The 144,179-nt window shown below is 41.7% G+C and overlaps 1 protein-coding gene across 1 annotated transcript; it reads right to left on the reverse strand.

Annotated features, from left to right (window-relative positions):
* Nucleotides 1–28,113: 28,113 nt before the first annotated feature.
* ATF7IP2 (activating transcription factor 7 interacting protein 2) lies at nucleotides 28,114–78,074 on the reverse strand. The gene is made up of 10 exons (XM_052636056.1): nucleotides 77,228–78,074; nucleotides 76,126–76,250; nucleotides 71,895–72,029; nucleotides 71,234–71,329; nucleotides 68,141–68,298; nucleotides 38,674–38,744; nucleotides 37,440–37,501; nucleotides 36,932–37,001; nucleotides 29,137–29,222; nucleotides 28,114–28,527 (listed from the first exon to the last, which is right to left on the reverse strand). Exons 1-10 carry the CDS (start codon nucleotides 78,072–78,074, stop codon nucleotides 28,114–28,116), a joined length of 2,064 nt encoding a protein of 687 aa, XP_052492016.1.
* Nucleotides 78,075–144,179: the final 66,105 nt, after the last annotated feature.

A 144,179-nucleotide genomic window follows, 5' to 3' on the forward strand; every position in this document is an offset into this window, starting at 1 on the left:
TGTTCTGTGCATGTCAGATGTTTAGCAGCATCCTTGGCTTCCACCCACTAGATGCCAACTGCACTCCTCAATTGAGACAACCTAAACTGCTTCAGAGAAGAGCTCAAGTTGGTCGGACTTCTTTGTCTGGGCAGGAGTGCTAATTTAGCTCTCTTTCTGATTTTACTTCCTAGGCATAGATAGGCATTTCCCACTTACTTCCAATAATTTCATCTCTGAAAATTAGACTTTATGGTATTAATACAAGAACATTCACAGGAAATGTATTTCACATTATTTTAAAATATGAAAATTATATAAGGCTGCATATTAATCCAAAACTCTGAGCCAACTTCTTGAAATGTAAACACATCCAAATACTATGTATAATAAATAAACTGTCTATACGGATGGAGGGCACACAGAAGATGGCAGAGTAGAAGTACACGTGCTTATCTTCTCCTGTGAGAACTCCAAAATTACAACTTGCTGCTGAACAACCATCAACAGGAGAATGTTGGATGCAACCGAGAAAAGACACCCCATGTCCAACGGCAAAGGATAAGCCCCAGCAAGGTGGAAGGAGGGGAGCAATCGCATTTAGAATCAAACCCCATACCCACCAGAGATGCTCGGAGGTCTCAAACAAAACCTTGTGTGCACCAGGACCCAGAACCCCCACAGAGACCCGCAAACAGATTTCCCAACCTGGGGATCTGGCAAAGGGACTGAGAACTCCCAGGGAATTTGACTTTGGAAGCCAGTGGGATTTGATTACAGAACTTACACAGGACTGGGGAAACAGACTCTTGGAGGGCACAAACAAAACCTTGTGTGCACCAGGACTCAGGAGAAAGGAGCAGTGACCCCACAAGAGACTGACCCAGACTTGCCTGTGAGTGTCCAGGAGTCTCCAGCAGAGGTGTGGGTCAGCAGTGGGCTGCTACGGGGTCGGGGGCCCTGAATACAGCAGTGCTTGCATGGGACCTTTTGAAGGAGGCCATTATCTTCTTTACCCCCACCATGGTTTGGTCTTAGGTCAAATAACAGGCAGGGAACATGGCCCCACCCACCAACAGAAAATTGGATCAAAGATTTACTGAGCATGGCCCCGCCTATCAGAACAAGGCCTAGTTTCCCCCATTGTCAGTCTCTCCCATCAAGAAGCTTCCATAAGCCTCTTATCCTTATCAGAGGGCAGACAGAATGAAAACCACAATCACAGAAAACTAATCAGACTGATCACATGGACCACAGCCTTGTCTAACTCAACGAAACTATGAGCCATGCCATGTAGGGCTGCCCAAGAAGGATGGGTCATGGTGGAGAGTTCTGACAAATTGTGGTCCACTGGAGAAGGGAATGGCAAACCACTTCAGTATTCCTGCCTTGAGAACCCCATGAACAGGATGAAAAGGCAAAAAGATATGACACTGAAAGATGAACTCCCCAGGTTGGTAGGTGCCCAATATGCTACTGGATAAGAGGGAGAAATAGCTCCAGAAAGAATGAAGAGACGGAGCCAAAGCAAAAACAACATCCAGTTGTGGACGTGACTGGTGATGGAAGTAAAGTCCAATGCTATAAAGAACAATATTGCATAGGAACCTGGAATGTTAGGCCCATGAATCAAGGTAAATTGGAAGTGGTCAAACAGGAGATGGCAAAAGTGAACATTAACATTTTAAGAATCAGTAAACTAAAGAGGACTGGAATGGGTGAATTTAACTCAGATGACCATTATGTCTACTACTGTGGGCAAGAATCCCTTAGAAGAAATGGAGTAGCCCTCATAGTCAACAAAAGAGTCCAAAATGCAATACTTGGGTGCCATCTCAAAAATGACAGAATGATCTCTGTTCATTTCCATGGCAAACCATTTAATATCACAGTAATCCAAGTCTATGCCCCAACCAGTAATGCTGAAGAAGCTGAAGTTGAACGGTTCTATGAAAATCTACAAGACCTTCTGGAACTAACACCCAAAAAAGTTGTTCTTTTCATTATAGGGGACTGGAATGCAAAAATGGGAAGTCAAGAGATACCTGGAGTAACACGCAAATTTGGTCTTGGAGTACAGAATGAAGCAGGGTGAAGGCTAACACAGTTTTGCCAAGAGAACACACTGGTCATAGCAAACACCCTCTTCCAACAACATAAGAGAAGACTCTACACGTGGACATCACCAGATGGTCAACACGGAAATCAGATTGATTATATTCTTTGTAGCCAAAGATGGAGAAGCGCTATACAGTCAGCAAAACAAGACCAGGACCTGACTGTGGCTCAGATCATGAACTCCTTATTGCCAAATTCAGACTGAAATTGAAGAAAGTAGGGAAAACCGCTGGGCCATTCAGGTATGACCTAAATCAAATCCCTTATGATTATACAGTGGAAGTGACAAATCGATTCAAGAGATTAGATCTGATAGACAGAGGGCCTGAAGAATTATGGATGAAGGTTCATGACATTGCACCAGCGGCAGCGATCAAGACCATCCCCAAGAAAAAGAAATACAAAAAGGCAAAGCAATTGTCTTAGGAGGCTGTGAAAAGACGAGAAGTGAAAGACAAAGGAGAAAAGAAAAGCTATATCCATCTGAATGCAGAGTTCCAAAGAATAGCAAGGAGAGATAAGAAAGCCTTCCTCAGCAATCAATGCAAAGAAATAGAGGAAAACAATAGAATGGGCTTGGAGGAGGAAATGGCAACCCACTTCAGTATTCTTGCCTGGAGACTCCCCATGGGCAGAGGAGCCTGGCGGGTTACAGTCCATGGAGTCACAAAGAGTCTACACAACTGAGTGACTAAGCACACAACAGAATGGGGAAGACTAGAGATCTCTTCAAGAAAATTAGAGCTACCAAGGGAACTTTTCATGCAAAGATGGGCCCAATAAAGGACAGAAACGGTATGGACCTAACAGAAGCAGAAGATATGAAGAAGAGGTGGCAAGAATACACAGAACTATGCAGAGAAAGATCTTAATGACCCAGATAACCACAATGGTGTGATCACTCACCTAGAGCCAGACATCCTGGAATGTGAAGTCAAGTGTGCCTTAGTAAGCATCACTATGAACAAAGCTAGAGGAGGTGATGGAATTCCAGTTGAGATATTTCAAATCCTGAATGATGATGTGAAAGTGCTGCACTCAATATGCCAGCAAATCTGGAAAGTTCAGCAGTGGCCACAGGACTGGAAAAGGTCAGTTTTCATTCCAATCCCAAAGAAAGGCAATGCCAAAGAATGTTCAAACTACCACACAATTGCGCTCATCTCACACGCTAACAAAGTAATGCTCAAAATTCTCCATGCCAGGCTTCAACAGTACATGAATCGTGAACTTCCAGATGTTCAAGCTGGATTGAGAAAAGGCAGAGGAACCAGAGATCAAATTACCAACATCCGTTGGATCATGGAAAAAGCAAGAGAGTTCCAGAAAAACATCTACTTCTGCTTTAATGACTACGCCAAAGCCTTTGACTGTGTGGATCACAACAAACTGTGGAAAATTCTTCAAGAGATGGGAATCCCAGGCCACCTGCCCTGCCTCCGGAGAAATCAGTATGCAGGTCAGGAAGCAACAGTTAGAACCAAACATGGAAAAAGGGACTGGTTCCAAATCGGGAAAGGAGTACGTCAAGGCTGTATACTGTCACCCTGCTTACTTAACATATGCAGAGTCAGTCAGTTCAGTCGCGTCCAGCTCTTTGAGACCCCATGAATCGCAGCACGCCAGGCCTCCCTGTCCATCACCAACTCCCGGAGTTCACTGAAACTCACATCCATTGAGTCAGTGATGCCATCCAGCCATCTCATCCTCTGTCGTCCCCTTCTCCTCCTGCCCCCAATCCCTGCCAGCATCAGAGTCTTTTCCAATGAGTCAACTCTTTGCATGAGGTGGCCAAAGTATTGGAGTTTCAGCTTCAGCATCAGTCCTTCCAATGAACACCCAGGGCTGATCTCCTTTAGAATGGACTGGTTGGATCTCCTTGCAGGCCAAGGGACTCTCAAGAATCTTCTCCAACACCACAGTTCAAAAGCATCAATACTTCGGTGTGAAGTATTCACATCATGCGAAATGCTGGGCTGGACACAGCACAAGCTGGAATCAAGATTGCCAGGAAAAATATCAATAATCTCAGATATGCACATGACACCACCCTTTTGGCAGAAAGCAAAGAAGAACTAAAGAGCCTCTTGAAAGTGAAAGAGGAGAGTGAAAAAGTTGGCTTAAAACTCAACATTCAAAAAACTAAGATCATGGCATCCGGTCCCATCACTTCATGGCAAATAGATGGTAAAACAATGGAAACAGTGACAGACTTTATTTTCTTGGGCTCCAAAATCACTGCAGATGGTGACTGCAGCCATGAAATTAAAAGATGCTTGCTCCTTGGAAGGAAATCTATGACCAACCTGCTGCTGCTAAATCACTTCAGTCATGTCCAACTCTGTGCGACCCCATAGATGGCAGCCCACCAGGCTCTGCCGACCCTGGGATTCTCCAGGCAAGAAGAGTGGAATGAGTTGCCATTCCTTCTCCAATGCATGAAAGTGAAAAGTGAAAGTGAAGTCACTTAGTCATGTCCAACTCTTAGTGACCCCATGGACTGCAGCCTACCAGGCTCCTCCATCCATGGGATTTTCCAGGCAAGAGTACTGGAGTGGGTTGCCATTGCCTTCTCTGAAAGAAAGCTGAGCACCGAAGTATTGATGCTTTTGAACTGTGGTTTTGGAGAAGACTCTTGAGAGTCCCTTGGACTGCAAGGAGATCCAACCAGTCCATCCTAAAGGAAATCAGTCCTGAATATTCATTGGAAGGACTGATGCTGAATCTGAAACTCCAATACTTTGGGCACCTGATGCAAAGAAGTGACTCACTAGAAATGACCCTGATGCTGGGAAAGATTGAAGGCAGGAAGAGAAGGGTTCGACAGAGGATGAGATGTTTGCATGACAGCACCAACTTGATGGACGTGAGTCTGAGCAAGCTCCAGGAGTTGTTGATGGGCAGGGAAGCCTGGCATGCTGCAGTCCATGGTGTCACAAAGAGCTGGACATGACTGAGCAACTGAACTGACTGGAGCTGTCTCTGGAGCTTTGCTGGTGGCTCCACGTGCAACTCAGGAGCGACTGGAGATGTGGGTTTGATCCCTGGGGTGGGAAGATGCCCTGGAGGAGGGCATGACAGCCCCCTCCAGTATTCTTGCCTGGAGAATCCCATGGACAGAAGAGCCTGGTGGGCTACAGTTCATAGGGTTGCAAAGCGTCGAACATGACTGAAGCAAGTTAGCTCGCACGCACAAACTGTCTCCAGACATTGCTAGATGTCCCCTGGGTAGGGAAGGCAAAATTGCCCCCAGCTGGGAGCCACCTCCACTCTAGGGCTTTATATACCAGGAAATACAGTAATTGGCCTCCATGAGGAGGCCGCCAGAGCCCACAACAGGTCACAGCATTGGAGGGAACAGGGCAAAGCCAGTGGCAGCCTGCCACACCGTGGGCCTGACCTGTCCGAGTGGTACAGGATGTTCCTGGTCCCGAAGCTGAAACTGCACATTAGCTCAACATTTATCATCAACTAGAACAAACAGAGGCCAGAGGAACCAGGAAAGAAGGGCCTCTCCGTGTTTATAGAACGACAGCAGTGTAATTCCAGAGGTGAATGGCACACGGGAGAGGAAAGCGACGTGTAACTGGACCTTGGCACAGGGCTCTCTGAAATATAGTAGCTTTTTATTGGCCAGGAGGGGAAGTTCAGTTGCCAGGATGTGCCGCCCGTGTCGTGCAGAGAGGAAGACTGCTGGAGCCGAGTTCAGCATCCGCGTTCCTGCCCTGACCCTGAGTTGGAGACACAGGACGGGGTGTGACGAGGCGGCCGCCACGTCTCTGCCTTCTTAGCCGTGCTTTGGTTTGCATTTCCTTGAAGCCTGTTGGTGGTGCTCAGTTGCTGAGCCTGAGCCTGAGCCTGGCCTCCAGCACGCCAGGCTCCCCTATCCTTCACTATCTCCTGGAGTTTGCTCAGATTCATGTCCATGGAGCCAGTGATGCTGTCTCACCTGACGCCTGCTTTCCCTCTCTGTCATCCTCTGTCATCCTGGGATGGCTGCTCTTTTGTTCCCAAATAAAAGGTCCCCAAAAGGCCCCCAGTTGTTCTCAGAATGAAGTGTGACATCCAGAAGTATCTCACTAGGACCAATGAGACCTGTATGCCAATGCTTCCTGGTGATCTGGCCGCCTGCATTCAAACCTGGTCCCCGCGTTTCCCTGCTGTGGGACCTCAGGCAAGACGCTTGATGTCTCTGGGCCTCTGCTGTCTGTAAAATGGGAGCAGCCATGGCAGCAACAGCAGGGGGGCCTACACCCAGTGCTCAGTGAGGACTATTAGTCTCTTCTGACGGTTCATCGGGCCAAGCCCACTTACCCAGTAAGCAGCAGACTTGAGGACTGAAATTAGATTTTCCGACTCCAGATCCTGTGTTCTCAAACCTGCCATGTGCCAGAACCACTTGGGCAGCTTCTGAAGCCTGGATTCCATGGAGGTCGCCATCTCCTTGGTCTGGAGAGCAGCCAGGTGTGGAGGTTGTTGAGGATCTCCAGGGGATTTGAAGATGCCACCTTGTGACTCAGGTCCAGTGGAATGAGAGTCAAGCTTGGGCAGAATCTGACCTCCCAGGGCTGGCTTTTCTCACCGAGCATAATATCCTGCAGGTTCATCCATGCCGTAGCCTGTGACAAGATTCCCTTCTTCATGCCCAAATAATATTCCATCCTATGGAAAACACCATGTCTCCTTTCTCCACTCATCTTTCAGCAGGCATTTAGGTGGTTTCCATCTCTTGATGATGCTTACATGAGGTATTTTTAAACTTGTCAGATTCATAGGAACAGCAAGTAGAAGGGTGGTTGCCAAGGACTTGGGGAGGGGACTGGAGGGGGATGTGGGGCTTTGCTGTTCAGTGGGTGCAGTTTCAGTCCTGCAAGATAGAAGAGTTCTAGAGAGGCTTTGCAACACGGTCCTTACAGGTACATTTGTTGCTGTTTAGTCTCTAAGTCTGGAGAAGGCAATGGCACCCCACTCCAGTACTCTTGCCTGGAAAATCCCATGGATGGAGGAGTCTGGTAGGCTGCTGTCCATGGGGTCGCACAGAGTTGGACATGACTGAAGTGACTTAGCAGCAGCAGTCTCTAAGTCATGTCTAACTTTTTTGCAACCCCATGGACTGTAGCCTACCAGGCTCCTCTGTCCGTGGGATTTCCCAGGCAAGAATACTCGAGTGGGTTGCCATGCCCTCCTCCAGGGGGTCTTCCCAACCCAGGTATCAAACCCATGTCTCCTCCATTGGCAGGTGGGTTCTTTACCATTGAGCCACCAGGGAAGCCCAGCTGTACAGTTGTGTTCACTTAAAACTTTGTTGGGACTTCCCTGGTGGTCCCGTGGTTAAGAATCTGCCTCCCAGAGCAGAGGATGTGGGTTCAATCCCTGATCGGGGAGCTAAGATCCCATATAGCCCTGGAGCATCTAAGCCCCACAACTAAAGAAACCTGCACACTGCAATAAACAGCCTGTGCTGAAACGAAAGATCCTGGAAGCTGCAACTAAGACCCGATGCAGCCAAGTAAATAAATATTTTTTAAAAAAAGCAAACAAAACTCTTTGTGAAGAGGGTTATTTCATGATATGTGCTTTATTTTTTACCACAACTTAAAACACACACACACACACACACAGACACGTCAAACAGGCAGTTCATGGGGGTGCTGAAGGCTCCAGGGTGGGCAGAGGCTGAAAACAGGGGAAACTGAATCAGAAGGGCTTCCTGGAGGAGGTGGAAAGTATGGACCTGGCATGTGGAGCAGCTGCTGGAGTGAAAGGCTTCCCCAAGGGATTAATGGGAGAGTTGGACTGCCAGGAGGTCCCAGCCAGGATCTGGAGCCTTCAGTGTGAACTGCAGCCAGCCAGCCTCCGCTGGAGAGTTGCCTCGCTTGTTAGCAAGGTGTGGCCTGCAGACTCCTGCCTCCCATCCCCCCACCCCCACCCCCGAGAGTTGATGCAGTAATGGGAGTGCTTATTTAAAGGACTGATGACTCAGCCTCCAGTTCCAGTCCCCACCTTGCTTGGCTTGTTTTCTGGCAGAGGAAGCAGAGAACCAGTGGGCAAAATGTGTGATTTGCCAGATTTTGCCAGCAGCTCAACTGGTTTCAAATTTAGCCTAAATTTCTGTCTCCTGGTACTTGAAAGGGTTTTCCAGGTGGTGCAGTAGTTAAGAATATGCCTGCTAATGCAGGAGACACAAGAGACCTGGGTTCAATCCCTGGGTTGGGAAGATCCCCTAGAGAAGGACATGGCAACCCACTCCAGTACTCCTGCCTGGAGAATCCCATGGACAGAGGAGTCCATGGGGTTGCGAAGAGTTGAAGATGACTGAGCGACTGGCACATATGCACATGAAAAAGCAGTTACAATTTGGTGGCAGGGGCGTGGGAGGGTGGAGTTCTTAAAGTCTAAGTCCAAGGACTGGCTGCCTTGGCATTCCCTCGGGAGCATGTTGAGAATACAGATTCCTGGGCCTTGCCCCAGACTTGTGGAATTGGGCCTTCAAGGTCCCACTCAAGGGGTGGAGGCCCTGGAATCTGTTAATGAGTTCTCGAGGAATTTGGACCAAACGATGCCAGTGGATCACAACTGGGAATATTTCATGGGATGCTTAGCCCTGTAAACTAGGCCAGCCAACCCGAATTAGGAGCTGGTTGTGGTCCATCTCACCTAAACTTCTTTTCTTCTCTGATGGTTCTCTTCTTTGTCCCACTGATCAGGATAAGCAGACCTAAGGGGTGGTTTGAAAATGCAATAACCTGACTTCAATGTAGTCCAACCCAAAAGGATAAAGTTTAAAAAGAAAGGAAATCTCACTTTATGGCCCATGTGTGCTAAGTTGCTTCAGTCTTGCCCGACTCTGCAGCCCTACGGACTGTAGCCTGCCAGGCTCATTCTGTCCATGGGATTCTCCAGGCAAGAATACTGTAGTGGATTGCCGTACCCTCCTCCAGGGGGTCTTCCCGACCCAGGGATCGAAAACGCATCTCCTCTGTCTCCTGCATCGGCAGGTGAAGTCTTTACCACTAGCGCCACCTGGGAGGTTTACAAACGTCCCATTAATCATATTGACATGTGTTGCTTTTTTTTCCTGGCCATTCCCTTTCCTTTGGTAACGACACCCCAAATCCCTAGTGGAATCATCTCTACCTGCCAGGGGGCAATCTGGTAGGCATGTCAATCTATCCAGGGGTCTCGTGACCCAAGCCAGGTCAATGGACACTTCTCTCCTAGACTCTCCTAGGCTCATGAGTGTGGGAAACACGACCCTCAAGCAGCTACATCTTATGGTCTCCATTAGCTCCTGGCCTTTAATTCTCCGCCGTGGCCCCTTTGAGCCATCTCTAGCTGACAGCACATTTCTGTGGGCTCCCCCAGGCTCCTCCCATAAACGCTCTTGTTGCTGAAATTCTGGTCCACTAGACCATGGGTTCCAACCTCCGGAATCTAATGCGTGATGATCTGAGGTGGAGCTGATGTAATAATAATAGAAACCAAGTGTGCAATAAAAATAATGTGCTTGAATCGTCCTTAGATCATTCCCTACCTCCCCCAACTGGTCCGTGGACATATTGTCTTCCACCAAACAGGCCCCTGGTGCCAAAAAGTTGGGGACTGCTGCACCAGACAGTTCTGAAGTTTCTCTCATCTTTGTCCGCATGCTGCTGGAAAGTTCTGGAAGGCTATGTCCTCCTTGGATTTGTCATGGGGTGGGGGGAGGAGCTGGGTGGGGACCAGAAAGTGTGCGCTGTTCATTTTCCTACTTTCATCACAGACAACAAAGGGGAAGTTGCTTTGCAGAATCTCACTGGGATTGGAGTCTTTTTCCACTTGCATTGGACTTTCAGCTTAAGTTAATTGCCTCTATGCCACTCAATTCCAATTTAATGAAATGAAGTGAGATTGATAAAATCCACCTGCGAGGGCTTTTGTTTCTAAGTGGACCTGAAGCTACAGCGTGGAGAGCATGGGCAAGGAAGAGCTTCTAAGTTTCGAAAAGCAATTGCAGTGAAAATGTTTGACTCCAGACACAAAATCAACTGCGAATCCATGTGGAGGTCTGAGAGGAAAGGGCCTTGGTGTACCTGTATTAGCTAAGGTCTCGCTACACTGGCACTATGTTTCAAATTCGTTGTTTGGTAGTTTTCTGACCATCGATTGGTTCCAACACCAAAAGTGACAAGTGAAAGTGTTACTTGCTCAGTCGTGTCTGACTCTTCGCGATCCTGTGGACTGTTGCCCACCAGGCTTCTCGTCCATGGAATTCTCCAGGCAAGAATACTGGTGTGGGTAGCCATTCCCTTCTCCAGGGGATCTTCCCCACCCAGGGACTGAAACTGCAGTCTCCTGCCTTGCAGACCATCTCCTGAAAAAGCAGGTTTCAGTTTCAACACTACGGCAAAGGGGCGTCACTGCCCCCTGGTGGCCATTGCTCCAAATTGTTCGTTCAGGTCTTGAACGAACAGGTCTTGAAAGGGATGAAATTTGTGAAGTTGAATGTGAGTGGTAAACTGCAAACATTCTAAAATCTCAACATTTAACCATTGACCTGGACTCTATGCATCTCTATATTCAATAACAATCTCAATCAGAAACCAAAGCAATTTGGTTTGGTCCAAACCAAAAAATAAAAATAAAAATTCAGATAAAAAATTTTTTTTTCCCTTCAAATTGGTTATTCCTCAGAGAAGAGAAATCATTACAGGATTCCTTTTGTGGCCATTCTACATGTCCTTCTGCCTTGCTATTTCCTCCGGGAGGAAGAAGGGTGTGTACATTCATTTTGTCTTCCTTTGTGGCTGTGGAGCAGAGTAGTTCCTCTGCCTCTGGAGATCACTCCCCAGTCTCCTCCTGCTGTCATCTTGACCAGTGCCATAGCCTTTAAAAGAAGTTATTCAGTTCAGTTCAGTCGCTCAGTCATGTCCGACTCTTTGCGACCCCATGAATCGCAGCACGCCAGGCCTCCCTGTCCATCACCATCTCCCGGAGTTCACTCAGACTCATGTCCATCGAGTCAGTGATGCCATCCAGCCATCTCATCCTCTGTCGTCCCCTTCTCCTCCTGCCCCCAATCCCTCCCAGCATCAGGGTCTTTTCCAATGAGTCAACTCTTCGCATGAGGTGGCCAAAGTATTGGAGTTTCAGCCTCAGCATCAGTCCTTCCAATGAACACCCAGGACTGATCTCCTTTACAATGGACTGGTTGGATCTCCTTGCAGTCCAAGGGACTCTCAAGAGTCTTCTCCAACACCACAGTTCAAAAGCATCAATTCTTTGGTGCTCAGCTTTCTTCACAGTCCAACTCTCACATCCATACATGACCACTGGAAAAACCATAGCCTTGACTAGATGGACCTTTGTTGGCAAAGCAATGTCTCTGCTTTTGAATATGCTATCTAGGTTGGTCATAACTTTCCTTCCAAGGAATAAGCGTCTTTTAGTTTCATGGCTGCAATCAACATCTGCAGTGATTTTGGAACCCCCCAAAATAAAGTCTGACACTCTTTCCACTGTTTCCCCATCTATTTCCCATGAAGTGATGGGACCAGATGCCATGATCTTCATTTTCTGAATGTTGAGCTTTAAGCCAACTTTTTCACTCTCCTCTTTCACTTTCATCAAGAGGCTTTTTAGTTCCTCTTCACTTTCTGCCATAAGGGTGGTGTCACCTGCATATCTGAGGTTATTGATATTTCTCCTGGCAATCTTGATGCCAGCTTGTGCTTCTTCCAGCCCAGCGTTTCTCATGATGTACTCTGCATATAAGTTAAATAAGCAGGGTGACAATATATAGCCTTGACGTACTCCTTTTCCTATTTGGAACCAGTCTGTTGTTCCATGTCCAGTTCTAACTGTTGCTTCCTGACCTGCATACAGGTTTCTCAAGAGGCAGGTCAGGTGGTCTGGTATTCCCATCTCTTTCAGAATTTTCCACAATTTATTGTGATCCACACAGTCAAAGGCTTTGGCATAGTCAATAAAGCAGAAATAGATATTTTTCTGGAACTCTCTTGCTTTTTCGATGATCCAGCAGATGTTGGCAATTTGATCTCTGGTTCCTCTGCCTTTTCTGAAATCAGCTTGAACATCTGGAATTTCACAGTTCACGTATTACTGAAGCCTGGCTTGCAGAATTTTGAACATTACTTTACTAGCATGTGAGATGAGTGCAATTGTGTGGTAGTTTGAGCATTCTTTGGCATTGCCTTTCTTTGGGATTGGAATGAAAACTGACCTTTTCCAGTCCTGTGGCCACTGCTGAGTTTTCCAAATTTGCTGGCATATTGAGTGTAGCACTTTCACAGCATCATCTTTCAGGATTTGAAACAGCTCCACTGGAATTCCATCACCTCCACTAGCTTTGTTCGTAGTGGTGCTTTCTAAGGCCCACTTGACTTCACATTCCAGGATGTCTGGCTCTAGGTGAGAGATCACACCATTGTGATTATCTGGGTTGTGAAGATCTTTTTTGTACAGTTCTTGAAAGTTATTAATCTATTTATTTTTGGCTGTGCTGGGTCTTTTTTGCTGCATGTGGACTTTCGCTAGTTGCGGCGAGCCGGGGCTACTCTTGGTTGTAAAGCTTGGGCTTCTCGTTGCAGGGGCTGCTCTTGTTGCAGAGCATGGGCTCTAAGCCGTGTGGGCTTCAGTAGTTGTGGCTCATGGGCTCAGTAGTTGCACTCGTGGGCTCTAGAGCTCGGGCTCAGTAGTTGGGGGTGCATGGGCTTAGTTGCTCTGCAGTGTGTGGAGTCTTCACGGAGCGGGAATCCACCCTGTGTCCCCAGCACTGGCAGGTGGATTGTATCTGTTGAGTCCTGCTCCAAAGCCATGGGTGTGAGGCCTCTGATACCAAGGCCACAGAAACAGAGTCCAGAGCCAAGGTCACCTCCAAAGCTGGCTGAGGCCCTCTGTAACTGTTGCCAAAAGCCCCTGTGATCATCACTAACAAGCTTCCTGATCCCAAATTAGGCAAAAATGCCCACCTTGGTAGTCACCCTATTGTGCCCTAGCCAATCACCTAATGCCAACCTTCCAGCAGGAATTTTCTTTGTCCTGAGGCTATAAAAACTGGCTATTAACCCTCGAAAAGCATGGACTCTCCTCGGTCTAGTAGGAAGTCAGCCCGCTGCGTTGGCAGTGCCCACATTATCTCTGCCCTTTGTTCTTAATAAACTCACTCCTTTCTGAAATGCCCTGTGTCTGGAGATTCTTTTCCAACCCACGCTCAGACTGCCTCAAGACTATATCCGCTGCACCAGAGAAGTCCACCATAGCCTTTTAATTTGTCCCCCGGGCTTCCCCCTACTCATCACCCCCCTGCCCTCAGCCCATTTTCCACGTGGCAGCAAGAGTGATTGCAACCTCCGGCCTGGGCCTATCACCCATCTGGGTTGAAAGCTTCAGTGGCTCTCTGTTGCTCCAAAGATGGTGACCGAAATTCTTAACATGGACAAAAGTGTTTAACAGCATCCCAGGTGCTGGTTGCTGCCTCACAAAGGAGCCCCAAACTTAGTAGTTTAAAATAATTTTTTTTTTGCCCAGAGTTTTGTGGGTCAACATATGGCTAGGATTCAGGTGGGATGTTCCTCTGCTCTATGTGACTTCAGCTGGGGCTTTTGCAACTCAGGATCTGCTCCAAAGATGAGTCCTGTACTCACAGATCTTCCACCTCAGGGCTCCCTTCCCCCTACCTCCTCTCTCCATTGGCATCTTGTCCTCCAGGGTCTTGTGGCCCGGGCTTCCCAGCCACAGGTGATCTCAGGGTTGTTGTACTTCTTAGATGGTAGCTGGTATCCAAGAAACAGGAAGTAGAAGCCACCTGGCTGGCTCCCAGAGCTGGCAAAGCATTGCTTTCCTTGTATTCTGTTGGTCAAAGTCATCCTAGAAGCCCCAGAGTCCAGGAGGTAGAGAGACAGACTCCACCTCCAGAGGGGGGAGGGAGGCAGGGCCGCACTGAAGGGCAAGTGAAGGGCAAGTGGCCTGGGAGGTACTAGGCTAGGTACTAGGACTAGGTCTGGTCCCCACCCTGGACTCTCCCGAGCCACCTGCCTCTTGCAAACGTTCTTCCCTGTGCACTTCACCTGGTGTGTTCTACCCAGCCTACTGTTGTGGTTGCTCAGCTGCTAAGTCATGTCTGACTCTTTGTTGATCCCATGGACTGCAGCACGCCAGGCTCCTCTGTCGTCCACTATCTCCCAGACTTTGCTCAAATTCATGTCCACTGAGTCAGTGATGTTGTATAACCATCTCATCCTGTAGATTTCAGCTAAATCAGGATTTCCTGGGGATGGTCTCACCCGACCCTCCACAGACTCTAAGAATCCACGATCCGTTATTTTGTCCCCCCAGTTGCTCATTATGAAAATTTGCAACCTGCAGAAATGTTGCAAGAATAACCCTACTTTCCACTTAGATTCACCAACTATTAACATTTTTGTCACATTTGCTTTTATTATTCTCTTTGTGTGTGTGTGTAAATATTTCATGAGCCCTTTGTGAGTCAGCTTTGCCTCCAAGGCATTTTGCCTCCAAGGACTTCGGCAGTATCTCCTAAGGACAAGAGTGTCTTTCCACGTAAGTCCAATACAACCGTTACTCTCAGATGATTTAACACTTATCCACAGAGTCCAGAGTCAGACTTCATCAAGGTCCAAATAATGTCCTCTAAACCCAGGATCTGCTGAGGGTCATGCATTGCCTTTCATTGTCCCATGAGGTCCCCCTTTAAACCCAAATCCTTTTCCTTCAGAGGACTTCCCTCGGGGGCCCTTCCCCCAGGCAGTCTCAAGTCTTCCTCTTTAGGATCCTTCAGCTTAAGTGCCTCCTCTTCCAGGAAGTTCTCCTGCTTCTCTTCTAATACTTATTTACTTGACTGCTTGGGGTCTTAGTTGTGGCAGGCGGGATCTGGGATCTTGGTTGTAGCATGCAGAATCTTGTCACTGAAGGACGTGAATTCTTAGTTGCGGCATGCAGACTCTGGTTCCCTGACCAGGGATTGAACCCAGGCCCTCTCGCATTGGGAGCTTGGAGTGTCAGCCCCTGGACCATCAGGGAAGTCCCCAGGAGGAAGGTATCATGCCACATGGTATCTCCCTCCTTATTTTCACATGGACCACATTGCATCACTCTCTGAAAGTCTCACGTGTGCACTTTTAACTTTTTAACTCCTGTGTCTCCTACCAGGTCAGCTCCTAGAGGGCAGGGACAGTGACCAGTCTTGTCCTCCACACTAGCACTCGGCACGGTGTCTGACATCTAGTAGATTTCTTGATAAGTGAATGCATGGATATTTCATTGTGAAAATTTCACCAATGGATGACAATAGAGTTTTGGGTTGCCAAGGCTGCATGTCTTTACCAAGCTTCTACCATGCTGTAAACCTCTTAACAGGGCCTCCCTGGTGGCTCAGCAGTAAAGCATTCGCCTACAATGCAGGAGATACAGGTTTGATCCCTGTTCGGGAAGATCCTCTGGAGAAGGAAATGGCAACCCACTCCAGTATTCTTGCCTGGAACATCCCATGGACAGAGGAGCCTCGGGGTGGGGGTGGGGGCTATAGTCCATGGGGTCGAAAAAGAGTCAGATGCAATTGAGTGGCTGAACAACAGCAATAAAGGCAACATTAGGGGTGAGGGTTGCAGCTATGTGATCAGCTTGAGGACGTTCTTGCCGTGGTTGGTGAGGTAACAGGGAGATGTTTAGGGAATCTTAGCCATCAATCTTCTGACTTCAACCAGTCTGGTGTCTACGTGCTGGTGGTCAGCAGTTTCTATCCAGTGAGGCCCTGGTTTCTGTGAACAGCTTGATATACGTGTCAGATTGTTATCTATCTCCCTGGAGGATGAGCCGGGGTGCTGTGACTGTTTTATGGCTGACCTGTTGTTCAAGCTATCACTAGCTTTCTGGCTTGACTGCCTTTGCCTTGTTTATGCATTCCCTCTCTTCTCTAATTAGTAGCTGCTTGAGTCTGCTCTTTGGATTCTAGGGAAGACCTGTGAGGCTAAAATGTTTCTCTTGCAAACAAAAAAAAAAAACAAACATGGGACATAGAAGGATCTGCCACCAGGAAGTACCTGCAGGGTCCTGCTCAGTTTCAATCTCACAAATCTTTGGCCCTAATTTCAAAATTCCTGTTGCCGGCCAAAATCACTGGCCTTCTCCGCCCACTGAAGCCAAATGAAAAATATGGAGACAGAGTTCGGAGGAAATAGAAAGTTGGTTTTAATTCTCAGCTGGTGGAGAGGAGAAGACAGTAGGCTCATGCCTCAAGATCTGCGCTCCCCTGACCCCTTAAGGAGTCTAGGGGCTTATATAAGGCAAGGGCTCACAGGCAGGAGTCGGTGATGAGGAACAAGGTGGTGGAATCTTGATTTCTTCTTGCGTTGTTTCAAAGACAGTCATGAAATGGCGCCAGTAACCCAGTGATTGAGCCTGGTGGTTTGGTGGCTCTGCAGCCTTCCTTCTGTTGTGTGACTACAAGGGGAAAGGTGTTGTAGGGGTAAACACCAGATAGGGGATGTATTTAGCATAGAGTCAAAGGAGAAGATGTGAATTGTAACTCCTGCAGAGTTAGGGGGCAGAAAGGCAAACTTAGTTACACGCAGGGTTCAGAGTGTTACAGAAGTCAGATCGTTGAGAAACCAAGCGCTGCGCTTGGAGAGTTGGAGAACTCAGGTTGATTACGCTGGCGGGTCCAGAGGAGTTAGCATGCCAGGCTCTGAGTCCCCAAAGGGGTTACAGAGTTTTTATAGGCAGTGCGTGACATCAGGCTATAGTGGGCAATGCTAACTGTTAATAGGCTAGTTTGAACTAGGGGTTTCGCGCACAGGAACACTGGTTAGGACCAGGACTGGGGGATGGGGATGGTGGCAGTGTGGAAAGCCTGACCTTTTACACAGACAAGCATGATTAAGGAGGATTACAGGGGCTGGGAAATTGCAAAAACGGGGCGAAGGTGAGTGAGAGAGAAGTTTCAGTTCCTAGCATTGTTATAAGTCCCCATTTTCCAGAGACTACGTGACCTACGTGATCCAGACTTTGCAAGGAGCAACTAAGTTACAGGAGCAGAATGAGCAGGAAGTTATTGTAAATTTTAACTTTTCCTCTTCATGAGCAGTTAAAGTAAAAAAAAAAAAACAAAACAAAACTACAAACAACTAGGAATGCTCAGCCCTGCTCACTGTTCTCTTTATCTTCTTTGTTCTCAGGAAAGGGAAAGAGAACTCATTTCTCTTTTTGCCTTTTCACTGCAGCATTCCTTTCAACGAAATTTGAGGAAAACATCCTAGTGTCTGGAGTATGATTTGCTGTGTGTAAGAGCTGTTGCTTGTTGACTAGTGATGGTTTGAGTTCTAACTAATTTTTGTCCTTTTCCATCATCCAGAGCCAATCTGTCAAGATCTTCCGCCACTCATAATTCCTGTGGCGCCAGGTGGCACTAGTGGTAAAGAATCCACGGGCCAATGCAAGAGACACGGGTTCAATCCCTGGGTCAAGAAGATCCCCTGGAGGAGGAAATGGCAACCCACTCCAGCATTCTTGCCTGGAGAACCCCATGGACAGAGGAGCCTGGCGGGCGACAGTCCATGGGGCCCAAAGAGTCGGACATGACTTAGCACATACACACTGTTGTCTTAGAATTTACCTGTGCCTCTGGAGGCTGAGATGCTGGTGTGTGAGTTATCGCAAACTTGTATACCTGATGCACAATAAGGCCAAACTGAAACACTGGAATTTGGAGCAGAGCAAGACTTATTGCAGGGCCAGGCAAGGAGATGGGGTTTGGCTCATGACCTAAAAAGCCCCAAGCTCCTTGAAGGGTTTCAGCAAAGTACTTTTAATAGCCAGGTTGGGGTGGAGATGAGGGTGGGATGTCCCAGGGTCTGTGGTTAGCTCGCACACAAGTCTCTGACTGGCTAATGGTGAGATAACAAGGTGATGTCAGAGTGAGGTAGAAACTGCTAGGTGCTCAGCATAAGACACTGAGACGTTGGTCTTTTTTTTCCCATAAACATCTCACTCGATTAACCTAAATCTATATACCCTTTATTCCAATTTCCTGGCATTCTGAAGAATGCCTCCCTGGTCTGGCAGCTCATAAAACATCCAGAACCAGGACAGGACATCTATTAGCTGCTGTCCAACTTATCAGGAAGAAAAATACCAGGTGGACCATTAACTCTTAGCCCCGATGTCTGACCCCTAAATAATGGCCTGGGATCATGAGAAAGGGTCACAGGATGGCGACTTAGTGTCTGAGGAAACTTAGGAACTGGGGATCAAAAGAAGCCATAAAGATGTCAAGCTGGATATGGTGGGCTTTAAACTGAGTGGTTAGAAATTATGTATGTTGGTACTTTTGCCTGGAAAATCCCATGGACGGAGGAGCCTGGTAGGCTGCAGTTCATGGGGTCGCTAGAGTCAGACATAACTGAGTGACTTCACTTTCACGTTCCACTTTCATGCATTGGAGAAGGAAATGGCAACCCACTCCAGTGTTCTTGCCTGGAGAATCCCAAGGACAGAGGAACCTGGTGGGCTACAGCCCAGGGGTCACAAAAGAGCTGGACACAACTGAGTGACTAACACACACAGACTAGGAAATCTATAGTAAATAAGGCAGTCCATGGGCTCGCAAAGAGTCAGAGGTGACTTACGGACTGAACAAAAACAACAAGGGTTTGCTCAGTAGGGTCTGTTATGCAGATTGATCTCAGGTCTTCTAGGTGCTGGAGAGGGAAATTTCCATCTTTACACATGGAAATTTATGCCCTGATTTAGGCAGACGGGGGAAGGCAGTGAGTTCTTCCTGTGTCTTCGGTTTTCTCTAATGCCTTCTGCTCAACGTAATCCATTCTATGGTGAAGTGGCATATTTGTTGTAGCAAATGCTGATCCCTTTCAACATGGGATTAGCATTAAAAAAAATCAAGTAGCTACAATCCTCTCCCTGAGAAAAATCTCAGGAGGCTAAAAGGTAAGAAGTGACTGAATTTGATTCGTCTGCGTTACAGGACTCTTGTTTTTTAAAATTCAATGATTTAAGTCCGTCCTCTGGATTTGTGGTAGTAGCTAAGATAAGTGAATGTCTAAGTTTTATCCACTTCAGCTCTGTCAAAGGGACAGCAAGATGGAGGGAGGAGCTTCCCAGGCGGCTCAGCAGTAAAGAATCTGCCTGCCAATGCAGGAGACACGGGTTCGATCCCTGATCTGGGAAGACCCTACATGACGCAGAGCAGCTAAGGACATGAGCACAGCTACTGAACCTGTGCCTGGGAGCCCAGGAGCCACACGCACTGAAGCCTGGGTGCCCTAGAGCCCCCTGCTCCACAACAAGAGAGCAGCCGCCACTCGCTGCAACTGGAGAAAAGCCCACAGAGCAGCGAAGACCCTGCACAGCCAAAACCAAAGCTAAATGAATAAAATTACTTTTTAAAGAAGATGGACTGAGCACTGCTCAGAGAGCATTGCTCTCTGAAATGGAGCCAGGAGGCCATCGGGGGAGTGGGACTCAGGCACGTCTCATTCTGGTTGGAATCTGACCTTTTGATCACTTACTGTCTTAATGCAGGCATTCAGGACATCTGCACGATGCTCCAGAAACTCTAGATAACTGCCAGACCTGGAGCCTGAACAACCTTGTGACTTTGGTTTTTCTAAGGTCCCGATGCCCTCTTCTCCAAAACACTTCTAATTTTATCTGAATCTGTGTCTACCAAATTGCAGTTCTTAGGACCCTAAATAAGGCTCTTTGTTCTTTGAAGCCTTGATAGGGATTATTGTTCAATAGCTGCTGCTGACTAAAAAAAAGATGCACAATGTGAGAGTTGTGAGTTAAGTTTTATTGGGGGCAAAAAGAGGACTGCGGCCCGGGAGACAGCACCTCAGACGGCTCTGAGAGACGGCTCCAAAAAGGCAGTGGGGGAAGGTCAAAATATAAGGTTTTGGTGAAGGGGAAATTCAATACCATTAAGCACTCATTTTACAAAGGATTTTCTGCTAGTCACAAGGATCTGACGTCACCATGAAGGGATTTAGTGCTTTTCTAGATATGAGGAGATGCAAGAATTGGGAGCATAAAATCAATTGCTGAAAATATCTGACTATCTAAAGACCTGTCCCACTGGATCCCCTGGAGCACGGAGTGTCTCAGTCCACCTTGAACCCCCTCAGGGGGTGTTGAAGGTCAAGAGCTACAACAGCAGAGTGTTCAGTCTCCCCAGAGGCAGATGGCAAACACCCTTGCTTTTCAGTTGCTGGCAATGCTCTTGGGAAGTGCCAGTTTATAGTTGACACTGCCATCTACCAGTTGAAGATAAAACCACCACCTGATTTCATGATGTTAGACATATCTCAGTGATGGGAAGACATCGTGAAGTGGCTGACAGGGGCTTTGAGTCTTCCAAGTCTAGGACATAACACCACCTCATTGACTATGCTAAAGCCTTTGACTGTGTGGATCACAACAAACTGGGGGATATTCTTAAAGAAGTGAGAATACCAGACCACCTTACCTGCTTCCTGAAAAATCTGTATGCAGGACATGAAGCAACAGTTAGAACTGGACATGGAACAACAGACTGGTTCCAAATTGGGAAAGAAGTAAATCAAGGCTGTATATTGTCACCTTGTTTATCTAACTTATTGGCAGAGTATATCATGAGAAATGCTGGGGTGCATGATTCACAAGCTGGAATCAAGATTGCCAGGAGAAATATCAATAACCTCAGATGTGCAGATGATATAGCTCTAATGGCAGGAGTTGAAAAGGAACTAAAGTGCCTCTTGAATGAAGAAGAGAGTGAAAAAGCTGTCTTAAAACTCAACATTCATCATGGCATCCAGTCCCATCACCTCATGGCAAACAGCTGGGGAAAAAGTGGAAACAGTGTCAGATTTCATTTTCTTGAGCTCCAAAATCACTGTGGATGGCGACCGTTGCCACGAAATTAAAAGACACTTGTTCCTTGGAAGAAGAGCTATGACAAATGTAGACAGTGTACTAAAAAGCAGAGATGTACAGTCAAAGCTATGGTTTTTCCATTAGTCATGTATGAATTGGACCATAAAGAAGGCTCAGCACCAAAGAACTGATGCTTTCAAACTGTGATGCTGGAGAAGACTCTTGAGAGTCCCTTGAAGAGCAGGGAGATCAGTTCAGTTCAGTTCAGTTCAGTTGCTCAGTCGTCTCCGACTCTTTGTGACCCCATGAATCGCAGCACGCCAGGCCTCCCTGTCCATCACCAACTCCTGGAGTTCACTCAAACTCATGAGCATCAAGTCAGTGATGCCATCCAGCCATCTCATCCTCTGTCGTCCCCTTCTCCTCCTGCCCTCAATCCCTCCCAGCATCAGGGTCTTTTCCAATGAGTCAACTCTTTGCATGAGGTGGCCAAAGTATTGGAGTTTCAGCCTCAGCATCAGTCCTTCCAATGAACACCCAGGACTGGTTTCCTTTAGGATGGACTGGTTGGATCTCCTTGCAGTCCAAAGGATTCTCAAGTCTTCTCCAGCACCACAGTTCAAAAGCATCAATTCTTTGGCACTCAGCCTTCTTCACAGTCCAACTTTCTCATCCATATATGACCACTGGAAAAACCATAGATGGACCTCTGTTGGCAAAGTAATGTCTCTGCTTTTGAATATACTATCTAGGTTGGTCATAACTTTTCTTCCAAGGAGTAAGTGTCTTTTAATTTCACGGCTGCAATCACTATCTGCAATGATTTTAGAGCCCCCCAAAATAAAGTCTGACACTGCTTCCACTGTTTCCCCATCTATTTCCCATGAAGTGATGGGACCAGATGCCATGATCTTCGTTTTCTGAATGTTGAGCTTTAAGCCAACTTTTTCACTCTCCTCTTTCACTTTCATCAACAGGCTTTTTAGTTCCTCTTCACTTTCTGCCATAAAGGTGGTATCATCTGCATATCTGAGGTTATTGATATTTCTCCCAGCAGTCTTGATTCCAGCTTGTGCTTCTTCCAGCCCAGTGCTTCTCATGATGTACTCTGCATATAAGTGAAATAAGCAGGGTGACAATATACAGCCTTGACATACTCCTTTTCCTGTTTGGAACCAGTCTGTTGTTCCATGTCCAGTTCTAACTGTTGCTTCCTGACCTGCATACAGGTTTCTCAAGAGGCAGGTCAGGTGGTCTGGTATTCCCATCTCTCTCAGAATTTTCCACAGTTTATTGTGATCCACACAGTCAAAGGCTTTGGCATAGTCAATAAAGCAGAAATAGATGTTCTTATGGAACTCTCTTGCTTTATCCATGATCCAGCGGATGTTGGGAATTTGATCTCTGGTTCCTCTGCCTTTTCTCAATCCAGCTTGAACATCAGGAAGTTCACGGTTCACGTATTGCTGAAGCCTGGCTTGCAGAATTTTGAGCATTACTTTACTAGCATGTGAGATGAGTGCAATTGTGTGGTAGTTTGAGCATTCTTTGGCATTGCCTTTCTTTGGGATTGGAAAGAAAACTGACCTTTTCCAGTCCTGTGGCCACTGCTGAGTTTTCCAAATTTGCTGGCATATTGAGTGTAGCACTTTCGCAGCATTATCTTTCAGGATTTGAAACAGCTCCACTGGAATTCCATCACCTTCACTAGCTTTGTTCATAGTGATGCTTTCTAAGGCCCACTTGACTTCACATTCCAGGATGTCTGGCTACAGGTGGATGATCACACCATCGTGATTATCTGGGTCATGAAGCTCTTTTTTGTACAGTTCTTCTGTGTATTCTTGCCACCTCTTCTTCATATCTTCTGCTTCTGTTAGGTCTGTACCATTTCTGTCCTTTATCGAGCCCATCTTTGCATGAAATGTTCCCTTGGTATCTCTAATTTTCTTGAAGAGATCTCTAGTCTTTCCCATTCTGTTGTTTTCCTCTATTTCTTTGCATTGATTGCTGAGGAAGGCAGGAAGATCAAACCAGATCTTGATGCTGGGAAAGTCTGAAGGCAAGAGGAGAAGGGGGTCACAGAGGATGAGATAGTTGGATGGCATCACTGACCCAATGGACATGAATTTGAGCAAACTCTGGAAAATAGTGAAGGATGGAAGCCTGGCGTGCTGCAGTTCATGGGGTCACAAAGAGTCAGACATGACTTAGTGACTGAGCAACAGCTAATAAGAGTGTCTTATGGGCACCTGTTATGGGAAACACTGACTGAGACCACTCACCTTGGCCAGCCTCCAGTGACCATTTGGGTGAGTTATTTCACAATAGGAGGTCCTGATAACGTGGAACTAACAAGCCAACATCAATGGAAGAATTCAGGAAAGGTCAAAAGGAGAGGCCACGTGTCCTGCTACCTTCCAGAATCCTTCTCACTGGCATCCATTTTGGCTGAGTGATGTGTGTGTCACCAGAAGGACCCTGAATCAGAATGGATCAGAATGATTGGCCTAAGGCAACCTGGAAACTAATCCCATGACCACGAAACCCTAGACTGCGAGCCACGTGGCAGGGCAGTCCTCCTGTGTTCCCTCCCCCTCCTGCCCTCCACCTGGGCACCACTTCCCTATAAAGTCTCTTGCTTTGTGTACACGTGTGTCTACTCAGACAATTCATTTCTGAGTGTTAGACAAATGCTCCCTTTGGGGCCCTGGAAGGGGTCCTCCTTCCTGCAACACACCTTGGAAGTCCCAGCTCCACAAATTATTGGGTAAAGGCCAGGTGTCATTGTTTTAAACAAATCGTGGTCCCCTGGATTAATTTTCCTAAGGCTGCTTAACAAATTACCACAAACTCGGTGGCTTGGAACAACAGAATTAGATTTTCTCATAGCTTGAGAGGCTGGAAATCTGAAATCAAGATGCTGGCAGGGCTATGCTCCCTCTGAAGGCTCTGGAGGACCATCCCTCCTCCCCTCTTCCAGCTTCTGGTGGCTCTGCAATTCCTTGGTTTGTGACTGTCTCACTCCAGGCTCTGCCTCTGTCTCCACTCCCATCTCCATCTGGAAACATGTTCACATTGTTGTTGTTCAGTCACTCAGTTGTGTCTGACTCTGCAACCCCATGGACTGCAGCATGCCAGGCTTCCCTCTCCTCCACTGTCTCACAAAGTTTGCTCAAACTCATGTTCATTGACTCAGTGATGCCATCCAACCATCTTGTCCTGTCGTCCCCTTCTCCTCCTGCCTTCAGTCTTTCCCAGGATCAGGGTCTTTTCCAATGAGTCGACTCTTTGCATCAGATGGCAAAGTATTGGAGCTTCAGCATCAGTCCTCCCAATATTTAGGGTTGATTTCTGTTAAGATTGACTGGTTTATCTCCTCGCAGTGCAATGGACTCTCAAGAGTCTTCTTGAAAATCTTTAAAGGATTTTAACATCTTTAAAAGGATTTCTTCTATGTCCACAGCCACCTCTGAGTGACATGCCATCTCTTGCTGACCCTTGCGCCCCAGTAAATTAGTGGTTACCTCGGAAACAAGGTATTTCTAATTTCCCCACCCCCTGGCATAGACTTAAATGTTTTTGACTATTTGCTAATAAAGGACTTGCTTTGTCCCAGGTATTCTATGTTACATTTTTAACTCCTTACAATGACCCTGAACCTCTCACAGTTCTTAAGCTCAGGCAGCAGAGCCCCAGCCAAATAACGAAAGAGGAACAAAGAGGGAGAGGAAGGAGTCAACACATTGAGAAACAGGAGGCTCAGATGCTAACCTCACAGTGAAGAAGGCTGGAACTGGCTTTCAAACTCAAGGGTCTTTCTGTGAATTCCTAATTCCACAAGAACAACATATAAGACACTCCGTTTCTAGGACAGTCGGACAAGCTACTGCCCTACTCAGCTCCCAGGGTGAGAATGGGCCTCCGCTGTGTGTGGGCCTCATGGTCTCAGTGAGGGAGCTGTCGAAGCTGTAGAACTGGGAACTGATTATAGGGGCTAGACCTGGCCCGCTGTGGGAGAGCTCATGGAGAAGTCTATGCAAGCGGTTCCCTCCAAGTCTACTCGAGTCTGGAGTCGCCAGAGGTCAGCCGGGTGGTCGACAGGAAGTAAGGAAGAAGGACAAGAGCAAGTACAAACTGGAAGCACGCCTCTGTGTCACCACCTCCAGCCTTGAAGCCACAGGAAACACACCCAGTGTGAAGGGCCCAGGGCAGCACACGGACGTGCCCTGTACGTGGACAGGCGCTGGTGGAAGTGGCGGGAGCTGAGGGCCTGTAGCCAGCAGAGCCTGGGAGCCGCCATGCTCTGATGCCCTGCATCCATCTTCAGAACATACAAGAGGGAACGGATGCCGTGCTTCTGCTCTGAGTCTCATGTGGTGTTCGGGACACTAAACCTGAGCCAGCCAGGGAAGGGCATCCCGGGCAGGCAGTTCCAGCCTAGAGATGCAGACGGGACTCAAAAACAGCACAGCTACCCTATCACGAGCAGCAGAGTGCACCTCTCATGGATTGCAAGTGCCAGATGAGATGTCTGTCTGGGGTTTTGACTCTGGAGCCACAAGGCAGCAAGGACAGTGTAGGTGGTTTCCAGTTTCGCCCGTTGTCCCCTCTGGGCAGCACAACCTGTGTGTATAGGCGGAACCCAGGACCAGAGCATTGCGTGTAAATGGGCTGGGTCTCTATGCCTTGGGCAAGCCAACGAAGCTCCCAGGGGCTGTTTCCACATCTTTAAAATGGGCAGAAAACATCTTCACTGTCAACTACAAATTGGCACTTGTCACCTACAAGGATTAAATCATGTGCTGCTGCAGCTGCTGACCTTCAATCCCCCTGAGAGGAGTTCAGGGTGGAGACGAGAAATGAGTTCCTCTGTGCTTTGAGGGGTTGGAGTACTAGCGGAACACGTCTTCACATAGGTATTTTCAGCAGTTGATTTTACGAGCCCAATTCTTCTATCTTCTCGTATCTAGAAAACCACTAAAATCTTTCATGGTGACTGCTCTTCATGACTAGCAAAATCTTCGTAAGACTACAGAAACCTTTTGGAAATATGTGCTTGATTGCGTGTATTTCTCCTTCACCCAAATCACACCCCCTGCCTCTCTGGGGGCAGTTTCTCAGAGCTATCTGAGATGCTGTCTCCTGTGCTGCAGTCCTCATTTTATCCCAAATAAAACTTAACTCGCAACTCTCACATTGTGCGTTTTTTTGAAGTTGACGTATCACAGTTGTGCATTTTTAAAAGTCAACATATTATTATGTGGTAGAATATAAATTGCATAAGTCATCTCAAGTCTGAAACCTCACGGAATATTTGTTGCAAAGTTATCTTTTCCCCTTTCCTGTTTTCCAAGCCAGAGTCTTTCAGCTCCCTGGAATTCCATAAACTACCCACAGCCTTTTCTCAATATAGTCAATTTTAGCCTGTCAATCTGTGTTTGGTTCTATTGCTTAAGAGGCATAAAGATTTCCCACCAAAAGAACATGAGACTTTTCCTGGGTGGGGGTGGGGTGTCTTTGTATTATGTAACTGTACACATCCTGGTCTTGTCCCCAGGCCAGTTCTGTTCTGGTGTCCCTGCTGGATAACAGTTGAGAATCTTGCCCTTGACCCCCCAAAAACGCAACAAACACTAATGCTTTCTGAGCCAGCAGTTTGAGGATGCTTGCCATCTGCATGCCTCCTCTTCCTGTTATTGTGGAAAGTTCTCTTCCTGAAGGCTTGTTTAGCTATTAGCAGGCCAGAAGATCTGCTGGTTGGGGCGCAGTCTCACTCTGTTGATGCACACCAAAGTCCTGCTATGGGGTCAAGGCGCCAGGCCTCGCCTGGTGAAGTCAAACTCCAACTGCTACCAACCCAAAGGCGCCGTCGTCCCCTAGGTGAAGCCCATGTCCTCTGCTGCAGCATGCCCTCCACCACTCTGGGCCGGAAACAGGACCTCACAGGGGGCGCTCATCTCTTCAAATTCAGTTCAGAATCTGGCTCTTCCCGTCATACTGTTTGAAAAGATAAGGACACAGGAGACTGGAAAACATCTTTATTTATGACTGAAGATGTGCACAAAACGCCAAGGGAAGCCATTCCCTGGTTCAGTTTTTTAAATCTCAGAGCCTCTGACATCTGAACTTTCACTATGTACCAGCCAAGAATGCCTCTTTGTGGGAACAGAGTTTCCCACTAACAGCTATTTTTCTGTTTTCTTAACAATCTAGTGTTACTCATTCAGTTTTTCCCCTTGGGTCCTGACTGACACTTGTCCACTGTGCTCACCTGTTGCGTTTCTTGGGCTATCTGCAGGAGCCGCAGCATCACGTCAGTGATCCCTAAGACAGAGGTAAGCAGGATACATCTATGGGAGCCCTCTGTGTTATATTCCTTCTCTGAGTAATGACGGCAGCCAGGAAATGAACAAAGGGGTTTGGCAAATTAAAGCCTTAAATTTAAGGCACACAATTTCATTTTCCTCAATTCAAATAGCGCGTTGGATTTTTTATTTTACAAGAGCTATTGTATTTTTTGTGTACACAGCACACAACGTTTAACTAGCTTTATTACACATGTTAAGTATACAAACTGATTTAGGGAAAACCTCTAAACTGTTTCCCCAAATGATTGACATGGCCCAAAACAAAAGGGGGGGAGTTGGGGGCATACAAATTCATAGCCCTTCGAATATGAACAGAATGGGAAGACATCTATTCTCATACAACCTTGGTGGAGATGCACCCTGGGGGATGATCTGGCCTCAGTAAACAGCTAAATTTCCCTGTACCTGTATGGGAACACAAAAAAGTCACCAAAAGTGGACTGTCAACAGAGAAAATGGGGGCTGCTTGCATCCTAGGGCTTCTCATAGAAGCAACAGCTCCACAGTACCAAAGTTATCTTACCTACGGCTGAGTGGCATGGGTCCATGATACCTATTAAAGTACTTCCTGAACGTAAATCAGAATTCATTAAACAAGAGGCCACTTACAACATGGGAAAAAGGACTGTCCCTGTATGAAGGGTTCACAATCTGAACTGGCCCTTTAAGACAATGAATAGTGTTACAGAAACATTGTAAACAAATAATTCAAATATGAAAATGCAAAATGTGCAATTAGCAAATACATTTTTTACCTTTAGGTAAGATTTTCAGAAAACCCAGGAATGGATTTTATATCACAAAACGGTCCATATCGCCCAAAAATGTCTTTCGATTGGACAGTAAAATAATACTTGCTGGAAGCTAAAAACTGAGATAAAGTACAGGCCATTGGGAGTGGTAAAGCTTTAATTTCTCCAATTTTCTTCCAGATCAGCTTATTACTAGGGTTCTCATGGCACAGGAAGAGGTGGTAGCTTTCCACGGGGGCACACTTGGGGTTGATTTTGGTGATGTTCCACGTCAGGGCGATGCCCCTGGGCCGCAGCACCCGTTTTACTTTGAGCTCAGGCTTCTGTGGAGGAAGCGTGTCGCGGACTTTGTCTGCCAGCTCTGGCAGCGGTGGCGGCGGCTCCGGGAGAGGTGGCAGGTGCTCAAAGGACTCTAGAACCTGAAACACGTTCATACAAAGTTTAGCAAATGGGTGGGTGGGTTCTGATTGTTTTTAAAGTGGCCAACCACAGTTCTACAATGTTTCCCACTCCTCAATCCATTTATCAAAATCATAAGAGGAAAAGGATGCTTCAAGGATATGTGAGGCTGGTTCCAGTTTTTTCAAACAGCTTCTTTCGGAGTTAAGATCTGTACACGTTAGAATATCACTAATCTAGAATGGGTTAGGTCCCAGACCTTCTGGAGAAATATTCCATCTCATTGCCAAACTGTGTTCCCAAACACTGTGCCGATTTACATGAAAAGTACAAGTGTAGGAGAACACCCATCTCCCTCCACCCTCATTAAGTAGTAGTGGCTACTACTCTTAAAAATCTTTTCCAATTTGTTGGATTAAAAAATGGACTTGTTTTAATTCTGTAGCTTCTAGAAAATTCAATTACATTATTTTAATTGAGTAAATAAGTATATTCATAACAGCACATTTAAAAAGCATACTAAAGTGCTTTCGAAGCTGAAACATGACCCAATATTTCTTCACTAGTGAAATGGGTGCTTTCATTCAACTTGGAATAAATATGCCTTACAGAACATTTTGTATCAGTACCTGGGCTGCATTTTGTGACACTTGGGTTGTCTCTTTTGAGACTGAAACAGCTTTCATAGGTGACTCAAGGGTGGATACTGGGCTTTCTGTGAACAACACAAAGTTTAAAAGTAAAATTTATCTGCAATAACCAATCCCATAATCTTTAAAGGCAATAGTAGTTTACATCTTGTGTAATAAGTAAATGTAAACTGAAGTTATAAAACTGTGAAATAAGATTATAAAATTATAATATATTATAAAATTACAATTTATAAAATTATGAAACTGAAATAAATAACTTTTGCTAAAAGTTCAAGACCCAAAGGTATCAAATATAGATAATTTTTCTTTTATATGACAAAAAGTCCCCTTTTAAGGTAAACATGTACATCGTGGTGCAGCTGGGAACTAGGAAACATTACCCATAGAAGAGGGATTTCTGCTTAGCAGTCTTAGGGGGCAGACACTGCCGTTAGGTCAACACGGTTGTCTGTAAACACAGAATGGTTCACAATCCTGTATGAAGGTACGATATAAACAAGATCTGCGAATTCAGACTAAAACTCACGCAGACCTGGGCTGCAAGTATATCTACTGCTGAGATCCATGGTAGCCCGGGGAGGGGAATAAGACATAAACTGTGTGCTGTTGAAAGGGAGGGGGAGGAAGAAGAGACAGAACAGGGAATGGAAGAAAGGGAGATGGTTAGAAGAAGACAGAAAAGGAGAAAAATAGAGAAAATGTGGGTGTGAGGGAGAGAAAGAAAGTTTAGTACGTACAAGAATAGTCTGAGGACAACCAGGGAGAGTATTAAAAGGATAGGAAGAAAAAGGGCTTCATGTTGGAAAGAAGGGCCTGATAGCTAGAAATTTCAGAAATTTGAACATAAATAAGCAGCAAAAACCATTTTAGATTCATTGTGTGTGCTGTGATATATTAATAACTGTTTAATATATTTTATGAATCTCCTCAAATAAAATTTCTTTCATTTGTGTTTTCCTTTTAACTGACAAGGATAATTAAGATTCTACATAGTGTTTCAAAGATATCTTATTAGTCACATTATTTACTGGTATTATAAAAATCTTTATAGAAGAGGTAATGATTTTATGCTTTTAATTCTAAGATAATCTGCACAGCCTTTTTAATGGGTTTGTTAATTAGAACTAGATTTGTGAAATCATAATCTTCAGGTTAATCAACGCACAAAAGCCGATACAAATAACCTTCTTTATATTTTTAAGTGAACAGTTTCATACAAAAACAAAATTCCAACAGATAATAGCTTTCCATAACTAACATTTCTTCTTTCAAGGTAGTAAGTCGACAAGCCCTTAGCAAATTTAAACAGGTTAGAAACAAAGCAGGACTTTTTACCCCAAATCAGCTAATGTTCAGATCCTCTGCATCATCAATGTCAATGTCTTGTGAATACTCTGCAGCTTTTATCCTTATCTATATAAAAATGCGCAATGGTTACTTTAGAACTTTGTGTTCTCAAAACACCAGTAGCAAGCACCCCATTATTTTAATGTTCTTTCTCATTAAATTCCTAGGGGAGAATTGTGGCTTCTCGTTTCAACTTAATCCTTTGGGGTCTGACCTTCAGATCCTTTGCTGCATGTATATGTACATGTATTCACTTGTAAATATTTATATTATACACATGATTTTTAAAGTTTGCATTTAAAAGTGAAAGTGGAAGTCGCTCAGTCGTGTTTGACTCTTTGTGACCCTATGACAATAAGCCCACCAGGCTCCTCTGTACATGGAATTCTCCAGAAAAGGATACTGAAGTGGGTAGCCATTCCCTTCTCCAGGGGATCTTCCTGACCCAAGGATCAAACCTGGGTCTTCTGTACTGAAGGCAGATTCTTTATAATCTGAGCTACCAAGGAAGCCGATAAAAGTGAACTATTCAGATACAATTTACATACAGTATAATGTACCCATTTAAAATGTGCAACTCTTTTTGAGTTTTGACAAATATACTATTGTGAAACTCTCACAAAATTCAAGATACAATGTTTATATTATACCAAATAGTGTCCCTTTTGATAATACAAATGAATCTGACTCCATATTGGATCTATTTCTTTTACTTGAACCTTTGTATTCTACTGCTTTTGCTATAAGTTAAAAATGTTGCTGATGGCCTTAAATATACAGGAGAGCTCATTCTCAAGGGCTGAACTTTAAAGTTATATAACACTTTCCCATTTACATAGAGATTAAAAAGTTGCAGAACAGAGAATAACATTTGTCTTGCTGGAGGTTTAGAGGAACACTGTGAAAGGACCTACATGAACAAATAGCTGCCAAGAACAAAGGATTCTGACACCATGAAGTCTGTAGCAACCAACCACATTCCCTCCCCTTTTAGTATAAAAGAAGCCTGAATTCTAACTCAGAGAAGATGGTTCTTTGGGACACTAGTCAACCATCTTCTTAAGTTTCCTGGCTTTCTGAAGGAAGTTGCCACTCCCTGCCCTAACAACTCATCTTTCGATTTACTGTCCTGTCATGCAGTGAGCAGTACAAGCTTAAACTCAGTAATATTCACAATCCCTCTCTCAACACTGGCCCCATGAAACCACAGATCTGTTGTCACTAACAATTAGATTGCTTTTTCTAGAATTTGACATAAACCGAATTAACATGGTGTTTGTTCAACATTTTGTTTCTGAGAGTCATCAATGCTGTTGTATATAATAATACATTTTATTCATTTTGAGTACTACTCAGCTCTGTAGACAGTTATGTCACAACCTACTTATCTATTCATGGACATTTGGGTTGTTTCTAGTTTGGGACTATTATGAACAGAGTTGCTATGAACATTTGTGTAAAAGTCTTTGTGTAGATGGGCTTCCCCAGTGCCTCAGTGGTAAAGAATCCACCTGCAGTAGAGGTGCAGGTTTGATCCCTGGGTTGAAGATCCCCTGCACAAGGAAATGGCAACCTACTCCAGTATTCTTGCCTGAAAAATCCCATGGACAGAGGAGCCTGATGGGCTACAGTCCATAGGGTTGCAGGGTCTGAACGATAGAGCATGCACATTTTGTGTAGATGTAGGTTTTCATCTCTCTTGATGAATACCTAAAGGTGGAATAATAGTGTCAATTGCTAATGTGTTTAGAAACTGCAAAACACTTCCAAAGTGGTTTTACCATTTTACATTCCTACTAGCAAAACAAGAGAATTCCAGGTTGTTCCACATCCTTATTAACACTTTGTATATTTTCAGTTGTTTTCATTTCAGCCATTTTAGTGGCTATGTTGTAGTATCTCATTATGGTCTTAACTTCCCTAGTGATGAACAATGTTGAGAGTGTCTTCTGTTTATTTGCCATCCCCATATCTTCTCTAGTGATGGGTCACCTACTTGCTTTGGGTTTAATTTGTTCTTTGTGTACTGACATCTTAAGGCAGCTGCTGTTGTTCAGTTGCTCAGTTGTGTTCAACCCTTTGCAACACCATGGACTGCAGCATGCCAGGCTTCCTTGTCCATCACCATCTCCAGGAACTTGCTCAAACTCATGTCCATTGAATCAGGATACCATCCACCCATCTCATACTCTGTCATCTCCTTCTTCTGCCTTCAATCTTTTCCAGCATCAGGGTCCTTTCTAATGAGTCAGCTGTTTGCATTAGGTGGCCAAAGTATTAGAGCTTCAGTTTCAGCATTAGTCCTTCCAATGAATATTCAGGGTTGATTTCCTTTATGATTGACTGGCTTGATCTTCTTGCAGTCCATGTCTTCTCCAACACCACAGCTCAAAAACATCAATTCTTCAGCACTTAGCCTTCTTTATGGTCCAACTCCCATATCCATACATGACTTACTGGAAAAACCATAGCTTTGACTAGACTGACCTTTGTAGGCAAAGCAATGTCTTAAGGCAGAATCTTAGGTTATTCATGTAAGACTTTCATTTTACTTTCTATCTTTCCTAATATAAATATTTAATGCTAGTAATTTCCTCTAAGCACTGCTTTAGTTGCATTCCTTCAGATTTTGATATGCTGTTTTTTCATTCAGTTCAAAATATTTTTAAAATTCCCTTTTGATTTCTTTGACTCATGGGTTATTGAGAAATGTAATCTTTAGTTTCCAAATATCCAGGTATTACCCAAATAGCTTTCTGTTACTGATTACTTGTTGTATTGTATCTGTAATCATAGAATATGTTCTCTATCCTTTTAAATATACTGAGATTAGTTTTATGGTCCAGAACCAGTTTTGTGGTATGTTTCATATGCACCTAAAAAGAACTCATATTCCTCTGTGACTGCGTTTGAATGTTTTAAAAATGTCAAGTAGATTATTAAGTTGGTTGATAGTGTTGCTCAGGGTTCTATAACTTTACTGACTATATACTGTATCAACTACTGAGAATGGAGTGCTGGAACCTCAAATTATAATTATTTTTTTATTTATAATTTCAGTCCAATTAGTTTTTATATTAGGAATCTTGAAGTTCTACCATAATGTGCATTAAGTGTAGATTTGTTTGTTTTTTGCGTGCACTGGGTCAGCCAAAACAACTGGTTTGTGTTTTGGTTGCAGCGTGTGGGCTTGCTCTAGCTGTGGTGTGCACGGACCTTTCCTGTTGTAGTGCAAGGGCTCTAGAGCATGCAGGCTCAGTAGCTGTGGTGCACAGGCTCTGTAATTGTGGCACATGGGCTTAGCTGCTCCATGGCATGTGGGATTTTAGTTCCCCTACCTGGGACTCAACCCACATTCCCTGCATTGGAAGGCAGATTCTTAACCACTGGACCACCAACGAAGTCCCATAAACATAGGTTTAGTGTGCCTTTCTGATGAAATGACTATTGCACTGTTATCAAACAGCCTTTTTTTCCCCTGGTAATACTCCTTGTTCTCAAGTCTGTCTGATAATAATATAGCCACTCTAACTTTCTTATGATTAGTGTCTGCATGGCTTACCTTCTTACACCCTTTTAATTTTAACCTATCCATATATTTATATTTAATGCACATCATGTAGCTGTCATAGTTGGGTCTTGTTTTGTTATCCAGTCCAACAATGTGGTTGTTTAATATGCTGTTTATTCCATCCATTGAACTTTCAGGAATTTCTTTTTACTTCATTTGATTTTCTATCTTTTATTTCTCTTATTTATTCATGTTTTCCTTTAAAACGTCAAGTATATTTCTATCAGTTCTTTTAAGGTTAATTCTGTTAATGTTAATGTCTGTTAATTCTGTCATCTGTCAAAAGTCTTTCTTTTGACTAATTTTTCTCCTGGTTTTGGATTCCATTCTTCTTCCTCATATCTCAAGTGACTTTAAAATTTGATGATGAATATGACTAATTTTACATGGTTGTGTGTTGAATTCTATTGTCTTCTTTGAAAAGATGTAGGCTTTGTGTGATTAGCCACTTATTTCTGTCTTATTAGGGCAAAGCTAGAGTTGCCTTTGCTCTAAGGTGTGTCAGATCTGAAACATTTCCCACTGCTGTTTGAGCTCTGGAAAATGTTTAGTATAGAGCTTGTTGGTCACTCTTTGCCCAGTTTCGTGCAATTTCACTCATGCATTTGTGACTTGATATTTCAGCAAAGACTCAAGAGGACTCCTATGCTAACCTCTTGGAACTCTTTCTCTGAGTGGCTTCCTCATCTGATAGTATTCTTCACCTCATTCCAGCTGCCTCAGCCTCTGTGAATGTCAATCTCTGCCTCTGCCTGAGCAAGACAGCCTCTCTCTGCTTGGGATTTCCATCAGAGGATGGCAATCCAGGAAGAAAGCTGGGGCAACTCATAGGGCTCATCATCTCATTCATTTCCTTCTCTCAGAGACTGCAGTCCTGAGTTTCCTGTATCTTGTTTAGTTTTCTACTAGTTTAAGTCTGATCCCATTAACTCCACCCTGAGTCTACATATGTACTTTCATAACTTTTTTCTCTTGATATATTATTAACATGTTTATGTAAATATATATACTTCTTTGATATTATTTTTAGTGGCTGAATATGGTTGTACCATATAAATCTAATTTTTGCAATTAATCTCTTATTTCTAGAAATTTAAGGGTTTCCAAAGTTTCATTTTTCATGAATAGCACTGCAATGAACATTTTCATATTTCCTCTATACTTTAGGCTTTTCAGATAATTATTCAAAGAACTGAGTCACAAGGCTTACATTTTTGTAAAGTTTTGATGTAACAAAATGTCTTCCAGAAAAATTAATTTACAATCCTGTTCACAGTATATAAACTTACATTTCTTTTAAAACTATTTATTGTAAAATCTGCATTTTTGGGGGAAAAACTATACTGTGTGCCAAGCACTGTGCTAAAAAGATGAAAATATATAGATTAATGAAAACATTAAAGTTGCTGCAAAGAATGTTAAGTCTTTTTAGGAAGACAGGTATGTGCAGAAACAATTATAGAACAGAAAAATAAAGGTATAACATAGGCATGCACAAAATACCAAGGGTAAGGAGAGCCAAGACTGCCAATTTCTGCCTGGAAGGAATAGTTCAGCACAAGTGTCTAAACTGAATATATTGAAGTATGAGAAGTGGGGTCATCAGACAAGCCTGGGGAAGCACAGAGGGGAGAGCATTCCTGGTAGAGAGAAGAGCATACGTAGTGATGGCAAGGAGAGGAGCAGCACTACTTACTGAGACGCTATTAAGGCAGAGGGAAGGAATTTGTAGAAGATAAAACTAAAAAAGTTTCCAAGGTCTAAGTCATTAAAAATTCTGTATAGGGTGAGAGAAACTTTCAAGAGGGAGGGGACATATGTATACTTATGGCTGATTTATGCTGCTGTATGGTAGAAACCAACACAGCACTGTAAAGCAATTATCTACCATTTAAAAATTTAAAAAAATATTTAAAGATATTTAATAAAAGAATTCTGTGTATTTTGTTAAGGAATTTGGATTTTACTCTAAAAATATAACCAGATTCATTATGGACTCCAATTCATTTTAATCTTTTTGAAATTGGAAACTGAAGAGTTTTTTGATTCTATCATGAAGTTCCTTTAGATTTCAATGGTTCCAACCTTTGTCTGGATACACAGTTGTGATGGGAGAATGAACTGGACTGTATAGTTCCTATAGTAATCTCTGTTTTTAGGTATTACATAATTTACCAGTCCTAATAAGTGGAATTTAAATATTTCATCAAAACAGTACCATAAACACACAAGTGCAATTAAGAGATGAAACCTTGTAATTTATTAGCAGCCCTAGAACACTGTATCTTACTTCTTTTTCTTTACATCTGAGAAAGAGGGCACTGCTGTCACATTTTCACGTTACAACCTAGCATCCCCTCACAGCCACTATTGTTTAAGGAAAACAGGTGTGTCTCACAGGTAAAACAGAGATTTCCAATAGCCCCAGGCAACCCAGATAAGTGAATGGATAAATTACTGCACATTCACACCATGGAATACTACTCAGCAATAAAAAGGAATACTTGCTCAATAACTTAAATGACCCTTGGGGGAAATTATGCTGAGTGAAAGAAGGATACATATTATATCACATGTATAAAACATTCACACAATAATATAATAGTGAGGAATAGATTAGCGGTTGCCAGCATTTAGGGACTGGGGGAAAACCTTAAAAAAATCCTTATGGGTAGTATGAGGGAAACTTAGAGTGATGTAACAGCTGTGCAACTTGATTGTAGTGGCAGCTCCATAAATCTACACGTGATAAAATTAATGTACACTAACACACAAAAAAAACTTCATAAATGGGTCAAATGTATTTTGAGTTGTTACCCTTTCCCACTTTCTTGAAAAACAAAAATCCTTTACCTGGGTTGCAGTCTGACAGGACTTCTTTCGTCAGATCAATCACAGAATCATGTTGCTTCTTCTCTATAGCCTGGAAAGTTGTTAAAAAATAAGATTTTGCCTCAACAGAAAATGTTTTTTTTAAAATAAAACATGTTATTTCCAATTACCATTTATAAGCTAGAGATTGAACATTCTTTAAGTTTTATGGTTTAGTTCAACTCCACTGTGAAAGAGAAGCTTGTAAAATACTATCCAGTATCTGTGAGGATGACTAAGGAGAGTCTAAATGAATTAATCTGGTAATAAATACAGTTGTGAAACATGTTTATCATCAGCTATTTGCTTTTTAATGTTTAACCTGGACTGGAACCTGGTCATGCTAACTAATCAGATATTAATTTCTCAGAGAATGACTCTCCCAAAGAATGAATGACATAGATGAGTTATCCAACATGTGGCAACACTGAAGTTCCTAGAACTAACATATTCAAATAAATAATATTCAGAGACAATGTTTACTACCTACCTTAGCTCTGTTTTCAGCATCAGCTGAATTGTTAGAATTTCCTGATGTAATTTTTCCAGCAGCTGAAAGAAAATTATTAAAATATGAACATTTGACAAGTTTAGTATTAAATATTTATAAACCTTATAAGATACAAATGCTGACATAATAATAATGGGGATGCTAACTAACCATTATATAATCATAAAAAACTGCAACTCAACTGACTTATTCCAAAGACCAATGAACCAGTCCAAAAAGAGCAAAATCTAATTTTGGTTCAAAAGGTTTTGGTATCTTTACAACTGAATTAGTAACTCTTTTTTGAGTATTTGTAAACTACTGTAGCATTTGAGGAAATAAACTTGGAAATGTACACATTTTTTAATTTATAGTATCTTTAGATTAGACCACCTGCAATGGCTGAAGAGGATTCTTCATACAACCCGTAAAGGCATCAGATAAATGCGTAATATCCCTTAACTATCTGATTTACAATCTTAACAGCCCAAATCATGAGGGCAATTAAGTAGTTATGTAAGTGGAGACAAAGTTTTCTGAATATAAGATGCAAATTCAATTCTCTAATATATACTAAAAATGAAAACGAAATGGGGAATTTTGAAGAAATTATGAGCCAACAAGATAGCTATTTTAAGGGAAAGGAAATTGATTGGGAATCTAAGGTTAAAGATTTTTACCTAAGTATAATGAGAAACTCTAAAGAATAACATAGGTGCTATTTTTTTAAAGTTAAAAAAATCAAAGATACTAAAGATTAGCCAAACTTCATTTTTTGCTTTTTTGGCTGTGCTGTGCAGCATGTGGGATCTTAGTTCCCCAGCCAGAGATCAAACCTGTTCCCTCTGCACTGGGAGACCAGTCTTGACCATTGAACCACCAGAGAAGTCCCAGATTAGCCAAATTTTAAATCCTAGGTACATCACTACCACCATCAAGACCAGAGCAAACAAGTACAAAAAACAGATATGAAAGGTAAGTAGTTTTATAATTTGTAAAGCCATTCAACACAGTAAACAAAGAAACAACAAGTAAAGAAAGAAAAGGCCATAAATTGATTAACACAAGGTTAAAAAGAACCTCAACTGTATTAAACAATCAACTGATTTATTCAGGTTAATCACAGATATAAATTAAACATTTTTTAAGAGTAGAATTTTCAATTCTGTTTTAAACAAATACTTATTTGAGGCTTTCTGATTTCACAGATCATATTTTAATCAATTTAACATACCTATTGGGTTTGATGTAACTGGAGTTGTCAAATTAGGACTTTCCACAGAAATCAACAGGACATCATCATTACTAAAATGAAACAAACATATATTATTATGCTGAGACATGTAATCAATGGTTATAATTATTCTATTTCACCATTTCATAACTGATAATCTAACAACTGGTGGGGGGAGTCAGAATGATGATTAACCAAGTACCCAAGAAACCCTGGGTATAACCAATTATTTATATAATCAAAAGTTCATGATACACAATGAATTCAGTAGAGATCCTTAAAATTTAGTAGAGATTCATTTACAATAAAGCCAAATGTTTAATCTGTAAGTATATAATATCTGTACGTGTACAAAATATACAAATGTCACTGTAGCACACATATCTGCCTTCATGAAAATGAAATAATGTATAAAAGAAACAAACTCTTTTTTACAGATGAAGAAGTATAAAAAATATACTTAAAAATTAATTCTGCCACTACTTTACATTGCATCACTATAGTAGCAACATTTACCACACATATATTGAGGAAAGGATGATAAATGATGCTGATTATGGTTACAGAATATTCTGCGTCAGAAGACTGTCTTCTGCTCCAGTTTACCCTGACTGCACTTTTTTGAATCTGACATTTAAAATCAGAATTTTTGTTAAGAAAATCTTAACACAAATTTTAGTAAGCCAATTTAATTTGCTACATGAATTTCACGTGACTGGTACACAAGGTTGTGCCATTTTCTTATAGATGCTTTTAATTCTTAGCTTTGCTATTTGGTCTATGATTCATTTCAAGTTATTTTTGTATATGTTGTAAGAGGTTCACTTTCCCCCTCTGTTTACTCCAGCAACATGTGTTGAAAAGACTACCTCTTCCCTATTAAATTATTTTGGCAACTTCATTGAAAACCAATGGACTCTCTGTATACTCTAATTTGTCCATTGATTTATATTTCTTTCCTCATGCCAACACCATTCTCTTAATTCTTATAGCTTCACAGTAAGTTGAACTCAGGTAGTATATGTCTTCCAACGCTATTCTTTTATAACACTGTTTTCATCTTCTAGGTCTTGCATTTCATACAAGTTTTGTTGTTGTTGTTAGTTTATTTTCGGTTGTGCTGGGTCTTCAATGCTGTACAGGCTTTTCTCTAGTTGTACATGGGCATCTCACTGCTGTGGAGCACAGGCGCTACGGTATGAGGGCTTCGCAAGCTGTAGCACATGGGCATAGTAGTTGCGGCTCCTGGGCTCCAGGGCACAGACTCAGTATTTGTGGTGTATGTATGGGCAGTGGTCACTGAAGAAAACTAATTAGTTGTTACTAGCCAGTTTAACTTATTCAAAGCCTCTGTTATTTTATTGCATACTAAACTAGTGAATTAGTTGGAGAAGGCAATGGCACCCGACTCCAGTACTCTTGCCTGGAAAATCCCATGGACGGAGGAGCCTGGTAGGCTGCAGTCCATGGGGTCGCAAAGAGTCGGACACGACTGAGCAACTTCACTTTGACTTTTCACTTTCATGCATGAGAGAAGGAAATGGCAACCCACTCCAGTATTCTTGCCTACAGAATCCCAGGGATGGGGGAGCCTGGTGGGCTGCCATCTATGGGGTCGCACAGAGTCAGACACGACTAAAGCGACTTAGCAGCAGTAGCAGCAGCATGTATGGGCTTAGTTGCTCTGTGGCATGTGTGATCTTCCTGGACAAGTGATTGAACCCATTGTCTCTTGCACTGGCAGGCAGATTCTTTACCACTGAGGCACCAAGGAAACACTTCACACAAATTTTGGATCCGTTTGTCACTTTCTATAGAAAAGGATGCCAAGATTTTACGAATGCGCTAAATATATAGAACAATCTACATGAAGTGACATCAACAATGAATTTCCTGATTTGTAAACATGGCATCTCACTATATATTTATAACTCCTTTGTCTCAGTAATATTTTGTACATTTAAAAATTACTGAATAACTTTTCCAATAGCAGTTTTACATTTATAGTAAAGTTGAGCAGAATGTACAGTGTTTTCCCATATACCTCCTAACCCCTCCCACACACAACCTCCCACAAAATCCTGTACCACAGTGGTACTCTTGTTACAACTGATGAAACTATGCTAACATTACCATTATCGCCAAAGTTCATAGTTTACAGTAGCATCCACTCTCTTTTACAACTATTTGGCTGTACGGGGTCTTAGTTGTGGCACAGGGATCTTTAGCCGTGGCAGGCAGGATGTCCAGCTGTGGCATGTGGGATCTGGTTCCTTGACCAGGGATCAAACCCAAGGCCCCTGCATTGGGAGCAGAGAGTCAGCCACGGGACCACCAGGAAGTCCTACAGTAGCATTTACTCTTAGTGTTAGGGTGTTCTATGGATTTTGACAACTGTATAATGACAAGGATCCACCATTACAGTATAAAACAGTTTCACTGCCCCCAAATCCCCAGTGCTTTGCCTATTCATCTCTCCCTACTAACTTCTGACAACATTTGATTTCTTACTATCTCCATAGTTTTACCTTTTCTAGAATGTCATGTAGTTGAAATCATCAGTATATGGCTTTCTCAGATTGGCTTCTTTTCACTTAATAATACACATTTCAGTTTCCTCCATGTCTTTTCATAGCTTGATAGCTCATTTCTTTTTTCTTTTTTTTTTAAGCACTAAATAGTATTCTATTGTCTGAATGTACCACATTTGTTTATCCATTCACTTACGGAAGGACATCCTGGGGCAAGTTTTGGCAATTATGAATAAAACTACATTTTATATGATTCTATTTTCTTTTTTAGCATATTAGACTATTTTAATTAGTAGCTGCCCTAGAGTTTGCAATATACATTGACAACTAATCCAAGTCAGTTGTCAAATAAATTCTACACTGCTTCAAAAGGAGTACCTTCATTCTCAGTTACATCTGACTCTGTGATCCCATTAACTGTAGCCCATTAGGCTCCTCTGTCCATAGGATTTTCCAACAAGAATACTGGAGTGGGTTGCCATTCCCTCCTCCAGGGGATCTTCCCCACCTAGGAACTGAACCCACGTCTCCTGCATGGCAGGCAGATTCTTTTCTGTTGAGTTACTGATAAAGCCCCTACAAGTACCTTATAATAATAAAATATTCCTAACTTCTCTGTCTGTTCCTTGAATCATTGCTGCCATTTATTTCACTTATAGTAAGTGTGTTAACGAGCACACACATGCATACACAAGCAAAAACACTGTTGCTATTTAATTTGAACAAACTCTTATCAGTTAAATCACTAAGACGAAAAATAAAAGGTTCTCCTTTATGTTCACGTATTTCCTTTTCTTTATGTAGATCTGATTTTCTGACATACCATTTTCCTTCTCTATGAAAAATTTTTTAACATTTCCTGTAAAGCAGATCTATTGGCAACTAATACCCTAAATTTTTGTCTGAGAAAGTCTATTTCTCCTTCAACTGTGAAGGATATGTCCACAGCGCAAAGCATTTTAGGTTGGTACATTTTGTTCTCATAACACTTGAAATACTTCACTCTACTTTCTTATTGTTTGTATAGTTTAAAGGAGAAGTTGATGTAACTCTTACCTTAGCTCCTCCATAGATACAGTGCTTTCCCCTTGGCTTTCAAGATAGCTTTAATTTTCTGAAGTTTAAATTATGTTTAGGTGTAGGTGTTTGGTATTTATCCTGTTTGGTGTTCTCTGAGCTCCCTGGATCTGTGGTTTGGTCTCTAACGTTTATTTGGGAGAAATTCTTAGTCACTGTTACTTCAAACATTGCTTTTGTTCCTTTCTTTCTTCCTTCTGGAATTCCCATTATGCATATACAATTCCCTTTATAGGTAGGCGACCTGAGCTCTTGGATATTCTGGGTTGTTATTGTCATTTTTTTCCCCCTCTTAGTCATATTATTAAAGTCAGCCATTGCTTTTCTCAGCAATGTCTAACTAATAAACCTATACACAGCTTTCGTCAATTCTGTCAGTAGTTTTTATCTCAAGCATTTTTCTTAGAATTTCCATCTCTCTGTTTACATTACCAACCAGTTCTTGGATTTTGTCTCTTTCCATTAAAGTACATTAATCATAGTTTCTAAAAAATTCCTGGTTTGATAATTTCAACATTCCTGCCATATCTGACTCTGGTTCTGATGCTTTAGTATCTTCAAATTGTGTTTTTGCTTTTTAGTCCGGTCACTTTTTTGTTGAAAGGTAGACATGATGTGGTTAAAAGGAACTATGGTAAATAGGCCTTCAGTAATGCAGTGGTAAAATGTGCGGAAGAGGAGGCACTCTACTTTTCCTATGATTAGGCCTTTTAGTGAGCCTGTACCCCTAGAATGTGAAATTCACTAGTGCGTCTCTGTCCCCACAGCCCTCTTAGGTGGGACAGGATGGCGAGAGAGGCTGGAGTTGGCTATTTCTCTCCTCCATGTGTAATGCTAAAGGGAGCACATGTTGGATGCTTTCTTTCCCTCAGGTAGGTTAATCTCTGCTAATAGTTTCTTCTGAGGGCAGGCCTATTCAAAAGCTTCTTTGCTTTGCCCATTGCTGGAAGCATGACAGAATTTTTTTCCAGTGAAGATCAGTAGAGCCCGTATAGGTAAAACTCACAAAACCGTGCCTTCTCCAACACCAGGACACAGCCCCCACTTCCGCCTGCCTTGGAGTTTTTAACTCTGAGATTTATCTACTCTGAGCCTTCAGCAATTACAATTTGGGATTCCCTACCCCAGCAGTGGTTGCCGTGGAGGTTTCTGATCCTGTTCCAGGATGTTTTGATTCTCCGTTTCTGCCTGTTTCTCTCTCCAATTTGAGGGGCAGTAGTTTGCTCAATGACCTTACTTCTGTGGTGGATCAAAGATGAGTAGTTGATTGTTTTCAGTTTGTTCAGCTTTTTACTTGTTAGTGTGGAGTGATGACACCTCACATGCTAGATCAGAAATCTGAAGTCTACTTTGCAGTTCTGAAGTTAGGTCTTATATATATATTCTGGTAATTTACTCCTATGAATATCACATTCTTTGATGATATTATATTCATAAGTGACATTAATTTAAAATTTAAAATTGTTTATTGCCTGTATATAGAAATACTATAAGAAAACAGTATTATATATAACATATATACATACACCACATAAGTACAGAGGAACAGTGTGATATATACACAGACATAGACCCTATACGGGTCTTCCTAGGTGGAGCAGTGGTAAAGAATCTGTCCACCAATGCAGGAGATGCAAGAGATGTGGGTTCGATCCCTAGGTCAGGAAGATCCCTTAGGGGAGGAAACGACAATCCACTACAGTATTCTTGTCTGGAAAATTTCATGGACAGAGAAGTCTGGCAGGCTATAGTTCATGACTGAAGCACACATAGATACCCTATATAGAAACACAATAAAATATTTTATATTTATCCACATATTTATAACTTCTAGCACTCTTCATTACTTCACCTTTGCATAGATCCAATTTTCCATCTGGTATTATTTCCTTCTACCTGAAGAAGCTCCTTTATACTCCTGTAGTTCAGGTCTGCTGCTGATGTATTTTCACTTTTTTTGTTTTTAGTGTGAAAAAGTCCATTTTTCTTGTACACATCTGAAAGATATTTTCACTGAGTGTAGAACTGCAGAAACTGAGACAGTTTCTCTTTTAATCAATTAGAGATGTCGCTCCACTTCAGTACTTTAGAGACGTCTTGCTTTCAACATCTTTAAAGTTTGAATAGTTTACAGTGAGAATCCACATTCTATTTTTGTTCCTTTCCATGTAATGTGTCTTTTCTCTCTGGCTGCTTTTAAGATTTCCTTGTCAACATTGATTTTTAGCAATCTGGTTTGATGTGCTTTCCTTTTGCTTCTTCTTCTAAGGTTTGTTAACCTTTGTTCCTTTCTATTTATGGGTTTAGAATTTTCATCAAATTTGGAAAAATTTTAGATATATTTTCCTGCCCCCTGCCTAGTGATGACTACAATGATATATATATATATATAAATATAAATATATATATATAAGACTGATTGATACTATTCTTCAAGTTTCTCATGCTCGGTGCTTTTTCCCCTCATGCTTTTGTTTGAACAGTTTCTGATGATATTTCACTGATTCTTAAAAAGTCAGTAGTTATCTATTTTGTTAGTAATCCTATCCAATGTACTTTTCCATTTAGTCTTCCTCATCTCTAGAAGTACATTTGCATTTTAAAAATATCTTCCATTTCTCCTGTCATGGTGACATTTTGTTCTATATTGTTGGATATTAAGAATATATATTGATAATTGCTATTTTGTTATCTGGTAAGCCCATCAACCATGTTAATTCTAGGTTTGTTTCCATCATTTTGGTTTTCTCCTTGTTATGGGTTATATTTTTCATATTTTGGATGCATAGTAATTTTCTAACAGATGTCAGACACTGTAAAATTCACACTGTTGTATGATGTTTCATTCCATCAGAGTGTATTGGACTTTATTCTCACATAAAGTTAAATTACTGAGGATTAGTTTGACTGCTTTGAGTCCTTTTAGCTTCTTGGGATAAGTCCACTACAGTCTTTTAGTCTAGGACTAATTTAGCCCACTACAGCTATACACATCCAAGAACTCCCACTACAGTCTTTTAGTCTAGGACTAATTTAGCCCACTACAGCTATACACATCCAAGAACTCAACCTGTTGTTCCATTTAAGTCTCTTCATTATAGCCAGTGAGAAAGAAAAAAATGTTCCCAGCTCTGTGCAATCACCAGAAAATGTCTGGCCCTGTTCCTTACATTAGTACTTACCTAACCCTTTCGTTTTTCTATTCTTTGCTTGTACAGATCTGTGATCAGTCAATGATTTGATGGGTTCCCTTTGCAGACTGAATTCTGCCTTTATGTAATTACCTCTTCTTCATTATTCTGCCTCAAAACTTCTAGGTAATTCAGATTCTCCAATATCTGATCTAAATGTACTAAGACCAGGCAGGCTGTTTGGGCTACTCCCACCCCTGTTTTTGAGCTAGGAAAATGCCTCCAGAGTTGGCATAATTGTTTGGTGCATTTCATGTTTCCTTTCTCACAGGGATCACAGTCTTGTGTTCCTTGTTGAACAATGTCTGAACACAATTTTTTTCTTTGGCCTAGTCTTCTGGATGTTTACAACAAGAGAACAATTCCTTTAGCAGTTGATACTTCATGAACAGGAGACATTTCCCCATACAGTGACTTTCACTTCTGTGAAATCAACTGTTTTTTAAATACACTTTTAAACTCAGATTTAACTGAATAATTTTTATATGAAAATTATCAATAAGCAATTCTGACAAAAGCTATTAAGTTCAATAAATAAAAAAAGTTCAGATCCAAATTTTTTTATCAATGATATTTTACTCTTCTATTCATTTTTGGCCTCGAACAAAAGTTACAAAGTTTATTTTGTATATTTTTTTTCTACTAGTCATATAGTGTATGGAAGACTAATAGCTGTATTTAACTCTGTTGCTTAACTACAAAAAAATATAAGCAACTCTTTTCAGATATTCATTATACTACAAACAAAACTCTCTTCTCAAGCTCAAAATGCTTCATTTGATAGCTCTACTGTTTTTAATATCTTTATTTGCTGCTATAGTAGACCAAACATAATGTTATTTAAGAGTCTAAGACATTAAGCAGAAAAACTTAAAAAAGCAGAGTAAAATTTTTGTCAATCTCATTGAAATTTTGGTTTGGGGAGGTAAGGTAAAGATTTAGAAGCCACCAAAGAGGAGAGGCCCTGTTGAACACAAGCTTTCAGCTGGAATCCACTGAGAGCTACATCTTCAAAGTCAGAGTGAACTAGATGTAGAAGCAGACTAATCACAGTAACAGGCCTGAATTTATACCATTCTCTGAGCAGATTAGGTGACCAGGCCCTACTCTATCTGCCAGAAGACGGAATAAATCTTGTCTATAGGAAGCTATTATCCAGAGCCTCACCAATTCTTCAGAAATTATCAAGTACACTGACAGAATCAAATGACTGGAAACTGAGAGAAAAACATATACACAGATGATTGTGATACTGGAGTTATAAAATAAGAACATAAAAAAAAACTATGAAAGTTAGTTTTTAAAATATTGAGGAAAGATAGAGAAAACAGTTAAAGCCAGAAGGAACATTTATCAGAAAAATAATAATCTGCCTGCAATGCAGGAGATCCAGGTTTGATCTCTGGGTCAGGAAAATCCGAAAAGCTGAAAATCCAGGAAAATCTCTAAGCCTAGAGAAGGGAATGGCTACCTATTCCAGTATTCTTGGCTAGAGAAGCAGAAAGACTTAGAAAGGGAAAAGATATTCTTGGTAAATAAATCTGACCAAAAATTTAAGACAGGCAACTCAAAAGGAAAACATACAAAAGTCTTAGAGAAACTTAATGAAGGAAGTTACCCAAATTACTACCAAACATAAAAAAGTATTTGATTTCATTATTAGAAGGGAACAATTAAAATGAATACAGGCAGACCACAGAGACATCACATGTCTGATTCCAGACCATAGTAATATTAAGCAAATACCTCAATAAAGTGGATCACATGAATTTTTTTGATTTCCCAGTGCATATAAAAGTTATGTTTACTATACTATACTGTGCTGTTTACTACACAGTAATCTATTAAGTGTGAAAAAGCATTAAAATAATGTACATACCTTTATTTAAAAATACTTAATTGCTAAAAGATGCTAACCCATCATGTGAGCCTTCAGTAAATTGTAATCTTTTTGCTGATAGATGATCTTCTGTCAGTGTTGATGGCTGCTGACCAATCAGGTTGGTGGTGGTTGCTGAAGGCTGGGGTGTCTATGGCAATTGCTTAAGATAACAGTTAAATCTGCTGCATGAATTAACTCATCCCATCACAAAGCAACTGGTGTTTCTGTAGCATTAGCATTTTATCCACAGAAAAACTTCTTTAAAAATTGGAGTCAATCTTCTCAGACTTAGTCACTGCTTTTTCAACTAAATTTATGTAATATTCTAAATCCTTTGTTGTCCCTTCAACAGTCTTCACAGGATCTCCAACAAAAATAGATCCATCTCAAGAAACCAATTTGTTTGTCCATCAAAGCTTATCATGAGATTGCAGCAATTCAGTCATCTTCAGGCTCCGCTTCTAGTTCTCTTGCTATTCCACCACATTTACTGTTATTTCCTCCACTGAAGTCCTGAACCCCTTAAAGCCATCCATGAAATTTAAAATCAACCTCCTCCAAACTTCTGTTAATGTCGACCTTTTGATTTCTTGTCATGAATCATGAATGTTCTTAATGTATCTAGAATGGTAATTCCTTCCCAGAAAGTTTTCAAATTACTTTGCTCAGATCCATTGCAGGAATCACTATCTATAGCAGCAATAGCTAAACAAAATATGTGAAATAATAAAATTGAAAGTTGACATTACTTCTTGATCCATGGGCTGCAGAAAAGATGTTCTGTTAGCAAGCATGAAAAGAACATTAATCCCACTGTATATCACCATCAGAGCTCTTGGGTGGCCAGGTGCATTGTCAATGAGCAGTAAATTTCAAGAGGAAACGTTTTTCTGAGCAATAGATCTCAAACATGCAGTTGAGTAAAACATTCAGTAATTTAAGCCTGCATATGCTGTCAGCCAGGCATTGTTGCTCTACTTATACAGCACAAGCAAAGTAGATTTAGCCTAATTCTTAGGAGCCCTGAGATTTTTGGAAGGGTAAATGAGCACTGGCTTCAATTTAAAAGTCACCAGCTACATTAGCCTTCAAAAAGAGAGTCAGTTTGTCCTTTGAATTTTTTTTTTTTCTTTTAAAAGTCAGGGCCCAAGGAGGTCAGACTTTTAAAAATTAATTAATTAGGCTGCGCTGGGTTTTAGTTGCAGAACTCAGGATCTTCAATCTTCATTGTGGCATGCAGGATCTTTTAGTTGCAACATGCAAACTTAGTTGTGGCATGTGGGATCTAGTTTCCTCACCAGGGATCAAACCTGGGCCACCTGCATTGGGAGGTTGGAGTCTCAGCCCCTGGACCAGCAAGGATGTCCCAATGTCCTTTGAAATTCTGAAGCCAGACATTAACTTCTCTGTTATGAAAGTTCTAGATGTCATCTTCTTGCAAAATAAGATGGCTTCATCTACACCTCTGTTTAATGTTACCACCTTTGTTAATTATCTTTGGCAGATCTTCTGGATAGTATATTGCAACTTCTACATCAGCACTTGCTGCTTAACCTCACACTTTATGTTATGGATATGGTTTTGTTCCCTTAAACCTCATGAACCAACCTCTGAAAAATTTTTTCTGCAGCTTCCTCATCATCACTCTAATCCTTCATAGAACTGAAGTTAGAGCCTTGCTTTGGGTTAGGCTTTGGCTTAGCGAATGTTCTGGTTGATCTTATCCAGGCCTTTAAAACTTTCTTTGTATCAGCAATAAGGTCGCTTCTTTCTTGTTGTTCATGTGCTCTGGAGTAGCACATTTAATTTCCTTCAAGAACTTTTTTGCACTCATCATTTGTCAGGAAGCATTTAACAGGAGGCTTCCTGTGTGCTGTTTTGGATCTGTCAGGAATTCTGTTCCTTATTAATTCCTGAATACTCAGGAATTAAGAGGAGAGGAAAGCCTCTCCCAGGACTGAGGAATCCAGGTATTTCCTTCATTAGTGTTTCTATATGGTGATAAGTACCCTCTTCCTTCTTGTGAACCACACGGTAAAAGTGATTGTTTACAACTCTCTCTATTTAATATGGATCGTCTATGTTTTGTAAGTCTGGAATTTTAATCTTTATCTTTGCTGAGAATAACTACCTTGTAAGACATATATATGCCCATACCATGTTGATTAAAACACTTTTGCCCCATCAGAGCTCTGGACCCTGTGTCTTTCTTTCTCTCTCTTTCTCTCTCTCTCTCTCCCTCTCTCTCTTTTTCAGGCTGATCTCCTGGAGCGTAGAGGCTCTCTGAGTTCACTTTCCTGCCTGGGCTTCTAAGATCTTCTCGAAAAGGCACCCTGCACCTTTACCCCATCAAGAGGGTGCCTGAGGCCTCCGTGAACAGAGCAAGCCCTGTGTAGGGGCTTTATTGGCTTCTGCGTAAACCAAGGAATATCAGCCTCTTTCTCTCTCCTTTACTTTCTTATCGGTTGACTCTGGACCACCAGGTTCTGGTCCATTAAAGGACCTCAACAAGTGGCGCCTGAACAGGAGCCTGGTACACTTGGCAGATCGGAGGGAGTGACCTCGAGGGCCTATTGAGGCCGGTAAGTACTAAGACATGGATCAAAAGGCTGGAAAGCCCCATCACTTTTCTTCTTTACTTCATCACTTATTTAAAGTTCAGGAATCTAATGAAACATGTGCTGATTTTTTAGCTAGATTAGAAACTGCTATTTCCCATACTGTAACTGGAGAAGGAGCCAAAAGGCAACTAGAGAAATTACTTGCTTATGATAATGCAAATCATTAATGTCAAAAAGCTATAGCTCCAATTCGTGAGAAAGGGACTATTATTGATTATTTGAAGGCTTGTCACAATCTAGGATTAGAAATTCGAAAGATGCAAATGGTAGCTGAAACAATAGCTGCTGCCTTAAGAAAGGGAAATAAAGGATGCTTTATATGTGGAAATAAGAACCATTTAAAAAGAGACGGCCCTAAGAAAGCTAAAATATATATATATATATATATATATAAATTAAAAACCTCCAAAAATCTGCCCGCGCTACCATAGAGGAATGCATTGGGGCAAAGACTGTAAGTCTAAATCTGACATTGAAAGAAAACCTATTCTGGAAAACTCCAAGCAAGGACCCCCCAGGTCCCCTTCAACAAAAACCTGGGGCAAATTCTATCTTTTCCCTCAAACCCTCAACATCCGGCAGTGCTGCCATTGATATACCAGCTTTGTTTTTAGATAGTATGAAGTTAATGAGCTCTATTTAAATTCAAATTCACGTGAACTGAAAAATATTTAATACTAACATGTTTATTTAAATATAAATATAATTTAAATATAATTGCTAATCTAATTAAGACACGTCTTAAGTCATCAACATTATATAATACTTTTATTATGCCTAGGTTTAAAGTAAACTAAATTTGTCACCAAAAGGTAACTCTTTATATATATATACTACTACTAAGTGGCTTCAGTCGTGTCCGACTCTGTGTGACCCCATAGACAGCAGCCCACCAGGCTCCCCTGTCCCTGGGATTCTCCAGGCAAGAACACTGGAGTGGGTTGCCATTTCCTTCTCCAATGCATGAAAGTGAAAAGTCAAAGTGAAGTCGCTCAGTCGTGTCCAACTCTTTGTGACCCCATGGACTGCAGCCTACCAGGCTCCTCCATCCATGGGATTTTCCAGGCAAGAGTACTGGAGTGGGTTGCCATTGCCTTCTCCGCTTTATATATATATTAAAATGAGATAAAAACTTTTAGATAAACTCTATTAAAAATAATTATATTTTTAATAGAATAATCTATTATTATCTGTTATTATAATCTAAAACAATCTCTTAGGATTGGAATAACTTAAATTTCTAGAGTTGTACTAAACTAAATAATAAAAGTTTATTAAATAGCTAGGTCATTTCTAAATAAAATAAGATTTTAAAACATTAATTACTAAACATTAACTTCCTCTTACAAAAAGTTTTTCTTACAGAAAAACTAAAGAGATTTTAAACTATTAATAAATATATTATATAATGTACAATATATTGATATAAATATATATGTATATATATATAATGAATATATATAATATGATATAATAAATATATTCACCAATCTATAAAATGCTAATATACAAGACACTTCATAGTTGCTTAGGAAAAGTAAGATATATGCTTTTTTTTTTTACTTTTTTTTTTACTTTACAATACTGTATTGGTTTTGCCATACATTGACATGAATCCACCACAGGTGTACATGAGTTCCCAACCCTGGACCTCCCTCCCATCACCCTCCCCATATCATCTCTCTGGGTCATCCCAGTGCACCAGCCCCAAGCATCCTGTATCCTGTATCGAACCTAGACTGGCGATTCGTTTCTTACATGATAGTATACATGTTTCAATGCCATTCTCCCAAATCATCCCACCCTCTCCCTCTCCCACAGAGTCCAAAAGTCTGCTCTTTACATCTGTGTCTCTTTCGCATACAGGGTTATCATTACCATCTTTCTAAATTCCATATATACGTGTTAGTATACTGTATTGGTGTTTTTCTTTCTGGCTTACTTCACTCTGTATAATCGGCTCCAGTTTCATCCACCTCATTAGAACTGATTCAAATGTATTCTTTTTAATGGCTGAGTAATACTCCATTGTGTATATGTACCACAGCTTTCTTATCCATTCGTCTGCTGATGGACATCCAGGTTGCTTCCATGTCCTGGCTATTATAAACAGTGCTGCGATGAACATTGCGGTACACGTGTCTCTTTCGATTCTGGCTTCCTTGGTGTGTATGCCCAGCAGTGGGACTGCTGGGTCATAAGGCAGTTCTATTTGTAGTTTTTTAAGGAATATCCACACTGTTCTCCATAGTGGCTGTACTAGTTTGCATTCCCACCAACAGTGTAAGAGGGTTCCCTTTTCTCTATACCCTCTCCAGCATTTATAGCTTGTGGACTTTTGGATTGCAGCCATTCTGACTGGTGTGAAATGGTACCTCATTGTGGTCTTGATTTGCATTTCTCTGATAATGAGTGATGTTGAGCATCCTTTCATGTGTTTGTTAGCCATCCATATGTCTTCTTTGGAGAAATGTCTATTTAGTTCTTTGGCCCATTTTTTGATTGGGTCATCTATTTTTCTGGAATGGAGCTGCATAAGTTGCTTATATATTTTTGAGATTAGTTGTTTGTCAGTTGCTTCATTTGCTATTATTTTCTCCCATCCTGAAGGCTGTCTTTTCACCTTGCTTATAGTTTCCTTTGTTGTGCAGAAGCTTTTAATTTTAATTAGATCCCATTTGTTTATTTTTGCTTTTATTTCCAGTCTTCTGGGAGGTGGATCATAGAGGATCCTGCTGTGATTTATGTCGGAGAGTGTTTCACCTATGTTCTCCTCTAGGAGTTTTATAGTTTCTGGTCTTACATTTAGATCCTTCATCCATTTTGAGCTTATACATTCCACATCTTTCCTGGGGGCCACTGCTCATTTAACAAACAATACAATTATTAAAATAACCTGGAAATATGACAAGCCTATTTGGACAGAGCAGTGGCCCTCATAAAAGAGAAATTACAGGTGGTTAAGGAACTTATAGATACACAACTAGAATTAAAACATATTGAAGAATCTTGTTCTCTTTGGAACTCTATTTTGTCATAAAAAAAATCTAACAAATGGCATCTCCTAACAGACCTTAGAAAAGTTAATGCATCTATGAAACCTATGTGTGCATTACAACCAGGAATCCCACCACCTACCACTATTCCTTAAAATTGGCATATTATTATTGATTTACAAGATTGCTTTTTTAATATACCTTTACACCCTTTAGACTGAGAGAGATTCGCTTTCTCTTTCCCTTATCCTAATCATTGGACCTCATAAACGGTACCAATAGACTGTACTACCACAAGAGATGATGAATTCTCCCACCATGTGTCAGTACTACGTAGCCAAAGCCCTTGAGCCTGTGACAGAGCAGTTTCCTAATTTTCTTGTTATTCACAATATGGATGGTATATTGTTTTCGTCTCCATCTATCTTAAAAACTGAACACATGTTTGATATAGCTCAACTATGCTTTAAAAACTCTAGATTAATCATTGCCCCTGAAAATATTCAAACCTCTATACCTTACCATTACTTGGGGTTCGTTGTTAATAGGCAACGCATTACTCCTCAACTAACTCAGATCCGTATTGATAATTTATCAACTTTCAATGATCTTCAAAAGCTCTTAGGTGATATTAATTGGATTAGACCTTCTTTCAGTTCAGTTCAGTCGCTCAGTCGTGTCCGACTCTTTGCGACCCCACGAATCGCAGCACACCAGGCCTCCCTGTCCATCACCAACTCCCGGAGTTCACTCAGATTCACGTCCATAGAATCAGTGATGCCATCCAGCCATCTCATCCTCTGTCGTCCCCTTCTTCTCCTGCTCCCAATCCCTCCCAGCATCAGAGTCTTTTCCAATGAGTCAACTCTTCGCATGAGGTGGCCAAAGTACTGGAGCTTCAGCTTTAGCATCATTCCTTCCTAAGAAATCCCAGGGCTGATCTCCTTGCAGTCCAAGGGACTCTCAAGAGTCTTCTCCAACACCACAGTTCAAAAGCATCAATTCTTCGGCACTCAGCCTTCTTCACAGTCCAACTCTCACATCCATACATGACTACTGGAAAATCCACAGCCTTGACTAGACGGACCTTAGTCGGCAAAGTGATGTCTCTGCTTTTGGATATACTATCTAGGTTGGTCATAACTTTTCTTCCAAGGAGTAAGCGTCTTTTAATTTCATGGCTGCAGACCATCTGTAGACCTTCTTTAGGCGTTGCTAATTATCAACTGAATAACCTATTTAATACTTTAGAAGGAAATCCTGATTTAAATAGCCCTCGTTCACTTTCTCAAGAGGCAGGAGAGAAACTCTTATTTGGTGCAAAATAAATTACAAAAACAATTTCTTACTCACATCAAACCAGATTTACCTCTAGAATTGTTTATACTCCTCTCTCCCACAGGACTTCTTGCCCAAGAAGAACACCCAGTAAAATGGATCTATACCCGTTTTAGGGAAATAAGTCATTTATACCCTACCTTGATTTAATTGCTCTAATCATTATCAATAAAAGAAATAGGACTAAAACTCTAACTGGCTTCGATCCTCATAAAATTGTAATACCTATCAATAAATCTCAATTTGAGAACGCTTTACAAATTTCTACCGATTTCCAAATAGCTTTTCAGAAATATTTTGGAGAAATTTCATTTTATTATCCTTCTGGTAAGCTGTGGAATTTCTTCAAATATACTAAATTATTTCTTGCATTATCAGCTCACAGCCTATACCACAGGCTGAGGTCTTTTATATAGATGGGGCTAAAAACGCCAAAGCTTCATTCTGGTCTCTTAAAGAATATAAAGTCTTTTAATACTAAATTTCATTCTGCTCAACAAAATGAATTATATGTTTTTATTCAAGTTATTTGCCTCCATCCTTACCCCATTAATATAGTCTCTGACTCTATATATTCTGTTTTTGTATTAAAAAATATAAAAACCTCCACCATAAACTCCAATCAACCTATTATTCAACGACTTTTTTTTGAACTACAATCTGTTGTTAGAAACCGCAATTCTCCCATTTATATTACACATATTCGAACACATTCTTGTCTTCCGGGCCCCATGACTTATGATAACGAACAAGCTGATAAACTGGTTTCCTTTGCTACTCCAGAGGAACAGAGTGCTCTGTTGCATAACAATGCTGGCTCCCTACACCAGCTATGGAAAATCCCATACCGCCAGGCTAAAGAAATTATTAGTAATTGCTCTACTTGTAGACCCCTACATCTTCAACCCATCGCACAAGGTATTAATCCTCTCGATTTACAACCTAATGAATTATGACAAATGGATATAACTCATTGCCCTGAACTTTCTCCATTTTCTTTCCTACACGTCTGTATAGACACAAATTCCTCTTTTATCTGGGCCACACCTCTTCGTGGTAAAGCTACACAACATGTTATACCCTGCCCATATTTCTAGACACTTTAAACAATTTTTACAGTCTTTTCCTATTATACATATTACAGGTATTCCTTATAATCCGCAGACACAAGACATAGTCAAACACATCACACACTACAGTTACAACATAAAAAAATTTAAAAAGGGGGATACACAGGTACACTACTGTCTTCCTTATCTAAAGCAGACTTTACTAAATTCCAACATAAAATATTTTCTAAACCTATAAATATTAATACAGCTTTATTTGTTTTAAATTTTTTAACCTCTTCTTAAGATTTGACCCAGGGGGGACCCCAGCCTTCAAAATGGAGATGGGACAACAAGGACCCCAGGAAGAAGAAATTCCAATACAGGCTATGTCTGCTCTAAAGATCTCCAGAAAGCACCGCCCTCCGCGGCATCACCCCTATGATCTCCCCACTTGGGGACAAATAAAAACCCTTACTAATAGAGCTGAAAATTTGGTCTCTCAACAGGGATCACCACTGAGTCCTGAATACATTCTCCTGGCAATGCTCAGTCTTTTGGCCTGTACCTCCCCCAACCTGAGCTTGGACTAATACCTAACCCCCCTCTAATACAGGTGGTCGAATGGACAGAGAGAGGACCAATCATTTCAACTAATGACACTATACATATGCCTTCTCCCTAGTACATGAAAGGGGCCTCACACCAAGGGGAGGAAAGAAAACTAAGTAACATTTCTTTAGGCTATGAAGTCCTTTCCTTGTGCATGGGCCCAGCAAAATTGTGCATAAACATCAGCCAACAAACTTGGGCTTTCATCCTGCCTCCAAAAGACGACTTTCAGACATTGCTTGGATTATTTACTGCCCTTTCTTTGTTTGTAAACCACGTTTATACTACTGAGACTTTAGGGAAAGAGTTAGGGAAAGAACAAAGAACATTATGCAAAGGGTTCATTGGGACAAATGTCAAACCAAATCAAGAAAATCAATGCTTGTGGCTAATCTTACAATTGTTGATTGGAAACCCCAGGGTATGTGGTTATCTGACTGCTCAGATGATATTAACAACACTGTGTGTGATATGGAAGGTCACTGACACTGGATGGAACATTACTAAGACAAAGGACTTCTTGAGTGGCTTGATGGTGGATTAGCCCCACCTCGTCCTAGGATCGTCCTTGATAAACAGAGTGGGCCTGAACAATGGGCCATTTGGAAACTTGCGGCAAGCACAAGAGCATGGAAGAACTTGGGACTTGGACTGGACATTTCATAGGGACCAGTCGTGGTCATAGTAACTATTTCTTTCGCTTTAATCAGTCATATTTTATACAGGCCTGTGTCCCACTTCCTTTTGTTATAGCCATAGAAAATTTACAATTTAATAAGACTTTTACGTTCTGTAACTTGTATTAATTGCAAACTATATACTTGTCTTAACTCCTCTATTTCTTTAAGCTACTCAATTTTGCGTTACTCCTGTTCAAATCAATCATAGTGCCTACAACTGGGAACAATCAAATTTCATTTACAAAATATACATGATAAGGCCTCTCTGAATGTACAATTACTGCAAAAGAAACCCTTTAAACCTTTTTCTAATAAATCTGCCCTGTTCCCCTAATTTGGAAACTTTAGCTGAACAAATAATCCGGGCTAGACCCACAAGACTGGTTTCAAAGTATTACCCACAGTATTGGGTCTGGAACTGTAACTTTGGTTACTGTCTTGATAATTACATTTGTTGTTTACCGTCAGCTTTCTATAAGGTTGGTTAATAGTAACCAAACTCATTTGGTCAAGACCTTTTTTACAAATATAATAAAATAGGGGGAATTGTCAGGAAGCATTTAACAGGAGGCTTCCTGTGTGCTGTCTTGGATCTGTCAGGAATTCTGTTTCTTATTAATTCCTGAATACTCAGGAATATAACTATTACTATTTGAATATAACTATTACTAATTACTATTTGTGCACTTTTCAGTACGTATTATACATCAATGTTATTTTAAAATTTGTGAGTACATGTGAAGTTGCTAATGCTCATCTCGAGAAATTCATTTATACATCTACATGACTTCCACTAAAGACTGTAATTCCACAAGCATTTGATGATATGTAACTTTCATATGTAACTGTTCCACTGACTGGTGCCAGTGATGGCTTTTTTTAAGAAACCATACCTGGGAGGAAAACTGAAGACACTGATGATTTCCATGGTCTTCTAGACGCACCTATGTTTCTACTTCTATTCTACCTTGGAGAAAACCTTCTGTGTCTAAAACTAGGAATTAAAATTCTCCAGGTAATGCTACAATAAAGTAGCCTAATAGAAGGGATCTGGAGACAAAATTGTCTGGGTCTAAATCTGGCTCTGTCATTTATTTACTAGCTGAGTGTTTCAGGAGCAGGAAACTTGGTTAAAGAGAGACATGTAATAAATGTAAGATTAAATAAGTATTAAAATGAATAGGAAGGAGCACATGCAAAACAGCAGAAAGTTTTATACTATGGCTGGTAACTACTATTTTCTCCTTTGTATCTCTGCAAACATTTCTTCACATGAAGTTCAATGTAAGGCTTATTTTTTAGACAATAGTAATGTTACTATTTCATTACTATCACCAGATGGTCAACACCAAAATCAGATTGATTCTATTCTTTGCAGCCAAAGATGGAGAAGCTCTGTACAGTCAACAGAAACAAGACCAGGAGCTGACTGTGGCTCAGATCAGGAACTCCTTATTACGAAATTCAGACTGAAATTGAAGAAAGTAGGGAAAACCGCTAGACCATTCAGGTATGACCTAAATCAAATCCCTTATGATTATACAGTGGAAGTGAGAAATAGATTTAAGGGCCTAGATCTGATAGATAGAGTGCCTGATGAACTATGGAATGAGGTTCGTGACACTGTACAGGAGACAGGGATCAAGACCATCTCCATGAAAAAGAAACGCGAGAAAGCAAAATGGCTGTCTGGGGAGGCCTTACAAATAGCTGTGAAAAGAAGAGAGGCGAAAAGCAAAGGAGAAAAGGAAAGATATAAGCATCTGAATGCAGAGTTCCAAAGAATAGCATGAAGAGATAAGAAAGCCTTCTTCAGCGATCAATGCAAAGAAATAGAGGAAAACAACAGAATAGGAAAGACTAGAGATCTCTTCAAGAAAATTAGAGACACCAAGGGAACATTTCCTGCAAAGATAGGCTCAATAAAGGACAGAAATGGTATGGGCTTAACAGAAGCAGAAGATATGAAGAGAGGTGGAAAGAATACACAGAAGAACTATACAAAAAAGAGCTTCATGACCCAGATAATCATGATGGTGTGATCACTCGCCTAGAGCCAGACATCCTGGAATGTGAAGTCAAGTGGGCCTTAGAAAGCATCACTACGAACAAAGGTAGTGGAGGTGATGGAATTCCAGTGGAGCTATTTCAAATCCTGAAAGATGATGCTGTGAAAGTGCTACACTCAATATGCCAGCACATTTGGAAAACTCAGCAGTGGCCACAGGACTGGAAAAGGTCAGTTTTCATTCCAATCCCAAAGAAAGGCAATGCCAACGAATGCTCAAACTACCACACAATTGCACTCATCTCACATGCTAGTAAAGTAATGCTCAAAATTCTGCAAGCCAGGCTTCAGGAATACATAAACCATGGATTTCCTGATGTTTAAGCTGGTTTTAGAAAAGGCAGACGAACCAGAGATCAAATTGCCAACATCCGCTGGATCATCGAAAAAGCAAGAGAGTTCTAGAAAAACACCTATTTCTGCTTTATGGACTATGCCAAAGCCTTTGACTGTGTGGATCACAATAAACTGTGGAAAATTCTGAAAGAGATGGGAATACCTGACCTGCCTCTTGAGAAATCTGTATGCAGGTCAGGAAGCAACAGATAGAACTGGACATAGAACAACAGACTGGTTCCAAATCGGGAAAAGAGTATATCAAGGCTGTATATTCTCACTCTGCTTATTTAACTTATATGCAGAGTACATCATGAGAAACGCTGGATTGGAAGAAACACAAGCTGGAATCAAGATTGCTGGGAGAAATATCAATAACCTCAGATATGCAGATGACACCACCCTTATGGCAGAAAGTGAAGAGGAACTCAAAAGCCTCTTGATGAAAGTGAAAGAGGAGAGTGAAAGAGTTGGTTTAAAGCTCAACATTCAGAAAACGAAGATCATGGCATCTGGTCCCATCACTTCATGGGAAATAGATGGGGAAACAGTGGAAACAGTGTCAGACTTTTTTTTTCTGGGCTCCAGAATCACTGCAGATGGTGACTGCAGCCATGAAATTAAAAGACACTTACTCCTTGGAAGAAAAGTTATGACCAACCTAGATAGCATATTCAAAAGCAGAGACATTACTTTGCCACAAAGGTCCGCCTAGTCAAGGCTATGGTTTTTCCAGTAGTCATGTATGGATGTGAGAGTTGGACTGTGAAGAGGGCTGAGCGCCAGAGAATTGATGCTTTTGAACTGTGGTGTTGGAGAAGACTCTTGAGAGTCCCTTGGACTGCAAGGAGATCCAACCAGTCCATTCTGAAGGAGATCAGCCCTGGGATTTCTTTGGAAGGAATGATGCTAAAGCTGAAACTCCAGTACTTTGGCTACCTCATGTGAAGAGTTGACTCATTGGAAAAGACTCTGATGCTGGGAGGGATTGGGGGCAGGAGGAGAAGGGGACGACAGAGGATGAGATGGCTGGATGGCATCACTGACTCAATGGACGTGAGTCTGAGTGAACTCCGGGAGTTGGTGAAGGACAGGGAGGTCTGGTGTGCTGCGATTCATGGGGTCGCAAAGAGTTGGACACGACTGAGTGACTGAACTGAACTGAACTGAATGTTTCATTGCATCAACACTGGTGAAGTGGTCTGTTCTTGGGTGCCTCAGACCATGATGCTTTTCATCGTTGGAAATGATTGCATAATAAAATTCTTTCTATTTACGCAAGTTCCTTTTGCATCAGATACATATTCTGGTTCACAAGCCTTCTCTTCAATGAGCTTTTTGGCTCAGCTGTTACTACCTTTTTTCTTTACACTGTAAAAAGAAAATTACTTAAACTTCTAAATTGAACCATTACTATAAATACAGAAAGTTAGAAGTGGCACTAATTCCTTTAACACCTGAGGTATCAGAAGAAACAATTATAAAGTCTCATGGCTTTCTCTAGAGTTATAAAAAAGAAAGAACAATATTTTCCCTTTACTTTTAAAAAAGCTCCTTTATTTTCTAAATATTCTAAAATATTTTAAATAAATTACTATGTATAGAAAACTTACATACATAAATTGCTATGTAGAATAGCTATGAAGGAGGGAGGCCCCCACATATGAACAATTTAAGAAGCTCTATTAAAATTTTTTTTAAGAAAGAAAAATTAAAATATCTGTTTGAAGACATCAGAAAGCTCTGATGAAAGCCAGGATATAAAGAACTATTAAGATCCCAGAAAGAAGTGGGCTAGACACTTGCCATTGATGTCTTCTCAAGGCATCTGCCGACTAAAACACACAGGAATACAAAGATGCCAAGAACAAAGTGACTGATTTCAAAGTGAACTGTATTGGGGAGACAAAAATTGGAATACCAAGATCAGCTTAAAGAAAAAAAAAACAAAACAGCTAGACCACAGGAAAGGAGGAAAATCAAAATAAGTTGAGTCCAAAAACTGCAAACCAGCCTCAGTTCTGCTCAATTCCCAACTGGATTAAAATGCTGTACTATTTACTTATTGCTATATAACAATTTATCCCCAAACATAATGGCTATAAAAAATAACATTTATTACCTCACAGTTTCTGCAGGAAAAGTACAGAACTGTATAGCTGGGGGGTTTAGGCTCAGGATATCTGACGAGCTCACAGTCAGGATGCTGGCAGGGGCTACAGTCATTGGAAGACATGACTGGGCTGGAATGTTCAAAGGGCTTACTCACATGGTTGTTGGCAAGGTGCTTCACCATGTGTGACAGCACAGGCTGCTTGATGTCCTCAAGAAACCTATCTTGTCCCCATATTATTATGGTATTTAACCTGCCCCAGAGCAAGCCTGGAAATTCCCATGGACGGAGGAGCCTGGTGGCCTGCAGTACATGGGATCGCGAAGAGTCGGACACGACTGAGCGACTTCACTTTCACTTTTCACTTTCACACATTGGAGAAGGAAATGGCAACCCACTCTGGCGTTCTTGCCTGGGGAATCCCAGGAACAGGGGAGCCTGGTGGGCTGCGTCTGTGGGGTCGCACAGAGTCGGACACGACTGAAGCAACTTAGCAGCAGCAGCAGAGCAAGCAATCCAAGAGAAAGAAAGCTACAATGCCTTTAGTGATTTAGTTACATAGTGTCACTTTGCCACTTTGGTATCCTATTTGCTGTCACTGCTAAGTACAGCCCAAGCCAGGAATTAGGAACCTTATAATGGGAAAGTTAAAGTATTAGTCGCTCAGTCATGTCCGACTTTTTTGGACCTCATGGACTGTAGCCTGCCAGGCTCCTCTGTTCATGGGATCCTCCAGGCATGAATACTTTGGTGGGTAATTGTCTGAGCCACCAGGACTATCAAAGAATTTACGGGTACATTTTAAAACCAGTAGAAGAGGCTGTGTCCCTGTCTCTGCCTCCTGCCACAATATAGGGTGAATTCACTCTGATAAAAGATAATATCATTTACAGCCTCCATAATTTTTAATACATAATGTCCAAGATTCAAACAAAAAAAATCAGTAAGTGTAATAAGACACAGGGCGGACTTCCCTGGTGGCACAGTGGATAAGAATCCACTTCTCAGTGCAAGGGATAAAAGTTCGACCCCTGCCTGGTCCAGGAAGATCCTACGTGCTGCAGAACAACTGAACCTGTGCACCACAACTACTAAGCCTGTGCTGTAGAGCCCGCAAGGCACAGCTACCGAGCCTCCATGCTGCAACTACTGGAGTCCGTGGGCCTGGAGCCTTAAGCGAAGCCATCACAATGAGAAGCCAGGGGACCCCAGCAGAGAACAGCTACCACTTGCCACAACTAGCGAAAGCGTGCACAAAGCAACGAAGACCCAGTGCAGCCATAAGTATACAAATAAAAGAAACAAGGCAAAGACGATGTGCAGTAAATAGAAAGAGCTCAAAGTGACCCAGATATGAGTAATAAAAAATAAATCAGAAAATAATAGCAATTAAAATGTTCAACATGTGATGACAAGATGAAGAATTTCACCACAGGACTTACTTGAATCTATTAAAAATGGATCCAATGGGAAGAAGAGATTGGAAAATTAAACTGAAACTAAGAACTAAATAGGTGAGTACTTAACAGCCACTTGGATACAGCTGAAGAGAGAATAAATAAATTAGAAAATAGTGGAAATAGCACAGAGAACAAAAAAGATGGAGTGTACAGAGGAGAAGAATATAACTGGAATACCAGAAGGGGAGAAGAGACAGCACGGTGCAAAACCAGTATCTAAAAGGAAAATAGCCAAGAATTTTTCAAAGATAATGAAAAGACAGGAAGTCACAGATTCAAGAACTTTGAGCTCCAATCAGGATAAACTAAACCCTCTCCACATGACAGAATATGACTGATGAAAATCAAAGATATATATAGACTATCTTGAAAACAGCTACAGAAATACACACACTATCCTCAAAGAAGGAACAATACGATGGATATCTAACTATTCAATAGCAATTATAAAAGTCTGAAAACAAGGTAATGACATCTTGAAAGTGCTAAAAATAACTGCCTACTTATAATTCAATACCAGGTTAAAACATTTAAAGACACATGAAATTTTTTCCAGACAAATACAATGTCCTGGGCAGAATTTTAAAAGTAAACATTAAATGGAATTCTTGAGGCAGAAGAAAAAGTATCCTTGAAAGAAATACAGGAAGAAATGAAGAGCAACAGAAAGGGTCAATACAGTTCACTCTTGCACAATGAGGGCGTTAGGGGTGCCAGCCCCTCTTGCAGTTCCAATCCAAGTATAAACTTCTGACTCCCCCCAAAACTAGTAATGGGCCTCGTAGATGGCTCAGTTGTAAAGAATCTGCCTGCCAAGCAGGAGACCTGTGTTCGAGCCCCAGGTTGGGAAGATCCCCTGAGGAAGGATATGGCAACCTACTCCAGTATTCTTGCCTGGGAAATTCCATAGACAGAGGAGCTTGGTGGACTACCGTCCATGGTGTTGAAAGACGTGACTTTCGACTTTATGATGAAACATGGACATGACTTTATGACTAAACAACAACAAAAAACAAAAACTAGTAATAGACTACTATTGACCAGAAGCCTTATTGGTAACATAAAAAGTCAGTTAACATATATTTTGTATGTTGTATTACATATTGTATTCTTTCAATAAAGCAAGTTATAGAAAATATTAAGAAAATCATAAGGAAAATACAGTTACAGTACTCGTCTGTATTTACTGACACTGTAAATTTTCATAGTCTGTTTTACAAGATGAATTGTCTGTCAGTACCTACATCAATATTTGTCCTATAAGATACAAAATACCATAGATACTATATATATTATTAACATTAGACATCAAAAATAAACTGAGAAATTCATATTTGCTTGCTGCTGCTAAGTCACTTCAGTCGTGTCCGACTCTGTGTGACCCCATAGACAGGAACCCACTGTCCCTGGGATTCTCTAGGCAAGAACACTGGTGCTTACAGGTATAATTTTTACTGAAAAAAATCTATTATATCTATGTATATAAGAACACTGAGCAGTTCAAACCGTTATTGTTCAAGAGTCAATCATATCTGAAGAACTCTAAGTGAACGAGCTATCTCTTGAGAAACCTATATGCAGGTCAGGAAGCAACAATTAGAACTGGACATGGAACAACAGACTGGTTCCAAATAGGGAAAGGAGTGTATCAAGGCTGTATACTGTCACCCAGCTTATTAAACTTATATGCAGAGTACATCATGAGAAACGCTGGGCTGGAAGAAGCACAAGCTGGAATCAAGATTGCTGGGAGAAATATCAATAACTTCAGATATGCAGATGACACCACCCTTATGGCAGAAAGTGAAGAGGAGAAGTGGACGACAGAGGATGAGATGGCTGGACGCCATCACCGACTTGATGGACATGAGTTTGGGCAAGCTCTGGGAGTTGGTGATGGACAGGAAGTCTGGCATGCTGCAGTGCATGGGGTCACAAAGAGTTGGACACGACTAAGACTGAACTGAACTGAAAAATTAATCATTTCCCCAATGATCTGCCGTACAATCTCCAATACAAACCACAAATAATATCGATGTAGAGGTTTCCAGGTACTGTTACATAGCTCTATTCCAGCACTTGCCAATATCACATTATCCTAATTACTGCAGTTTCATAATGTTCTGATGTCTGATGCCAAACTGCTTTTAGTTTGTTTCTCTGTTTAAAAGGTATCTTGACCTCTTAACCCACTGCATTTATCTTACCATTTTAGAATTAAATCAACTTGTCAAGTTCCATAAAATTGCACACTATGAAACTGATTGAAATTTTACTCTATAAATTAATTTGAATGAAAGTAACAGCAATTTCTAATACTGCATTGTCCAAAGCATAAACATGGTATATTTCTTCAGTGAATTCTTCTTTAATATCTCAAAGTTTTGCAATTTCCTTCAGAGTTATTATATGCCTGGTAATTATATTTCTAGGTACTTGATATATTTAATACTATTATGTTAAAAGTTTTTTTCATTTCCTAATTTTTTATATCTCGTATGTGTGCTAGTCATTCAGTCATGTGTCCAACTCTTTACAACTCCATGGACTGTAGCTTACCAGCCTCCTCTGTCTATGGAATACTGGAAGGCAAGAATACTGGAACGGAAAGCCATTCTTTCTTCAGGGGATCTTCCCAACACAGGGATAGAACCTGGCTCTCCTGCATTGCAAGCAGATTCTTTACTGTCTGAGCCATCAGGAAGCCCATATTTGGTATATAAGAATACAACTGATTTCTTATATACTTGAGTTTAGCAATTGTGCTAAACTCTAATTAATCCTAGTAATTTATGTTAAGTTCTGTTGGATTTTCTACGTATATATAATTGGGGTATATAATACCCCAATCATCTCTGCAATAATATGTACTGTTTTTTTAAATCTTTTATATTTTTCTCCTTTTTTTTTTTGCATTAGCCAAGATAACAGTATAACATTAAAGTGGTAACAGCAGGCACCCTTCTATTTTTATCTCAAAGGGAATATTTCCCATATTTCACTATCAGATTAGTTTTAGGGTTTTTTATAGATACTCTTTCAGAGAAGGCAATGGCAACCCACTCCAGTACTCTTTGCCTGGCAAATTCCATGGACAGAGGAGCCTGGTAGGCTGCAGTCCATGGGGTCACTAAGAGTTGGACACGACTGAGTGACTTCACTTTCACGCGTTGGAGAAGGAAATGGCAACCCACTCCAGTATTCTTGCCTGGAGAATCCCAGGGACGAGGTAGCCTGGTGGGCTGCCATCCATGGGGTCGCACAGAGTCAGACACGACTGAAGCGACTTAGCAGCAGCAGCAGCAGCACAGATACTCTTTATTAAAGAAGTTACCTCTTATTCCAAGTTTGCTAAGAATTTGTTTTTAATCATAAAACAGATATTTTATCAAATCCTACATCTATTGTGAGCTGATGATGACTCTCCTAGCACATTACTTAAGTTAGCTCGTTATTGTTAAACCAACATTGCAGCATTCTTGGAACAAACTCAATTTTTATATATTGTTGAATTTGGTTTACTGGTCTCTTGTTTAGGATTATTTGAATCATTTTGTGGGTATAAGTAAACTGTAATTTCCATCTCTAAAATTCTACAATTGATTTCATTATCAACATGTCAGAGTTAAATACACTTTAGTATCTAGTCTCATGAAATGAACTGGAGAATAGTCCCTCTTTTTTTTATATTTGGTATGGTTTGTTTAAAACTGGTATTATTTCTTCCTTAAATGTTTTATAAAATTCACCATTGAACCTCACCTACTTACTTATCAGGGTCAAGTTGCACATTTCTTGTATACACCTATTCTCACGCTCACCTTGGGCTGAGAGTGCTGCCTGAAACAGTTTCATAAATTGTACATTCTGCTTTCATTACAGAGCATGGAAAGGTGAATTGTTCGTATCACAGATATAAGCCATTGATAAACTTTGCATCAGTTCAGTTCAGTCGCTCAGTCATGTCCGACTCTTTGCGACCCCATGAATCGCAGCACGCCAGGCCTCCCTGTCCATCACCAACTCCCGGAGTTCACTCAGACTCGCGTTCATCGAGTCCGTGATGCCATCCAGCCATCTCATCCTCTGTCGCCCCCTTCTCCTCCTGCCCCCAATCCCTCCCAGCATCAGAGTCTTTTCCAATGAGTCAGCTCTTCACATGAGGCGGCCAAAGTACTGGAGTTCCAGCCTCAGCATCATTCCTTCCAAAGAAATCCCAGGGCTGATCTCCTTCAGAATGGACTGGTTGGATCTCCTTGCAGTCCAAGGGACTCTCAAGAGTCTTCTCCAACACCACAGTTCAAAAGCATCAATTCTTCGGCGCTCAGCCTTCTTCACAGTCCAACTCTCACATCCATACATGACCACAGGAAAAACCATAGCCTTATTTTAATGGTGTCTTCACGTTTTCACTTATATCAACAGCGTTTTATTTTTCTTTTTTGTCGCTTTATGAGTTTCAGCACAGGCATCAGTAAGTGGCAGCAATAAAGACTCATTGAAATGTGACTCTTTTCTTTGCCAACTAAGTAAATGCCTTCTTCACAGCAGCCTCCTGACTCAAACTAGAATGCAGACCTCAATATCACGAACATTAGGATTTCTTCTGAAGAGTCAGAACTGCATGTAAATGGCGTAGATCCGAAATGCTTCTCTTCAATTTTACAGCATCCTTGAGAACGCACAGTCATTTGGGGAAGAAGAGTGATATTCTCCATTCAATGGCCATTATTTAACTCACTTATTTTTGGTTATATAGTTTCCTCTTTTTTAAAAGCTGCGGTATAATTTACCATATAAAAGCAAAATCATAGGATATTTTAAGGAGTGAATGTTAAGTAAATAAATAATATTATAAAGCTCAAAAATTGTTGAGAGACACCAGTGAAAATAATTCATTGAAATGTCCCCACCCCTCTACCCTTGAACATCAATCCAGGCCAAGATCACTAATCAAGCTTCTCTGTTAAACTAAATTACTTCTTCCCTGCCAGTCTCAAATCTTTTATTAGACTAGACTGGAGATCAGGTGTGTTCTCAGCTGCTTTGTGATCAATTAGATGAATAAGTTAGTCTATTGACTCTAATTTGACATTATTGTGATACTATATACTTCCAGCATGCAGGGAACTAATTTTAGTCACTTTTTTCCTTGTATTATTTTCCTAATCTTACTCTTCTGTGTAATTTTTTAAAAATCACTGTTTCACAGGGCCTTGATTCTTCTATGTGTAGAAGTGGAAACTACTAGAATGATCCAGTTTATCACTCTGGTTGCCATATCAATAGAAAGCATCACAGTGAAAAACCTGATCATCTAACCAACTCAGAGTTTTATTTAGTACAGTTAAAACAACAATTAAACTTCTGGAGAACCAATTTCTTTATAATGGACACAAACAGTTTTCATATAAATAGGAAGCTTTAAGCTATTTTACATTGAGAAAAAGAGTACATGTGTTTACAAACACATTTAGATAAGCAAGTTCATGCATTTTTATAGATATGCGTACCTTTCAGAAACAGCTTCATTATGTTCCTGTGACCAATGACTCTTTTCACTTGCTTTTTCTGAACGATTAGAAGTTTCAGATTCCACAGTTTCCCTTTCCTGTGGACTATTAACTGACTCTGGATTCTTATCCAAATTCATCGTCTCTGAATTTGCAACCTGTTAATTGGGTGAGGAAAAAGCAGTTGAGGGGAGTGTTACCAACTGTGGTCTTCTACACAAAATTGATAGGTTAAAATTTCACTTGGAAATTGTTCTCAAACTATTTCTGCATACATATGATAAAACAAATTATATGTATATCAATGGCTGATGACCATAATTGCACTTACTCTGCCAAAATGAATTTTTTAAAAAATATATCAAAAGAAATAAAAATGACAACATGAAGCAACTTCTTAGCTTTAAAAGAAGGAAAAACAAATACCTAAGTACTCAGACACAGAAGAATGAAGAAGATATTTTATTCCTATTATCCTGAATTTTAGGAATTAATAAACATTCAGCTTTTAAAAAGAAAATTTTATTTTTTATACTTATAGTAATAAAGTGAAGACCAGAAATGAATCAATTTTCCAACTTGTTCTTCTGTAACTGTTGAGTTTTGGATAGTCTAGTAACTTCCCAAATCAAATACTCGTTCCTTTTTGCTAAACAGTTTCTCGTTCAATTTATCTCCTCTCTCCCATTTTACTGTAAGAAGCAAGAAACCAAGCCAAACTTTCAACACTTTGCTCACAATCTCAACAGCCTAATAAAAACACAAGCTTATCACTTATAAATTCTGCTTTCCATGTTATATCACTGTAGTTCACATTTCAGCTAAGCTTTCTCCTACAGTGTAACAAGAACTCCCTCCTCCCCAATTTCCAATAATATGTTCCTTATTTGAGTTCACGGACAGTGCTTTTAAATGTCCATATTTCTACCAACAGTCTGTTTATGGAGATTTAGGTATTTTCTTAAAATATATAAAGTTTCTCTAAGATGTTCCTCATTTCCTCCTGAGCCCTTATTTGCAGACTTTAACATACATATTTTTACTAAGTCTGTTCAACGCAATCTAAGCTTTTGAAAAATCATGTTCCTCAATATTCCTCCAGCCGCTACCATTCCAAATCCACTTCCACATTTTTAGGTATTTGTTACAACAGCACACCATACTTCCTGGTACCACATCCTGTATTAGTTTTTGGAGGCTGTGATAACAAATTACCACAAACTCAGGTTTAAAACAACAGAAATTTATTCTATCACACTTCTGAAGGCTAGAAGTTTGAAACTGGTTTTATTTAGATCAAGTTTTAGCAGGGCTGGATCCCCTTCTGGAGGCTTCAGGAGAGAATCCATTTCCTTTTTTCCAGCTTCTAGGAGCTGCCAGCCTTCCTTAGCTTGTAACCCTTGCCTCCATCTTCAGTGCAATCATCCAACCTCTGCTTTCATTGTCCCATCTCTGTTTTCTGTCTTTAACCTTCACTCCTTTTATAAGGACCCCAGTGATCATATTGAGCCCACTAGGATAATCTTCTCATTTATAAGCTTCTTTTAATAACATACAGGTTTTGGGGATTAGGTCAGGACATCTTTTGGGAGCTATGATTCACCACTATGAACCACCTTGATAAAATTAGCACAGATGTGAAACTTATAGAATATTACACCCAATATTCTTTTCAAGTTTACATGGAACATTCACCAGGGAAAAGCATACCTTGGGCATAAACTAAGTGTCAATAACTCAAGATCAAAATTTTACATAGTATGTTCTTTGACCAAAACAGATATCAATAAAATTAAGATAGCTAGAAATGTCTGGAAATTAAACACATACTTCTAAATAATCCACAGATCAAAGAACAATACCACAAGAGAAATAAATTATTTTGAACTAATGGAAAACAAAAATACAGTATAATACAAATTATTATTATACTCTCTACACTGAGAAGTACATAATATAAGTGCTAAGAGGATGCTTAGAAAAAGCAGTGCTTAGAAGAAAACTTGTATCTTTAAATATTTTCTAGTAGAAAAGAAGGTTAAAAATTAAAGCTCTTTCTCTCTTAAGAAGCTGGAAAAAGAACATATTACATCTAAAATAAGATTGATCAAAAAAAAAAGAAAAGAAAACATGGATTATACAAGTAACAGAAATGAAAGAGTATATCACTACAGATTTACAAATATTAAAATGACAAGGGAATTTTATCAATAACTTTATGCCAACAAAACCAACTTAGATAAAATAGACAAATTCCTTGCTAAGATAACTTACAAAACTAATACACAAGATGAAACAAAAATCTTAATTGCTTTATACTATTAAAGAATTATATTTTCAGGAAAAAGTCTTCTTATAAGAAAACTTCTGGCCCAAATGGTTTTCAGAGGTGGATTTTATCAAATATTTAAAGTAATAAAAATCTTACACAAACTTTCAGAAAACAGGGAAGAAAATGCTTTGCAATTGAGTTATTGAGGCTAGTGCTTATATGAAACTGAAGGCAATAAAGATAGAAGAAAAAAATTCAGTGAACATATACTTAAGATTATTTTAAATTTTATATAAAAACTATAATCAGATCCTAAGCTCTATTTAATGACACTCATGTTAAGATATTTTGAAGTGGACACTGCAAAGTATATTTTGATACAAAATATATTAGTACTTATGAATGGACCAAATATAAAAATGGCTTGTGGGATGAGTAGAATGACAGATACATGACAAATATAAATATATTAAAAAAAATAAAGGTAGAAGATAGACAATGACTATACAAGCATTCATTGTGAAATTCTTTTAGGTTTACTGTGTACATTTGAAATTTTTCATCCTGATAAAATGACAGAGAGGGAGGTAGTCTAGGCGATCACAAATCACCTCTCTACTCATTTTATAAAAGAAATACAAGGGGCATTACTTTTGGCTATCTGAGGGTATCTTCTCCAGAGTCACAGGAATATTCTTAAGTATAAATTTATTATCTTTTAAACCTATGTCTTCATCTAGAAGTATATTCTGTTCTTACAATCCAACTACTTATAATGTGGGTCAAGTAAGTTATTAAAACTCCTATACATTTATACCAACCTTACAAACTGTATTGTTGGATACCACGTTTGGTTCCACAAAATGCCTTTGAGATAACACCGCTTTAACACGTCTTTGAAGTCTTCTTATTTTTGCCTAGAAAAAAACAAAACAAAACAAAACCGGAGTACCAAAACATACATCATATAGAGATGGCGAGAAAACTACTTGCCCATGTAGTTTTGTGAGACTTAGGCATCCACCAAATATATGAGAAATTCTTATGTAAGACAAACATTTAAATCAGGTTTGATGCTAGTATAGTATGTCCAAGAATGGAAGATTAAAAAAGAAAATGAAACTTCTAATTAGCTCACCATAAAATTAAGGGTGATAGAAATACCAATCCACAAGTAACCTTAGAAGAACAAAATAAAACAAACAAAAAAAACCCCTAACGAAAGCCTGAAACAGGTTATACAAACTCTAATACAAAATGTACTTTTGAACTGACACCAAATGGCTGATGGCTCTACAAGTATTTCTCAAGGACCAAAACAGCTGAGGTATAATAAATTCTATGTATAGTATTAATATATCAGGTTGTGGCCAGGGATCAGATTTCAGTCTACCTTTATTTTCCTTTCCTAACATGTATAACATCATTAAATTCTACTTTTTAAAAGAACTCGAATGAAACCAAATGAAATTAGAAACTTACGAAGAGTTCATCTGCTATTGCTTCATGTTTGTTCTTGCACTGTGTCTTCCCAATGCGTTCAGTCAATTCTCTCAGTTTGTTATCAAATAGTTTGTAATTTATACTATAGATCTCCTGTCGAACCAAATGTCTGACCTAGAATTTAAAAATACAAAGCACTCCATGTTTCAAATTTAAAAGCAATTTATTTTCTACTTCTTGAAAACAGCTTTGCTTTTTTCTAGGTTTATTGTAACTAGTAAATGTACTTTATTTATATATTTGTATTACTATATCAGTAAGTTTTATAAAAGTTAAAAATCAAATTCAGCAGAACACATCTAACATTTAAACAAATGGATGTTAGAAATTAAGTTTATGCTCCTAATACTAATTTTAGTTTCCTACAGTTTCAGTTGAATTCCTAAATTAAAGCCTATTTAGTCCCATTTATATATATTTTTAATGACCATAACTAAAACCTAGTACTCTATGAAGAGACTGTACTTATCTCAAATGGCTGGTTGATCTGTAATAGGTATAAAGCAAATTATGAAAATTTGAGCCTTGACCCTGTCATTAACAAGCTATATGACCTTTGGGAAGTCACAAAACCTCTGAGCTTCATTTCCCCTGTCCACAAATGGACAGATGTCATACAGTGTTGAAAAAGGGATGCTCGTAGGATTTTCGTAAGAACATAAAAAGATAATATGCATAAGAGCTCTATAAAATGGAAAATACTAAATTTAAAGAAAGGACATAAATAAGCCAAAATAATCTCCATACATAGTTTTATGTTGGGGGTGGGGATGGGGAGTAGGGAGGACTTCTTATTGTTAAAATTGTAAGATACTAGTGACAATTATGTGATTAATGCTATCTGGCATAATGCATGCTATTCTATCAGATTATAGTAGTTAGCACATGAAACACTAATGAATTTCATTATCTGGCTGGTTTTCAGAAAATAGATTGGCCTGTTTTCAGGGAACATAATTTATCTCAATGCCCAAGGAAATGAACAGCTCTGCTGAGCCATACGTTCAGAAATATTCACTACAGGTGTTTGTTCAATGTATATGCTCATTTAAGCAACTCTCACAACAGAGTAGTCTCTTTTAGTAAAAAACTTGTCATGATATAATTAAGGAATTTATTAGTAATATTTATATCTTCCCCTAATATCTTGTAACTTGGGGTTCAAAATTAGAACAGTTTCTATGTTAAACTCATTTATACTTATGTCACTTAGATGACTAGTCATAATCAGTACTTTTGATTATTCCCAAGGTTTTACCTTCTCATTCCCAATTGTTCTTGCTCCTCAAAGTTTCTGTCTACTCTGTTTTTTCTGTAGTGCTTCAATAACATTTCTTCAGTGGTTTTTCAACATTATCAGACATGATTATCACTTGTACTCTTGCAATTTTTGAATATCTGATTAAACTAACTGCTTAAAATAAACGTATTATGTAAGTAAATGCTCAGAAACTCATATTATTTTTACTGGCAGCCGTTACCTATCAACCCATGTAAGGTTTTTATGCATTACTGCATGCTTGCCAATTCACTGACTAAGGTTAATATGTGAAGCTCATACCCCAATGAAATTTTGGAAAAACATGTGCGTTCTGTTTAGGGAAATACTATCTTGCTAAGAAGCAAAAGGAACACAGTGTTCATCAAACTTCCCTGGTAAGGAAGAATCACATGCAATACTTGTTAAAAATCACAAATTCTTAGGCCCTAACCTGGATTCATCAAACAATTTCCTGGAAAGGCACCACTAATGATTCTCATCAGGTAAGTTTGAGAAAAAAGAAGCTTAAAACAATTATTAGTGTAAAACAATTGGCTCAGTGTAAAATAAACACAATTTAAATAAGCACTCTTGATGGTTCAGATGAAGGCAGACTCTTAAAACTTCCTTACTTTGGACTAACTGCCCATTAAGGCATGATTCCTATGGTGTAGCAGAGAGATTCATTCTCACTTAGTGGTGACATTCTTCATATAGAAGGAAGGCACAATAACCTCCACCAAATACCTCATAAATGTCTTCTACCGATGGTAATGTGACTAAAATTATGGAATCCAGATGAAGTTCTAGCTACAATTTGCATATGGCAGGCAAAGTGGCCTAAATATTAGAGAAAGACTGGCAATTATGTATCTGACTCAACCTTCTACAGTGGTGCATAGGGTGAATAACAGAGTTCAGAAGAAAACCCCGTCTACTTCAGTAATTTAATTGGAATACACTAGGACAAGATCCTTTTGAAACCTCAAAAGATGAGTCAACAGCTTTCAGACTCTCTCAGAATGGGAAGCCCTATTCCACTGGGATTCAAACAAGGAAAACAGATGTGGTTTAGAGAGTCAACTGTTTAGACAGGAATTAAAATATCAAGTGAGTGAGAATTAGTTACCAGGAGACAGATAAAAGGAATTAGCTAAAAACCTTTGTGTCTGGACAATGCAAGAAACTTCTGGTGGTAGTGGCTCAGGAGGATAACAAATAAACTGCATTCTCTAAACCTCAATGGAAAAGGACCATATTCTGCGTCAATGTGGACCAACTATTTTGTGAGGCAGATAACAGCAGTGAATGAAACTGATTTTTCCATGCCAGAAGAATTAAAATGTTCAAAGAATAAATTTTGTCTTTATATGTCCACATCAGAACTTATTACTGAATTCAGCTACTAACTCACTGGGAATAACACATCTGCAATCCCCAACCTCTTAAGCTATATCCATGCAAAAGACGTGGGTTGGATCCCTGGGTCAGGAAGATCCCCAGAATAGGAAATGGCAACTCATTTCAGTATTCTTGCCTGGGAAATCCCATGGACAGAGGAGCCTGGTGGGCTACAACCCATGGAGCTACAAACGGTTGGGTACGATTGAGACTAAGCATGCATGCACATATGCACGTACACACACACACATGCATGCTTAACATAATTCTGCTACCTCATTCTTGCAAACAGCAGAATACTTACTTTTTTTTTTTTAATGTCTTCTTTGCCTTGCAGAAGAAAGTAAGAGGTAGAAAGGGTGAAAGTGTTGCCTCACCTTTTAAGCTGATTCTGTTTGAGTCTTTCAAAAGGTTTCCATTTATTATGCAAATCTATATTCATATAATACGTAACTATGTAATTGTAATGGCCTGTGTTAGAAACAGTGGTATTTTTGTTTCTGAAACAGTAGGATAGTTTGGATTGAGACATTGTGATCCATTATAGCTAATGACAGACATTAATCACATAATGACTTTTAGTTGTAGCATTTCAGTGGTAATAAAATAGCAAACATGACCATCAAAACAAGTCCTGATACAGGACCTACTAAATTTGAAGCTCATTATACTCAAACTCAGAGTAAATCAGACATGTATAGAAACTGTAATACAATGAGATGAAATAGGCCAAAAAGAAAAGGTGCATTTAATGATGCCAGAAAAGCAAAATGTCAGATAATGCAACATTATCGCTACAAACTTGGAAATGACAGCAAGTGAACCCAAATGTAGCAGGACTTTACAATGAATGTCTGAGCTCCCTGACTCTATGAAGTATCAACTGTGATAACAAACAGCTATAGCTGGAGATCAAAGAATCCCATGACCAGTACAAAAGAGACAGAATGAAACTCAAGGTCATGTAGTATCTGACTTGAAAGATTTGAGCAAAATACTGACTGAAAAGCCTATTCTCTATTAATACCACAGCTCTCTCCCTTCACATGATTCTGTAGGCTTCTCTGTAAAGGACCATTTTCAAGGATCTAGAGATGTGATGTGGAGAAGGCAATGGCACCCCACTCCAGTACTCTTGCCTGGAAAATCCCATGGGCGGAGGAGCCTGGTAGGCTGCAGTCCATGAGGTCGCTGAGGGTCAGACATGACTGAGCGACTTCACTTTCACTTTTCACTTTCATGCATTGGAGAAGGAAATGGCAACCCACTCCAATGTTCTTGCCTGGAGAATCCCAGGGACAGGGGAGCCTGGTAGGCTGCCGTCTATGGGGTCGCACAGAGTCGGACACAACTGAAGTGACTTAGCAGCAGCAGCAGAGATGTGATGTAAACAATTATTTTTTCCTAATACCTCCACCTGCTAATTCAGTCTTCATGTACCAGTCCTTCATCATGGAAGTTATCTGTACTCACTGTGTAAATCAATTAACTTTTACTATCTTTTAAAAAGTAAGCTTCTGAAGCAAATATTTAAGCCCAATATTTTACCTGTTCCAGCAAAGCTGTTTGCTTTTCCAGAGCTAAAGAAATATTTTCATTAATTTGTTCTGAAGTTTTCACACGCTTAACATTTTCTTTGTTTTCTGAAAACATCCTCTTCTTTTGATTATGGCCTTGGGAAGATGAAAAGATCAGAGATAAAAATTTTCCTTCTAATGAAAGCAACAGGAGGATTTTCTAATTTAGGGACCCCTAAGCAATTTTAAAAACTAAAATGTGACCATGGAGCATTTTTTAGAAAATGTAATTGTATAAAAAATTCCAACAAATTAAAAAAAAAAATCTTAGTACTCGTCTGGGATATACTTTCCTCCCATCTTACTTAATATACATTTAATGCTTATTTAATAATAATAATGGAATAAATTATAGCATTAGATCTTCTATTTATAGTTGAGTGGTCTTACATTATTTTTAGGTGACGCTACTATTACTTCTAAGCAATTTAAAATTCACCTTGTTAAATGATTATTCTGTAGCCTAGACAAGAAAACAAATATATTTTTCCTATGAAATCTTTTCTTGTATTTCATCAAGCTATAAAACACCCTACTTTTAATAAACTTCTGCTATTTTAATGATTTTATAATCCTAAAACTTCACTGGTTAATTATTTGTATTTCTTACACTACATACACACAAACCTGTATGCATATGTATGCTTATTATCTATCAACTTCTACTTGACATGTAATATATAGGTCAATTCTACAGAAAGAAATGGGTTCATCAACTATTTTAAAAACCCACTCTCTCAACTAGCCTTCTTATTAATAAAACTCCAAAAACAGAAAAGGTGTCAATGAAGCAAACAATCTCTATAAACCACCTTTTAATCCTGTTGTACTTTCAAAGGAAAGTGACTGATTCCTTCTTTGCCATAACTTACTTCCCGTTGGAGACAGAGGATACCATTCCCCATCACTGCCAAGAATGGTTCAGAAACAAGATACTCTGAAATAATTATTGTCATCATTTACTGTTTTCCTGTCTGTAAGGATTCTACTGTATCTATATCTGAGATAATGAAATTCCCCCAAGCAAAGTAACTATTTTAATTTCTCCAAGAGATACATAAGTATTCACTTACTGTTATTACTATCAGTGTCAAGTGAGGACAGCCACTTTGCGTCTATATTTTCACAACTTAAAATGCTGGAAAGACAGGTCCTATAGGATTCTTCACTTTTCAAAATGTCATCAGCACAGTTACTTGAAATGACTGAATTCACCAATTTAGGTATTTTATCAGCAGGCACAAAAGGGTCATCTGAACTGAAAATTAAAATGTCACTTTGCTTTTCATCATATAATTCAGCACTGGAATTTGCTTCTAAATAGGAAACTATCTTGTCAATTCTCTTATCATCCAAGGTATTTGTTTTTGTAGACTTTGGAATTTGAACTATACCACTCAATACACTGGATAAATGGCAAATGGATTTCAGATTACAATCTTCTTTATGTTCAAAAAAGGATCTTGTTACACTTGCCTGACATTCAAAATGATTTTCATAAGTATTCTGTGAATTTTTTGCCTCGTGTATAAAGAGTTTCCCAGGAAATGCTACTGTTTTACTTGGCTTTTCATAAGGGTACACAACTTGTTCTTCTGTGTATTCCAATCTTGCTTCTGAATCAATAATTTCTAGTGGTTTTATTAAATTCTGAGAAACTTCTTTACTTTTTGGTTCACATACTGAATTTCTGATGGAGTTCCATGAGGAAGCATCATTTTCAGAATGTCTACATTTGCTACTTATGACATCAGTACTTGAATTCTGATTATCACTTGATATATTATTCTCAATTGCCGCTGTTTTTAGTGCTTCAACTTTCCTTGACTTATTCAGGATCTCTACTTGCTTCCGGCAACTTACAGGCATTGTTTTCTTGGCTTTTAAAATCTTCCGTTTACTTCTATCTGGACTTGCCATCTTTCATATCCTGGAATGTAAAATACCATATTTGAATGCATTTCTCTAACAGACAAAAGCTAACACTTATTTACAATATTAAAATAATGTTGAGACTATGTGCCAGATTTAGATAATTATTTTTATTGAAAATTATATCCATTTTCATCTGTGTCACTGATAATTAAACATTGTCCTATAACTCTAACTATATAAAGTCAAAATTTATACTGCCAGTAAACCTTTATTTGATACTAAGTCTGATCATTTATAAGGCCACTTTTTATTATGACAGCTCACTACTACAACCATTGAGTTCTAATTTAAATAATCCAAGCAGGCCATACTTAAAACATTTTTTCATAAAAACAGATAAACCATGTTTTGTATGGAATATTCTGTTTTCTGTATCACGTGGCACCTTTATTAAAGCTTTCCTAATATTCCAATTTCCAAATTAATGGTATTGCAAGAACTGATTCCCTATAGTTATCAGTATGAAATGAACACTAAGATACACAACATGATCCTAGTTCAAATAAGAAAACCAAAGTTAGGTTTCAATACATTCTTAATCCTGAATTATTTCTGTTGAATAAAAATCTACTACATAACAGAGAAAAACAGTATTTATCTGTATTTCTCATTATTCACATTAAGTATTCACATTAAGTCCAATCTAAACCATAGATAGGTAAATGGTTTAGAAGAAAACTGCCAAATTACAAGGTAAATATAAACAAAACAAACAACTATATACTACATGGTAGATCAGTTACCTAACAAACTACAGAGCACATTTAGTAAACTCAATATGACCTTTCAAGGTACATATAACCCAGTGAGGTGGGGTAAGGTCCATGGGATGGCAGAGACTTGGACACAACTTAGCAACCCAGTCAAAGCTACCTGAATAATTTTTTGATTTATCCTTATCTATTTTCTTACTTGAAGCTTTCATTGACTATATATATTCTTTTCATTCAGTATATCATTTGATCAGGAACAATTCCAGGATTTTTGAGACCTGAAGGCTGAGTGAATCTTACTTAAAGGAAAAAAAAAAAAGCATAAATTCAAATTTCAAAAACCTGTCATGCATACTTAAAAATCAGAAAATCCAGAAAATAGCACAGTTTCATTAATTAAGGGCCTGATACAAGATAGAATTCTACTTTCCCTATTTGACTATATATTTGACTGCCTGTTTATGAATACAGTTTTTGTAATATTCACCATAGAAAAAATGGAGAAACCAAGTCTTTTCTAGAGCAAGGTTGATTAATTTTTAATTCTTTTTTTGTGTGTGTGTGGGGGGGTTGTTGTTGTTTTGTTCTTTTCCAAACTTTTTTACTTAGTACCATAGAAAAGTGCACATATCATGTGTACACAGTTAAAAGAATTTTCACAAACTGAATACACTCCTTTAACTAGAATCTAGATCAAAAAGAGAATGTGTCATAGGTTTATCAATTACAACAAATACACCACACTCTGGTAGGGGACGTTCATAATGGTGGAGGTTATACACGTATGGGGCAAGGGATCTAAGAGAAATCTGTTATTTTCCTCTTAATTGTGCTGTGAGTCTAAAACTACTCTTTAAAAAGGTTATAGAAATAAAAGAATAAAAAAAATAATAATTCCAGTCCCCCAGAAGTCCCCTCATACTTCTCCTTCTAGTCACTGGCTCCCCGTCTCCCAGGGGTGATCAGTAGCCTGCAATCTAACAGCATAGATGAATTTAAGCCACTTTTTATATTTTATATAAATGAAATTACATAATAAGCACTTTTTAGTGTCTGGCTTCAGAGAAGGCAATGGCACCCCACTCCAGTACTCTTGCCTGGAAAATCTCATGGACAGAGGAGTCTGGTGGGCTGCAGTCCCTGGGGTCGCGAAGAGTCGGATACAACTGAGCAACTTCACTTTGACTTTTCACTTTCATGAACTGGAGAAGGAAATGGCAACCCACTCCTGTGTTCTTGCCTGGAGAATCCCAGGGACGGGGGAGCCTGGTGGGCTGCGGTCTATGGGGCTGCACAGAGTTGGACACGACTGAAGTGATTTAGTAGTAGTAGCAGCAGCAGCAGCAGCAGCAGCAGCAGCAGCAGCAGCAGCAGCAGCAGCAGCGTCTGGCTTCTTTCACTTTTCCTTATGTTTGTGAGATTCATGCATGCTCTGTTTAATTGTAGATCATTCTTTCTTATTGCTGTACAGTAGTCTATCATTTGAATATGTCACAGTTTGTCCATCTGTTCTGGGCTGATTAATTTTAAACCAAAAATCAGGATGTATACAACAATCAACTTCATCTAAAAATATAAATTCTTATTGATAATGCTACAGCTTTGTGTCATTTAAAAACAAAAAAAAATCTTTTATTTGAAAGGCAGAGTTCTATCAAAAGGAAAAATATGTATAGTGAATTTCTCTACTCGAATGTTATTGAATATATTTCTAATAAAAGTTATCTTTTGAGGGGATATCTATGAGAATTAAATTCCCTAGTTAAAATTTTAAACATCAAATAATTGGAAAAAATTTTCCCTATCTTCTGGCTTCATAAATTACAATCTTTAGCTTCTTCACTACTCAGATACGCCAGGTACCAGGCACCACAGAACACATTCCCACCACAATAAAGCTGATAGCAGTAACTGAAAACACTCAAAAGTGTCTGTGAGCCACAAATGTATCCTATTAAAGAAATACTAAGTATATCCCCAATCACAAAATGCCTGAAGCAATTCTTTTGCTAGGTGAAGCAAGGGTAAGATGAAATAAAATGAGAGACAATATTCTTATATGATTACAGTTAAACTTACTTTTATAAACCTTGCAAACACCAACTAAGGGAACACATTGCTGTGGTCCTTTTCAGGGCCTTTGGAAAAGTCCCAAACTAGCAAAAAGCTGTGAAAAACTTTGAGATAGAAATGCTTCTACATTTGATGCATAAAGACATGTATGGTTTCCCTGGTGGTCTAGTGGTAAAGAATCCACCTGACAATGCAGGAGACACAGGTTCAATCCCTGGATTGGGAAGTTACCCTGGAGAAGGGAATGGCAACCTCCCCTAAGTATTCTTGCCTGGAAAATCCCATGGACATAGTAACCTGGTAGGTTAGAGTCCATAAGGTCCCAAAGAGTCTGACATAATTTAGCGAGCACACGTGCACACCAGGAAGATCCCACATGCTGTGGAGCAAATAAGCCTCTGTGCCACAACTACTAAGCCAGTGCTCTAGAGCCAGTGAGCCATAACTATTGAGCCTGCACCACAGCTACTGAAGCCTCACATACCTAGAGCCCATGTTCCACAAGAGAAGTCACCGCAATGCAAAGCCAATGCTTGCTGCAACTAGAGAATGACTACACACGGCAGTGAAGACCCAGTGTGGTAAAAAAGAAACAAATTTTTAAAAATATACATGTAATATATATTATAACGTATAACAATATTCTGAAGATACTGAGTACCTCTGATCCATCCACCATTTAACCAAATACGACTAGCAACTTGCATTTACCTATGTTTTCCATACCGTGCCCCTTCCCTCTTCTCCATCCTGAGGTAATCTGTAACCTGACTGTTGAGTTGATATATCTATTGTCTTTTACGAATTATAGTTTCATTACAAATGTCATGCAAAAACAATGAAGTTTAACTATACTTGTTTTTGAGCAAACTATAGTTTCCTAATACTTGCTTTTTCACTCATATTCCCCTAATTTATACATGTGATTATATATAGCAATACTTCATACATTTTCATGACATTATAATAAAGCACTAGGTCAGTAAAACAAAATTTGTTTATTCAGTTACCTTTGAAGGATATTTGAGTCATTTCCATCTTTTTTGTTTTTGTTCACACTGCTGCTGTGAACATATTTGCTTCAACGTGTGTATCTGTAAGCATTTCTTGCGTGGGTTTATTGGGTAGCAATAAGTTATATAAATTTTCAGGTTCTCAAGAAAGCCAACTTACTTTCCAAAGTAGTTGTACCAACTTACATCCCTGCAGGAGATGTGTACAAGTAACCATTATTCACATCCTCTTGAGCCCCTGGTATTGCTAGACCTAATTTTTAACAATCTACTTGGATATAGATGTGTATCTCACTCCCTTAATTTGCATTTCACTAATTACTGCTATTTTTTCATGTTTACTGGCTATACCTGTTTCCCTGTCTGCAAAATTCCTGGTTATGTTTTGCTCATTTTTTTCTACTGGGTTGTCTTATTTTTAAAGAGAACTCAATACATTATGAATATACTATATACAAATAACCCTTTGCTATATGAGTTATGGGTATATTCTCTCATTCTGTGGTTTATCTTTACTCCTAATTTTAACAGAGAAAAGATTTACTGACTACTTCCTTTTATGCTAAAACGTAATCTCTCTTCTTTGAGAACTTCTTCCTTACCCCATGGTAATGTGTGAAATAGGGAGGCCTACTGGTGGTAGAGAAGCTTTCTGATTTAATTTATTGAAGAACATGGAGCTACGCTATGGGCTGCACAATGATCACAATGATAAAAATATAAGAGGAATGCAGAACTCAAAATGAACATATAATTGTTATGATTTTTCACAGTGAATTACTCATAAAGTTTACCAAAAAAATACTTCATCATAACAGTGTGCAACTTGTAGTTGATAAAACTTTAGATATGTAGGAAAACCTCTGCATCAAAATGCTTAAGGGTACAAATAAAACTTGTAAAAGGCTCAGAAAAGTACAGCTGACACTTGGACAACATGTGTTTGAAACAAGTGGGTTCACTTATACTCAAGATTTTTTTTCACTGAATATATACTACTGTACTACTGGATTTATCCACAGTTGGTTGAGTCTGAGGATATGGAGTGCCCAACTATAAAGTTATATGGTGATTTCTGACTGTGTGGAGGGTCAGTACCTCTAAACCCAAAGTTGTCAAGGCTCATCTGTATTGGTAACTGCCTACAACGTGAAGAAATGGCTTACATGTTGTAGAGAGGTTGAGAGAATGAAATTTATTACTGGGAGCATAAAAAGCAATGTGTGAATGCATGTGTGCTAAGTTGCTTCAGTTGTGTTCATCTCTGTGTGGCAGTATAGACTGCAACTGCCAGGTTCCTTCATCCATGGTATTCTCCAGGCAAGAATACTGAAGTGTTGCCATGCCCTTCTCCAGGGCATCTTTCTGACCCAGGGGCTGAATCTGCGTCTCTGATGTCTCCTGCATTGGCAGGCAGGTTCTTTACCACTAGTGCCACCTAGGAAGCCCATAACTCAGTCTAATTGGGCAACACTGACATCACCATGCTGACTCAACCACCTTGAATCCTTTGCTGCAAATAAGCCTGGAATGGGTTGCTGTGCCCCTCCTCCAGGGGATCTTCCCAACCCAAGGATTGAACTTAAGTCTCTTAAGTCTCCTGCATTGGCAAGTGCGTTCTTTACCACTAGTGCCACCTGGACAAATGAGTCTGGCAGGCTACAGTCCATAGGGTCGCAAAGAGTCAGACGTGACTGAAGCGACTTAGTATGCATGCTTAGTGTATGACAGACTAAAAGAAGAATGTACATACCTTAATTGTAAAATACTTTACTCCCCAAAAATGCCAAAACAACTCCAATAGGAATATCAAAGGTCAATGATCATAGATCACCATAGCAAATAAAATGATGAAAAGGCTTGAAATATTATAAGAATAACCAAAATACGACAGACACCATTGGACAAAGGCTGTTAGATAAATGGTTCTCACAGAGTTGCTCAAAGCAAGGATGCCACAACCCTTCAGTTTGTAGAAAACACAGAATCTGTGAAGGAACAATTAAGTGCAATAAAGCAAGGTATGCCTGTAACTGTTTGAAAACATTCTATTAATTTTAAACTTTAAAAACATAACTTAATTGCCCCTTTTATTCTATTTTATCTGACAATGTAATTCAGCTGAATATATTGCTGTCCATTCCACCAAATTGTTTTAGATGTTCCTTACAAAATTTATTGAGAATATTTTAAACAAATCAATCTGTCTTTTAATAGGAGAATTTAATCCAATTTGCATTTATCATATTAATTAATCACACATTAATACTTTACATTTGGTTTTTATAACTTGCTGCTATGTTTTACATTTTCTTATTTATGTTATCTCCATGTCATTTTAGTGTGAAAATGTCCTATTTTTTTAAGGTCTACATTTGCTTTCCATAGGTTTACACATGCTTAATAAAGTTATGAGCCATGCTGTGCAGGGCCACCCAAGATGGACGGGTCATGGTGGAAAGTTCTGACAAAAATGCAGTCCACTGGAGAAGGGAATGGAAAACCACTTCAGTATTCTTGCCTTGAGAACACCATGAACAGTATGAAAAGGCAAAAAGATACGACACGGGAAGATAAACCCAAGTCAATAGGTATCCAATATGCTACTAGGGGAGAGCGGAGAAATAGCTCCAGAAAGAATGAAGAGAACGGGCCAAAGGAGAAATGCTCAGTTGTGGATATGTCTGGGTGGTGAAAAGTAAGGTTCGAAGCTGCAAGGAACAATATTGAATAGGAATCTAGAATGTTAGGTCCATGAATCAAGCAAGGTAAATTAAATGGGGTCAAGCAGGAGATGGCAAGAGTGAATATCGACATCTTAGGAATGAGTTAACTAAAATGGACAGGAATGGGCAAATTCAATTCAGATGACTATTACATCTACTACTGTGATAGATGATAGATACTGCAAGAATCCCTTAGAAAAAAAATGGAGTAGCCCTCGTAGTCAACGAAAGATTTCAAAATGCAGTTCTTGGGTGCAATCTCAAAAACAACAGAATGATCTGTTTGTTTCCAAGGCAAACCATTCAATGTAACAGTAATCCAAGTCTACCCCCCAACCACTAATGGCAAAGAAGCTGAAGTCAAACAGTTCTATGAATACCTACAAGACCTAGAACTAACACCAAAAATAGACGTCCTTTTTATAAGGGACTGGAATGCAAAAGCAGGAAATCAAGATACCTGAAGTAACAGGCAAGTTTGGCCTTGGAGTACAAAAGGAAGCAGGGCAAAGGCTAACAGAGTTTTGCCAAGAGAACCCAATGGTCAGAGCAAACCCCCTCTTCCACCAACACAAGACATGACTCTACACATGGACATCACAAGATGGTCAATACTGAAATCACACTGATTACATTTTTTGTAGCTGGAGAAGCTCCTTACAGTCAGCAAAAAAGACCTGGAGCTGCTTGTGGCTCAAATCATGAACTCCTTATTGCAAAAACAGGCTTAAACTGAAGAAAGTAGGGAAAACCACAAAGATGATTCAGGTATGACATAAATTAAATCCCTTATGCTTATGCAGAAGAGATGATGAATAAATTAAAGGAATTAAATCTGGCAGAGTGTCTGAAGAACTATGGATAGTGGTTCTCAACACTGTACAGGAGGACAGGGATCAAAAACATCCCCCCAAAAAAAGAAATGTAAGAAGGCAAAATGGTTGTCTGAGGAGACCTTACAAATAGCTGAGAAAACAAGAGAAGCAAAAGGCAAAGGAGAAAGGGAAAGATATACTCAACTGAATACAGAGTTCCAGAGAATAGCAAGAAGAGATAAGAAAGACTTCCTAAGGGATCAACACAAAGAAATAGAGTAAAATAATCGAATCGGAAAGAACAGAGATTTCTTCAAGAAAACTGGAGATAGCAAGGGAACATTTCATGCAAAAATGGACACAATAAAGGACAGAAAGGGCAAGGCACAGAAACAGAACATATTAAGAAGTGGCAAGAATACACAGAATTATAAAAGAAAAAGGTCTTAATGACCCAGATAACCACGTGATGGGTTCATTCATCCAGAGCCAGGAGTATGAAGTCAGGTGGGTCTTAGGAAGCATCACTACTAACAAAGCTAGTGGAAGTGATGAATTCCTCCTGAGTTATTTCCAATCCTAAAAGATAATGCTGTTGCAGTGCTGCACTCAATATGCCAGCAAATTTGGAAAACTTAGCAATGGCCACAGGGCTGGAAAAGGTCAGTTTTCATTCCAATCCTAAAGAAAGGCAATGCCAAAGAATATTCAAACTACCATAGCATTGTGCTCATTTCACATGATAGTAAGATACTTAAGTTCAAAATCCTTCAAGTTAGACTTCAACAGTACATGAACCGAGAACTCCCAGATGTTCAAGCAGGATTTAGAAAAGGCAGAGGAACCAGAGATCAAATTGCCAACATCTGCTGAATCATATAAAAAGAGAATTCCAGAAAAATATCTAATTTTGCTTCACTGGCTACCCTAAAGCTTCTGACTATATGAATCACAACCTGCAGAAAACTTTTTAAGAGATGGGAATACCAGACCACCTTACCTGCCTCTTGAGAAACCTGTATGCAAGTCAAAAAGCAATAGTTATAACCAGATATGGAAAAACAGACTAGCTCAAAATTGGCAAAAGAGTATAAAAATGCTGTATATTGTCACTAACTTATATGCAGAATATATCATGCAAAATGCAGGGCTAGATGAAGCACAAGTTGAAATCAAGATTGCCAGGAGAAACATCAACAACCTCAGATATGCAGATGATATCATCCTAACGGCAGAAAGTGAACAGGAACTAAAAAGTCTCTTGATGAAGATGAAAAGAGGAGAATAAAGAAGCTGTTTAAAACTCAACATTCAAAAAAATAAGATCATGGCATCTGGTCCCATCAGTTCATTTCAGTCGCTCAGTCATGTCCAACTCTTTGCGACCCCATGAATCACAGCACGCCAGGCCTCCCCGTCCATCACCAACTCCCGGAGTTCACTCAGACTCATGTCCATCGAGTCAGTGATGCCATCCAGCCACCTCATCCTCTGTCACCCCCTTCTCCTCCTGCCCCCAATCCCTCCCAGCATCAGAGTCTTTTCCAATGAGTCAACTCTTCGCATGAGGTGGCCAAAAAGTACTGGAGTTTCAGCTTTAGCATCATTCCTTCCAAAGAAATCCCAGGGCTGATCTCCTTCAGAATGGACTGGCTGGATCTCCTTGCAGTCCAAAGGACTCTCAAGAGTCTTCTGCAACACCACAGTTCAAAAGCATCAATTCTTCGGCCCTCAGCCTTCTTCACAGTCCAACTCTCACATCCATACATGACTACTGGAAAAACCATAGCCTTGACTAGACAGACCTTAGTTGGCAAAGTAATGTCTCTGCTTTTGAATATGCTATCTAGGTTGGTCATAACTTTTCTTCCAAGGAGTAAATGTCTTTTAATTTCGTGGCTGCAGTCACCATCTGCAGTGATTTTGGAGCCCAAAAAAGTAAAGTCTGACACTGTTTCAACTGTTTCCCCATCTTTTTCCCATGAAGTGATCACCTCATGGCAAATATATAGAGGAAAAAGTGACATTTTTCTTGGGCTCCAAAATCACTGCTGATAGTGATTGAAGTCATAAAACTAGAAGATGCTTATTCCTTGGAAGAAAAGCTATGACAAACCTAGACAGCATACTAAAAAGTAGAGACATCACTTTGCTGACAAAGATCCATATGGTCAAAGCTATGGTTTCTGCAGTAGTCATGTACAGATGCAAGAGTTGGACCATGACAATAAAGAAGGCTGAGCACCAAAGAAAAAGATGCTTCCCTGGTATAAACCTCACACGGTCATGACATTGATGGATTCAACTTGCTAGCATTTTGTTGACAATCTTTGCACCATATTGCTCTGTAGTTTTCTTGTACTCTCTTTTTGTTATCAGGATAATACTGGCCTGCCTTCCTCTTTTATTTGTTGGAAAAACTTGTAAAAAATTGGTAACTTTACACGTTTGTCAGAATTCAACAGTAAAACCATTTGATAATGGGTTTTTGTGTTTTAATTCAATCTCTTTTCAGATTTTCTATTTCTTCTTGTGTCAGTTTTGTTCATTTGAGTCTTCCTAAGAATTTGTCCAATTTATTAATTAATTGATTGGTATATAGTAGTTTCTTACAATCTTTTTAACTTCTATAAGATCAGTAGTAATGCACCATTTCATTCCATATTTTAGTAATTTGAGTCTTTTCCATGGTCACTCTAGGTAAAGGTTTGTCAATTTGGTTGATCTTTTTGAAAACAACTTTTGGATTTCCTTAATTTTACTTTTTTCTTCCTTGATTTTATTAATACTTTCCACTCTAATTCTTATTATTTTCTTTATTCTATTTAGGTTTAGTTTCTTCTTTTTGTATTAAAGTTAAAAGTTAGTTTATTGAAGTCTTAAAAAAAAATGTGGGCATTTATCACTACAAATTTCCTAAGAGAAACTATTGCACCCGAAATGTTTTGTTGTCTTCATTTTCTTTAACATCAAAGTATTTTCTAACTTCTCTCATGATTTTTTCTTTGACCCACTAGTTATTACTATTTAGCAAAGTATTGTTTAATTTCCTTATGGCTGTGAATTTCTCAACTTTCTTCTGCTTCAATTCTAATTTCATTCCACTGTGGTCAGAGAACATACTTTGTTGTGATTTCAGTCCTTTAAAATGTGTTGAAGTTGTTTTACAGACTAACATAATATCTACATTGGAAATTTTTCTGTGTATGTTTGGGAAGAATATATTCTGCTTTCATTTGCCTGAATGTTCAAAAGATGCTTCTTCAGGCTAGTTGGTTCATAGAATTACTCAAGTCTTTTCTAATTGATCTGTTACTTAGAAAGTGTTTTAGTCTCTAACCATTATTGTTGAATTTTCTATTTCTCCATTCTTGTCAGTATTCACTCCACCTATTTTAGTGTTGTACTTGCATATTTTTCGCATTGTTTTAACTACCAACGAGACTGCAACTTTTATTATAAAATGTCCCCTTTTACCTCTAATCCTGAAAGACTATTTTGTCTTAAATTAGTATACCTAGATTCCTTATTGGAGAAGGCAATGGCAACCCACTCCAGTACTTTTGCCTGGAAAATCCCATGGATGGAGGAGCATGGTAGGCTACAGTCCATGAGGTCGCTGAGGGTCAGACACGACTGAGTGACTTCACTTTTCACTTTCATGCACTGGAGAAGGAAATGGCAACCCACTCCAGTGTTCTTGCTTGGAGAATCCCAGGGACAGGGGAGCCTGGTGGGCTGCTGTCTATGGGGTCGCACAGAGTTGGAAACGACTTATGCGACTTAGCAGCAGCAGGTTCCTTATGGTTGCTATTCACACGGCTTTTTAAAATCCTTTTAGGTTCAACATAATTGTATCTTTCAATCTAAGTGTGTCTCCTACACATAGCATATACTTGTATGCTATGTTCCATTCAGTCTGACAATCTGGTATTTGAACTGTCTAATCCATTCACACTTGATATAATTGGATTTATGGCTGCCATTTTACTTTTTGTTTTACATGTCTCACGTTTGTTGTTCCTCTATTCCTTTACTGCCATAGGTATTCATTTTTTAATGCTTTGTATGTGCCATCATTTTAACTTTCATTTTTCTGTCTCATACCACAGAGAAATATAATTGTTATCTCTAATTCATTAAACTAATTTCAGTTCAGTTGCTCAGTTGTGTCCGACTCTTTGCAACCCCATAATTGCAGCATGTCAGGCCTCCCTGTCTATCACCAACTCCTGGAGTTCACTCAAACTCATGCCCATCAAGTCAGTGATGCCATCCAGCCATCTCATCCTCTGTCATCCCCTTCTCCTCCTGCCCCCAATCCCTGCCAGCATCAGAGTCTTTTCAAATGAGTCAACTCTTCACATGAGGTGGCCAAAGTATTGGAGTTTCAGCTTCAGCATCAGTCCTTCAATGAACACCCAGGACTGATCTCCTTTAGGATGGACTAGTTGGATCTCCTTGCAGTCCAAGGGACTCTCAAGAGTCTTCTCCAACACCACAGCTCAAAAGCATTAATTCTTCAGCACTCAGCTTTCTTCACAGTCCAACTTTCACATCCATACATGACCACTGGAAAAACCATAGCCTTGACTAGACGGACCTTTGTTGGCAAAATAATGTCTCTGCTTTTGAATATGCTATCTAGGTTGGTCACAACTTTCCTTCCCAGGTTTTAAGCATCTTTTAATTTCATGGCTGCAATCACCATCTGCAGGGATCTTGGAGCCCCTCAAAATAAAGTCTGACACTGTTTCCACTGTTGCCCCATCTATTTCCCATGAAGTGATGGGACGAGATGCCATGATCTTCATTTTCTGAATGTTGAGCTTTAAGCCAACTTTTTCACTCTCTCACTTTCATCAAGAGGCTCTTTAGTTCCTCTTCACTTTCTGCCATAAGGGTGGTGTCATCTGCATATCTGAGGTTATTGATATTTCTCCTGGCAATCTTGATTCCAGCTTGGGCTTCTTCCAGCCCAGCGTTTCTCATGATGTACTCTGCATAGAAGTTAAATCAGTGACAATATGCAACCTTGACATACTCCTTTTCCTATCTGGAATTAGTCTCTTGTTCCATGTCCAGTTCTAATTGTTGCTTCCTGACCTGCATATAGGTTTCTCCAGAGGCAGGTCGGGTGGTCTGGTATGCCCATCTCTTTCAGAATTTTCCACAGTTTATTGTGATCCACATAGTCAAAGGCTTTGGCATAGTCAAGAAAGCACAAATAGATGTTTTTCTGGAACTCTCTTGCTTTTTCCATGATCCAGCAGATGTTGGCAATTTGATCTCTGGTTCCTCTGCCTTTCCTAAAACCAGCTTGAACATCTGGTTCATGTACATGGTTCATGTATTGCTAAAGCCTGGCTTGGAGGATTTTGAGCATTACTTTACTAGCCTGTGAGATGAATGCAATTGTGCGGTAGTTTGAGCATTCTTTGGCATTTGCCATTCTTTGGCAGTTGCCTTTCTTTGGGACTGGAATGAAAACTGAACTTTCCCAGTCCTGTGGCCACTGCCAAGTTTTCCAAATTTGCTGGCATATTGAGTGTAGCACTTTCGCAGTATTATCTTTCAAGATTTGAAATAGCTCAACGGGAATTCCATCACTTCCACTAGCTTTGTTCGTAGTGATGCTTTCTAAGGCCCACTTGACTTCACATTCCAGGATGTCTGGCTCTAGGTGAGTGATCACATCATTGTGATTATCTTGGTCGTGAAGCTCTTTTTTGTACAGCTCTTCTGTGTATTCTTGCCACCTCTTAATATCTTCTGCTTCTGTTAGGTCCATACCATTTCTGTCCTTTATTGAGCCCATCTTTGCATGAAATGTTACCTTGGTATGTCTAATTTTCTTGAAGACATATCTAGTCTTTCCCATTCTGTTGTTTTTCTCTATTTTTCATTGATCGCTGAGGAAGGCTTTCTTATCTCTCCTTGCTATTCTTTGGAACTCTGCATTCAGATGCTTATATCTTTCCTTTTCTCCTTTGCTTTTCACTTCTCTTCTTTTCACAGCTATTTGTAAGGCCTCCCCAGACAGCCATTTTGCTTTTTTGCATTTCTTTTCTATGGGGATGGTCTTGATCCCTGTCTCCTGTACAATGTCATGAACCTCCATCCATAGTTAATCAGGCACTCTATCTATCAGATCTAGGCCCCTAAATCTATTTCTCACTCCCACTGTATAATCATAAGGAACTCACTTATTAAACGTAATAAATTCTTTTGAATTTCCTGCTGCTGCTGCTTCAGTCGTGTCTGGCTCTGTGCGACCCCATAGACAGCAGCCCACCAGGCTCCACCGTCCCTGGGATTCTCCAGGCAAGAGTACTGAAGTGAGTTGCCATTTCCTTCTCCAACGTATGAAAGTGAAAAGTGAAAATGAAGTCGCTCAGCCATGTCCGACTCTTCATGACCCCATGGACTGCAGCCTACCAGGCTCCTCCATCCACAGGATTCTCCAGGCAAGAGTACTTGAGTGGGTTGCCATTGCCTTCTACTTTGAACTTCCTATTTTTGTACTAATTCTCATTTTCTTACTGCATTAGTTAGAACCTATGGTATCCAATGAATATGTATGCTGTTAATGGGCATCCATCTTGGATCATCAATCCTGAAGAGGGTATGTGGTTTCACTAACACCATTAAATATAAAATATCCTTCTATTCCCAGAAGGTTTTATCATTAATGTATTTTTGATTTTATCCTTTTCATGTTTAGATGACCATATAACCTCATTTTCCCAATTTGCATCATATTGTTTGAGCTCTCAAAATATTAAACCTAAGATTATTCCTGAAATAAATCTGTCAGTCATAGTATGTCCTTTTCAAAAAACATTGCTTCATGTTCTTGTATTCAACTTGGTAACATTTTGTTTAGGAATTTGTATCAATATTACAAGAAAGATGAGTCATCAGGTTTTGAAATCAAAGTTATTCAGGATTCATATAAAAAACTGTTAGGTCTTTTTTTTTTTCTTTAATTCTGATGAGTTTGTCTTTGCAAGTAGTATTACTCCTTCCTTAAATTTTAGAAATAATTCATCATAATGCCATCTGGGCTTGGAGTTAAGTTTGTGATAAAGGTTTTAACTTATGAGTGAATTTTTTAAAATACAGGATCATCCATATTTTGCCTTTCTCTGTTAATTTTGTTTCTCCATACAATACTTCAAAACTTAACAGAATTCCTGGTTTATAAGGTTCTTCATAATATCCTCTAATTACACTTCTAATATAATCAGGATCTGTAGTGATGTCTCTTTTTATTCTTGATATAAAGGATGTGCTTTTTTCCTTTTCTTGGCCACTAGACTTTTATCCATTTAATCAATACTCTCATAGCACTGACTTCTAGTTTTCTATTATATGTAGTGTTCCAAACATTTCATCATTTCCTGTTAGTTTTATGATTCAAGTTTTTCTTTTTGCTGGGTTGAGTCTTTTGCTGGTGCATGGTAGGCTTTCTCTAGTGGCAGGTTGACTTGTTGTGGAGCACAGGCTCTAGGGCTCAACGGTTTCAGAATTTGCAGCAAGTGTTCTCAGTAGTTGTAGCTCATGGGATCCAGAGGGCAGGCTCAGTAGTTCTGGTGCATGGGCCTAGTTGCCTCATGGCATGTGGATCTTCTGGACCAGGGATTGAACCTGTGTACCCTGCATTGGCAGGATTCCAAACCACTGGACCACCAGGGATATCCAATGATTCAGTTTTCTTCAGGCCTGATTTTCTTCTAGATTGACATGAAAATTCAGATCTTTAATTTTCAGTCACATTCCCTTTTCCTTTTGCATTTAAAGCTATAAAATTTCCTAAGCTCTACCTTAGTTGAGTCTCATAAACTCTGATAAACCCTCTTGATTCTCATTTTGTTCGAAATATTTTCTAATTTCCATTATAATTCCTTCTGTGGAGGTAAATAATGATCTGTCCATTATTTAGAAATACATTAATTTCCAGGCAATTGCAGATTTCCAAGTTGCATTTTTGTTGTTGAAGGTTAGCTTAATTTAATTCCACTGTAATTAGAGAATCTTCTGAATAATTTCAATCCTGTAATATTTGTTGAGGCTATTTTCATGGCTAATTTTCCCAAAAGGTCCACCTGTATTTGAGTAGACCATGTATTCTAACATTGCCGGGTGCAGTGTTATTCTATGTCGATGTCAACCAGTTCAAATTTCTTTGCTCTTCCAGCTATTAAGAGTGTTTTCAGAGTGGTCTATTACTGTTGTCAATTTGTCTATTTCTTTCAATTAAAGCACTCTCTCCCCCTTCTTATATAGTTTAAAGCTATAGGTACATAATGATTGCATTTATCTTATGTATTTTTGGTGGTGGATTGGTTTTCTTCATTACAAAATATCTCTCACTTGGGTTGCTTCTTGTTGAAGTACTACCTTAATATATTATCAATACTAAATAAAGCACAATTGTTATATTTTACATTAAATTATCAAAATGAATCTAAGATAGGTTGTATAACTTTAGAAAAAGTTTTAAAACACACACATACACACACATTTCAGGAGCCAGTATTTAAACCAAGGATCTTAACATTCAAAGAAATCTCCTATCACAGGTAAAAACTAGATACTATGATGTGACAAGGTGATCAAGAAAGTGATCAAGAAAATGACAAAACATGACCAACTTGTGTCAGGTCTTACAACGAGAATGAATATTATTACTACTCTAAGTGTGGTCCAGGGACCAGCAGCATTAACATCTTCTAATAGGTGCTAGGAGAATTTTGCTTTTACTTAAAAATTTTCTTTATCAATGTAATAGCATAAAATTAAGCAGTATAAAATGTTCACAATGAAACAGCTGGTTGTCAACACTCACTGCCTATGGCAATCACTTTTTATATAACTTTTTAAAAATTAATCTCAGTATTTTAAAATACGCTCACTTGTATTTCCTGAGTTACAAATTTTAGCCATTACCATGGTCCTATACTTACAGATTAGAATTTAGCTATTTTCTATACCTATACAACACCTTTTCCATCACATATAATTAAATCAATACTTGAGTTGTTACAAGCAAATAACCAGAGAATCACGATTGCATTATCTTTTTTGTATTTCCTTTTCCCTAAAGCTATCAAATTTTATCTCCAAATTTCCTACAAATTTAGCCTTCACTTTTTTAAAACTCATCAAAACTGCCATATACCAACATTCTCCCTTATTATCCACTCACTTTTAGGTCATGTTTAAAGATCATTACTTCAGCAAACATCTTTCCCTAAGAGAACTACTTCCTCATCTGAATTTCGCATTAGAAATATATATTTTAGTCATGATCTTTGTGGGCTGAGATGTGTCTTATTTTTAAATTCTCAGCGAGATGCTTTTCATGTAGAAGCTTTATTTAATGCTGCTATGTTTTCCTTAATAAAGAGGACCAGAACAGACCTCAGTAACTTTTGCAGTAACTATACCATAAGAAGCACTATACACGGTAGAACCTCAAACATATACTAATGGTACCACTTTTAACAGAAACATATAATACCTCTACATAGTTATCTATATACAAACCCCTTATACCCCTAGAAATTTAATGAGAAGTTCAAAATTTCACATTATATTCAATTATCTACCCAATTGAGAGAGTTATGGTTATTTCCCTCTAGATATGGCCTGACAAGCTTTTTGTCCTTAGATTGGTAAAGCTAAAAAGGGATACAAAGTTACCTGAATCTAGAGTAATGCATTTGAAAGGTATGGGTCAAGGTTTAATTAAGCCTCAGAGTATAAAATAAGTATTTAAATTATGTAAGAATATGAGACAGAATAAGATAGAATATGGTTATTTGTATTTTACATGTAATAATCTCATTCAACTTAATGAGAATACTCTTGTGCATTTAAAATCAAAGTTTATTTTTATTTTTAAAAACTATGTTATTTAAAATTTGATTACATCAAATGAAATACATCTGTACACATCCACTATAACAGAACTACATGATATGCACAGGCAACAATGCAGGGATCATGCAATATTTTCAGACCAGAATTCAAGATTCTATGTAGCAAGTAAATACAGTAGAATTGAAGGTTGAGGTGAAGTACAAGAGTCAACAAGGAAAGCAGAGCAGAAAATTCAAGATGTACCTAGATACACCAGTTCTTAAAGGATGCAAATCATTTCCAATAACACACTGTTCATGCATTTCTGTTGAGGCAGAAGTCAATCTTAGGATGTAGTCTGTAAAAATCTGCAGATAAGACTGAGAGTTAAGTAGATTAATTTGACTATGGTCAGACTCAATATTTCCAAAAATGTATTGAAAGATGAATAAACTAAGACATACTTCACAAGAGCTGAATTCAGTGTAATTAGTCCTTCAGCCAGATGCTTCATTTTTGTTTTTTCAATAGCTTTCCTGTGATATAAGTTATCTTGAATGTTCTTCCCCATTTGTTAGGCAAATATTTATGTCGCCGATCATTTTACTGGCTATAACTAAATATATGACAAAATCATCATGAAGAGTATTAAATCCCAATCTAGTATAACAGCCCACTTAACTGGATTTCACATAATTCTACTTTTTAACATTTTGTTTCTAATGAATTATTCTGTACGATCATCTTTTCCTAGGTCTTGACCATAAAGAAGTCTTTAGAGCAGTGAATACTAGCTCTTCACAAAAGAAGCAACACGTGCTGGGTTACAATGTTGGAAATTTCATCTTCAACACAGAAGTCAGTTTTCCAAGCACAGTGAGGTTTTAGAGAGAAAAAGCAAAATAACTGCTTCCTCTGTACAGAACACATTCTTGAACTTTGCCAAGAAGGAGAAAGTAGGTGGGAGAGGCGCGTTTGGAGAAAGTAAGTGAGGGGGACGAGAAGCAGGTCTTTTTTTTTTTTTTAACTTACTCCAAAATAAACTGTGTTGAAGAACCACGCCTGCTGGTACACGGCTTTCATCCTTCAATCACAGCATCCCTACACGGATGAGCTCCACAGGTGTACGTCACACGTTTGTGCTCCAGGTGCTTTAATTTAAATTTGGGCATCAAATGGTCTAGTGTCTTCGAACATACATCAAGGAAAGCCTCCCCGCCACCAGGACAAGAACACAACTTTTGGCCCCTGGTTTCTTCGGATAAATTATAACTAAAACAACTCTTGGAAATGTGGCAACGGAATCCCAAAGATGGGGCAGGAGACTACATTTTCTCCGTCAGTTTCTAAAAGTAGTCCCGTCAGGCCCCAAGCTTGTACTTACTCGCCGAGTACCAAACCCTGAGGGGACGTGCCTCCGCGACCCCGACTTGCACACGCCGCCGCCCGCCACTCCCGGTTCGCTAGCCGCCCACTTCGATAGCGGTAGGAGACGCGTCCTTTCGCCCTTCGCCGACGTCTTCCCAGCCAGGTCGGCGCCCCAGCGACTCCATAGACGCCTCAGAGTCAACCCCGCCACAACCGCCTGGCTCGCGCGGCGCTCCGAGGCTTCCGGGGACCGGCCCTCAGGGAGGCACGCAGCGCCGGAGAAACTGCCGTCCCGGTCAACCGCCGCTCGCGCGGCCCGTTCTAACGTACCTAGAGCGGCGCCGCGCTGGCCGCTTCTCTGCCTTCGCACTACAAGTTCTACCTCCGGGGACTGCAACCGCCGAGCACAATGACGCTCTCCAGTAAACCGGCCGACGTAAGTCTCTATGCGCCCACCTCCCGGACTTCCGGCCAATGGCAGAGCGCGCTTGCGGCAGCCCAGCCAATCAGAGGCGACTTGGTGGAAGAGGCAGGTAAGTGGAAGTCGGCTGAGGGGTGCAGAGAATTCGCCTTCAGGAAAGCGACTGTCAGCGTGTTGGGTCACCCGCGAGTCGCGCGACTAGGCTCCTGAGCCAGGCCTTGCATTTGAGTGACTGAAAGTTTCCCGAAAATCCCTGTTTACAAAAACAGGCGACTCGTCTGCAGGCATTTGAAGTTTTAAAATACTTCAATAAAATTCCGTAATTTCGATTTCGTTTTTTTTGGACAACTTAAATTTTGTGACACAGACCAGTGGTCATATTTTCTTGCGTTGCCTAAACGGAATTGCCACGCTAGACTGTGTCAAACGTCAAGAGACCTTCTCCGCCGCCAGATAACCTCTTTCTTAGTGATTAAAGTGACTTCTCTAATTAAGCACCCTCGATCTAGTTTAAGGCCTGAGAAGGCAATGGCGCCCCACTCCAGTATTCTTGCCTGGAAAATCCCATGGACGGAGGAGCCTGGAAGGCTGCAAGTCCATGGGGTTGCTAAGAGTCAGACACGACTAAGCAACTTCATGTTCACTTTTCACGTTCATGCAATGAAGAAGTAAATGGTAACCCACTCCAGTGTTCTTGCCTGGAGAATCCAGGGACGGGGGAGGCTGGTGGGCTGCCGTCTATGGGGTCGCACAGAGTCGGACACGACTGAAGCGACTTAGCAGCAGCAGCAGCAGCAGCATCACGGAGGACAGAGCTGCTTATTTGTACTAGTAACTACTGACTACGAGAAAAAAGAGCTAAAATTGGACGATCTAGAAAAAGATTATTCATAGAAATAGGTACTGTAATCCAGTTGGTTCCCAAAAATGTGATCCAGGGATCCCTGGAGGTCTATAAGGTCAAAGCTATTTTCTTAACAATAGGAAGATGTTATTGGCCTTTTTTATTCTCATAATCTAAAGAAGTTAAATCGAATTATCCAGAAGCTTCTAGGAAATTAACAACTCTTTTGCTACAAGTTGAATGCAGAAACAGAAGAGAATCCAACTGTTTTATGTCAAACACTAGGGAAACTGGGAAAAATGTAATATATTGCCATCCTTTGCAGTTTTTTTGCTTCATAAAATAATTTTTATAATGTCCATAGCTTTTCTTCTGTTTTATTGAGATATAATTGACATACAGCCTTGTATAAATTTAAGATGTACAGCATTATGATTTGACTTACCTAGAGACATGATTACCGCAATAAATTTAATGGACATCTGTCATATATAAATATAGAATTAAAGAAATAGAAAAAGTTCTCTGTGTGTGTGATGAGAACTCTTAGAATTTACTCTTTAAAAACTTCATGTATAACTTGGTTTGGTTCAGTTCAGTCACTCAGTCCTGTCACTCTTTGCGACCCCATGCACTGGCTCACGTCAGGCTTTCCTGTCCATCACCAACTCCTGGAGCCATCCAACACTTTCATCCTCTGTTGTCCCCTTCTCCTCCTGCCTTCAATCTTTCCCAGCATCAAGGTCTTTTCCAATAATTTGCTTCTTTGGATCAGGTGGCCAAAGTATTGGAGTTTCAGCTTCAGCATCAGTCCTTCCAATGAATATTCAGGGATGATTTCCTTTAGGATTGACTGGTTGGATCTCCTTGCAGTCCAAGGGACTCTCAAGAGCCTTCTCCACACCACAGTTCAAAAGCATCAATTATTCGGTGTTCATCTTTCTTTATAGTCCAATTCTCACATCCATACATGACCACAGGAAAAACCATAGCTATGACTAGACAAGACTTCTGTTCATAAAGAAATGTCATTGCTTTTTAATACGCTGTCTAGGTTGCTCATAGCTTTTCTTCCAAGGGGCAAGCGTCTTTTACTTTGATGGCTGCAGTCATCATCTGCAGTGATTTTGGAGCCCCCCAAAATAAAATCTCTCACTATTTTCATTGTTTCCCCATCTATTTGCTATGAAGTGATGGGACCAGATGCCATGATCTTAGCTTTCTGAATGTTGAGTTTTAAGCCAACTTTTTCACTCTCCTCTTTCACTTTCGTTAAGAGGCTCTTTAGTTCTTCTTCACTTTCTGCCATAAGGGTGGTGTCATCTGCATATCTGAGGTTATTGATATTTCTCCCAGTAATCTTGATTCCAGCTTGTGCTTCATGCAGTCTGGCATTTTGCATGATGTACTCTGCCTGTAAGTTAAATAAGCAGGGTGACAATATAAAGCCTTGATGTACTCCTTTCCGGATTTGGAACATATAGCAGTGTTGTTTGTATTTAGCATGTTGTATGTTACATCCCTATACTTATTTATGTTATAACTGGAAGATTGTACCTTTTGACTTGGTTCATCTTATTCCTGCTGCTTCTCCACCCCTTTTCTTGCCGCCCCCACCCCACCCACAAATTTGATCTCTTGAGAAAATAGCAATTTTGAATATAGTTAAAGAGTATATATAGAGTTGCTGAGAGAGAAGGGTGGTGTGGGAGAAGCGTGAGACAAGTGAATTGGAACTAGATAAGGAATTTAGAATGAATTCAGTCACATTACTGAAATCAGAGATGATTGTGGTAACATTATTACATCCTTATAGATGTCAACTGAAAAAAATGTACAACCTGAGAGTTGAGAAATATGTTTTATTTGGGGCTTTACTGAGCATGTAAGCCTGGATACAGTCTCTCAGATAGCTCTGAAGGACTTTTCCAAAGAGGTAATGGAAGAGCCAAGATACATAGGAGTTTTTACAAAAAACAAGTAATAATTTAGGCTTTGTGGGCCACCAGGTCTCTGTTATAATTACTCAGGTCAGCTCCTGTAGTGTGAAAGCAACCATAGGCAATACTTAATTGAATGAACATGTCTGTGTCTCAATAAAACTTTATTTACAAAAACAGATAGTGGCTCTGATTTGGTCAGCAACCCATAGTTTGCAGAACCGCAACAGTCAACAACATGGCAATGATTCACACTTATGTTTCTTTTTGACATTTTATAACTATATCTTTTATATATAGATCTAAATCAATGTTGAGTTACTTTTTGTTGATGGTATAAGGTAGGATCAAGGTTCACTTCTTTGTTCATACTCTTTTTCTCATTTCAATAACATTTTTGAAAAGACTGTTCTTTTCCCTCTTTGAATTGCTTGACATATTTACCAAAAAGCAATTTAACCATGTACAAGTCTATTTCTGGACTCATTGTTTGTTTCTATTGATTTATATAATTATCCTCATGCCAATATCCCATTGTTTTGATTTCTGTGGCTTTATAGTAGGCCTCTAATTTAGCAAGTATAAATCCTCCAACTTTGTTCTTCATTTTCAGAATTGTTTTGCCTATTCCAAGTCCTTCTCATTTCCATATAAATTATAGAATCCACTTGTCACTTTACATGAGAAAACTGCAGTGATATTGATTTTGAGTGTATTGTATACATAGACAAGTATAGAGAATTGACATCTTAACAATATCAAGTCTTCCAATCCATGAGCAATTAACATGTATATGTATAATTTTTATTAAAAATATTAGTGGTAATCTTCTGAGGGCTGAGATTATAGAATATTTTTGTTCTTTTTACTTCTCTGTCTCAAAAATATTATGTTAAAAATATTTAGACCAAAAAAAGATACTAATTTTGGTTATGCAACATCTCAATTTAATTTGAATGATTCAGAGACAAGTAACTATATTAGAAAAAGAGAGGGTAATTGTTTCTGTCTTTCTAACTAAAATAGATTCATTACCAAAAGAAAAAAATTATTTGATGATGATGTGTCCTTAGCAACTAAATTTTTAAAAAGCAACTGAAGAAAAAGAAGAATGGGAAACTGGATATTCATCACACCATGAAAGCACCTTCATCCGAATAACTTTTTTATACACTGTGAATTCATAATCTATTTTCTCTTTTGAAAGCAAAAGAAATATGCATTTTTAACTTTCCCCATTGAAAAATCCAAGAAATAATGACCAATCTAATGGCAGTGAACTCCCCCAAGGTTCAGTCTATGTGTTATTTTCCACTCCAAGAAGCTTGAGCTTCTAAGAAAAATAGTTGATTCCAGTTCTGAGCAAGAAAGTACAACTTAGCCTGGAGCATCGAGAGGAGGGGAATTAAATTTTACCTTTTAAATGGAGGAGTATTCTAGAAATTGTGGGCTGATTTTAAAACCATCACCACAAACCCATTAAATGATTTTGATTTTTTTAAATGTACCCAATGACTATCTGTATGCATCGTTATGAAACACAAACCATATACAAGCATATTCTACACAGTAAAATTTGAAATCCCCTGTTTGCATCTCAGGGCTTCCCTGATGGCTCAGTGGTAAAGAATCTATCTGCAATGCAGGAGCCACAGGAGACCCAGGTTGGATCCCTGGGTTGGGAAGATCCCCTGGAGGAGGGCATGTCAACCCTCTCCAGTATTCTTGCCTGGTGAATCCCACGGAGAGGAGCCTGGTGGGCTATAGTCTCTAGGGTTGCAAAGAGTTGGACACAGCTGAAGCAACTTAGTACACATGCATGCATATTTGCAACTAAACTTACCTACAATCCCACTCTAAGCTTCCTACCATGACTTTAAAGTTCTTTTCCTACTTACACACATATATACACACATCTGTTCACAGGGCACGTACAAATTTAGAGCTTTTATTAGTACATGAATGGGCCCATCCTACCATTCTGTTTATCAGTCAAGACACAATACCTTGGGACTTCCCTGGTCCAGTGGCTAGGACTCTATACTCCCAGTGCAGGGGGGCCTGAATTCAATCCCTGGTAGGGAAATAGATCCCACATGCTGCACATAAAAGAATCTGTATTCTGCAACTAAAGATCCCATGTACGGCAACTGAGACCTGGCGCAGCCAAATAAATAAATCATTGCTGTTTGTTTGGTTTTCTTAAAGACATAATATCATGAAGTTCTTTCCATGTCTGCATAAACCTAGCTCATTCTTCTTAAAAACTAGGGCACCATATTCTGTTGTACAGATGTACAGTAACTTATTTAGTTAATTCCCAACTTTTAGACCTAGCATGATGCTCCCTCCTATTTTCTTATATACACATTACACAATGAATAACTTTCTGTCTTGTTCCCTTGTTCTGTAAATTAAGGAACCATAAGTGGTTAAAAAATGCTTTAATAAATTGTAACTGTGTATTAAAATTTGACAATAATTGCCAAATGTTGGATTCACAGGAAAGTTGGTCTAAAAGGGAAGTTGTTCCAGGAAGAAAAGACTGGACTTTTATCGGTTAGGATGTTTTGCAAGTAACAGAAAACCCAAAGTAGCCAAGAAAAAAGTAGCAATTGAAAAATAGTATTTCCTTTCATCTCCCTAGTACACTGACTAAGATCCTGTGGATTCAGAATAACTTGAAATTTTGAGGTGGAAGCACAAGGTCATTTAATGATAACAACTTCAGCCGGACTGTGTTAGCTCTGTTGCAGTTTAAAAAGGGGAAGGGGAATTTTGCCCCAATTTCTGGCAGACAGAAGATAAGAAGCCCAGCAAGACCTAGGACTTTAGCTCCTCCCATCCCACCACCAGCCCTGCCACCTCCCACACCCATCCCCACCCATCCGTTGCATCCACCCCTAGGTCCCAAGGCAGCAGGGATTCCTCCATCCCTATTCCCTGATGGCCTCAGGCCTTTGTGGGCCTGGCTTCCAGTTGCAGAGGCTGCCCTGTCTGTATTGGGCTGAGGTGAACCCCCACGAGGCTGCAGAGGACATGGGGTCTTGGGGTGGTATGCTTGGTGGAGCAAGAACAAAGGTGACCACTGGAAGGGCACCCAGGACAGAGAAGGCTGGTCTAGGCTGGCATAAGCTTGGCCATCTCAGTATCAGGCCCAGTTATCACACCAATCCAGCACCTGGGGTGACTGACTGGTCCCAAACAATGTGGATGAAGCTTTTCAGGGCCCAGGAGTGAACTGTGGCAATTACAGTTGGGGCACTGGTGGCCCTTGGGTCTTGACACTGGAAGCCCGAGATAATAGAATAGCATACTGCTTTGGGCTGGGCTTCCCAGGTGGCTCAGCTGTAAAGAATCCACCTGCCAGTGCAGGAGAAATGAGTTCAATCCCTTGGTTGGGAAGATCCCCTGGATAAGGAAATGGCAACCCACTCCAGTATTTTTGCCTGGGAAATCCCATGGACAGAGGAGCCTGGAGGGCAACAGTCAATGGTGTTGCAAAGACTTGGACATGACTGAGTGACTAACACACACACACACACACACACACACACACACACACACACACACACTCTGCATTGGGCCAATGGGAGGGGCCCACCATCCTTGAGGGAGATTTGCTGGCCACTTATGAAAGACCTGTACATAGATTATAGAAACGCTGCTCTTCACTTCTCTCCCAGCCTTTCAAAGGAAGACTTCTGCCACATCTAGGCCTTCCAGCTGTAAAGCAGTTCCCTGGTGGCTCAGATGGTAAAGCATCTGTCTACAATGCGGGAGACCCGAGTTCAGTCCCTGGGTTGGGAAGATCCCCTGGAGAAGGAAATGGCAATCTACTCCAGCACTATTGCCTGGAAAATCCCATGGACAGAAGAGCCTGGTAGGCTACAGTCCATGGGGTCACGAAGAGTCGGACACAGCTGAGTGACTTCACGACTTCACTATAACATATGGTGAAGTAGGGTTAGGAAATCACACAACTTGGAGCCTTCCCTGGTGGTCTAGCAGTTGAGACTTCACTTTCCAATGTGGAGGGTGCAGGTTCAATCCCTGAATGGAGAGCTAAGATTCCACATGATCACTGCCAAAAAACCAAAACAGAGGCAACGTTGTAACAAATATAATAAAAACTTTAAAGATGGTCTACATAAAAAAATTTTTTTTAATTTAAAGAAGGAAAATCACATGACTTTTACAGAGCCATTTGTTTAAAAAAAAAATCATAAAATTGTCTTCTGGAATGGCTTTTTGAAATGGTGTTGTTAAGATGACGTCTAGAAACCACGTTAGGTACACACAATGTCCACGTTTTTTTCTGTAGTTTAGAGGACATGGAGCAGAAGGTGTGAGGAGGAAGAGAAGAGGCTTCTCTGCCAGACTGGCCAAGTTTGGAACATATTTTCCTAGTAAAACCACTGTTCCATATGTGCATTTTATTCCTCACTATATATAGTTGACAATGCTAAGTACTTTTAAAAAATATCTAGTCTTTCTAGATGTTCTGAAGTGCCTAATATATATTAAAAGTAGAGGTAGTAAAATAACATTTTGTAAATATCTTTTTGTTCAGATTAATAAGAAATATTAATTTGGCCAAACTACTCCTTTGAGCACATGTTGTGTGTGTTTGTACATTGGTTTGGGGGAGGATAGAGGAGTTATAAACACAAAGGGTTGTCTAAGCAAGTTTGTTTATTCTTAGGCAAGATTAACTATTGCTCTTTAGGGTCCTACCTTTCATTTGTATTGCTGTGTATATAATAGTGGATGTAATGAACAGATAATATGGGGTTTACAGCAACTAGGCTTCCTAGATGTCAAAGATACTGATAGTCTGTGACTGACCAAGGTTCTTAGGCTCCTTAGTCAATAGAAATTTAAGAGGCCAGACATGAAATTCAGACATGGCTATGTTGGGGCTGGAAGATCATGGCATCCGGTCCCATCACTTCATGGGAAATAGATGGGGAAACAGTGGAAACAGTGTCAGACTTTATTTTGGGGGGCTCCAAAATCACTGCAGATGGTGATTGCAGCCATGAAATGAAAAGACGCTTACTCCTTGGAAGAAAAGTTATGACCAACCTAGATAGCATATTCAAAAGCAGAGACATTACTTTGCCGACTAAGGTCCGTCTAGTCAAGGCTACGGTTTTTCCTGTGGTCATGTATGGATGTGAGAGCTGGACTGTGAAGAAGGCTGAGCACCGAAGAATTGATGCTTTTGAACTGTGGTGTTGCAGAAGACTCTTGAGAGTCCCTTGGACTGCAAGGAGATCCAGCCAGTCCATTCTGAAGGAGATCAGCCCTGGGATTTCTTTGGAAGGAATGATGCTAAAGCTGAAACTCCAGTACTTTGGCCACCTCATGAGAAGAGTTGACTCATTGGAAAAGACTCTGATGCTGGGAGGGATTGGGGGCAGGAGGAGAAGGGGACGACAGAGGATGAGATGGCTGGATGGCATCATGGACCTGATGGATGTGAGTCTGAGTGAACTCCGGGAGTTGGTGATGGACGGGGAGGCCTGGCGTGCTGCAATTCATGGGGTCGCAAAGAGTCGGACACGACTGAGCGACTGAACTGAACTGCAGCAGCATTCATGCTTAAAATCTTGCATGCTAGGCTTCAGCATTATGTGAACCAAGAACTTCTGGATGTCCAAGCTGGGTTTATAAAAGAAACAGGAACTAGAGATCAAATTGTCAGCATCCACTGGATTACAGAGAAAGCGAGGGAATTTCAGAAAAATAGCTATCTCTATTTCATCGACTACACTAAAGCCTTTGACAGAGTGTATCGTGACAAACTGTGGAAAGCTCTTAGAGAGATGGGAGGACCAGATCATCTTCCCTGTCTCCTGAGAATTCTGTATACGGATTAAGAAGCAACAGTTAGAATCCTGTATGGAACAATTGGTTGGTTCAAGATCAAGAAAGGAGTATGACAGGGCTGTCTACTGTCACCCTATTTGTTTAACCTGTATGTTGAGGACATTATAAGAAATACCAGCTGGATGAATTACAAACTGGAATCAAGATAGGTGGGAGAAACATCAACAACCTCAGATATGCAGATGATACCATTCTAATGGCAGAAAGCAGAGAGGAACTAAAGAGCCTCTTGATGAGGGTGAAGGAGGAGAGTGAAAGCCAGCTTAAGACTACATATTAAAAAAACTAAGATCATGGCATCTGGCCCCATTACTGCATGGCAAATAAAAGGAGAAAAGGTGGATGTAGTGACATATTTCCTCTTCTTGGGCTTTAAAATCACTGCAGATGGTGACTGCAGCCATGAAATCAGAAGATGATTACTTTTTGGCAGGAAAGTGATGACAAACCTAGATGGTGTGTTGAAAAGCAGAGACATTACTCTGCCAACAAAGGTCCACATAGTCAAAGGCTATAGTCTTCCCACTGTTCATGTACAGTTGTGAGAGTTGGACTCTAAAGAAGGCAGAACACCAAAGAATTGATGCTTTCAAACTTTGGTGATGGAGAACACTCCTGAAAGTCCCTTAGACAGCAAGGAGATAAAACCAGTCAATCTTAAGGGAGATCAACCCTGAATATTCAATGGAAGGACTGATGCTAAGGCTGAAGTTCCAGTATTTTGGTTATCTGATATGAACAGATGCTGGGAAACATTGAGGGTAGAAGGAGAAGAGGGCATCAGAGGATGAGATGGCTGGTTGACATCACTGATGCAGTAAACATCCATTCAGTTCAGTTCAGTCACTCAGTCATGTCTGACTCTTTGCAATCCCATGGACTACAGCACACCAGGCTTCCATGTCCATCACCAATTCCCAGTGTTGGGGGCCACTAGGAGGAGAGCAAGAGGGAATCCATCTTGGAGACTGTCAGCCATCTTAAGGCAGGCTGTGAACTGGGCCTGAACCTTGTTCAGGAATGAGGAAACCATTGTTAAAGAAAAACCAGGTCTCCATGGAAATCCCCTCCTCACAGATGGCAAATAAAGATTGGAAGTAAAGGTCTGGTTGTCTCAGTTAGATTAATCTCTGACTAGATTAATCTCTGATTAGACTAATCTCTTAGATTAATCTCTGACTAGATTAATCTCTGATTAGACTAATCTCTTAGATTAATCTCTGATTAGACTAATTAATCTCTAACTAATTAGATTAATTGTTCATTTGTTAGATTAATGATAGCAATGTCCCTTTGATGTAAAGTCCCTTTTAATTTAATTAATTCTCCATGTAATTGTTAATTCTCCATGTAACTTCATGTTGTAAAACTAAGTACATGTAACCAGTCACATAATCAGGGTATAAAACCAAGCCCTCCGAAGTCATCGGGGTCCTTGTTGGGAGCCGATTCCCCTTGGACCCACTGGTGTAATAAACTGTACTCCTCTGTCTTGAGTGTCCTCCGAGGTGTGTTTTGAGACTCTGGATTCCACAACACTGTAGCTTGCTCAAACTCATGTCCATCGAGTCAGTAATGCCATCCAACCGTCTCATCCTCTGTCACCCCCTTCTCTTCCTGCCTTCAATCTTTCCCAGCATCAGGGTCTTTTCCAATGAGTCAGTTCTTTGCATCAGGTGGCCAATGTATTGGAGCCTCGATGAGCAAGAACTTGGGCAAACTCCAGGAGATGGTGAGGGACAGGGAGGCCTGGCGTGCTGCAGTCCATGGGGTTGCAGTGAGTCAGACATGACTGGGTGACTGAACAACAACTGAAGCAGGAGGGAGTGAAAACAAACCAAGGTTCCCTTACTCACTCCCTGAGGGGTTGGGGATGGAGTGGGTTGGGAGTTGGTAGGGGTGTGTGAACTGCTTCTTTATCTGAGGCTGAGGTAGGAGATAGATGGGCTCCAGGCTATGAATTTACAAATAGTGTCTTGTTTACATTTCCTGAGGAAGGAGGAAGGTGAGGTCTAGGCTAAGTATTTACAATCAGCCTCTCATCTGCACTTCAAAATAGAAGTAACAACAGTTTAGTTCAGTTCAGTCGCTCAGTCATGTATAACTTTGCAACCCCATGCACTGCAGCAAGCCAGTCCTCCCTGTCCATCACCAACTCCCAGAGCTTGCTCAAACTCATGTCCATTGAGTTGGTGATGCCATCCAACCCTCTCATCCTCTGTTGTCCCCTTCCCCGCCTGCCTTCAACCTTTCTCAGCATCAGAGTTCTTTCCAATGAGTCAGTTCTTCACATCAGGTGGCCAAAGTATTGGAGTTTCAGCTTCAATATCAGTCCCTCCAATGAACACCTAGGACTAATCTCCTTTAGGATGGACTGGTTGGATCTCCTTGCAGTCCAAGGGACTCTCAAGAGTCTTCTCCAACACCACAATTCAAAAACATCAGTTCTTTGGCACTCAGCTTTCTTTATAGTTCAACTCTCACATCCATACATGACTCCTGGAAAAACCATAGCTTTGACTAGATGGACCTTTGTTGGCAAAGTAATGTCTCTGCTTTATAATATGCTGTCTAGGTTGGTCATAACTTTTCTTCCAAGGAGCAAGCATCATTTAATTTCATGGCTGCAATCACCATCTGCAGTGATTTTGGAGCCCCCCAAAATAAAGTCTGCCACTGTTTCCCCATCTATTTGCCATGAAGTGACGGGACTGGATGCCATGATCTTAGTTTTCTGTGTAAGGTATAGTTCAGGCCGAGGCAGAAAAGAAGGAAAGACAATCTCAACGGAGGTAGGTTACCTTTATTCAGGCAAGGCGACAGTCGGCCAACGATCAGGCTGAGTGCGAGAGGGATCAGGGAGGCTTCATATTTAAAGGGAGGTTTGTGGAAGCAATAAGGGAAACATTAGTCAGGCAGGACATTTTGGGTAATCTTTAGTTGAGATGGCATTTGTAGTTGAACAGGAGTTGGGAGGTTTTGGGCAGGGGGTGATTAAGTCCCAGGTAGATGCAACTGGCCCGGAGCATCGGGACGGGACTTAAATTTCAGTTTTGTTTTCCCTGAAGTTAGGTGATTCAGCAAGGGCCTTTGAGACTGTTGTTTTCGTTTCTAGGCCCAAGGACTCCTTCATTCCAGACCCTGAAATCATAAAAAATGGGAAAAAGTGCGCCATATCTCTCTGGCTACTTCCTGCTAGATAGGGGCAACAGGTCTGGGTCTGGAATGGAGGATCATCTTAGGGCCCAGGATCTCCTTTTCCTGAGGTTGGGGTGAGGCTCTCGAGAAGAAGAATGGTCTTGACCCGAATCCGTTCTTGGAGATGGTCTTAAGAGATGGCCCGAATCCGTTCTTGGAGAAAGCTTTCAAAGAGATTGAAGAGACAGGGTCCAAATAAGAGGAACAGAATGATAAGTACCAGTGGTCCCAAGAAAGGGAGCAACCAAGGGAGGGCCAGTTGGAACAGGTTTTGGGGAGTGTAAAGGTTTTGTAACTCTTTTCTGCAGCGTTGGATTCTGCCTCTAAGTTCTTTGACTCTGCCCTGGACTATGCCCGTTTCATTAACAAAGTAGCAGCAGTCCTCTCCTAGTAAAAAGCCCTCCCTTTTCTGTGGTGAGAAGGTCCAGGGCTAGCCTATTTTGTAGGGCCACAGAGGCTAATGAGTTAATTTGTCTTTGGACCGAAACTAAGGACTCCACTACCTGCTCCATATCCTCATTAAGTTCCTGGGACAGCCTATAGTAGAAATGGGCTGAGGTCGAGATGCCCCCAATCCTGGTGCCTAGGGCTACTGCTCGGAGAAGGCAATGGCACGCCACTCCAGTACTCTTGCCTGGAGAATCCCAGGGACGGGGAAGCCTGGTGGACTGCCGTCTATGGGGCTGCACAGAGTCGGACACGACTGAAGCGATTTAGCAGCAGCAGTAGCAGGGCTACTGCTATACCGGTCCCAATCAGGAGCAGCTCTTTTTTTCCTGTGGGAAAGTTCCTTTTGGGGGTAGACTATTTGTTCTATTTCTGCTTCTTTGAGGAATGTTAGATGCGGGGTCAGGAAGACTAATATGCAAGGTCCAGAGGGCTCAAGGGGGAGATGTGTATATGCATGGGTCCCGCCGAGAATGAAGATTCCCGGGTTGGTGCAATTTTTTGTGCTGTTCCAGAGAACCCAAGTGGAGCAGAAGGAGGGAGCAGAGTTTGTAAGACCAGCATAGTTGGGACTTGAGTAGTTGATACAAGTTAGGTTTGAAGAGGCTGAGAGAAGGACATGGTCAGAGACTGGCCGAGTGAGTTGTGCAGTTTTTTGTTGGGGAAGGGACGTATAGTTGCCCTGTGACAGCCAGGTTGAGGGTAAGGGAATTGCTATGTGTGGTGAGGGAGACAGTGACATACACATCCAACACTGGGATGTGTGTTGTGTGTACTGGAAGAATTGGAAGGAAGAATTGAGAAGGTGGGTAAGGTGTTGGTTGCCAGAGGGAGGTTTTAGGAGAGGCTGTAATTGGGAAAGGAGCTCTAGGCATTTGTAAGGCTCAGAGGTCACCTGTAACTGGGAAATTATGCTCTTTATGACTTGTTCTTGTTTCTTTTCTTCATATTGATCTGGTACCCTACCCTGTCTGAGTACCTTCAGTGGGTAATGGGATAGAAACATATGTTTCTTCCATTTGGCTTATGGCAAGTGCTCACAAAACTCCCTCTCTTCTGTACTTTAACAGTGAGTAGGGATTTGGACCTCTGCCCTGAGGTTCATGGTGCATGGTCTTGGAGCCATATTATAACATGAGGAATGAATATAGGAATAAATGTCTGAGCAGGGGTAGGGACTAGCCAGAAGGCAGGGGAGTGCAGCAAGGATAAGGAACAGGGGAGTCATGGGTCTGTTAATTAGGCAGTGTGGAGGAAATAGCACCCTAGGAGTAGAACACAGCTAACAACCCAAGCAATACTGACGAAGAGACGAAGGAGAGGTGGCCAGTCCTGAGGGGAGACAGTTACTAGGCCTATAGCAAGGACTAAGATTAAGAGCGCAGTTATGGTTAGAGAGACGGGGAGAGGCCAGTCAGGACGAGGGGCGGAAGGCCCCAAGTCGGTGGTTGCTTGAATCTGAGGGGGAACAGCGTCATTAGGATGTAGAATGATGTAGAGAATGAGAGTAAAGAAATCAGTTTCATCTGGACTCGGGTTGTAGAAGGTCCCCTGGAGCCACAGATGAGACCCTGCATGGTCAGATCTTTAAAGGGGGTTCTGGTCAGGGCAGTGGTCCAGAGGTCTTGTAGTAATTGGGTCAGGAACAGTTGTAGGTTAAGGAGTGTCCAGATCATTCAGTGTCCTCTCGGATGGTTGACAGGGGTTGTTGCCAGGTAATTTTTAAGGAGGTGGGCCCTGTGAGGGAGACCTTAAAGGTGTCAGTTAAGGATGGCTGTGCAGGATCAGAGATGACCTGTTTTAGGTGAGAGAGGTGTACCCCAGAGGTGACCTTCTCAAATTAAGCTGCAGTCAGGGTAAGGAGGATGATTTTGAATGGTCCCTGCCACTTTGGGGTTAGGTCACCCTGGGGATTATCAGACAGGTAGACCATGTCCCCAATTTGTAAAGCAGGCTAGGGGCTTGAGGGTCAGGGGCAGGCAAATTATGGTTGATGTATTTCCTGAGGGCACTGGAGGGTTCCATCAGAGGGGAGTGTATGAAACTTGGTATGGGAGGAGGTTCAGTGGGGAGTCCAGGAGGGAGCATAGGCCTTCCTTACATCACCCCAAAGGGGCTCAGCTCCAGGGGCTTTCCGGGCAAAGCCCGTACTTTGAGAACAATCGGCAAAAGTTTAGTCGAATCCAGATGTACCTCGAGCGATAGTTTGGTAAGAGTTTCTTTGATTATTCTATTCTTCCTTTCTACCTTTGCTGAGGACTGGGGACGATATGGAATGTGAAATTTCCAGGGTATCTGTGAGGATTGGACAAGTTGTTGGGTGACCTTGGATGTAAATTCCAGGCCATTATCAGACTGTAGGGATGAAGGTAGGCCAAACCTGGGGATAATTTCTGTGAGGAGGATTTGGGCCACAGTGTGGGCTCTTTTGTTTGTGGCGGGAAATGCTTCTGCCCATCCCGAAAAGGTGTCCACAAGGACTGGGAAGTATCTATCTGAGTCTCCGAACCGGGGGCATATGAGTAAAGTCTATCTGCCAATCCTGTGCTGGGAGGCTGCCTCTCATTTGATGGGTTGGAAAGGATGTCGGTTTAAGGTTGGAATTGGAATTAGTACGTTGACATGTCTGACAGGAGGCGGTAAGGTTATCTAAATATTGTTGGTCAGCAGTTGATATGGGGAAGTGGTTATACGGAACTGTTGGAGTGTCTTGAATGAGGGATGAAAGAGTGAATGTAGATAAGAAAGGATTTCCCTGGGGGTGGGAGGGTCGGATGGAGTCAGGGATAAGGTGGCAGGGGACTGGAGAGAGGGGTGGGGCGGGGCTATCTCCTTTGCCTTCTGGTCTGCAGCATTGTTGTGGGCTGATATGAGACTTCCCTTTTGATGTCCCCTACAGTGGAGGACGGCGGCTTTGTTTGGTAACAGTGCTGCCTCTAGAAGTTTGTGGATCAGGTCTGAATTAATAATAGGGGATCCCGTTGGGGTTAGGAAACCTCTTTCTCTTCATATCAGGGTGTTTGAGTGAAGTATGTTATAGGCATGTTTGGAGTCTGTGTGGATGTTAACCCTTCAATTTTTAGCCAGAGTCAAAGTTCTGGTGAGAGCTATCAGTTCTGCCTGTTGGGAGGTGGTGTGAGGTGGCAGAGGTGAAGCCTCAATTGTCTGGGTCCCATGATTGTGACGAAGGTCTCCCTGGATGATGGCATATCCTGCTGCAAAGGGTGGGGATTTTTGAGAGCTGCCATCCATGAACCAGTGTGGGGTGTCTGGGTCTAGGATGGGCTGATCTGTTAAATGTTGGAAGGGGTTTTAGGTAAGATCTACTGTTAAGCTGCAGCTATGTAGGAGGGGGCCTGTTGTAGAGGATGTGGGTAATAAGCTGGTGGGGTTAAGGGGAGAGCAGGGGGAGAATGAGAGCTGAGGGTCGAGGAGAAAGGCATGTAGGACCTGTACCCTGGAAGGGGGAAGGGAGAGGAAAGCCTGATATGATAGTAAGTCTCGGAAGGTGTGTGGAGAACAGACTGTTAAAGGGGCATATCCAGAGTTTATTTGCTTTGGTTATGAGGCCTGTGATAGCAGTCATGGTCTGTATGTAGGGAGGCCACCCTTGGTCACCATGTCAAGCTGTTTTGATAGATAGGCTATGGAAGTCAAGGTGTCTCCAGCCCGCTGACATAGAAGTCCCAGGGCCTGTCTTTGGTTGGAATGGGCAAAGAGAAAGAATGGTCTGGTGTGATCTGACAGGTGGAGAGTTGGCAATTGGAGGAGGCTCTGGGTGAGCTGGTGAATAGGATTGGCCAGCGAGGAGGGGTTAAAGAGGGGCTCACCCAGACATCCTTTAGTTGCCTCATAGAGTGGCTTTGCAATGAGGGAGAAGTTAGGGATCCAGATACGGAAAAAGTTGAGGAGTCCGAGGATAGACAGGAGCTCCCTTTTCGTTTTTGGAAGTGGACAGTTGATTAAGGCCTGGATTCTATCTGGGGGAATAGTTCTCTGTTGGTGGGATATGGAGAGCCCCAGATAGGTGACGTTTGTCTGTACTACTTGGGCCTTGGATCGGGACACCTCATAACCCCAGGATCCCAGGGCCCTGAGGAATTTGGCAGTATGTTGGAGGCAGAGTTTTCGGGTTGGGCTACAAAGGAGGAGGTCATCTACATATTGGAGGAGATGACTCAGTGCTAGATCGAGTGTCTGTAGGTCCTTTTCTAAAGCCTGTCAAAAAAAGTGGGGGCTGTCTCTGAACCCCTGGGGGAGAACTGTCCATGTTAGTTGTTGGGAAACATGAGTCTTGAGTCTTGTCAGGTGAAGGCGAAAAGGGCTTGGGAGAGGTGGTGGAGGGGGATGGTGAAAAAGGCATCTTTGAGGTCTAATACCGTGAAGTGGGTTGCAGTTGGGGGTATGGTGGACAGAGGGGTGTAAGGGTTAGGGGCTACTGGGAATGTCGGCATGACGGCCTCATTGATTTTTCTTAGATCCTGGACCAGTCTCCAAGAATTTGGTCCCTTCCTTACTGTCAGAATAGGGGTGTTGTGCAGTGAATGGGTAGGAATTAAGATGAAAGCTTGAAGAAGACGGTCTGTGATAGGCTTAAGTCCCTTGTGGGCCTCTGGGGTGAGAGAGTACTGTTGTTGGGTGATTATAGTCAAGGGGTCTTTTAGGGTGATGTGGACTGGGGGATGATGTTTGGCTATGGATGGGTGATCAGTGTCCCAGACTTGGAGGTCTAAGGCGGGTAGATCCAAGGGAAGGTCAGAGGTGAGGTATAGGGATGGTCCAGGTGCCATCTGCATGCAGAATATAGAGACTGTATCAAGGAGGGTATGGTAATAAAGACCCCCAATTTGGATAACAAATCTCTTCCTAGGAGTGCCACTGGGCTCTGAGGCATTATGAGGAATGAGTGTATGAGGGTCGATTTTCCAAATTGACAGAGTAATGGAGAACTGATTTTTGGCCTTAAGGGAACTCCAGAGACCCCCTTGATTGTGAGTTCTGAGTCTTGAGTTGGGCCAAAGTAAGAAGTTAAGAGACAGAAAGCAGCTCCAGTGTCTACTATAAAGGAGGTCTTTTTCCTGGCCACTACCCCGTCTACCCTAAGTTCTGAGCTTGTGTCTGGGACATGGGCAGGGAGGCTGGAACCCGGGTCCCATCATTGAAACAACTCTCGTAGGGTTGAGCTGGAGTTCTGAGGAGATGTGGGGATCTTTCCAGAGGCTCTGGGGCATCCCTGTGGACATTCCACTCTCCAGGTTTGGGAGATGGGGACCTCCCCAGGGGTGCCAGGACGTCCCTGGAGACAGTCCATCTTCCAGTGTCCCCATTGACCACAGATTGGGCATGCTTTTGTGGGGGGCCATGAGTTCGGGCATGCCTTTGCCCAATGTTCTGACTGGTTGCATCGGAAGCAGTGTCCAGCGGGGATCTTAAGCCCCAGTTTTGGGTGACTTGGGCCGGGCTGATCTCTTCCCTTAATTGCTGCCACCAAAAAGGCATATTTAGCTTTTTTCTCACGGTCTTTTTCTCTCTTAGCCTCCTCCTCTCTATTACTGAACATCTTGAAGGCTACATCTAGAAGGTCTCTTTGGGGGGTCTCAGGGCCCTTCTCTAGTGGTCAAAGCTTGTGTCTAATGTCAGGGGTGGACTGGCTGATAAATTGAACATGAAGGTAGAGTAACCCAGCCGGGATAGTGATATCTAGGTTGGTATACTTCTGGACTGCCTCTCTGAGGCGTGCCAAGAATAAGGCTGGATTTTCGTCCGCTTCTTGGGTGATTTCACTGACTTTATCATAATTGACATGGATATGTTTTTATGCATTCTTTCTGGAAAGGAGGTAATCATAGGATTGAGTCTCCTGATACCTGGGTCACTGGGCTGGTACGTCCAGTGAGGATCTAACTGAGGTACCACCTCATCAGCAACTGGTCTATCTGGTCTTGGTTATATAAGTGATTAGCATGGGCTTTCACCACTTACCAGATATGGTTTTTTTCATCTCGGGTGAGAGTGGCATTTAGGATATAATATACTTTACTCCGTGTGAGATTATAGACCTGGGAGAGTCTCAGGAATTCTTTTCTGTATCTGGTATGATTTTCAGAAAATGATGCTAACTTTTCTTCTATCTGGCTCACGTCTGACAATGAAAATGGCCCGTGGATTCAGGTGGGGCCCTCTGGTCCTGCCACTTCTCTTAGGGGAAACATGTGTTGGGTATGTGACCCTGTGGTTGGGGTATGTGACCCTGTGGTTGGGGGGTGAAGGAGGGGAGGAGCGAAGGCGGGGGAGAGTTGGGGAGATGGGGTAGCAGGGTTGAGGGAGGGTCAGAAGAGGTTTCAGAGTCAGTAGGTGAGTTGGATGGAGAGGGTTGGCAGTGTGGCTGCTAGGGAGGGGGCTCGTCCACGGGGTCGAACTCCAGTGGTGCAGACGGTCGCGATCGGTGGTTAGTTGAAGAAGAAGAGCCCTTTTGCTTGGGAGGCAAGGTGCATAGAAGGTCCTTGTGGGTGGAGGAAGCCGTGTGTAGGGAGGGCCTGCTCTGAAGGACCCAAAAGGCTTGGGCATATGGGACACCCCCACCACTTGCCATTCTGTTTAAGGAAGTCGGTGAGATTTTGAAGAATGTTAAAGTCAAATGTGCCGAATTCAGGCCAGTAGTCTTGATTGTCCAGTTGGTACTAAAGCCAGATCTGTATACAGAGTTGTTTTAAGTGGTTAGCTTTGAGTTCAGTGAATAAGAGTGGTTTGAGATTTTTGAGAACACAGGCCAGAGGGGAATCTTTTGGGACAGGTTGGCCAGACCCTATAATTCCAAGGCAAGCAGAGGCTCCTACTGAGAGTTCGAGTCGTCACCAGTAGTCACAATAGGAGTTGTGAAAAGAGAGCTCTGTATCGAGGTGGAGCATCCTCCACCATTGCCTACAGAGTGGCCTTAGGCCGGGAGTCCCCGGGACCTGGAGAGGACTGGGTTTTAGGGCACCTCTAGAACACTGTCTGGATCTTACCTTAATCTAGGGAACGGCTTGAGTGGAGTGTTGCATGTAGAGCAGTCGAATGACAAGAGTTCCCTGTTCCAGAGGTCTTCAGAGAGAGAGAAAAGGGGATAGATCCGGAGGCCTGTGGGTACGTAAAGCACCAATAAAGTCTTAGGACAAGGCTTGCACCGCTCACGAAGGCACTAAGCGTCCCCGAGGGGAACTTATGAGCCCTGGCAGAAAGGGAGCTCTGTGGGTGTTCACGTTCCCAGATTCCAGGAAAAGGGAAAACAGTGAGAGGGAGAGAGAGAAAGAGAGAGAGAGACGATTGCCTCGCCCTCTCTCCTTGGTTTCGGCACCAAGAATGAAAGGTATAGTTCAGGCTGAGGCAGAAAAGGAGAGACAAACCTCAGTGGAGGTAGGTTACCTTTATTCAGTCAAGGAGGGGCGACAGTCGGCCTAGCGTGAGAGGGACCAGGGAGGCTTCATGTTTAAAGGGAGGTTGTGGAAGCGATGAGGGAAACGTTAGTCAGGCGGGACGTTTCCGGTAATCTTTAGTTAAGATGGCATTTGTAGTTGAACAGGGGGTGGGAGGTTTTGGGCAGGGGGTGATAAGTCCCAGGTAGATGCAACTGGCTCAGAGCATCGGGGCGGGACTTAAAGTTCGGTGTTGTTTTCCCCGAAGTTAGATGATTCAGCAAGGGCCTTTGAGACCCTTGTTTTCTTTTCTAGGCCAAGGACTCCTTCACGTTCAGTTCAGTTCAGTCACTCAGTCGTGCCCAACTCTTTGTAACCCCATGGACTGCAGCACACCAAGCTTCCTTGTCCGTCACCAGTTCCTGGTGTTGGGGGCCACTGGGAGGAAAACAAGAGGGAATCCATCTTGGAGACTGTCAACCATCTTAAGTCACGATGTGAACTGGACCTGAACCTTGTTCAGGAATGAGGAAACCATTGTTAAAGAAAAACCAGGTCTCCATGGAAACCCCCTCCTCACAGATGGCAAACAAAGATTGGAAGTAAAGGTCTGGTTGTCTCAGTTAGATTAATGATAGCGATGTCCCCTTGATGTATAGTCCCTTTTAACTTTAATTGTTAATTCTCCCTGCAACTTGATGTTGTAAAACTAAGTACATGTAATCAATCACATAACGGGGGTATAAAACCGAGCCCTCCGAAGTCATCAGGGTCCTTGTTGGGAGCCGATTCCCCTTGGACCCACTGGTGTAATAAACTGTACTCCTCTGTCTTGAGTGTCCTCCGAGGTGTGTTTTGAGACTCTGGATTCCACAACACTGTAGCTTGCTCAAACTCATGTCCATCGAGTCAGTAATGCCATCCAACCGTCTCATCCTCTGTCACCCCCTTCTCCTCCTGCCTTCAATCTTTCCCAGCATCAGGGTCTTTTCCAATGAGTCAGTTCTTTGCATCAGGTGGCCAATGTATTGGAGCCTCGATGAGCATGAACTTGGGCAAACTCCAGGAGATGGTGAGGGACAGGGAGGCCTGGCGTGCTGCAGTCCATGGGGTTGCAGTGAGTCAGACATGACTGGGTGACTGAACAACAACAACTGAAGCAGGAGGGAGTGAAAACAAACCAAGGTTCCCTTACTCACTCCCTGAGGGGTTTGGGGTGGGGTGGGTTGGGTGTTCGTCCGGGATTGTGAGCTGCTTCCTAATCTGAGGCTGAGGCAGGACAGTTGGGCTCCAGGCTATGTATTTACAAATAGCATCTTATTTACATTTCCTGAGGAAGGAGGAAGGTGGGGTCCAGGCTAAGAATTTACAATCAGCCTCTCCTCTGCACTTCAAAATAGAAATAAGAACAATTCAGTTCAGTTCTGTTTACTGCAGTGTCGACTCTGTGACCTCATGGACTGCCACATGCCAGGCCTTCCTGTACATCACCAAACCCAGAGAGCCTACTCAGACTCATATCCATTGAGGCTAGTGATGCCATCCAACCCTCTCATCCTCTGTCTTCCCCTTCTCCCACCTTCAATCTTTCCCAGCATCAGGGTCTTTCCCAAGGAATCAGTTCTTCACATCAAGTGGCCAAAGTTTGAGTTTAAGCTTCAGCATCAGTCCTTCCAATGAATATTCAGGACTGATTTTCTTTAGGATGGACTGGATCTCCTTGCAGTCTTCTTTTGGATCTCCTTGCAGTCCAAGGGACTCTCAAGAGTCTTCTCCAACACCACAGTTCAAAAGCATCAATTCTTCTGCATTCATCTTTATAGTCCAACTCTCACATCCATACATGACTCCGGGAAAAACCATAGCTTTGACTAGATGGACCTTTGTCAGCAAAGTAATATCTCTGCTTTTTAATATGCTGTCTAGGTTGGTCATAAGTTTTTTCCAAGAAGTAAGTGTCTTTTAATTTCTTGGCTGCAATCACCATCTGCAGTGATTTTGGAGTCCGGAAAAATAAAGTCTGCCACTGTTTCCACTGTTTCCCCATCTATTTGCCATGAAGTGATGGGACTGGATGCCATGATCTTAGTTTTCTGATTGTTGAGTTTTAAGCCAACTTCTTCACTCTCCTATTTCACTTTCATCAAGAGGCTCTTTAGTTCTTCGTTGCTTTCTGCCATAAGTGTGGTGTCATCTGTATATCTGAGGTTATTGTTATTTCTCCCGGCAGTCTTGATTCCAGTTTGTGCTTCATCCAGTCCAGCATTTCTCATGATGTACTCAGTTCAGTTCAGTTCAGTCGGTCAGTTGTGTCTGACTCTTTGCGACCCCATGAATCGCAGCACGCCAGGCCTCCCTGTCCATCACCAACTCCCGGAGTTCACTCAGACTCACGTCCATCAAGTCGGTGATGCCATCCAGCCCTCTCATCCTCGGTCGTGCCCTTCTCCTCCTGCCCTTAATCCCTCCCAGCATCAAAGTCTTCTCCAATGAGTCAACTCTTTGCATGAGGTGGCCAAAGTACTGGAGTTTCAGCTTTAGCATCATTCCTTCCTAAGAAATCCCAGGGCTGATCTCCTTCAGAATGGACTGGTTGGATCTCCATGCAGTCCAAGGGACTCTCAAGAGTCTTCTCCAACACCACAGTTCAAAAGCATCAATTCTTCGGCGCTCAGCCTTCTTCACAGTCCAGCTCTCACATCCATACATGACTACTGGAAAAACCATAGCCTTGACTAGATGGACCGTAGTCGGCAAAGTAGTGTCTCTGCTTTCGAATATGCTATCTAGGTTGGTCATAACTTTTCTTCCAAGGAGTAAGCATCTTTTAATTTCATGGCTGCAGTCACCATCTGCAGTGATTTTGCATATAAGTTAAGTAAGCAGGGTGACAACATACAGCCCTGACGTAATCCCAGTTTGGAACCAGTCTGTTGTTCCATGTCCAGTTCTAACTGTTGCTTCTTGACCTGCATACTGGTTTCTCCGGAGGCAGGTCAGGTGGTCTGGTATTCCCATCTCTTTCAGAATTTCCCACAGTGTATTGTGATCCACACAGTCAAAGGCTTTGGCGTAGTCAATGAAGCAGAAGTAGATATTTTTCTGGAACTGTCTTGCTTTTTCCATGATCCAGCAGATGTTGGCAATTTGATCTCTGGTTCCTCTGCCTTTCCTAAAACTAGCTTGAACGTCTGTAAGTTCACGGTTCATGTATTGCTGAAGCCTGGCTTGGAGAATTTTGAGCATCACTTTGCTAGCCGGTGAGATGAGTGCAATTGTGTGGTAGTTTGAGCATTCTTTGGCATTGCCTTTCTTTGGGATTGGAATTGCCACGCGAGTGTGTGTTCCTCGATTCTTTGTCTCATCACAACAAAGATTTGGAGTGATGGACATTAAAGCCCTCGGCACGTCACAGCTGTTGGGTCCTGGACAAACTGTGTTATAGCTCATAGGCAAATCAGTGTTACAGCTCTATTTTATTTAGAAGATAGCAGTAGAATCCATTCTTGAAGCATGAGAGCATGCCAACCCAAAGACTCTGAAGAGGAGAGTGGAGGAGCGCGCGGAGGAGGGAGAGAGAGAGAGAGAGCGAGAGAAAGAGTGCACACACACGGGAGAGAAAGAGGGAGAAAGCACTTTGGCTCCTCCTTTTATATGTTTTTGCCTCCACCTGGGCCTGCCCTGTGCAAATTGGGCTTAGCCAGGAGTGCTGTTTGTTCCATCTGAAGTCTTCTCTCTGGTCCTCGGACCTTCCTTTGACCTTCCTTGTCTTTTAGCCACCACCATTTTGGACTCCTTTTCCCTATTCTACCTACCTAACATTCCCCTCTCAAGAGATGGGAGGCCCAGTTCTTTGGCAATAGGGGTGTCATGGTCTTTCTGGCTACTTCCTGCTGAACTGGGACAGCAATGGGTATTGGGCCTCCACCTCTTGCTAGTCTCAAGCCTCAGAGTCCTTATAGCGGTGTTCATCTAAGGGTGTGTGATATTTTCCGTGGTCGGCTGTAGTTTTATATCTTTGTTGAACTGGCACTGCGTGTTGTAGCTTGTTGACCTGGGCAGAGACAAAACAGGTTAGACAATTGACAGTGCATGGAATAATCATAAGCATCATCAATATAGCATAACAAGGACTAGTAGGGGCATTAGTCAATTTTAAATTCACATGGCCAGGATGGCTCAAGTCCCTCCTTGTTCAGGGATCAGAAGATCTATCTCCTGTCTGTTTTGGAGTACAATCTCTGTCAAGCTGTATTGGCTCTTTAGAGGTATCCTGAGAAATCTTATCCCCAGAAACCAGATTTTGGGGGTGTTCATTAGAATGGCACTCATTGGTAGTCCTGAATAGGTATCTGAGATCTCCCAGGGGCTCACAGGTGTATTGAGTGTCCTCTTCTGTCTTCTTCCACGGCTTGACTTGTGAGTGAATACAGGTGTCATGTCCTGGTACCTTGACTGCTGTGGGGGTAGAAAGTATTACAGGGTAGGGGCCCTTCCTTGTGGGCTGGAGTTGAGCCTTTGGGGACCCATCTTTCCAGACTTTAATTAGGACTTGAGTTCCTGGAGCATATAGTGGTGACTCCTTAGAATCTTTTGGGTCCTGGTTCATACCCCACAAGCGTATATCCTGTTGGAATTGCCCAGTGGCCATGGTATAAGACTGGAGGGTCTGAACCTCTGGATCTAGGAAGAGGTCATTGACATAAACAGAAGGTCTCTCATATAGCATCTCATAAGGACTAAGACCAAGCTGTTCCTTAGGGGCAATGCGGGTGTGAAGGAGAGCTATCAGTAAAGCCTCCTTCCATCCCAGGGAGGTCTCCTGGGTTATCTTTTTTTATCGCTGATTTTAAGAATTGATTGGCTCTTTCTACTTTTCCTGAAGATTGAGGCCTCCAGGCACAATGGAGATAATAAGTACTGCCCAGTGCTTTCGAGACCCCTTGGGTGACCTTAGAAGTAAATGATGTCCCATTGTCACTTTGTAATGACCTGGGCAGACCAAGTCTTGGAATGATTTCATGGAGCAGTTTTTTTTACCGCCTCCTCAGCCTTCTCAGTCTGGGTGGGAAAGCCTTCAATCCATCCTGTGAATGTATCTATCATGACTAATAGGTATTTATATCCTTGAGAAACTGGCATCTGGGTGAAGTCCATCTGCTACTTCTCTCCTGGGTAGGCCCCACGTCGTTGGACGGGCTGGGCCAGCTGGGATCTTGGAGCTCCTTGGGGGTTGTTTAATTGGCAAGTGGGACAAGAGGAGACCACCTGTCTTATAGTTGTTTGGAAGCTTGTTCCTCTGAAGGACCTTTCTAGTAGTCTTTGGAGGGCCTTTTCTCCTAAATGAGTAGTTGCATGTAAGGAGTTAACCAACTTCCATTGGAGGTTCCCAGGCAGAAAAAGGAGTCCCTCCTTTTGGAACCACCCCATATGATCTTCTTGAAAGCCCTCGCTCTTAGCTTTAAGAGTCTCACCTTCAGTATATGAAGGAGTTTCTGGCAAATTAGTCTGTGGAACTAGGGTGGCAACCCCTATTAGGTCACAATTCTGTAATGCTGCTCTCCTAGCTGCCTGATCAGCTGCTTGGTTCCCTCGTGCCACTTCTGTGCTCCCTTTCTGGTGTCCTTTACAGTGGGAGTCTGAAACCTCAGTGGGCAGATGGACTGCCTCCAAGAGTCAAATAATCTGATCACCATATTTGATTGGGGACCCTTGGGTGGTCAAGTGGCCCCTTTCTTTCCAAATAGCCGTATGTGCATGTAGCACCAGAAAGGCATACTTGGAGTCAGTGTAAATGGCTATTCTTTTTCCTTTTTCCAGCTCTAAAGCTCGAGTCAGGGCTATGAGCTCAGCTAATTGGGCTGAAGTACCTGGTGCCAGAGGCTTAGCCTCTGTGGTCTCAAAATTGAAGACTACTGCATAGCCGGCTCTTCTTTTCCATCCAAGACAAAGCTGCTTCCATCAGTGTACCAGATTTCCTCAGGATTGGTCAGAGGATCTTCTGACAATCCCTCTCGGGGTTTTGTCCAGTGGTCCAAGGTTTCTAGATAAGAGTGAAAGAGGAGAGAGCCCTTGGGGGTAGGCACGAGGGTGGCTAGGTTAAGAACCTCGTAAGGGGATATACTGAGGCCTGGATTTTCCATCAGCATTACTTGATATCTGAGGGTTCTTTGATCAGACATCCATAAATGGCCTCTCCCATTTAGGAGCTGTTTTACTTGGTGGCTGGTAAAAATAGATAGTTTGCCCCCAAAGGAGAGTTTTAAAGCATCTTCTATCATGATTGCAATAGCGGCAAGATTTTGAAGGCGGGGGGCCAGCCTCAAGTAGTTGGATTGAGCTTCTTGGATAAGTAAGCTACAGGCTGGGGCTCAGATCCCAACCTTTGAGTTAACATTCCCAAGGCTATTCTCTCTCTTTCATGGACATAAAGTTGAAATGCTTTTTCTGGGTCTGGCAACCCAAGGCAGGTGCCTGAGTTAAGGCATGTTTTAGTGTAGCCTCTGCCTTCTTTTGAGGAGTTCCCCACATCAGTGGGATTGAATCATCTTGTCCCTTTAAGCTTTCATATAGTTCAGTTCATTTCAGTCACTCAGTCGTTTCCGACTCTTTGCGACCCCATGAATCAGCATGCCAGGCCTCTGTCCGTCACCAACTCCCGGAGTTCATTCAGATTCATGTCCATCGAGTCAGTGATGCCATCCAGCCATCTCATCCTCTCTTGTCCCCTTCTCCTCCTGCCCACAATCCCTACTAGCATCAAAGTCTTCTCCAATGAGTCAACTCATCTCTTGAGGTGGCCAAAGTACTGGAGTTTCAGCTTTAGCATCATTCCTTCCTAAGAAATCCCAGGGCTGATCTCCTTCAGAATGGACTGGTTGGATCTCCTTGCAGTCCAAGGGACTCTCAAGAGTCTTCTCCAACACCACAGTTTGAAAGCATCAATTCCTCGGCGCTCAGCCTTCTTCACAGTCCAACTCTCACATCCATACATGACCAATGGAAAAACCATAACCTTGACTAGATGGACCTTAGTCAGCAAAATAATGTCTCTGCTTTTGAATATACTATCTAGGTTGGTCATAACTTTTCTTCCAAGGAGTATGCGTCTTTTCATTTCATGGCTGCAGTCACCGTCTGCAGTGATTTTGGAGCCCCCCAAAATAAAGTCAGACACTGTTTCCACTGTTTCCCCATCTATTTCCCATGAAGTGATGGGACCAGAGTCCATGATCTTCGTTTTCTGAATGTTGAGCTTTAAGCCAACTTTTTCGCTCTCCTCCTTCACTTTCCTCAAGAGGCTTTTGAGTTCCTCTTCACTTTCTGCCATAAGGGTGGTGTCATCTGCATATCTGAGGTGATTGATATTTCTCCCAGCAATCTTGATTCCAGCTTGTGTTTCTTCCAGTCCAGCATTTCTCATGATGTACTCTGCATATAAGGTAAATAAGCAGGGTGACAATATACAGCCTTGACGGACTCCTTTTCCTATTTGGAAACAGTCTGTTGTTCCATGTCCAGTTCTAACTGTTGCTTCCTGACCTGCATACAGATTTCTCAAGAGGCAGGTCAGGTGGTCTGGTATTCCCATCTCTCTCAGAATTTCCCACAGTTTATTGTGATCCACACAGTCAAAGGCTTTGGCATAGTCAAGAAAGCAGAAATAGATGTTTCTCTGGAACTCTCTTGCTTTTCCCATGATCCTGCAGATGTTGGCCATTTGATCTCTGGTTCCTCTGCCTTTTTGAAACCAGCTTGAACATCAGGAAGCTCACGGTTCATGTATTGCTGAAGCCTGGCTTGCAGAATTTTGAGCATTACTTTACTAGCATGTGAGATGAGTGCAATTGTGTGGTAGTTTGAGCATTCATTGGCATTGCCTTTCTTTGGTATTGGAATGAAAACTGACATTTTCCAGTCCTGTGGCCACTGCTGAGTTTTCCAAATTTGCTGGCATATGGAGTGCAGCACTTTCACAGCATCATCTTTCAGGATTTGAAACAGCTCCACTGGAATTCCACCCCCTCCACTAGCTTTGTTCATAGTGATGCTTTCTAAGGCCCACTTGACTTCACATTCCAGGATGTCTGGCTCTAGATGAGTGATCACACCATCGTGATAACCTGGGTCATGAAGATCTTTTTTGTACAGTTCTTCTGTGTATTCTTGCCACCTCTTCTTCATATCTTCTGCTTCTATTAGGTCTGTACCATTTCTGTCCTTTATCGAGCCCATCTTTGCATGAAATGTTCCCTTGGTATCTCTAATTTTCTTGAAGAGATCTCTAGTCTTTCCCATTCTGTTCTTTTCCTCTATTTCTTTGCATTGATCGCTGAAGAAGTCTTTCTTTTCTCTTCTCGCTATTCTTTGGAATTCTACTTTCAGATGCTTATATCTTTCCTTTTCTCCTTGGCTTTTCGCGTCTCTTCTTTTCACAGCTATTTGTAAGGCCTCCCCAGACCGCCATTTTGCCTTTTTGCATTTCTTTTCCATGGGGATGGTTTTGATCCCTGTCTCCTGTACAGTGTCACGAACCTCATTCCATAGTTCATCAGGCACTCTATCTATCAGATCTAGGCCCTTAAATCTATTTCTCACTTCCACTGTATAGTCATAAGGGATTTGATTTAGGTCATACCTGAATGGTCTAGCGGTTTTCCCTACTTTCTTCAATTTGAGTCTGAATTTGGTAATAAGGAGTTCATGATCTGAGCCATAGTCAGCTCCTGGTCTTGTTTTTGTTGACTGTATAGAGCTTCTCCATCTTCGGCTGCAAAGAATAGAATCAATCTGATTTCGGTGTTGAACATCTGGTGATGTCCATGTGTAGAGTCTTCTCTTGTGTTGTTGGAAGGGGGTGTTTGTTATGACCAGTGCATTTTCTTGGCAAAACTCTATTAGTCTTTACCCTGCTTCATTCTGTACTCCAAGGCCCAATTTGCCTGTTAGTCCAGGTGTTTCTTGACTTCCTACTTTTGCATTCCATTCCCCTATAATGAAAAGGACATCTTTTTTAGGTGTTAGTTCTAAAGGTCTTATAGGTCTTCATAGAACCATTCAACTTCAGCTTCTTCAGCATTACTGGTTGGGGCATAGGCTTGGATTACTGTGATATTGAATGGTTTGCTTTGGAGACGAATGAGATTGCATCCAAGTACTGCATTTTGGCTGGGCAATTAGACAGTAGTAGGGTATCCAGATTCTATAATATCTAGTTAGCCGCAGGAAAGCTCACAATTGTTCTCAAGTCGTGTGGGAAGGCAACTGGAGGATTCCTTGTACCCGATCAGAGGACAGTCTCCTGGACCCGTGTGTAATCTGAACTCCCAGGTAAGTGACCTTTGTCTCGACCATCTGTGCCTTAGCACGGGAGACTTTATATCCCCTTTCTGCCAAGAAGTTTAGAACCTGAATTGCATGTTGTTGGGCACTTTTCTCATCTGTAGAGCAGATTAGTAGGTCATCTACATATTGTAATATTTTCCCATTAGGTCCCAGGTCCAGATCTAGGAGATCCCGGCTACGGGCCTGTCCAAACAGGTGGGGGCTATCTGAAGCCCTGAGGTAATACTGTCCAAGTCATCTGTTGGTGTTTTTCTCCTGGGGCCTCCCACTCAAAGACAAAAACATATTGGGATTCTTTAGCCAGTGGTATGCAAAAAAATGCATCTTTGAGATCCAAGACTGTAAACCACATGGCACTGGGTGGGATTTCTCCCAAGATTACATAGGGATTGGGTACTGTGGGATGGAGAGGGAGCACAGCTTCATTTATGATCTGGAGATCTTGAACCATTCTCCAGGTTCCATCTTTTTTCTTTACTGAGAGGATTGGGGTGTTATATGGCAAACTGGTGAGGACCAATAGCCCACAAGCAAGGAATTTATTTGTTAAAGGCTGTAGTCCCTCCTGAGCCTCTCTTTTGAGAGGATATTGTTTCCGGTTAGGAAACCAAGTGGGATCTTGGAGGACAATGATGGCTGGTTCAGCTTGGTGGGCTCGTCCAGAAATCCCCTGGTCCCACACCTGGGGGTTAATTTTGTCTTCCCTTAGTTTTTGGTCCCTCTCTATTGAAGGTGTAATGGGTTCTTCAGTAGTAACCAGGACCTGCAGGGCTCTAGGGGCTGAAAAACTTCCCATCACAAGGGTGGTCCCCAGTTTAGTGAGTATATCTCTTCCTAATAAGGGAGGATACTCAGGGACCACCAGAAACTGGTGGGAAAATATTTGTCCATCCCAGCAACAAAGAAGTGCTTGGGTGAATCTTTAAGTAGTTGCTTTTCCTGTAGCACCCAAAATGGTACAGGTTTGGGAGGAGAAGGCTCCAGAGTAGGAGATAGAGACAGAGTAGGTAGCCCCTGTGTCAACCAAGAAATTCTCGGACCTACTTGCCACATCCAGTTGCACCCTTGGCTCCAGCCCCGTGATGGTTATCTGTGACAGGCAGGCTGACTGGAGCGGGCCGCTTCAGTCTTCTTGAACCATTGTGAGGGTAGGCTTGGCGCTTGACCTTGAGGCTCTTGGGTCCCGAGGGCAGAGTGCCACCCAATGTCCCAGTTCATGGCATTTGTGGCAAGCTGTTCTAGACTTGTCACGGTTTGGACACTCGTTGGCCCAATGCCTCGCTTGTCTACAAACCAGGCATTTATCTCGTGCCTTGTCCTTCAAGAACTCGGGGTTTGCCATAGGGCTTCTCTGGAGGGCAAGAAGAGATAAGAAAGCCTTCTTCAGCGATCAGTGCAAAGAAATAGAGGAAAAGAACAGAATGGGAAAGACTAGAGATCTCTTCAAGAAAATTAGAGATACCAAGGGAATATTTCATGCAAAGATGGGCTTGATAAAGGACAGAAATGGTATCTACCTAACAGAAGCAGAAGATATTAAGAAGAGGTGGCAAAAATACAGGGAAGAACTGTACAAAAAAGATCTCCATGACCCAGATAATCACGATGATGTGATCACTCATCTAGAGCCAGACATCTTGGAATCTGAAGTCAAGTGGGCCTTAGAAAGCATCACTACAAACAAAGCTAGTGGAGGTGATGGAATTCCAGTGGAGCTGTTTCAAATCCTGAAAGATGATGCTGTGAAAGTGCTGCGCTCCATATGCCAGCAAATTTGGAAAACTCAGCAGTGGCCACAGGACTGGAAAAGGTCAGTTTTCATTTCAATCCCAAAGAAAGGCAATGCCAACGAATGCTCAAACTACTGCACAATTGCACTCATCTCACATGCTAGTAAAGTAATGCTCAAAATTCTGCAAGCCAGGCTTCAGCAATACATGAATCGTGAGCTTCCTGATGTTCAAGCTGGTTTCAGAAAAGGCAGAGAAACCAGAGATCAAATGGCCAACATCTGCTGGATCATGGAAAAAGCAAGAGAGTTCCAGAGAAACATCTATTTCTGCTTTCTTGACTATGCCAAAGCCTTTGACTGTGTGGATCACAATAAACTGTGGGAAATTCTGAGAGAGATGGGAATACCAGACCACCTGACCTGCCTCTTGAGAAATCTGTATGCAGGTCAGGAAGCAACAGTTAGAACTGGACATGAACAACAGACTGGTTCCAAATAGGAAAAGGAGTCCGTCAAGGCTGTATATTGTCACCCTGCTTATTTACCTTATATGCAGAGTACATCATGAGAAACTCTGGATTGGGAGAAACACAAGCTGGAATCAAGATTGCTGGGAGAAATATCAATCACCTCAGATATGCAGATGACACCACCCTTATGGCAGAAAGTGAAGAGGAGCTAAAAAGCCTCTTGATGAAAGTGAAAGAGGAGAGCGAAAAAGTTGGCTTAAAGCTCAACATTCAGAAAACGAAGATTATGGCCTCTGGTCCCATCACTTCATGGGAAATAGATGGGGAAACAGTATAAACAGTGTCAGACTATTTTTTTGGGCTCCAAAATCACTGCAGATGGTGACTGCATCCATGAAATGAAAAGACGCTTACTCCTTGGAAGAAAAGTTATGACCACCTAGATAGTATATTCAAAAGCAGAGACATATACTTTGCCGACTAAGGTCCGTCTAGTCAAGGCTATGGTTTTTCCATTGGTCATGTATGGATGTGAGAGTTGGACTGTGAAGAAGGCTGAGCGCCAAAAAATTGATGCTTTTGAACTGTGGTGTTGGAGAAGACTCTTGAGAGTCCCTTGGACTGCAAGGAGATCCAACCAGTCCATTCTGAAGGAGATCTACCCGGGGATTTCTTTGGAAGGAATGATGCTAAAGCTGAAGAGTTTGACTCTTTCTCTCCTCATGCGAAGAGTTGACTCATTGGAAAAGACTCTGATGCTGGGAGGGATTGGGGGCAGGAGGAGAAGTGGGCGACAGAGGATGAGGTGGCTGGATGGCATCATGGACTCGATGGACGTGAGTCTGAGTGAACTCCGTGAGATGGTGATGGACAGGGAGGCCTGGCGTGCTGCGATTCATGGGGTCGCAAAGAGTCAGACACCACTAAGCGACTGAACTGAACTGAACTCTCTGGAGGGCGGTCAGCACTTGGCATGCCTTGTCTCTTTCTTTCTCTCCTTCTCCTGGGCCTTGGCCTCCTTCTGTTTTCTGTTATAAAAAATATTGGTGGCTGTCTGGATCATCTCATCTAAAGAGGCAGCAGGGTCCTGCTGTTGTAGCTGTTGTAACTTAATTCTGATATCTGATGCACACTGGGACAGGAATTTGTCCTTTAAAATCACCTGTCCCTCGTAAGAGTCTAAGTCCAGATTGGTAAACTTTTGGAGCGCCTCTTTTTGCCTTTCCAGAAAGGCGATGGGGTTCTCGTTCGGTTCCTGAGTTATTGTTGAGACTAGGCACAGTCCCACAAGTAATAGGCTTCTTTTTGTTTCCATGGGTGGAGTTCCTTAGGGCTGAGTCTTTCTGAAGCTTATCCTACCCAGAACTGTTGCAACCTGAGAGCCAGGCATCACCAGGTCAGGATGCAGATCCCCAGGCAGGCTGAGGTGTGACAGCCTCCTAGAGATCGAATCCCCGGGCAGGTCGAGGCGTGATGGCCTCCTGAGAATTGGGTCCCTGGGCAGGTTGAGGCATGACGACCTCCTGGGACCCCTGAGACTGGCTGATCCCTGAGCAGGTTGAGTTGTGACAACCTTTCGAAGACCAGATCCCTAGGCAGGTCAAGGCATGATGACCTCCTGGGACCCCCAGACTGGAGTTGGGCATCTCCAAGATCCCCAGTGTGACCAGTACTGGGTACGATTAGGGGGTTGGATATTATAGAGTATTTCCCCCCCAAGGCCAGCTATTTTCTGGTTGTCTCACCAGAAGATTGTAGAGGCAACCTTGTGGGTCTGGATGGGGCTCAGGAAAAGAGCATGAAACAGGAAGGAAGGGGCAGAGCACAACCTCTGAAAGAATGACATAGCACAAGGGTATAATGTAAACCAACTAAAATCAATTGGGTCCAAAATGACAAGTCAAATTCAAGTAAACCTTAATCCCCAATCTATAAGCCAACAGACACACCCAGAGGTGGCAGGACAGCTCCAAGGCATGGTCAAAAGAGGGAGGAGTGGGTGGTTCCCCAATGGTTGGGATGATCCTCCCAGTCATTAGCATATGAATTCCACTCCCTCACAAAACATAACCAGGCCTAATTCCATGGTCCCAGCCCTTGCCCTCGGCAATGGTTCAAGGCCTGAAGAGTGGCTCCTCTCTGGATCCTAACAAATCCACCTCTTTTCCCTTTGTCTCTCCATGAATTTTTGCAATGAGATATCAGAGCCTGAGTTTCTTTAGATTTGGCGGGGCTTGAGTCCTGGGAGAGAGCTGAAGGAAAGGAGGAAAAAGCAGTGGGGAAAACGTGCCAAGGAATCCCCTTCATAGCCCGCCAGAAAATTTGCTAAATATCTGACCGGTGTTCACAATTTCATTGGTCTGATCCTTGGCACAGAGAAAAGAAAGGACAGAAGAACCCCCACCGGCTTGTGTAACAGCTACTGGGGCTCAGCAGATAGCGCCTTTGGGACATGCTGAGGAGTAGCCTCTCCAGAGTCCCTCAATTGTGTCCTCTGCTACCCGCCTGTTTGCAGGAGGTTTGAGGGAACAAGAAACGAGAGATAGTAAAGGAATTAAGATTTCATTAGGTGTGTCCCTCCAGCCATAGGAGCGAGGACCTCTTACCTTAACCGGAGGTCTTCTGGAATCTGAGACTAGGCCACGTGACCTTTCTACTGAGTTTGTTCTTGATGTCCTGATTTCCAGCACGATGGGCCTTCCCCTGCACTGGGTTTCTTTGCCTTCCACTTCTAGCGCGGGAGCTTTGCTGAGTTGGGCTCCCGCTGTGCTTGGCCTCTCCCGCGTGGAGGTTGTTTCAGCCAGGTTAAATCCGAGTCACGGCACCATAGATGTCACGCGAGTGTTATGTTCCTTGGTTCATTGTCTCGTCACAACAAAGATTTGGAGCGACGGACATTAAAGCCCTTGGCGCGTCACAGCTCTTGGGTCTTGGACAAACTGTGTTATAGCTCATAGGCAAATCAGTGTTACAGCTCTATTTTATTTAGAAGACAGCAGGAGAATCCATCCTTGAAGTGTGAGGGCATGCCAACCCAAAGACTTGAAGAGAAGAGAGTGGAGGAGCGCGTGGAGGAGGGAGAGAGAGAAAGAGCGCACGCACGTGGGAGAGAAAGTGCTTTGGCTCCTCCTTTTATGTGTTTTTTCCTCCACCTGGGCCTGCCCTGTGCAAATTGGGCTTAGCCAGGAGTGCTGTTTGTTCTACCTGAAGTCTTCCCTCTGGTCCTCGGACCTTCCTTTGACCTTCCTTGTCTTTTAGCCACCGCCATTTTGGACTCCTTTTCCCTATTCTACCTACCTAAAAGAATGAAAACTGACCTTTTCCAGTTCTATGGCCATCACTGAGTTTTCCAGATTTGCTGGCATATTGAGTACGGCACTTTGACAGCATCATCTTTTAGGATTTGAAATAGCTCAACTGGAATTCCATCACCTCCACTAGCTTTGTTTGTTGAGATGCTTAAGATCCCCTTGACTTCCCATTCCAGGATGTCTGGCTCTAGGTGAGTGATCACACCATCATAATTCTCTGGATCATGAAGATCTTTTTTTATACAGTTCTGTGTATTCTTGCCACCTCTTCTTAATATTTTCTGCTTCTATTAGGTCCATACCATTTCTGTCCTTTATTGTGCTCATCTTTGCATGAAATGTTCCCTTGGTATTTCTAATTTTCTTGAAGAGATCTCTAGTCCTCTGTTGTTTTCCTCTATTTCTTTGCATTGATTGCTGAGGAAGGCTTTCTTATCTCTCCTTGCTATTCTTTGAAATAACAACAGAAACAGGTAAATAGCCAGGCTTTGTCTCTTGAGGACACTTTAAGATAACAGCCATGGAAGAGATCAAAAGGGATCAAAAGATCAAGAGGTCATATATTTCCCATCCTTGGGGCAAGGGAGACATTGCAAATGTGCAGAAAGGGTCCTTGTAGGTCAAAAAGGAGGAGGAGCATCACCCCATAATAAATGATGTGAAGCCCTCCCCACCTCCATTGGCCTCTGAGCTGGAATCCATCTTGGGAAAAAAGTGTGCAGGCATGTTGGCAAGGGTCATAGGGCAGGACAAGGCCTGAGGGGTTGGACTTCAATAGAAAGTAAAGCAGTGAGCAAAGGGAAGAGGGCAAGAGTGAAAGTCAGAGGCCTAAAGGAGCAGATGGAATAAGCTGGGTTTACTTTGAATTCCCAGTTTTGGCACCAAATAAGATCACAGGTGACCTCCACCTGTGGCATCTTGAAGCAGGGTTTCAGTTCCCAGCCTGAGACTGAACTCAGGCCATGGCAGTGAGTGAGCTGGATCCTAGCCACTCAACCACCTGGAACAGCTGCCAGTGAGTAGGCCCTGGCCCATCAAGCTGTGTAGAAATAAAATAAGGCGAGTGCAGAGAAAAAGAGAGCAAGCCAGGCAGTCAGGCAAGAAAAGTGAAATTTATTAGAGGTAAAAGAGAGGGTGACTGGCCCTTAAGGAGAACCAGCATCCTCCCTTTCTGACAGGGTCTTTTTTATACCCCACCAATGAAAAATTCTCTGTAGGGATGGTTAACGTTTAGCCTGTAGTTGAGTCCTGTGGTCATGTAGCCAGAGGTCTGGAATCTTGTGGTCTTGTAGCTTTGAGAAGGTAGGCGCCAGTGAGAAAACAGAATGTCATTTAGGGCAGTTTGGTCAGTCTCAAGGATCTCTGTGATTTTACTCTTAGTTTGCAAGGTCAGTGTAATGAGCCATCTTACCAATGAGCCCCCACGGGGCCCTATCTTTCCAGCCTTTCTGATTTAGGATAAGGGGCGAAGGTCAGTCTTCTGTAACTGCTTCCTGTGGGACATGGCCATTGTGGGGTGAGATAAGAAAAGAATGGAATGTGGGTCAAGGGGATTTGTGTGGGGTTGAAGTTTTTGATAACCTGAGTGAGTTAGAAGTAGCTCATTGATAGTTCAGTTGGTGAACGCGTGTAAGTGGTCCTGAAGAAATTTTGAAAAAAGACACATTAAACATGGACCAAAAGTTAGAATAAGGGTAAGTAGAAGGAGAGGGCCTAGAAAAGGTAGGACCCAGGGCATCCAATTGCAACTGCTTAACCAATTTTCCCATGAATTACTGAGGTGTTGACATATTCGTGAGTCCTTGTTTGTCAGATTTCTTGCTGCTTCCTTTACAATGCCCGATTTATTGGTGTAGAAGCAGCAGGCTTCCTCCAAAAATAGGCATAGGCCTCCCTTTTCTGCTGTGAGGAGGTCTAATCCTCTTCTGTTTTAAAGGACCATGGCTGCCAGGGAATCTAGCTGGTTTTGGATAGTGATAAGGCTGTTAGCTTTTTCTTCTAGGTTGTCAGTGAGGTCTTTAGAAAGTCTTTGATAGTAATTTAAAGAGGTTATGAGTCCTGCGGTCCCTGTCCCAACCCCAGCTGCTATTCCTAAACTGATTAATAGAGGAATGAATGGAATTGCCATCTGGGTCAGTTATGAGTTAGTGGGATAGGAAGGGTCTGATTGTTAGGAGCAATAGAAATATCTGGGGCCAGATATACCAGGGTGCATGTTTCTGTTCAGTTAGTGGGAAGACATAAATAGGTAGTGGTTCCACATAAGAGAAATATTCCAGGAGTAAGAAGACAACAACTGAAATTGATAGCAAATAGGAGTCTTTGAGGTGTTGCAGAACCAGTACTGAGAAAACGAAGCACCACACTCAGAGAGTCGGAGAACTCAGGTTTATTATGCCAGCGGGCCCAGAGGAGTTAACATTCCAAGCTCCGAGCCCTGAACAAAGGGATTACAGAGTTTTTATAGACAGACTGTTAGGTAGGTAGAATAGGGAAACAGAGTCCAAAATGGCGGTGGCTAAAAAACAAGGAAGGTCAAAGGAAGGTCCGAGGACCAGAGGGAAGACTTCAGGTGGAACAAACAGCACTCCTGGCTAAGCCCAATTTGCACAGGGCAGGCCCGGGTGGAGGCAAAAACATATAAAAGGAAGAGCCAAAGCGCTCCCTCTCTCTCTTTGTCTCCTGCATGCGTGCACTCTTTCCCTCTCTCTCTTTCTCTCCCGCATGCGTGCGCTCTTTCTCTCTCTCTCCCCCCCCCCCCCCCTTTCCTCTCCCACATGCGTGGGCTCTTTCTCTCTCTCCCCCCCCCCCCACCAACCCCCACACGCTCCTCCACTCTCTTCCCTTCAAATCTTTGGGTTGGCATGCCCTCACGCTTCGAGGATGGATTCGCCTGCTATCTTCTAAATAAAATAGAGCTGTAACACTGATTTGCCTAAGAGCTATAACACAGTTTGTCCAAGACCCGAGAGCTGTGACGCACCGAGGGCTTTAATGTCCGTCGCTCCAAATCTTTGTTGTGACGAGACCAAGAACCGAGGAGCATACACTCGCGTGATAAGACCATAGTGGGCAACACTAGCTGTGAATAGGCTGGTTTAAACTAAGGGGTTTCGTGCATGCAGGAACAGTGGTCAAGATAGAGAGGGGGATGCCTGACCTGGATAGGCATGATTAGGCAGGATTGCAGGTGCTGGGCGATTGCAAAGAGCAGGACAAGGGTGAGTGAGATAAGCTCCAGTTCCTAGTATTGCAAGTCCCCACTTTCTGAGACTACATGACCTATGTGATCTAGACTTTGCAAGGGCAAGCTGAGTTACAGACAGAAGAAGAAGGAGGTTATGTAGAATTTTAACTTTTCCTCTTCACTGGGAACTTGTTAGTAGTCTCTGAAACTGACAGTGAACTCGCCAGTGTAGCCCTTACAAGAGGAGTATTTATGCCATATGCAGAAGGGAGTCTCCCTGAGAAAGTAAGAGAATGTCCTGCAGTTCCTGAGACATGATAGACAGATGGGCCTGATGGGAAGGAGAGATGGGAAGTGTGATTACAGATGTGTGGTGGTATAGTTCCTAGTTGATGGTAAGAATTGTTCATAGTTTTGTCTGGAAAAAACAGAAAGGAGCCTGTTGTTGTAGACAAACGTCAGAGGTGGTGGGTCCTCCTATAACTGGTCCTTTATGAGTAGAAGTGAGATCTATAAGGAGGGAGGTCAGTATCTTGTCAGGACTGTGAATTTGATCAGTTGAATATAAATAATGTACATATGATAAAAAGAGAGATTCTTCTCTATATGTGTGATAAAGAGAAGTGTTTATGTGAGTCCATTGATTTTTGGAAATAGGAGATGGATAAGCAAATCCATCCAATCACTGGCCAGGGTCGGGTTTGAGGTACTGAGTAAACGATGGGTCAGATTTAGAGTTCTGAATAGGTAGGCAAGGTTTGGGGCAGGGTGAGTTATAAGCAGGGTATTAATGTGAAGTTTCCACTGTAAAAGGAGAGGGAGTAAGAGCGAAATCATGATGTGACATCTCATGTCTAAGGAGAGAAAATGATAAAAATAAGAATCCAAGTGTAGAAATCAATTTGGGTTGGTGTGAACTCTATGAAATCTCCCTGGAGCCAAAGATTGGTTATAAAGTCAAGGAGAAAGGGGAGATCAGTAACAATGGTGTCTCCAGGAAAGGTAAGGGCTTGTGTTACTATTTGAAGGAAAGTGGATAATGAATTCATCTAGGCTGATCATAGTAAGAGGAGGGCCACGCCCAGAAAACAAGAACTATGGAGAAGTAGGTAAAACAGAGGGAAAGGTTTTGAATGATAGTCCACTCAGGAGGAGACACAGAGTAAAGTCCTATTGTGAATAGGGTAAGTAGGGGAAATCCCAGTCCAATTAGTAGCCAATACATCTGTTTTTGTTTTACTTGTTTATATTTGTTTTTGGCTGTTCTGTTTCTTCTGGAATTCTATCTAGTCAAAGCCTGGTGGGTCCCAGAACAGTGCTGGTGTAGCGAGGAGCATCTAATCGGGAAATGTTTCTTGGCAGAGATGGAGAATCTCCTGGGGTCCACTTTAATCTAGAGATATGAAACCAAGAGGAGTGATCTGCTAGTTTAGCAACTGTTGATATGGTTAGAATGACCTCAAATGGACCAGTCCATTGAGACTGGAGATCCTTATGGTGTAAGGCCTTAAGCAGGACTTGATCCCCAGGTATGGGTGTTAAGTCAGCTGAATTCATTTGATGAGGCTTTGGGAGAAAGCAATCTGCATGTTCTTTCATGAGGTGTCTAATAAGGTTAAGGATGGGAAGATAATCTCCCAGCAAGGGGCTGGCAGTAGGGAACTGACCTAAGAGAAAAGGGAGTCTGTACATGAGCTCAAAAGGACTGAGGAAAGACCAGTCCCATGGAGTAGCCCTAATGCGAGCCAAAGCCATGGGAAGGAGTTCAGTCCATGGCCTTTGTAGTTCTAGAGAGAGTTGGGTTAGGTGCGTTTTGAGAATAGAGTTTGCCTTTTCTACTTTTCCCAAGAATTGGGGTCTGTAAGGAATATATAGTTTCCAGGTTATGCCAGGGATTGGGCTACCTGTTGAGTGATTTGGAAGATAAAAACTGGCCCGTTATTGGATTGGAGAGAGAGTGGGAGGCCAAGTGAGGGATGATTTCTCGTATGAGAAACCGTGTTACCTCTGTGGCAGTTTCTGATCTCGTAGGAAAAGCCTTCATCCACCCTGAAAAAGTGTCTACTAGAGTAAGCATGAGTTTTATTTTTCATTTTGGAGGCATGTGAGTGAAATCAATTTGCTAGTCTTCTCCTGGGTTATGTCCTCAGGCCTAATGTGTTGGGAATGAGGGAATAGGCTTTAGGGCTCCCTGTGGTGAGACTATGCCAAAGCCTTTGACGGTGTGGATCACAATAAACTGTGGGAAATTCTGAAAGAGATGGGAATACCAGACCACCTGACCTGCCTCTTAAGAAATCTGTATGCAGCTCAGGAAGCAACAGTCAGAACTGGACATGGAACAACAGACTGGTTCCAAATAGGAAAAGGAGTATGTCAAGGCTGTATATTGTCACCCTGCTTATTTAACTTATATGCAAGAGTACATCATGAGAAATGCTGGACTGGAAGAAACACAAGCTGGAATCAAGATTGCCGGGAGAAATATCAATAACCTGAGATATGCAGATGACACCACCCTTATGGCAGAAAGTGAAGAGGAACTAAAAAGCCTCTTGATGAAAGTGAAAGAGGAGAGTGAAAAAGTTGGCCTAAAGCTTAACATTCAGAACACTAAGATCATGGCCTCTGGTCCCATCACTTCATGGGAAATAGATGGGGCAACAGTGGAAACAGTGTCAGAGTTTATTTTTGGGGGCTCCAAAATCACTGCAGATGGTGACTGCAGCCATGAAATTAAAAGACGCTTACCCATTGGAAGAAAAGTTATGACCAACCTAGATAGCATATTCAAAAGCAGAGGCATCACTTTGCCGACTAAGGACCGTCTAGTCAAAGCTATGGTTTTTCCTGTGGTCATGTATAGATGTGAGAGTTGGACTGTGAAGAAGTCTGAGTGCCAAAAAATTGATGCTTTTGAACTGTGGTGCTGGAGAAGACTCTTGAGAGTCCCTTGGACTGCATGGAGATCCAACCAGTCCATTCTGAAGGAGATCAACCCTGGGATTTCTTTGGAAGGAATGATGCTAAAGCTGAAACTCCAGTACTTTGGCCACCTCATGCGAAGAGTTGACTCATTGGAAAAGACTCTGATGCTGGGAGGGATTGGGGGCAGGAGAAGGGGACGACGGAGGATGAGATGGCTGGATGGCATCACGGACTCGATGGATGTGAGTCTGAGTGAACTCCGGGAGTTGGTGATGGACAGGGAGGCCTGGTGTGCTGTGATTCATGGGGTCGCAAAGAGTCGGACATGACTGAGCGACTGAACTGAACTGAACTGTGGTGAGACTGAGATAATGCAAGAATGCAAGAATGAGTGATTTGTTGTAGAAATAAAAGAAGGTCAGGATAGGTGATAAGAGGTCTTAAGAGATGATAAAGAGGTTTAGTGCCTACTTGTAGGAAGCCCAGCCAAGAGGAGCTACACCACGCCTAAGGTTGGGGTGGCGACCGAGAGCTCCAGGCTGCGACGGCTCAGGGGGCAGCCGAGAGGAGCTATACTATGTCCGAGGTCGGGGTAGCGGCCGAGTGTAGCTACCCCACGTCCGAGGTCAGGGGTGGCAGCCTAGAGAAGCTACCCCACATCCAAGGAGTGGCGGCTGCACGGGCGCAGGAGGGCCGAAAGGAGCTACTCCACATTCAAGGTCAGGAGGGGCGACTTTCTCCAAGGTAAGGCACAGCGGCTGTGCTTTGCTGGAGCAGCCCTGAAGAGATACCCCACGTCCAAGATGAGAGAAACGCAAGTAAGATGGTAGGCGTTGTGAGAGGGCGTCAGAGGGCAGACACACTGAAACCATAATCACAGAAAACTAGCCAACCTGATCACATGGGGCACAGCCTTGTCTAACTCAATGAAACTAAGCCATGCTGTGTGGGGCCACCCAAGATGGCCAGGTAATAGTGGAGAGGTCTGACAGAATGTGGTCCACTGGAGAAGGGAATGGCAAGCCACTTCCGTATTCTTGCTTTGAGAACCCCATGAACAGTATGAAAAGGAAAAATGATAGGATAATGAAAGAGGAACTCCCCAGGTTGGTAAGTGCACAATATGCTACTGGAGATCAGTGGAGAAATAATTCCACAAGAATGAAAGGATAGAGCCAAAACAAAAACAATACCCAGTTGTGGATGTGACTGGTGACAGAAGCAAGGTCCAATGCTGTAAAGAGCAATATTGCATAAGAACCTGGAATGTTAGGTCCATGAATCAAGGCAAATTGGAAGTGGTCAAACAGGAGATGGCAAGAGTGAATGTCGACATTCTAGGAATCAGCGAACTAAAATGGACTGGAATGGGTGAGTTAAACTCAGATGACTATTGTATCTACTACTGTAGGCAGGAATCCCTTAGAAGAAACTGAGTAGCCATCATGGTCAACAAAAGAGTCTGAAATGCAGTACTTGGATGCAGTCTCAAAAACAACAAAATGATCTCTGTTTGTTTCCAGGCAAACCATTCAATATCACAGTAATCCAAGCCTATGCCCCAACCAGTAATGCTGAAGAAGCTGAAGTTGAATGGTTCGATGAAGACCTACAAGACCTTTTAGAACTAACACCCAAAAAAGATGTCCTTTTCATTATAGGGGACTGGAATGCAAAAGTAGGAAGTCAAGAAACACCTGGACTAACAGGCAAATTGGGCCTTGGAGTACAGAATGAAGCAAGGCAAAGGCCAATAGAGTTTTGCCAAGAGAACACACTGGTCATAGCAAACACCCTCTTCCAACAACATAAGAGAAGACTCTACACATGGACATCACCAGATGGTCAACACCGAAATCAGATTGATTATGTTCTTTGCAGCCGAAGATGGAGAAGCTCTGTACAGTCAACAAAAACAAGACTGGGAGCTGACTGTGGCTCAGATCATGAAATCCTTATCGCCAAATTCAGACTCATATTGAAGAAAGTAGGGAAAACCACTAAACCATTCAGGTATGACCTAAATCAAATTCCTTATGACTATACAGTGGAAGTGAGAAATAGATTTAAGGGACTAGATCTGATAGACAGAGTGCCTGATGAACTATGGATGGAGGTTCGTGACATTGTACAGGAGGCAGGAATCAAGACCATCCCCATGGAAAAGAAATGCAAAAAAGCAAAATGGCTATCTGGGGAGGCCTTACAAATAGCTGTGAAAAGAGGAGAAGCAAAAAGCAAAGGAGAAAAGGAAAGATATAAGCATCTGAATGGAGAGTTCCAAAGAAAAGCAAGGAGAGATAAGAAAGCTTTTCTCAGCGATCAATGCAAAGAAATAGAGGAAAACAATAGAATGGGAAAGACTACAGATCTCTTCAAGAAAATTAGAGATACCAAGGGAACATTTCATGCAAAGATGGGCTCGATAAAGGACAGAAATGGTATGGACCTAACAGAAGCAGAAGACATGAAGAAGAGGTGGCAAGAATACACAGAAGAACTGTACAAAAAAGAGCTTCATGACCCAGAGAATTATGATGGTGTGAGCCCTCACCTAGAGCCAGACATCCTGGAATGTGAAGTCAAGTGGGCCTTAGAAAGCATCACTACGAACAAAGCTAGTGGAGGGGGTGGATTTCCAGTGGAGCTGTTTCAAATCCTGAAAGATGATGCTGTGAAAGTGCTGCGCTCAATATGCCAGCAAATTTGGAAAACTCAGCAGTGGCCACAGGACTGGAAAAGGTCAGTTTTCATCCCAATCCCAAAGAAAGGCAATGCCAACGAATGCTCAAACTACCACACAATTGCACTCATCTCACATGCTAGCAAAGTAATGCTCAAAATTCTGCAAGCCAGGCTTCAGCAATACGTGAACCGTGAACTTCCAAATGTTCAAGCTGGTTTTAGAAAAGGCAGAGGAACCAGAGATCAAATGGCCAACATCTGCTGGATCATGGAAAAGGCAAGAGAGTTCCAGAAAAACATCTATTTCTGCTTTCTTGACTATGCCAAAGCCTTTGACTGTGTGGATCACAATAAACTGTGGGAAATTCTGAAAGAGATGGGAATACCAGACCACCTGACCTGCCTCTTGAGAAACCTGTATGCAGGTCAGGAAGCAACAGTTAGAACTGGACATGGAACAACAGACTGTTTCCAAATAGGAAAAGGAGTATGTCAAGGCTGTATATTGTCACCCTGTTTATTTAATTTACATGCAGAGTACATCATTAGAAACGCTGGGCTGGGAAAAGCACAAGCTGGAATCAAGATTGCCAGGAGAAATATCAATAACCTCAGATATGCAGATGATACCACCCTTATGGCAGAAAGAGTAGAAGAACTAAAAAGCCTGTTGATGAAAGTGAAAAAGGAGAGTGAAAAAGTTGGCTTAAAACTCAACATACAGCAAACAAAGATCATGGCTTCCAGTCCTATCACTTCATGGCAAATAGATGGGGAAATTGTGTCAGACTTTGTTTTTTGGGGCTCCAAACTCACTGCAGATGGTGACTGCAGCCATGAAATTAAAAGACAGTTGTTCCTTGAAAGGAAAGTTATGACCAAGTTAGATAGCATATTCAAAAGCAGAGACATTACTTTGCCGACTAAGGTCCATCTAGTCAAGGCTATGGTTTTTCCAGTGTTCATGTCTGGATGTGAGAGTTGGACTGTGAAGAAAGCTGAGTGCCAAAGAATTAATGCTTTTGAACTGTGGTGTTGGAGAAGACTCTTGAGAGTCCCTTGGACTGCAAGGAGATCCCACCAGTCCATTCTGAAGGAGGTCAGTCCTGGGTGTTCATTGGAAGGACTGATGCTGAAGCTGAAACCCGAATACTTTGGCCACCTGATGCAAAGAGTTGACTCACTGGAAAAGATTCTGATGCTGGGAGGGATTGGGGGCAGGAGGAGAAGGGGATTACAGAGGATGAGATGGCTGGATGGCATCACCTACTTGATGGATGTAAGTTCGCGTGAACTCCGGGAGCTGGTGATGGACAGGGAAGCCTGTCGTGCTGCGGTTCATGGGGTCACAGAGTCAGACACGACTGAGCGACTGAACTGAACTGACTGTAGGGCCTGATGAATATCTGTAAAAATCTGTGTGGCCTGAGATTGGGGAAAGACATAGTGGCCCTGTTTTTGTAACTAGTCTCTTTGTGGTTGTGCTCCCTCTTGTAATAATCGTGTTTTTCCCTCGGGGAGGTAAAGGGGCTTTATGTTGGTGATTATTATACGTTGTTGAGCTGATGATCAGAGTGAGGCTTGTTTCGCTTCTCTGTCTGCGGCATCATTGCCCCAGAAAATGGGGTCTGAGGCCATCTGGTGACCTCGGCAATGAATGATGCCTACTTCAGCTGGCATATTAGCTGCTGTTAAAAGTCGGAGTACAAGTGGGGTGTTAGTTGTGGGAGAGCCTCTAATAGATAGAAGCCCTTGTTCCTTCCAGATGGCAGCATGTGAGTGTATGATGTGGAAAGTATATTTAGAATCAGTGTATATGTTTGCTCTCTTGTTAGCTGCGAGGGTAAGGGCTCTACTTAGTGCAATAAGTTTTGCCTTTTGGGAAGAGGTTCCCAAGGGGAGAGGTTGGGATTCAGTAATTTCAGTGTCAGAGACAATTACATTATCCAGGTATGTTTTTTCTGATGATGTTGAAGAGGAACTGCCATCAATATACCAAGTAATGTCAGGGTTATTTCAAGGAGTTGAGGAAATGTGGGAGAAGTGGGGCATCAGGTCTTCTAATGCCTCTTTGCAAGTATGGATGTGGTGCTCAGAAGTACGGATAAGGGTGGCAGGGCTGAGAGTAGGACAGTGTTCAAAGGAGAACTGGGGAGATTCGAGAAGGGTGACATGAATTAGTTGGATGCGTGAAGGAGATAGGAAGGGTCATGGATTTGTGAGACAGTAAGTCCTTAAAGTCCTGTGGTGAACAAATGACAGTGGATGCTCCAAAAGTCAGATTTTTACTTTCCTGAGAGAGGAGCACAGCTGCTGCCAGAGCATGTCAGCAGGCCGGCCATCCTCTAACTGTGGCATCTAATTGCTTTGATAGATAAGCAACAGGGGTGAAGGAGGGGTCCTGATTTTGTCCCCAAACTCCTAGAGCAATTCTTTGTCTCTCAGTAGTGTGGAGTATAAAGGGGTGAGAAAGGTCAGGAAGTATTAGATCTGGGGCTGAGACCAGTGGCTTGCTTAAGGGTGTTAAAGGCTGAAGGGACATTTGATTTTAGCTCTAGGGGTTCTGAAAGATCTCCTCAGGTGGCTGGATATAGGGGTTATGCCAAGAGGGCAAAATTAGGAATCCAGAGGTGTAGATATCCAGCTAACCCCAAGAAGGACAGGCTCTCTGTTTTTGATGCAGGGAGTGGTAGGGTGGATATAAGGGACTTTCTATCAGTAGTAATATATCTTTTTGTTGGTGTTAAAAGGACTCTGAGATAGGTAACTCTAGGAAGAGAGAGCTGAACCTTGGTGTGAGACACTCAATAGCCTCAATCACCTAGAAAATTGAGAAGTTGTATAGTGTGTTGTTGAGAGTGTGTAAGTGAAGGACTACAAAAGAGGAGATCATCCACATATTGGAGGACAGTACTCGGAGTAAGATCAAAAGAGGTTAGGTCTGATGTGAGAGCTTGGCCAAAGAAATGGGGGCCATCACGAAAGCCTTGTAGGAGGACTGTCCATGTCAGCTGTTGGGAGCGATGATTGTCTGGATCAGACCAGGTAAAGTCAAAGAGGTCTTGAGAGTGAGTGTAAAGGAATAGTAAAGATGTCATCTTTGACTTCTAGAACAGTGAAGTGGATGGTGGAAGAGGGACTGAGAGAGAGGAGTATAAGGATTTAGAACTACTGGGTGTATGAGGATAACGGCTGCATTAAGTCTCAGGTCCTGGACCAGATGATAGGAATCATTTGGCTCTTTGACAGGTAGGATATGGGTGTTAATAGGAAGAGTGATTTGGGTGCAAGAGACCCTGATGTAGGAGTTTAGTGATGATAGGCTTTAATCCTTGTTGATATATTTTGGAGATGGGGTATTGTAGTTGATTGGGGAATTTAGAGGGGTCTTTGAGATGGATATGAATTGGAGCATGGTGAGAGGCAATAGATGGGTTGTCTGTATCCCAAACTATGGGATTTACGGACAAGGAGGACGATGGGGCAGGGGAAGAGGAGGTGGGGTTGAGGAACTGTAACCAGGCTAGATCAGAGGGTGGGCTTTGGATAGTAATAGAGGCTTTGAATTTTAAGAGAAGGTCTCTCCCAAGAATAGGAGTGGGGCATTTTGGGAGCATGAGAAAAGAATGGGAAAATGGGGGTATCTTGAAGTGTGCAAGGTAGAGTTTCGGTTATTCATGGTGTAGATGTTTAACTGTCAACCCACATAACAGAGACC

This window comes from Budorcas taxicolor, chromosome 2 (genome assembly GCF_023091745.1).
Source record: "Budorcas taxicolor isolate Tak-1 chromosome 2, Takin1.1, whole genome shotgun sequence".
NCBI classification, from domain to species: domain Eukaryota; kingdom Metazoa; phylum Chordata; class Mammalia; order Artiodactyla; family Bovidae; genus Budorcas; species Budorcas taxicolor.

Coding starts and splice junctions, on each gene's coding strand:
- ATF7IP2 (XM_052636056.1), bottom strand. CDS start 78,074: ATGGCAAGTCCAGATAGAAGTAAACGGAAGATTTTAAAAGCCAAGAAA. Junction 71,330..71,894: donor CAATAGCAGATGAACTCTTC/GTAAGTTTCTAA, acceptor GTTTTTTTCTAG/GCAAAAATAAGAAGACTTCA. Junction 68,299..71,233: donor CCAACAATACAGTTTGTAAG/GTTGGTATAAAT, acceptor CCCAATTAACAG/GTTGCAAATTCAGAGACGAT.